Genomic DNA, 144,179 nt, shown 5'->3' on the forward strand with positions numbered 1-144,179 from the left:
TCTCTCTCTCTCTCTCTCTCTCTCTCTCTCTCTCTCTCTCTTTCTTTCTCTCTCCTCCCTCCCTCCCTCCTTGACTCCTTTTCCTTGTGTGTCATGTCATTATTAGATTGTAAGCCTGAGAGCAGGGACTGTCTTTTTTGCTAAGTGTAAGCCGCTCCGAGAGCCTTTTTTGGCTGAGGAGCGGGGTATAAGTATGATAAATAAATAAATAAAAATAAATAAATATATGGTACACTGACGTCTCTGAATATCTGTGGCAACTGGCCACCAGCCAAATGGTCCCATGTTAGCTTTAGGCAGGATTACACTGGAATCTCTAATTAAACACCCCTCCTTCCAATCATTAGAGTGACACATATCAAAATTAGCCATGTTGCAAAACACACCCTGCTATTATGACACATGCCTGGGGGACCAAATTACAAGGCTACATAGATATGGGGCCTTGCTAGACAAGGCCTTAGCGTACTTTGTGGGCCAGTTTCCCTGCTGTGCGTCCAGATGATGCACAGGGGAATCCGGCGCCAGGCCGCACTGAGGCCTCCTCTAACGCGCCATAAGCGAAGTCGCTTATGGCACGCCTTTTTCACAGCCCCAGCCTCAGGCCGGGGCTGCGAAACGTCTAGCGAGGTCCGTGGCTTTTTGCTAGCTGCAAAAAGCCATGGACCTGGCACAGCGCTCATACGAGCGCTGTGCCCATCGTGCCATGGGGGGTGATCCGGGGGGTGGGAGATGGGGGAGGGAAGGCCAGACCGGCAGGAGAGGGGATGACGGGGGGCGACGAACGGGAGATGGCGAGGGAGGACGGGGGCGACGAACGGGAGATGGCCAGGGAGGACGGGGGGCGACGAACGGGAGATGGCGAGGGAGGACGGGGGGCGAAGAATGGGAGACGGCGAGGGAGGACGGGGGGCGACGAACGGGAGACGGCGAGGGAGGACGGATGGGGGGTTAACTAAAAAAAAACCCTTACCTTCTCCGGAGTCTTTGGGCCACATGTGGCCCCTTTAAACTAAAAAAAAAATGGCGGACGCTGCAGGGCTTGCGTCGTCCCTGCGCGTCCGGCGTCTGGAAGCTGGGGTGGTGTGCGCTAACGTTAGCGCGCCGTGGCCCCGCCTCCCTTGCAAGCTTATCCCGGCAGGTCTAGCAAAGACCATGATATCAGAGGAGATAATGCTTATTTGTTTTTGTTGTTTTGTAATTGGAGAATATAAATAGATGTTAACAAAGAACCAGACAAAGAAGTGGCAACATCTCTAAGGAAGGCAAAAGGCCATCAGAGAAAGCAGAGTCAACACACCCAGACATCTTAGCAACAGTCAAAGACAAAGAGAAGGCAGGAGAATGATGGAGATACGGGCACTTCTGATTGCTTTGCTGGTGGCTCTTCTGATTTTGGTCTTCCTGAGACAACTCTGGTCTCGCAGAAACTACCCTCCTGGGCCTCTTCCCCTTCCTTTCATTGGAAGCATGTGGAGACTTGGAATTAGACTTTATGAAGATACTTTCATTAAGGTACTTCTTTCCAAATAATTTATCAATATGTTATTAAGCTGAGAAAGAGTTTCAGGGCCTTGCTAGATGAGGTTTTAGCGCTCTGTGAGGCCCGGTTTCCCTGCTGTGCATCCAGATAACGCTCAGGGGAATCCGGGGTCAGGCCGCGCTAAGACCTCCCTTAACGCGCCATAAGTGAATTCGCTTATGGCGCCTTTTCCACAGCCCCGGCCTGAGGCCGGGGCTGCGGAACGTCTAGCAGGGTCCGTGGCTTTTTGCGGCTACTTGCTTACTCGTGAGTAGCCGGGAAACGCCACGGACTGGGCACAGCGCTCATAGGAGCGCTGTGCCCATCGGCCCGGGGGGGATCCCGGGGGGGAAGAGAGGGGCAGGGGGAAGGCCGAACCTGCCAGGAGAGAGGGGGGAAAGCCAGACATCGGAGATGGCACAGGGTGGGGGAAAAGCCGGAGAGCTGGGGATGGCACAGGGGGGGCGAGGGACGGACATTGGGGATGGGATGGGGGCGAGGGAAGGACAGCCGGGGATGGGATGGGGGTGAGGGAAGGATAATTTTTTTAAAAAAAACCCACTTACCTTGTCTGGAGTCTTCGGGGCGCACGTGGCCCCTTTAAAAAAAATTGGCCGATGCTGCAGGGCTTCTGGAGTCCCTGCGCATCGTGCGTGTAGGAGGCAGGGCGGCGCGCACTAAAGTTAGCGCCCCGTCGCCCCGTCTCCCTGCCGGCTTATTCGGCATGGTCTAGCAAGGCCCTCAGTGAAGAGAATTTTGAATTCTTTACTTTCTGTTGTGACTATGGACAAAAGAGTTGTGTTAATAAAATATTATGGATCAAATGTGATATGAAAAAGTATTTTAACATTATTTTTAATTGTATACATATAATTCAAAGTCAAGAGTTGGTTAGACCTTTTTCACTATCTTCTTGTTGACCAATTCTCATGAAACAAACTTTGTTGGAAAGCTGTTGGCACACAGATTCCACAAATAGCAAAGGTTTTCACTGTAATTCAATATTTATGTCCTTTAACTATGATTTCATTTTTCTTCACGAACTGTATTCAGGGGGAACCAACTGCTTGTTAAGGTTTGTTTGTATACTATTTTTGGGGCAAAAGGTTCAAAAATTGGTAAACAGAAGATTAATGTACAATAAAATGAAGACTATATGTGAAATCTGGAAGACCTCAGGATGATGCTTATCAGAAATAATTTAATAATATCCCTCCTCATCTAAACAACTGATAATTTTACTGGTATTATGCTCCATATGGATCCTATAATAAATTTACTTGTACACACAATTATCAGTCCAATGAGGAATTCCAGGTCTCCTGATTCCACGGAATATACACCAAACCCTCTTCTGTCTGGTTTCATTTCCAACAATGCTCATTTCTTATCTTTTCATTAAATGTCAATTCGATTCCTTGAGTTTATTTTATTTTATTTTATTTTATTTTATTTTATTTTATTTTATTTATTACACTTTTATACTGCCCAATAGCTGAAGCTCTCTGGGAGGTTCACAAAAATTAAAACCATAATAAAACAACCTACAGGTTAAAAGCACAAATACAAAATACAGTATAAAAAGCACAACCAGGATAAAACCACGCAGCAAAATTGATATAAGATTAAAATACAGAGTTAGAACAGTAAAATTTAAATTAAGTGTTAAAAAAACTGAGAAAATAAAAATGTCTTCAGCTGGCGACGAAAGGAGTACAGTGTAGATGCAAGGCAGACCTCTCTGGGGAGCTCATTCCACAACCAGGGTGCCACGGCGGAGAAATCCCTCTCCAAGTAGCCACCTGCTTCACTTCCTTTAGCATGGGCTCATGGAGAAGGGCCCCTGTAGATGATCTTACGGTCCGGGCAGGTACATATGGGAGGAGGCGTTCCTTCAAATAATCTTGCCCCAAACCGTTAAGGACTTTAAATGTCAATACCAGCACTTGGACTGGTAGCCAATGAAGTTGTAAAAGGACTGGCGTAATGTGATCTCTCCGGCCAGTCCCTGTTAGTAAACGGGCTGCCCTGTTTTGTATCAACTGAAGCTTCCGGACCATTTTCAAAGGCAGCCCCACATATAACGCATTGCAGTAATCCAAATGAGAGGTTATCAGAGCATGGATAACTGTAGCTATGCTATTCCTGTCCAGATAAGAGCGCAGTTGGTATTTTATTTATTTTTATTTATTTATTACATTTCTATACCGCCCAATAGCCGGAGCTCTCTGGGCGTTTCACAAAAATTAAAACCTAAACCTTAGGTTGGTATATCAACCTAAGCTGATAAAAGGTGCTCTTTGCCACTGAGTTCAGCTGTGCCTCAAGTGACAGTTCTGGATCCAAGAGCACCCCCAAACTATGGACCCGATCCTATAGGGAGAGTGTAACCCCATCCAGGACAGGGCAAACATCACCTCGCCAGGCAGATGAACCACCCGCTAACAGTACCTCCATCTTGTCTGGATTGAGTCTCAGTTTGTTAGCCCTCATCCAGTCCATTACCATGCCCAGGCTCTGGTTCAGAACAGTCACTGCCTCACCTGGGTTTGATGAAAAGGAAAGGTAGAGCTGGGTATCATCCGCATATTGATGACACCTCAGTCCACATCTCTGGATAACCTCCCCCAGCGGCTTCATGTATATGTTAAACAGCATAGGGGACAAGATAGAGCCCTGTGGAACCCCATGGCTTAGGAGCCACGGCACAGAGCAATAATCCCCCAGCACCACCCTCTGGAATCAGCAATCCAAGTAGGAGCAGAACCACTGCAATGCAGTACCTCCAACTCCCAGCTCAGACAACCTATCCAGAAGGATACCATGGTTGATGATATCGAAGGCTGCTGCGAGGTCCAGGAGAACCAACAGGGTCGCACTCCCCCTGTCTCTCTCCCGGCAGAGGTCATCCCACAGGGCTACCAAGGTAGTTTCCATTCAAAAACCAAGCCTGAAAACCGATTGAAATGGATCTAGATAATCCGTTTCATTCAAGAGTGCCTGGAGGTGTCCTGCAACCACCCGCTCAAGCACCTTGCCCAGGAAATATTAGCCACTGGCCTGTACTTGTTAACATCCTCCGGTTCCAGATTAGGCTTCTTCAGGAGTGGTCTAATTACCGCCTCTTTTAAAGAGGCCGGCACCACTCCCTCTCTCAAGGAGGCATTTACAACCTCCTGGACCCAGCCGGCGATCCCCTCCTTATTTGATGTAATGAGCCATGAGGGGCAAGCACACAGGTGGTCGACAGGACTTGGCCAAGCACCTTGTTCCAGTTCTTTTGTAGCCAAAACAATGTGCATAAGCAGGAGTTATCAGTTGGCATGGGGGGAGCCCCAAAGTTTGTGGGTGTACAAAAATATTTAGGGGGAAGGGGGGAGACCCCAAAACAGCCCAATGAAGACATTGTTGGAACAGGTGCTGGGCGTTCCTTTCATTCCTGTGCTCTCTGGCAACAATGACCAGGACAGCATAGGTGTGTGCAGCTCTTTTTATTAGGGTGTGCACCTTAAACGTCCTTATTGGAGTGGAGGAGGAGAAAGCACACTTTCTCACCCTCCACCAGTGCTCTAATCGGGGCCTTAAGATCCCAATTGGTGCAGTCGCGGGGAGAGAAAGTGTGCTTTCCCCTCCTCCACTCCTGATTAGAACAGTAGGGTGGGCAGGAAAGTTCATTTTCCAGGGCCTCCAGAAAGTGTGTAGTTCCCCCAGGGATTCCAATGGCACTTTCCCATCCTCCTTAAAAGCAGTGGGTGCAGGAAAGTGGAGACAGCCCAGAGAAATTAGGGTGTGCCTGTGCACACCCAGCACTCTTGCGTGCATTCCTATGCAAGACAGCCTTTTTTAAGTTGCAGCTGATGTGCCAGCCGAGCCCTCTTGTAGAGAGTAAGCATCTTTCTGTTTTTCTAATTTTAACCTCAAGGATAAACACTTCTAATGTGCTGTGCTAGGAGCTGGTCCTGGAAATGCTTAAAAACAACAACCTGCAGCTCATATTGTCATGGGTGTTAAGAAGAACTGACTTATGCTCACTCCTCCAGACTCACAATGGGCTTCTGGTGCTAGTTTAGACGTTTTAGAGGCTTTCACTGCCTGGGTCCAATATAGATAGTTTTATCTCTCTTTATGATCAAATATTTCCATAGTATATTAAACCTGTTCTTCCAGTTGTTTCATTCCTGGACGCTCTGGGATATCTTTTGAATATTTCTGCCTATGGACAATTGTGGCATTGTACCACCACTATCAGAATGATTTGTATTAGGTCTGCATGGACTGAGATGCGGATGCTGTACATACGTATTGTGATATTTGAGATACTTTCTTTCTCCACCACCCCATATACTTAAGACAGCTCAGTTTATTCAACTGAATTCAGCAAATCCATCACCAGATGCAATCAACAGTGTGATCCTATGTGTGTCTGCTCAGAATAATCTGCACTGTGTTCAGTGGGGCTTATTCCCACTGAATTGAAGCTTAAGAATATCAACTATTTAACAAAACACAATTGATTGTACAAACATAATAAAATCAATAATAAAGTTAACAATCAGTGCCTTAGGTTATTAAACATAATGTTGTTGTGGCCCAAACATTACGAAGACGCTAGTTGTGGTCGAACACACCTTTATTTAACATGGAAAGTCATATCCTGTCATTAGAAATACCCTTAAACCCTGTCATTAGAAACACCCTTAAACTCTCTTAGCAACTACAGAAATTGTGTTTGTGTATTTATTAGAAGCGCTGTCTGACTTGTAAGTTTTTACATATATATTTAACTTTTTTAAAAACTGCTTTGTTAAATGGAGTTTAATAAATAAAATTATTTTTTAAAAAAACACACACCCTTAAACCCTGTCATTAGAAACACCCTTAAACTCTCTTAGCATGGTAGTAAAAACTAGACAATTTCTATTATTATTATTATTATTATTATTATTTATTTATTTATTTATTTATATAGCACCATCAATGTACATGGTGCTGTACAGAGTACAGTTTCTATTAAAGAAACGATCTATAATATGTGTTAGTGTGGGTCTCACAAAATCCAGATTCAAATGCACCAGAAGCAGGCAATGGCTTCCCCAAAAGCTAAAAAAGTCAGTACTACAGTGATATAGATAGGTAGATATGGATATATAATGTTCAGATGTCCCTCTGTGGGCTTCAGATTTTGCAACCACAGACTTGTGTTTTAAAAAAGGAAGAAAGAAATGTAGCTGCTTGTTTCAACGCTAGACAAATGGAGGATTGTGCTTTCTCCACAGAAGAAATCTGAAAAACATAGTTAACAAATTGAATAGGACCTGCTTGGGAGGAAAAGCACTAATGGACTAAAACACCACCTATTAAATTTTGCATGTAATTGGAGAAAAATTCCCAATCTTAATTGGGATCTATTTTCTTTTAGTAATGTGGTATAATGTACCATTTTAAGGATAATGTCACATCTTTTCTCCAAAGCATCCAGCATAGGTTGACCATATTTTGGAAACCAAAACGGAGGACAACATGGCCACCCTCAAGGAGGCATGCCCACCTCAACATGCCCACCCCAAGGCAGGGCCATCTTGACATGACCATCCCCCAAGGGGGAGTTGCCTTGGTCACATGTCTAATGCTGAAAGCATTGTTACTGAAGTGACAGTGCCTTAAAGACTTGGACATTTTTTATGTGGCGGCTTTTTGTTTTTCTTATTAGTTGATGTTGCGCATCCCTTAAATCTGATTGTGCTGTATTTGACATTGCTTCCATTTCCTGATTGTTTCTGTGTGTTGCAGATTGGTGTCTGTATTTATTTATTAATTCTTGGTTGCTTGCTATTTATAGCTCTATGTTATTGTTCTGTGACAAGACGGAGCCAGTCGTGGCTGGGCCAGCCCTGGTTAAGGCTGCTGCCCGGCCCTTGTCTTATCTCTGTGGAACTTATCATTTTATTTTTTTCTATTCTTCAATCTTTTATTCTTATCTTTTCTATTCTCTATCTTATGGCACCTTCTTTTTTTGCCTCTTCTAATCTAGTCCCAATGCGATGTCTTTCTCCCTCTCAGTTACCCTTTTCCTGTTCTTTATGGAACTGTTGATCTATTGCTCCCAAGGCTGTTGCCATTCACAATCTATTTCTCTCGCGATCCTTGCATTTTCTTGCTCTTACTGAAACCTGGCTCCCTGCCCATGATACTGCTATTACTGCTGCCCTCTCCTTTGGAGGACTCTCCTTTTCTCACACTAGTTGTTCCGAGTGGTGTGGGGGCAGTGTGGTCTTCTATTTTCCAGCTTATACCGGTTTCAGCCTCTTTCTGCTCCTCCTTCTCACTGTTATTCCTCTTTTTAAGCTCAATTGGTGAGACTTTTCACTTCATTATGGTTGCGAGTTGCAGTTATCTATCATCCTCCTGGTCCATCGTCAAAATTTATCTCTGACTTTGACTCTTGGTTAAACTTTTTTCTTTCTGATAATTCTCCTACCCTCATCCTGGGTGATTTTAACATCCATGTCGATGATACTAATGACCCAATAGCTTTACTATTTCTTTCTTTATCTTCTTCTTTTGGTCTTAAGCACTGGTCTGACCTTCCCACACATTCTCTTGGGCACTATCTGGATCTCGTCTTTTCTAAGAATTGTTCTATTTCTGAATTTTCTGCTGTTGAGTTTCCATTGTCGGATCATCATTTAGTTTCTTTTGCTCTCACTCATAATCCTCCTCTCTTAACTTCTGTTCTTCGATCTTGCTGAGATCTGCATTCTATAAATTACAATGCTCTTTCTCAATCCTTGTCTTCTTCTCTTTCTTCTGTTATTTCTGTCCCTTCTGTGGACTTAGCCGTGTCCTCTTTCAATTCTTCTTTATCTGCTTCCCTTGATGAGTTTGCCCCATCTGTGACATGGATGGTTCATCCATCACAACCACAACCGTGGCTTACTTCCTCTCTTCACTATCTCCACTCCTGTTCCCGGGCAGCGGAATGCCTTTGGCGTAAGTCCAGGGATTTTGGCAGATTTCCGAGGTGTATCAGGAGCCATCGGCTCCTGAAATAAGGTGGGTAGCAGGCGTTCCCAACGCATCCCACGTCTGCCCAACCACTGTACTGCGGCGAACTGGCTCAAGCCCAGCTGGGTTCCAAAGGAAGAGGTGGCTGCCCTTCTGCCAACCGAGGAGACCATACTGTGGCCACAGATGATCATGCGAGCCGAAGCCTGGCTTCCCCAACGATCTAAAATAGACAGGATAGTTAGCTGCGTGACCTAGAAGTGTTATTACTGAGGCATTTACCTGATGTAAGACTGGAATGCTGCAGATCGCCATCTACCAATGCCTTGAATCATGTCCTGGGATAAATCCAAAGCTGCAGCCATGGATGCTGCCCATATTCTAAAGGAATGGGTGCCGAAGCATGCCTCTTGTAGACCTAAAGAATTAAGTGCTTTTTTGGTAATGGTCCAAAATTGGAATTTTGTTAGTGGTGAGTGGGTTGTTATGGCAGAAAAGGTTTCCTTCCCCATTGCCTCGGAAGTTAATGTAAGTCTGTAGCGCAGCCACTGGACAAATGTCGGCAACAGGTGCCTGGTTGAGGTATATGTTGACGCCCCCGCCCTCCTGGTCTGTTTTAGATCTCCTCAACTGCAGGATGACCCCTTGATGTGAAAGTGTTATGTCGCAGTATTGCAAAGCTCTCTTTGAAAGGTCTTGTTTTGAAAAGGCTAGTAACTCAGCTATGCGAAAAGCACCAAAGAATGCAATCACAGATACTGCATGGAATAAAGCTGCCTCGTAAGACGATTTGCATAAGATGAGCCACTGCGGTTTTAGCCTGACCAATATATCCAGGGTAATTGAGAATCGACTATCCTGAGGCTGAGGCGAAGTTCTGGACCATCCTTTTAAGGCCTGCCTGATCCGGAAGTCCACCGTGTTATCCGCCACACCTTGCATTTTGGCCAAAAAAGCCAGAGCACCTAACTTACCAGATATTTTTCTTGTGGAAAGGCCTTTTTCATGGGCCAACACACAGAATTCCTGAATGTGCTCAACAGGGATGGGCCATGCTAGGGGCAGCTGCTTGGCTTCCCTGAATGCCTGAAATTCCTTACCTGCATGCAGGTACACTGCCTTAGTGCTAGGGGCTACCAACTGCCATATAGCATTCTCAACGTCTTGCTGCCAATGTCCCATAAGCTGGGTGGCATGTGCTCCAGCCGTTGACGTGCCCATGGTGCCAATTCCCGGAATCTTAGTACCTGCTGACACGATAAAGCATCGGCTATGGAGTTATCTAGGCCAGGGATGTGTCGAGCACGAAATAGAATATAATAGTGCAGGCAATGCAGAGTGAAAGCATGGACAAGGTTCATTACCCGATGGTTCCGGGAGGTTAATGTATTAATGATCTGAACTGTTGCTTGATTGTCACACCAGAAATGGACAATGGAATTCGACACTTCAGCTGACCAAATGTGGGCAGCTACGTAAATTGGGAAGAACTCAAGAAATGTCAAATCTGTGCAGATATTTGATATTTGGCATTCCATTGGCCATTGCTCGGCGCACCATCTGTCCCCCCAAATTATACCTAAACCTAGTGAACCGGATGCATCAGAATGAATCTGCATCTTGGCTTCTATGAGTAAGTCCTGTCTCCAGAATGAAATGCCATTAAACTCAGCTAAAAACGCCTGCCAGATTGTTAGGAACTGTGAGGTATCTGATGAGGAGGAGTCTGGGGACGAAGAGCCACAGGCTGGACCCAGTACCAGCATGGCTGGGCAGCAGCCAGCAGAGGCTCCCTCCAGCTCAGCCTTAGAGGAAGAGCAAACAAACATCTTACCAGTGCCATTGTTCAAACAACAAAGGGTGGAGAAGGAGGCGTTACGCAGATCCAAGCATATTGCTACTAAACGCCAGATAAACAGGGAACAGCTGTGATTCTGGGCTTGGGTATTTAAGTAACAGTGCACAGGCCAGGATCTTGTCAGACTTAATCTGATTTGCCTGAGAAAGCTCTGGACCTTGAAACCTTGGCCTTGTCGTGTTTCTGATATACCGGTTGGACTACGGACTTCTTGGACTCTGTGACTCTCTCCTGCCCTTTGGAACTCGGACTGGCTTTGTGGACTTTCGTGACCCTCTCTCCCAGACCCTTTATGACAACTGGATGGATTTATGGACTGGCTTTGACTTTGGTGTAAGCACAGAAAGGCTGTTCTGTTTCTTTATGTTTTGAACTGTGTGAGAAATACAAATTAAGTGTTATCTCTTCATTTGGTGTGTTTGCTGGTACCTGGCAGTCTTCCCAGTCTGGGCACACAGCCCATGTAGATAAGTTAAAAAGTGGCTGGTTGCAAAGCCACTTCCTCATGACACAGATGTTCAAATCATCTCACATAGCCTCGGTCACCCTGACTCGGTGGAAGGGGAGTTTTAGGCCCATCATGGCATCGCATAAGCTGCATGTGAAGGCTCTGCCTGGGGCTATGATTCTGCATGCAAAGTTAAGGTGACCAACTACTTCTTGTAATTGTCGGAGGGTAACCTTCTTAGCCTGTGCTATTTGGCTCAATTGTTGGTGGAGGGCATCTAGTTTATCCTGAGGTAATCTGCAACATTGCTTAGTGGAATCCAATTCAATCCCTAAAAATGTTATGGTTGCTTTGGGGGCCTCCGTTTTTTTCATGAGCTAAAGTGACATCCAAATGTTCCATGAGGATTAGGAACTCATTCATAGTGTATGCGCACAGGTTGGTATTAGCTGCGCCAACAAATAGAAAGTCATCGAGATAGTGAATTGAATTTTTAAATCCGATTCTGGTCTGCAATGCCCACTCGAGAAACAAGCTAAATTTCTCAAATAATGCGCACAAGACCGTGCAACCCATTGGCAATTTTTTGTCCACATAATAATGCACCTGCAAGAAGAAGGTCTACGAGGGGTAAGTGGCTGGCTTTTATCCGGTCAAAACCCCTCCCAACCCGAGTGGCCCAAAATCCTGCCCAATGCAGGATGTGCATGTCTCTCCCTTGCCATGCCCACAAATCTCTCCCCATGCCCAGGCTTTGCCGGGCATGGCAGAATGGGCATTCTGAAAGGCCACAGGAAATCATTGGAAAATCTCACGGATCACCTACAAATCAAAATACCTAAAATGGATAAACATTTATATTTCATAGAAAACCACACAGAATAAAAATACAAACTAACAAGGTTGTTTGGGGAACAATTCTTATGACCCCCTAAAACGGCAGTTTCCAGGGATCATCTCCGAACACAAAACGAAAACAATACAATAAAGAGAAGGTGACTGTAGTTTCATACAATGCTTTATAGGCACCAGTTTTAAAAGACCCAGATAAGTGGAGGAGGGGTTGCCAAAACCTGCCAAAGATTATTTCCATGTTTACATATGCCCCCCTCCAGCACCCACACTTTACAACAGGCCTGTATTTCAAAGTGGCCATAGGAATACATGGGCCGATGCCAGACTATTTTGCACCCAAGGCAAGGTGAGCTACTTCCACACACCCTCAAATATTGCCAACTTCAATTCCCCTCTTCAAGAAGAGTTTCTGAACTATTATATTTCCCTTTTATTATGTTTTTTCTTAAACAGTTCTCTATTTTGACCCAAATGGCAGATAGCAAAGGAATATGGAAATATTTTCACTATGTGGCAAGGACATCAGCCTGTGATAGTTGTGTGTGGATTCCAAGCTGTGAAAGAAGTGCTGATCAACCATGCAGAAGAATTCTCTGAGCGACCGTCATCTCCTTTCCTAAAAACTATAGGAAGAGAAAGGGGTAAGCTGTGAACAGTTAGAACTTGTACTGCTCCTTTTTTCTAGGCCAAACCGTATGAGCGTTTCAGTAAATTGGAGATATCATTAGCAGGTGAAATCAGGAAAGAGCAATTAAACTGTATTTACTAGGGCTGTGCATGGACCCCCTGCTCTGCTCTGCTCCCAATCTGGCCTGCTCTGCCCCATCTTGATCCTCCTAGTATCCGCTCTGTTCCTCTGCGAAGCTCTGGCTCTGAAGCAGAGCTCCGCAGTGGCAGGTGGGAAGCGCCAGGTAAGACCCCCCTCCCTCCTCCCCCTTACCTGCATCCATTCTGGCCCGCTTGTGGCCTACACTTCCGGGTTGAGCTGCAGCCTCTAGTGAAGCTGGCGACAGACCACAACGGACCAGGTAAGACCCCCTGCCCCCTTATCTGGCTCTGCCGACATTGCTGCATCGCTAACCCTAACCCGATTGAGGTGAAGGATCCGCCTTCACCTCAATCTGCTCTGCGATGCTCCGCTGCTCCCCCGATCCTCTTCACCTCCGCCTTCTGCTTCTCTGGTCTGAGGAAAAGTGGAGCACAGCCCTAGTATTTACCAGCTGTTAAGAGGATTGCGACATAAGTGGTAAAATAGAGCATTACCTTCACTCGGAAGACAACAAAGGAGACCTGAAATAGTTGTGATGAAGGTTCTCAGGGGCATGTCTTGCTGGTTTGAAAGGTAAACCTGGAATAGCAACTGTCAGCAGTTGGAGAGACCATTTGGCAGGAGGGATGGCTTGGGCACCTGCAGCATCATTCTCTTCCTCCTCCTTCCTAGCTAGCATCACTGCCACTGCAATAGCAGAGGAAAATGAAGTGCCCTCCTCCTCCTCCCAGCCTGGCTACCACGGCACCAGGGATGGTGGTGGAAGGAGGAGAGTGCCTTCCCCTGGCAGCTGCCCTGTCCCCTAATGGAGCTGCCAATATACGCATAAGGCTGCTTGGTTACTTCTGTAATAGCCAACTTGCACAAATGATCCCTTTTATGCTTTTATGTGCATTACTGTTAGTTTTACTCTACCCTGTGCCTGTTTGGTGCATTCTCTTCCCCTCCTTATTGTTTTATTGTGATTTTATTGTTTTATTATGCCCTTATCTGGACAGTGATAGCCTAGCTACAGTTATCCATGCTCTGATAACTTCTCGTTTGGATTACTGCAATGCGTTATACGTGGGGCTATCTTTGAAAATGGTCCGGAAACTTCAACTGGCACAAAACAGGGCAGCACGCTTACTAACAGGGACTGGCCGACGAGACCACATTACGCCAGTCCTTTTCCAGCTTCATTGACTGCCAGTCCAGGTCCGGGACCGATTCAAAGTGCTGGTATTAACATTGAAAGCCCTAAACAGCTTTGGGCCAGGTTATCTGAAGGAACACCTCCTCCCATATGTACCTGCCCGGACCCTAAGGTCATCTTCAGGCGTCCTTCTCCGTGAGCCCCTGCCAAAGGAAGTGAGGCAGGTGGCTACCAGGAGGAGGGCCTTCTCTGCTGTGGCACCCCGGCTGTAGAATGAGCTCCCTAAGGAGGTTCACTTGGCACCTACATTATATGCTTTAGATGCCAGGTGAAGACCTTTTTATTCTCCCAACATTTTAACAATCTATAAATACATTTTAAAATGGTGTTTTAAATTTGTAATTTTGCATTGCTGCTGTTTTTATCTGGTTGAGCTTTTTATTGTATTTTATATTATGGTTTTATACTGTTGTTTTATATTATGAATGGTTTTAATTTTTGTGAACCGCCCAGAGAGCTCCGGCTATTGGGCGGTATAGAAATGTAATAAATAAATAAATAAATAAATAATGATTTTATTAGAATGTAAGCCTATGTGGCAGGGTCTTGCTATTTACTGTTTTACTCTGTACAGCACCATGTACATTGATGGTGCTATATAAATAATAATAATAATAATAATAATAATAATAATAATAATAATAATAATTTAAAGCATATGCCTTTATGCTTTTAATGCTGCATACATAAGCAACTTTGGGATTGCAGAAGTAACTATTGCATATTGGCAGTTTGGTTAGGGGATGGACGTGTTTCCTGGGCACTGGAGTTGTTCCTCAGCTCATGTGGGCAGGCAGTAAGGATGGCTCAGTTGGTGCCCACCACAACCAGACAGATGTGGCTCCATCTATCCCTAGTTGGAAGAGAGATCAAGGAAGCAGAGCTCAGAACTGGGAAAAAGACAGAAGCCTTCCAGTTTGAGAGGACCTTGCTGGCAGAAAGTCTTCAGGCCAGAGATGGTGTCTCAGGAAAGCAGGAAGGTCTGAGATTATGGTGGGGCTTCAAGTAGGCAGCATAACCCAACACCAGACAGCTTTATGCAGAGGTCTGACCAGAGGAGATTGCAAGGAAAGGAATCACCTTAGAAGACAGGAAAAGCAGGAAGATTGTTGTACAGCCTTAATTTCTGGCTGTGTGGGTTTGGTTAGGGTGGATCTTTGGGGAGAAACCTGAGCACTCATTATGCTGGGGAAGATTCTCTTACATATTATAAAAAGTAAGCATATTTTAAACAATCTCAGCCTATTATTCATAAAGTGACTTATACCCCTGTGTAAATTATTCCTTTAATTTGTATAATAATTTTCTTAATTTTTAAAATGTCTCTCTAGTCATAAGTATCAATCACATGCCTACACCTTAGAAACTGGGGCCATGGCTAGACCAGGCCTATATCCCGGATCCGTCCCAGGAACATCCCTGTACATCCAAATGACCAACAGGGGATCCCGGTAGCAGGCAGGGACAACCCCTCCATTTTCCATGCTAAGGCCTGGGAAGCTGAATTTCTGTAAGCAAAAGAGTTTTAGTCTTAGTTGAACTTTTTATAAGCACCATTTCCTTACCGTCAGATTTAGTTTGGAGCTTAATTAAAACTGTGGCAGGGAGTTCCATAGATCCAAGTTTCAAAGTTTTGGAATGGATACATAAGTTGTTCTGCTTCAGAAGCAGCCAGTCTTGTCAGTGGTATCAATAACTGTACTAGATGGATCCTGCCTCAGCAATACTGTTCTTAGGTGCTAAAAGATTGGGCCGCCTTTGGACGCACGGGCATGATCTCCAGCAGATGTTGACTTTTCTAGGCTGGCAACCTCACGATCTTAACATGCGTTGTGTGAATAACAATTTCTCATTGGTTTTTGATGGCTTCAGGTCTTATACTTTCAAACGGCCACACCTGGAAGCAGCAGAGAAAGTTTGGTGTAGTGACTCTGCGGAAGCTGGGACTGGGGAAGAAAGGCATGGAGCACCAAATAGAAGATGAGGCCCAGCAGCTGGTGGAGACTTTTGCACGTGCAAAGGGTATGTAATGCTAGGAAATGATGCCGAAATGTGTCCCAATGTGCAGAAATCTTTTTGTGCTCCATACTGGAAAGCAATTTCATTCACGTGATTTATTTATTTATTTATTTATTTTATTACATTTATATACCGCCCCACAGCCGAAGCTCTCTGGGCAGTTTACAACTTGATTTCTAATGCAAAAATACCTTGCCAAAAACCCCTATTTCCTCCTATGTACCACCATGAAATCCCACTCTGGGTATTAATAGGAGATGCTGGATTAATATTAATATGCCTCGATTTTCAGGGCAGCCACTTGACCCTTCCTTGCCCATCACCAATGCAGCCTCCAACGTGATTTGTGCTGTGACCTTTGGACACCGGTTTTCTCTTGAAGATGAAAAATTCCAGAAACTGATTGAAGCCCTTGAAGTTGGCTTTAAATTTGTAGCCGGCATCTTTAATATTGTGAGTAGGCTTTTTCTTTCTTTCTGACTCATACAGGTCTCCATCTTTGATCCCCGTCAAAAATACACACTTTGACAAAATGCACATGGGATGGAGGGGTGTCATGCATTTTTGCAATGGTGAATTTGCACTAACGTAAATTGATGCAAATTCTGGAAACAGGGGTGGGGGTGGGAATGATTCCATCAAGAAACCGATGATGGAATGAAAGGCACTTAAGAATCCATGAAACACAGACGTAATGGATTTTATTAGGGCTGTGATCCACTTCTCTTCGGTTTGGAGAAGCAGAAGCGGATCGGGCACTTCACCTCCATTACAGGCGGAGGAGAAGGTAGTCGGGGGGCTAGCGAAGCATTGCAAAGCGGAGTGGCCACAAGCGAATCACTCCTCTTTTTGCAAAGTGCTCCGCCAACCATTTTGGATATTTTTCTCATAGGATTGCATTGTGGGAAAGATTAACAAATAACTTTTTTGTTTTGAAACCCACATGCGTGAAACTCACTGTGCTTAGAGAGTGGTGCTTTGGGGTCATTTGTGGAGATGTTCAGCCTCATTCATCCTGCGGTTTGCTTACTAATAATTTGTTTAGAATCGCTTAAAGCAGGAGGGGGGGTAAAGGTTTTTTTAAGTGATGACAGGCAGATTCAACTCCTGGGTGGTATAAAAATGTAATAAATCATTTTTTATTATTGTTTACTAATGGCTTTGGGATCACAGTGCAGTCAATTAGGCATGTGCTCCACTCCGATTAGAAGCGGAGAATCAGAAGTGAATTGGCCTACTCCGCCTTGCCCAGAGGCGGAGTAGAAGCGGACCGGGGACCCGTAGAAGCACAGCAAAGAGAAGCACCCATAGGAGAAGCGCTTCTCTTTCCGCGGACTGATCCGATCGCCATTTGGAAAAATTTCGCCCATAGGATTGCATTGCGGAAAAGAATAGGGGACAACTGTGTTGCTTTTTAAGATATCTTTCTGAAACGTCTTGGGCTTAGAGAGTCATGGCTGGGGGTCATTTTGAGCCTACTCTCAGCTCTCTGCGTGCTGTGGTTCGCTTGCTAGATTTTTTTTTTTAAAAAAAAATGGGGTAAAACAGTGGGGAAAAGGTACCTTTTCAATTGCTGAGGGGCAGAGTCAACTCCCGGTCATGATCACATGATCCCAAAGTTGTAGGAGGGGATAGGCAAAACGGGTAACTTTGGATTCTGGGAAACTTCTCTTTCTACTCTGAATGGATTTTTCCCAGTGTTTTTTTAAAACAGTAGCTCCACCAAATGCACAAATACAACTTGAAATCATATACTAACAGATAGGAAACACAGCACTGCTACCTACCCTAACTTTGGGGAACAACTGAATAGATGTGGTGCAAGGGGATGAGGTCCCCTAGGGCATGTGGACATGCCCAGTGCACACTCTCCTATCTTTGGAGGGCCATCAGAGCACTCCAAAGGCTAACCCGTGGACAGAGAGTGAAGCTAATGCCTGTCATGAGTTGAAGTGAGAGTTTGCTTCTTAAAGACTGTTCCCTATACAGGGACAGTCAATTGGCAATGATGCTTTGCTTTCCCCTCCCCCTGGGCACGTCCACTCCCCTCTTACTGGTAAAAGACAGATATAGCCTTTTAAAAAAAGTTCTTCTTGTTGTTTATTCAGCAACACTGCTGCTTTTAATTCCACCCCTCCTTTGTTTATTTATTTATTTATTTATTTATTCCATTTTATATGCATTACTGGCTTATCCTTGGCTCACTTCCTTATGCCCCCAGAAATGTCTGCTGCCTGCCTGCCTTCCCTCCCTCCTCCCCTGCCCGCCTCGCAGGGATGTTGTGTGTGTCTGGCTTTGACTCAAGGGAGAAGTCCTTCTTGTGCTCAAGTTAGACTTTTGGAAGTTCCAAATCAATTTTTCAAGTGTGGAAGAAGATTCATAGGTTTATCTCTACTCCCCAATTCATGACATCTTGGGATTTCCTTTGAAATGGCTCCATTGAGCTGTCTGCGGGTTTAAGCCCCACCAAAAATCAGGGGATGATGGGATTGGCTTGAAACTTGGCATCCATGTGGACACATGGATAAGCTGTCATGGGACTGAACGTTGGGTTTCTGACATGCAAATTGACGTAGTTGTAGAATGGGACTTGATTTGGGGTGAGTTAAAAGATTTAAGCCCTGCCAAAAATCAGGGGATGATGGGATTGGCTTGGAACTTGTTCCTGAATGTGGATCGAGATGGCATCTGTGAGTGTGCCCACTTCCCTTTTTTTAATCTGTCAAAATGTCAGAGAACAGTCCATGTCTGCAAATGGGATTTCCGATTTTCAAAACTTCCCCTAACATCCAGGGATGATGGGATTGGCTTGAATCTTGGCGTCCATGTGGACACATGTATAAGCTGTCAAGGGACTGAACATCAGGTTTCTGACATGCAAATTGACATAGTTGTAGAATGGGACTTGATTTGGGGTGAGTTAAAAGGTTTAAGCCCCGCCAAAAATCAGGGGATGATGGGATTGCTTGTACCTTGGCGTACATGTGTATCCCTGGATAAGCTATCATGTTGGCGAGTTTGAGGTTTCTAACGTGCAAATTGGCGGAGCTATCGAAAGGGGTGTGAATGGGGTGCCCGATTTTCATAAATTCCCCCAAAATCAGGGGATGGTGGGATTGCCTTGAGTCTTGGCATCCATGTGTATACGTCCATGGGGTGTCATGGTGCCAAACTTGAGGTTTCTAACTTTAACAGAAAAAAAGTTGTATACTTTTTTAACTTTCAATGCAAGCCTATGTGGGGGAAAAGGAGCTCCGATCCGGATCCGGAGCTCTGCAGCGGAGCGGAGCGGACATAGGCGGAGCGGGGGCAGAGCGAAGTGGCCCGATCCACAAATCGCAGATCTGGAAGAGAAGCGGAGCGCGGGGTCCGTGCACACCCCTACAGTCAATCAACTCTGAAGCAAGGAAGACAAAGCTTTACTCTTATCCTCCTAGCTCCCTATTAGTTATAGGATGCAAAAGGCATCTCTCTGTGCTTTTCCCACCCCACAGGGCTGGTTTGCATACTGGCTTTGATGGCCTAGAAAGTGGAAACAATCCTTTGCTCACTTCCTTGTGCCCCCAGAAATGTCTGATGTATGCCCACCCTCCCGCCTCTTCCTGGGTGCTGTTGTTGTGGGGTTTGGGGATTGCTGCCTGGGACTTACTTCCCCATAGATCTATGGCTCTCTCTCTCTCTCTCTCTCTCTCTCTCTCTCTCTCTGTGTGTGTGTGTGTGTGTGTATGTGTGTGTGTGTGTAGCACCTCTCTGCCTGCCTCTCTGCCCTCCTGGTGCCTGGGTGATGTAGATGGGCTGTCTGGGTCAACCCCACAATCTGCATGCATGCTTGCTCCCACTGCTGCAGGCTAGGGCATAGCCACCACCTGCTGCTGCCTCTCCTCTTCTGTGCCTGCCTCACAGGGATGGTTTGTGTGTGTTTTGCTTTGACTCAGGACATTAGTCCTTCCTGTGCTCACCCTGTTTAGACTTCTTGAAGTTCCAAGTAAATTTTTGAGTGTGGAAGAAGATTCATAAGGTTTATCTACTCCCCAATTCATGGCATGTTGGGATTTCCTTTGAAATGGCCATCAATAAGGAAAGCCCATTTAGCTGTCTGCAGCTTTATAAATCCCTGAGATACTGGGGTGTCGGATTTTCAACAACCCCCAAAAAGCAGGGAATGCTTGGATTTGCTTTCTGCTTTGTGTCTCTTTGTGGGTTGGCGTTCGTGGAGAGAGGAGTTAGTTATAGGTGCTGCTGCTGTGTTTGGACTTTGGAGATAGATTAGGATTTAGCTTGGCGTGTGTGTGTGTGTGTTTGTTTGCTTCTTTCTGACTTTTAGCTTAGTTTGCTCTGTGTTTTTCCCTTACTTTGATTTAATATAAACATTATTTTTAAATTTTGGAGTGTGTGTTTGTTTGTTTGTTTGGTTGTCCCCCCCTCCCCTCTCTTAAAGCCTGACTGTGTTTCATCTTCCTTCTTCCTTCTATATACAAAAAAATACAAAAAAATACCAAAATATATATATATATATTCTCTATTTCTTCTCTCTGTTACTTGGACTCTGTGTGTGACTGTGTTATTGTGTGAGTGTGCTGTGTGCACTGTTTGTGAAGTGCAACAGCCACAGATTGAGCATTTCAAATCCTGTTTGGGCAAAGCATACACACACTTCTTGTCCCATTTCCCTATATATAGTATATTCTTATACATATTATTATATTCTTATACATATTATTCTTATACATATTATTATTAGTATTAATATTTTATTCTTATACATATTATTAGTAGTATTAGTATATTCTTATAGATATCATTAGTAGTATTAGTATAATATCATCATGAGAAGAGGGAGCAGGCGCATGTCTGTGGCGGGGTGTGCTGAAAGCAGTGGTCAAGGCAAGGCTCAGGCTGGCACCAGTAAGCAGGCTGCCTCTCCTGCTGTGAAAATCAAACGGGCAACTCCTTGGCTGGCTGCTCCGCAACAGAAGCAGGAGAAGCAGCAGGCAGAGCCACTTTCTTCTGCAACTTCTGCCCGGCGTTCTCTTTTTGAGGGTGGGAATGGGAAAAGTGCCCCTTTGCAAGAGGCAGGTGGCAGCAGTGCCATTAGAGGAGGAGGAGGAGTATCCCCAACTCCTTCATTATTGTTTGAGCCCACGAGCCCGCTGATGGACCTGTCTCCAGACCTCCTAGACGAGGTCCTCAGCACAGTGGAGGGGGAGGAGGAGGCAGTAGTTCTCCAGGATGTGTGGGCTGAGGAGGAGCAGCAGCAGACCGAGGCTCTCTCCCCAGTCTCATCCCACACCTCTTCCGCTGCAATCCCTGTTTCTGTGGCAACACCAGAGAGCTCAGGCGGGCAATTGGTGTCACCATGGAAGCGAAAGACAAGTATACTGTGGGACCACTTTGAGGTGGGAGGGGATCCCCGCTTTGCTGTCTGTCGCCACTGCAAACTCACCCTAAGCAGGGGTTCATCTACAGGGCATTATGGAACCAACAGCATGAAGATGCATCTTCAGAGGCAGCACCAGGCGATCTTGATGGGGAAAGAGGCGGGCAAGGCGACTGGTTCCAGGGGAAAGCCGAAGGCTGCTGCTGGCACTGCCACTCTAAGCTCTCCATCTGCCGGGACTGACTCCTCCCCAATACTAGATCTATGACATGTCTCTCTGCCTGCCCCTCTGCTAGCCTGTCCTCCTCGGTGACCGACTCGCTGGGATGGTTTGCGTTTGCAATGCGTGACTAACTGCAGTGCTGGCTTAGAAACCAGCCATCCTTGCCTCACTTCCTTGTGCCCCCAGAAATGCCCGCAGCCTGCCTGCCTGCCTGCCTGCCTGCCTGTCCGCCTCTCCCGGGGTGCTGCTGTGGTGGGGCATCTGCCAGGACTGACTCCTCACCTGCTCTGCCTGCCTCTCTGCCCGCCTGGTGCCTGGGAGATGGGCTTTGCCGTTTGTGCCCAGCACCCTCCGGCATGCTTGCTTCCAGTCATCCTCTTCTGTGCCCCTCAATGCGTAACTGCTGGCTTAGAAAGAAACAACCAGCCATCTTTGCCTCACTTCCTCCTTGCGCCCGCTTACGGGTTGGTTTGCTATGCGTTAGTGCTCAAGCCATCCTTGTGGCACTACAATGCATGCTGCCTGCCTGCCTGTCTGCCGGCCTTCCCTCCCTTCTCCCCTCCCTTCTCCCCTTCCCACCTCGCAGGGATGGTGTCTTGCTTTGACTCAGGGGGGAAGTCCTTCCTGCGCTCACTTAGACTTTATCAAGTTCAATAATCCATTTTTCAAGTGTGGAAGAAGATTTAGGGTTATCTCATGGCATGTTGGGATTTCCTTTCAACTGGCCCCACTGAGCTGTCTGCATTGCAACTTTAAAATCCCTGAGATACTGGAGTGTCGGATTTTCAAAACTTCCCCAACATCAGGGGATGATGGGATTGGCTTGAAACTTGGCGTCCATGGGGACACATGGGTAAGCTGTCATAGGACCAAAGGATAGGTTTCTGACGTGCAAATTGACGTAGTTGTAGAATGGGACTTAATTTGGGGTGAGTTAAAAGGTTTAAGCACCGCCAAAAATCAGGGGATGATGGGATTGCCTTGAGTCTGGGCGTCCCTGTGGACACATGAATAAGCTATCATGGTGCCGAGTTTGAGGTTTATAACATGCAAATTGACGTAGTTGTAGAATGGGACAATTTGGGGTGAGTTAAGCCCCGCCACAAATCAGGGGATGATGGGATTGCCTTCAGTCTGGGCATCCATGTGGACACATGGATTAGCTATCATGGTGGTGAGTTTGAGGTTTCTAACGTACAAATTGACGGAGCTATCGAAAGGGGTGTGAATGGGGTGCCTGATTTTCATAAATTCCCCAAAAATCAGGGGATGATGGGATTGCCTTGAAACTTGGCATCCATGTGGACACATCGATAAGCTATCCTGGTGCCAAGTTTGAGGTTTCTAACATGCAAATTGATGGAGCTATCGAAAGGGGTATGAATTAGGGTTATGGGTGGTGTGTTAGAGGTTAGAGCCCCACCAAAAATCAGGGGATGATGGGATTGCCTTGAGTCTGGGCATCCATGTGGACACATGGATAAGCTGTCATGGTGGTGAGTTTGAGGTTTGTAACGTGCACATTGACGGAGCTATCGAAAGGGGTGTGAATGGGGTGCCCGATTTTCAAAAATTCCCCAAAAATCAAGGGATGATGGGATTCGTTTGAAACTTGGCGTGCGTGTGTATACGTCCATGAGGTGTCATGGTGCCAAACTTGAGGTTTCTAACTTTGACAGAAAGAAAGTTGTATACTTTTTTAGCTTTCAATGCAACTCTATGGGGAAAAAAACGGAACTCCGATCCGGATCCGGAGCTCCGCAGCAGAGCGGAGCGGACATAGGCGGAGCGGGGGTGGAGTGGAGCGGCCCGCTCCACAAATTGCGGATCTGGAAGAGAAGCGGAGCGAGGGGTCCGTGCACACCCCTAGTGTATATATGGATAAGCTGTCATAGTGCTGATTTTTAGGTTTCTAATGTTAACAGAAAAAAAGTTACAGGCATTTGGATTTCAATGCAAGTCTAGGGGGGGAAACGAAGCTCCGATTAGGATCCGGAGCTCCACAGCGAAGGGAAGCGAACCACAGGTGAATCGATGCCAAGAGAAGCGGGCCTTATCTGGATTTTGCAAATCTGGAAGAGAAGTGGATCGGGGGATCCATGCACAGCCCTAGATTTTACAGAATTAGTGCAACCCTTAGTTTCTAATCTGCTTCATAGAATTCACTCTTCATCAAAAAAAGTTAAGGCTGCAGGAGCTATACTAGAATGACCAGATACAAAAGAGAGCAGGGCTCCTGTAGCTTTAACTGTTGTGAGGAAGAAGAATTTCACCAGGTTCTCCATATATACAAATAACACCTGCTGACATTCCCTTTTCAATGCAACAGTTAAACAGACAAGAGCCCTGTCCTCCTTTTCAAATGGGGAGCTTATGTAATATTGGAGGGGTGATCTAAACTGATTCAGCCTTCATTATGGGTACATTGAACCACTCCTTCCTGTTTTGCCTGTGGCATCCTATTCTGCAGAGGGGAGCTGGGATAGGAGGGAGGAAACCAGTTCCAATGTGGGGGAGCAGGTCACCCTTTTAGCAGCATCAATGGTTGGTGTTGTCTGCATTAGAGTTACGTTCTCTGGCAAACTGAGAGAGAAAAAAGATAGTGACCCTGTTCAGATGATACGGTAAGCAATAGTGGTAAAGGATTCTGACCAAAGCATTATGGCTTAACATGTCATGTGAGCCATGACTTAACATGTCATGTGATCCATTCCTAACCATGGTGGCTACATCACTACAGGTCAAATATGCTCACTAACCCTTTGCTGCAAAAGAGTAAGCTGCTAAGGTAAGCAGCCCCCTCCCCTATAAATATCAATGAACCATTTCAATTCTCCATCCAAGAATCTAGTGACAGTTCAAAGTTTATTGTATGAAGGCGATCACAAATATATCAAAGGAAAATAATTATACTTATATACAGTAATATAAATATTTCAAACAGTAGAAAATTATTACCATAACTAAAAATCTGGTCCCCGCTCAGCCCAACGGTTTGGGTGGGAAAACAGCCACTGGGTGTGGGAGGAGCAGGATAGGGCACTTCTCAGGGCTCAAAACGTGAGCCACGTGAGGTAGGGTGGGGCTGCAGCTATAAAAGGCCCACTCTGCCCAAGGCTCAGCCTCTTTCGATTTCGGCTCCCACCCTCCCACCATTCTTCTAGTATGGGATTAGCCAGTCGCTCCCTTTGGAGGGGGGGCTGAGTTGGATTTTTTTCTATTACATGGTTTTTGCCTACTTCATATTGAAGGTCTTATGTGGAAGGGTGAATAATTAGGTTAATTTGTGGCAGGAATTGACCATTTTAGATAGGGACGGTGAGCACTCTGGCACCTTCTGGCAATTGGCATATTCAGAGGACCTGCTCCTCTGGGGCTATGTGGCTCACGTGTCAGAATATGGTATGCCTTTGGAGATGCTCCTGTCTTCACCTACTCACTGTCATGATGGCAGTGGGTGGGGGGTGTCATAGGGCAGTCTCCCCACACTTACAAAGTGTCACATAAGCAAGGAGACGGATTTTCCGACTCCTTGGTTTTGGAGAGTGGCTCGTCTAAAACCAGGCAAGTGGCCTGAGATAAGGACTTAATTCCCTCACTTTCATGTGCAGATCCATGGAGGAATGAATCTATTGATTATAAATAAAGAGGACCTAGTTATCCCAAGCTCTTGTGTCCATGTCTTTATTCCATGCTTCCGCTTCCACTTGCAACTCAGCTTTCACTCAGCAGTCTGAATCTCCATGGCAGTTTATGGCAATTTTGTGTAGTTCTCTCGTCCTTTTTTTTTTTTGTAAATTTTTTATTTTCCAATACTTAAACATACATCAATACAATTAAAAGAAAAACAACATAATAATATACTCTGAGTAACATTTATATCATATATTCTCGCTTAATCTATTTAACATAATCATACTTAACATAAAAGTACACCCCCCCCACCTCGGGATCCATGTTTCTCGCCTGCCCAAGGGTCTCTACTTCTCTTGCTCGGCTTCGTCCATTTTCTTCTGCTGCCCCTTATGCCTGGAACGCTCTTCCAGAACATTTGAGAACTACAAGTTCAACCGCAGCTTTTAAAGCTCAGCTAAAAACTTTTCTTTTTCCTAAAGCTTTTAAAACTTGATTTTGTTCTGACTTTATACTGTTAGTTTTACCCTACCCAGTGCCTGTTTACCCTACCCTGTGCCTGTTTGCATTCTCTTCCCCTCCTTATTGTTTTATTATGATTTTTTTTCTTAGAATGTAAGCCTATGCGGCAGGCTCTTGCTATTTACTGTTTTACTCTGTACAGCACCATGTACATTGATGGTGCTATATAAATAAATAAATTATTATTATTATTATTAATAATAATAATAATAATAAAATCTCATAGTTTCTTCTGCTGGCGGTTTCCCACTTCCCTTAGAAAACACAAATATTAGGAACTTTTTCCAAATTCCCTCAAAATCATTCATTTTTGCTATATCTCTTCTCACTTTAATATTACATGTCAGTTTATCATTAATAGCAATATCCCATACTTCTTTTATACCATTCTTCAATACAATAATCACCTTGAATCTTCCAGTTCCTAGCTAGAATTAACCTTGCTGCTGTCAGCAAATTCGTTATCAATTCCTTAATTTCTTTACTACATTTAAAATCTTCTTGCAGTGAGAGTAATGCAACTCTTGGTGTTTCTCCTATTTCCATTCCAACAATTTCTTCAAACTCTGAGAACACCATCTTCCACAACTTTTGCACATATTTACATTCCCACCACATATGTAAATATGTTCCTTTTTCACCACAACCTCTCCAACAATTTGCTGAATGCTGATTATTAATCTTATTTAATCTAACCGGGGTTAGGTACCACCTCCATATAATTTTATAATAATTCTCCTTTATTCTCACTGACATATTTCTCAACACTCTTTGTCTCCATAGTCCTTCCCAACTCTGCTGTCCTATCTGTATCTTCAGATCTGTCTCCCAAACCGATTTTCCTACACTATCCATCAAGCCTTTCTCAAGTAATATACTATATATTTGACTCATTAAACCTTTTGTCACTGTATTATCTCTCTTATCAATTTCTTTTTTATCAATTAATTTCTCAAACTTCGACATCTCTCTACACTCTCCATTTTCTCTTACCCAATTTTTAGTCCATTGTTCCAATTGCCAATAATTTAACCAAGTTAATTTTCTATCTTTTAGAACCTCTTCCATCTTTTCTCTTGTATTCATCCCTCTTAACTAGGGGTGTGCACGGACCCCCCGCTCCGCTTCACTTGCAGATCCGCCATTTTCCGGATCGGGCCGCTCCGCCCCGCCCCCACTCCGCCCACTTCCGCTCCGCTCCGCTCGGAGCTCCGGATCCGGATCCGGAGCTCCGTTTCCCCCCCCCATAGGCTTGCATTGAAAGCTAAAAAATTATACAACTTTTTTTCTGTTCAAGTTAGAAACCTCATGTTTGGCACCATGACACCTCATGGGGGTATACACACGCACGCCAAGTTTCAAAGCAATCCCATCATCCCCTGATTTTTGGGGAATTTTTGAAAATCGGGCACCCCATTCACACCCCTTTCCATAGCTCCGTCAATTTGCACGTTAGAAACCTCAAACTCGCCACCATGAAAGCTTATCCAGGGATACATACGCACGCCGAGACTCAAGGCAGTCCCATCATCCCCTGATTTTTGGGGAATTTATGAAAATCCAACACCCCTTTCCATAGCTCCGTCAATTTTGCACGTTAAAAAACCCCCTCAAACTCACCACCATGACAGCTTATCCAGGGATACATACGCCGCACGCCAAGACTCAAGGCAGTCCCATCATCCCCTGTTTTTTGGCGGGGCTTAAACCTGCAAAATTTGGAACTTCCAAAACTCCAAGTGAGCGCAGGAAGGACTTCTCCCCTGAGTCAAAGCCACACACACACAACATCCCTGCGAGGTGGGCAGGGGAGGAGGGAGGGAAGGCAGGCAGGCATGCAGCTGGCATTTCTGGGGGCATAAGGAAGTGAGCCAAGGATAAGCCAGTAATGCATATAAAATGGAATAAATCAATAAATAAACAAAGGAGGGGTGGAATTAAAAGCAGCAGTGTTGCTCAATAAACAGCAAGAAGATTTTTTTAAAAAAGGCTATATCTGTCTTTTACCAGCAATAGGGGGACGTGCCCGGGGGAGGGGGAAGCAGCTGCCAGTTCAACTCAAGACAGCCACCAACAGCTCTGAGATTAAGAAGTAAACGCTCACTTCAACTCATAACAGGCATCGCTCCACCACTAAAAAGTGAACATTCACTTCAACTCATGATAGGCATTGCTCCACCGTTTTACTCTCTTTGGAAGGCTCTAATGGCCTTCCAGTGCAGGAGAGAGTGGGGGCACGTCCACAATGAGATGCCCTAGGGGAGCTCATCCCCTTGCACCACATCTTTTCAGTTGTTCCCCAAAGTTAGGGTGGGGAGCAGTGCTGTGTTTCTATCTCTTATTCTTGGCTTAGTATATGATTTCAGGTTGTGTTTGTGCATTTGGTGGGGCTACTGTGTTAAAAAACACTGGGAAAAGCCCGTTCAGATGAAGAAAGAGAAGTTTCCCAGAATCCCAAGTTACCTGTTTTGCCTATGCCCTCCTCTAACTTTGGGATCATCATGACCGGGAGCTGACTCTGCCCCTCAGCCCTTTGAAAAAGGTATTTTTCCCGCCGATTTTTTAAAAACTTCTAGCGCGCGACCCGTACGACACAGAAAGTTGAGAGTAGTCTCAAAATGACCCCCATCCACGACTGTCTGTGCACAAGAATTTTCAGAACGATAGCTTAAACCCCCCCCCAGTTATCCCCGATTCTTTCCCTCAATGCAATCCTATGGGCGAAAAGCCGAAAACGCCGTTTGAGCCGCGCGGTTGACCCGATTTTCAAAAAAAATAGCACGCGACCCACACGACGCAGAGAGGTGAGAGTGGTCTCAAAATGACCCCCATCCACGACTCTCTGAGCACAAGAATTTCCAGAACGATAGCTTCAAAAACAACCTAGTTATGCGTGATTATTTGCCACAATGCAATCCTATGGCGAAATGTTTTCAAGATGGCGACCGGAGCGCTCCGCCTGAACTAGGAGCTCCGAAAAATGGTCGCTTCTCTTCGCCTTGCTTCTAGGGGTCCGCGGTCCGCTCCTACTCCGCCTCTGGGTAAGGCGGAGCAGGCCAATCCGCTACTGCTTCTACGCTCCTAATCGGAGCGGATCACACCCCTAGTCTGTAGCCTCCAACCCTGTGAACACGCTCCACGTCATCTTCTCCAATTTCCAGGGTTGCGACCAGTTCTTTAAACCAGCGTGGCAAAATCTTTCTGAGGTCCTCCCCTTGCTTCTCCACAAAGTTACGAAGACGGACTGATGATCTCCTACTTTGATCCTCCAAGGAAATCAATCTCTTCTCATGGTCATTAAATTTTAACTCATGCTCTCCCTGAAGCTGTTTCATTTGCTTTCCCACCTGATCCACATCTGTTTTAAGAGACTTTATTTGCTTATCATTCTTAGCAATCTCTGCAGCTAATTGATCCACACGCTTATTTATTTTTTTAGCTTCTTCCTCATTTCCCCCAAAATAGCTTCTTTTATGCACTTCAATAAATCTCTCATTTCCGCAATCGTTGCAGGCTGTGAATCTGGCTCCATGCCAGCTTTCGCAGCCATTTCTGTCTCTTCTTGACTTTGTTCACTATCTCCATCAGAATCAGTTATTTTTTGGAGACACTAAGCGATGTTATTTGAAGGGTGCTTCCTTTGCCACTTCGGCTTCCCAATTTGTTTCTTTTTTGGTGGCATAAACTGGGTTTTATCTTTATTTTTTTACGGGCTATTCTCTTACTTTCACTTTCAAAAAAGCCAATTGCCGTTTCGCATCTGAACTAACAGGCGGGGGATTTATTGAAGTAGTTAAACAGTAATTACTGAAGTGGGGCTATCACCATCAATCACTCTCCTGATGCTGGCTTTCTTCCAACAAGCTTTTCATTCCAAAATAATGCGCTCTGTCAGAGAGAGTGCTCAGAGAGATCGGCTTCTCCAAGCCCCTGCTTTTCTATAGCATAATTGTCCAATTTCCCATACTGAAACCGTTCATTCTTCCCCCTCGCCTTTAGCCCAGAGCTTCCCAAACATTTCTTCGCCACTCTTAGCCCATTTACTTTATTTTTTTTTTTTTAATAATTTTTATTCATTTTCAACACTATATAAACATAAATGAACATTTCCAAAATATAATTGAAACAAACACAATAAGAAAAAGAAATACATCAAATATCTGCTTCATACATATTGAATAATTGTTGAGTACAAATATCAAAAACTATTACATATGCCTTATCACACTACAACATTTTCATTCTTAACATAAAAGTGCACCCCCCACCTCGGGATCATTCTTGAGTCCAAAATCTAATCGTTTCTTCTGATGGTGGTTTCCCATTTCCCTTAGTAAACACGAACACTAGGAACTGTTTCCAAATTCCTTCGAACTCATTTATTTTAGTTACGCCTTTTCTCCACTTAATATTACATGTCAGTTTATCATTAATGGCTATATCCCATACTGCTTTATACCACTCCTCAATAGAATATTCCCCTTGGATCTTCCAGTTCCTAGCTATCATCAATCGTGCTGCAACCAACAAACTCGATATCAGCTCTATAGTTCCTTTTCCACACTTTATATCTTCAAATAGTGACAGCAATGCTATTTTTGGTGTTTGTTCTATTTTCATTCCCACTATTTCTTCAATTTCTGAGAACACCATCTTCCATAATCTTTGTACATATTTGCATTGCCACCACATATGTAAATACGTTCCTTTTTCCCCACATCCTCTCCAACAATTTGCTGAATGTTGATCACTTATCTTGTTCAATCTAACCGGGGTTAGGTACCACCTCCATAAAATTTTAAAATAATTCTCCTTTATTCTTACTGATAAACTTCTCAACACTCTTTGTTTCCATAGTCCCTCCCAGCTCTGTCGCCCTATTTGTATCTTCAAATCTGATTCCCAAATCACTTTCTCTGTATTCTCTCTAAACTCCTTCTCTAACAATATTTTGTATATTTCACTCATTAATCCTTTTGAAACTATACTACCTCCTTTTCCTTTCTCCTTACTTACTACTAATTCTTCAAACCTCGTCATCTTTCTGCACATTCTATTATCTTTAATCCACTTTTTATTCCATTGTTCTAATTGACCATATTCTAGCCAAGATAGCTTCTTCTCCTTTAACAAATTTTCCATATCTTCTCTTGTTTTAATATCTCTTACCCAATCCTTTAATTTTATTTTATTTTTCTCTTTTAATATTTTACATAATCTACCCTTTAAATCCTCTGGGAAATTCTTTAACATTATTATCGGTGCTAAGGGAGAGTTGCTCGGAAGCAGCTTCCCTTTAAATTTGCTCCAAATTTCCCATTGAGTCCTCAGGAGTGGATTATCTATACTTCCAACCCATTTTCTTCCTCCATCTTTAAAAAAAACATTCTCCAGATTCATCTCTACCTTACTTATGATTTTTTCTTCCATCCAGTATAAATCTCCTACTCCCATAATTGCTTCTACAACATGTCTTAATCTATTTGCTACGTAGTATAATTTTATGTTTGGGAGACCCATTCCCCCCTTTTTTTGGCTTAGGTACCAATTATTTTTATTCACTCTTGCTCTCTTTTCTCCATTACAATATTTATTAATAATATTTTGCCAACTTTTTATCTCGGTTTCTGATATTTTTATAGGTAGCATCCTAAATACGAAATTAATTTTAGCTAGTATCTTCATTTTTATCAAAGCTATTCTCCCAAACCAAGATAAATTTAATCTCTTATATTTCTCCAATTTCTCTAATACCTCCTTCTTTAACCTCGTTAAATTTTCCCTTTCTAAATTCTCTAGATTTTTTGTAATTTTAATTCCCAAGTATTTAATCTCATTCTTAACTTTCAATTCCATCCCCTTAAATTCCCAATCCTTTTCTTCCTTCTTAGTATAGTTAAACAACATCATCTCTGATTTAGACCAATTTATTTTTAACCCTGTAATTTCCTCAAATTCCCTCAACTGATATTTAATTCTTTCTAATTTTCTTAATGGATTCTTAATGGTCAATAAAGTATCATCCGCAAACATGTTTAGCTTTATCTCCCTTACCTCTCCAATTCCTTCTAATTCTTTATCCTCCCTTAGTGCCTTCGCCAAAACTTCCATAACCATTACAAAAAGGACCGGCGAGAGCGGACATCCTTGTCTTGTTCCTCTGGCTAGTCGTATCTTTTCAGTAAGTCCGTCATTTACCACCACTACCGCCGTATTTTGGGAATATAACTGTTCTATTACATTTTTAAATTTATTTCCAAATCCCAGTTTATCTATAATACTCTTTAGTGCCTGCCAGCTCACACAATCAAAAGCTTTAAAAATATCTAATGCCATAATACCTGCCTTAATATTTGCTTTTTTTATTACATTTATTACATTTAAAACTCTACCCACTAAATTATGCATATGTCTTCCTACCACAAACCCACATTGATCTACTCCTATATATTCTGCCAAAAATTTATTTAATCGTTTGGCCATAATAGATGTAAAAATTTTAGCATCCTGATTTATTAAAGAAATAGGTCTATAAGAATCAGGATTAGTCAAATCTTTATCTGGTTTTGGGATCAGAATTATCACTGAATGTTCCCATGATTCAGGTATCTTCTCTCCTGATAATATCCTATTATAAAGTTCCATTAATTTTGGAACTAAACAATCTTTGAAGACCTTATAATATTCTGGACCCAAACCATCTGCTCCTGGTGATTTACCCACTTTTAACTTATCAATAACTTCTTCAACTTCTCTTTGAGTTATTACTGACTCCATTAACTCCTTATATTCTGATTTTATTTCCTTCTTTATAAACCTTCCAATATACTCCTCCACCTTTTCTTGTTGAATTTCTTTACCCTTGTACAATTCCTGATAAAATTCCTGAAAAATTTTTATTTTAGCTTTCATTGCATGACAATAATTCCCTCGACTATCTTTCAACGTTTCTATCCCATTCCTCCCTTTTTCTTTTTGTGTGAGCTTGGCAAGCAACCTCGAGTTCTTGTCACTGTTTTCAAAATATTCCCTTTTCATATACATTAAATTCTTTTGAATCTCTTCTATATTTAAGTTTTCTAATTGTTTCTTCTTAGCTTGTATTTCCACTAATTTATATTTATCTTTACTTCGCCAATATCTTTCCTCCAAGTTTTTAATTTCTATCTCTAACTTTTCCTGTTCTGCACGTTGTTGTCTTTTTAAACTACATGTTTCTCTAATACAGATTCCTCTTGCTACAGCCTTCATGGTGTCCCAAATGACTGACCCAGCTGTTCCTCCTTTTTCATTAATTTCCCATGCCTCCGACAATTCCTTCCGAATTTTATCTACTATTTTATTGTATTTCAATATCTTTGTGTTCAACTTCCATCTATATGCCTCTTTATAATCTTTCTTAACTGTAAATTCTAAACTTAACAAGGCATGATCGGTTACTTTTATTACCCCCATTTCCATTTTACAAATCCTCGTTGCAAAGTCTTTTGAAACAAATATATAATCTATCCTGGAGTATGTATGATGAACTGGGGAAAAGTATGAAAATCCAGGCCTATTCCCGTAAAGTAAGCGCCACGAATCTAAATAATCATTTTCTTTTACTAATTTATTCAATATAGTCATATTGTTCCTCTTTTCAGCATTAGTGGGATTTGACCTGTCCCTTTTATTATCCATAACCATATTAAAATCCCCAGCTAATAATGCACACCCCTCCTTAAATTCTTCTATTTCTTTGAACAGCTTTATAAAAAATTCTCTATGCCTCTCATTTGGGGCATAAACATTAATCAAAGTATAAACCTTTCCCTCAATTTTACCTTTTAACATAAGATATCTACCCTTATCATCCTTTTTTACCTCTTCTAATATAAACCCACTTTTTTTTGAAATCAAAGTGGCCACTCCATTTTTTTTTGATGTCCCTAATGATTTTTCATAATAGGCTAACCACTTTAATTTTATCATATTCGAATTCTCGGAGCCTTGGTGTGTCTCTTGGATCATTATAATATCTGATCCCTCTTTATTTAGCATTTGTTCTATTCTCTTCCTTTTCACGACTGCCCCTAAACCTTTAACATTGAGTGTTGATACCTTTATCTTTTTATCCATAATCACCCTTTTGAAATCTCTTCCGATCCCTTGTGCTCAGCAATTCAAACTTGCTTACATAAAAACACAAACTCCATACATAAAACCCTCCTACCCTACCTTCCCCCCCTCCCCACCCCCCCACTCTAATCCCCCCCCCATATCCCCGTGAGTCTAATACTCCAGCCATCTACTTTAAAGGGGGAGGGGGGAGGCAGTGCTGTGCCTGGCCGGCAGGTCTCTATATTAGCATTTTTATTTGCAATTATCTCCAACATAATTAACAATTCTCTTACTCTCCAGATGTCCCAGCCTCATTCCCTCCCCCACCCACTCCAGCCCCATCTGCTTCCCCATCCAGACCCAGCCTCTTCAGCAAATCTTTACCTTGATCCAATGAGGTTACTCTGTATTCCCTCCTCCCATATGTAAATCTTAAAAAAAACGGGTAACCCCATGCATAAGGAATTTTATTCTTCATTAATGTTTCCGTTATTGGTTTAAGACTACGTCTCCAATTTAATGTGCGTTGAGAAAGATCATTGTAAATTTGCACTGGTTTGCCTTTACACTGTATCTGAACCTTAGATCTCAATTCTTTCATAATTTGCTCTTTTTTGTAATAGTTGCCAAATTTCACCAATATGTCTCTAGTCCCTTTGTAGTTTTTCCCCCCCACACGGTGGACTCGGTCCAGATCCGATCCATCTATTGGAATGTCAGGCGTCAGCTCCTTGAACCAGTTCACGATAATTTCTCTAAGATCTTCTCCTTGCGTCTCCTTCAGCTGCTTTATTCGAAGCGAAGATCTACGAGATTGATCTTCCAAGGCGATCAAACGCAATTCCCATTCTTTAAATTGTATATTAGTTGATTTTTCGAAAGCCTCTTGTTTCTTCTGGTCCAGATCCACTTTAGCCTCTATCTTTTTGATCTTATCCGAATTTTCCATCGTTTTATCCATAATAGTACGCATTTGTTTTCTGAATTCACTCATTTGCTGATCCATTTTTTTAAAAATAATCATGTTATTTTCTGCTATAATAGCCTTGATTTCCATTAAAGAGGGAGGGTTACTACCACTTTCTTTCCCCCCTTCTGCCATGTTTCCTTCTTTATTTGGTATTGTATCCAAAGAGACTGGGTCTATATCTTCCTCTTCCTGTTCAACTCCAGGGGCTGTACTTCCCAGGAAGGAGAGGTAAGCCAAATTATGATTTGAAGGTTTCTTTTTTTGTTTATTAAGCTTTTCCCAACTTTTGATCTTTTTTTTAACGTTGGGCATGGGTCCCTTCTGGGTAGGGCATAAATCTTAGAGTCCAACTCTCTTCCTTAGCAACTTATGCTGGCTTCTCTATTATATAGCACTCACAGCTCCTTCTTCACGAGGAGGGGGGAAAAATCTAGTTCACAACAGCATTCACTAGAGGGGATCAGATTTAATCACTCAAAGTCTCTCACATCCCACATCTCCCTCACCGAATGCCAAATGCAGCTTTTTTCACCCCTTCACCCCCCTTCTCGCCACGCCAATAAATCCAGTCAACCACTTTAACCTTAGAAAGCCAGCATTCCAATCGTTCCCATGTGAGATAAAGATGAGAGGTTATATCACAGATCAATGTCCAGCAAACATAAATTCCTTCTTTTTAAACTGCGTCAGTCAGCGTTTACTTTCACTTTTCATAGAGTTGCCGTTTAGACAGACATTGCATTAATCATAGTTCATCTCACCTCCCTTCTCCAAATCTCTCCACTTTCCCGGCTCCTGTTGGTTTTATAATCATTTTCTGTCAGTTGCTCAAAGATTCATGCCCATTAAAAGAGAGATAATTGCCTTTTCCGGCAAGCGCCGTTCAGAGCCTCAGAAGAAACCCGCCATCGCTCAGGCTGCCAAGCTCCGCCCCCCCAGCCCATTTACTTTAGATGATAAGATTATTTGGACTCACTGTCCAAGAGCAAAGAAATGCCCTACTGGTCCATCTTGTCGCTGGCTCCGCCCCTAGTTCTCTCTTCCTAATCTTTTTTGCTGCTGTAGCAAACAAAGCCTCTTTATGTGTTACATTGCTGTTGGTATCCCTCAGAAGAAAAAGAACTGTTTCTGCAAGAGCATTTCTGTATCCATGTGTTAACAAGGGTTTCAGGAATCTCTCTCTCAGGTCCCTAAACAGAGGACAAATTAACCTGTAGTGAACAATATCTTTCACTTGATGTTGGCCACAGATGCATACTCTGTATACAAATGGCACCTTGTGATAGCGTCCATCTAGAACTGCAAATGGCTTAACTTGGAATCTCAGTTCAATAAAAGCATTTCTTAGGGAAAGTGGACTCAGGTTGGAAACATAGCTGGCCCTGAAATGTTCTGTTTTCAAAAGAGGGAACCACTGGGAGAATTTAGAAGTTTTAATTAGTTGCAGATCCCTCCTAGAATCTATCCAAAATAGCCAATCCCTTAGTTGCTGCTTATACATATCAAGGACAGGCTTCCGCTCAGGAATGTAATAGCTATGCAGCAGCTTTTGGAGTATTCCCATCCAATAAGTGATTGTGGGTTTCAGAAGAAGATGCTAATTCCAGCTTTTCAATAAATGAGAATACAATTAATGTCAGACTTCAAGAATATTCCAGAGAATGATAGTGAAGTGCTAATCCAAAGGGGTTGGCTTGTGTTACCTAGCCTCCACCTTCATGATGTCAGGATTGTGCTTATTTTCCTTCTAGTTGTATGAAATGTTCCCATGGATCATGAAGCGTCTTCCAGGACCTCACAAAAAAGCCATTGCCGCCTTTGAATTGGTGCTTTCATTTGCAAGGGAGGAGACAGAGAAGCACAAGGAGCAACAGTGCTTTCATGAGCCACGGGATTTCATAGATTTCTATCTACTTCAGATGGAGAAAGTAAGTCTATACTGTACTTAAAAACTATTCATCCAAGTTCTATTTGTATCCATATTCCTCCTTTGAATATGACTCATGTAAAGTATAATTCCATTTCCTGTTATGGCTGGATAACAATATCTCACGAGTCACCAGTAAATTCTTCTGTGCCTCAGATAATCTTTTCATTCAGTTGTCCTCCCAAAAGTCACCCATTTTAAAATCAGGTACTACCTTGGGTTATAATCCATACACAAGTGCATCCACTGAAATATCTATAAGAAAAAGAAAAGCAGATATTTTCCTAACTCCCAAAATAATAGGTTTGCTGTTGCTGGGTGGAGACCTTTGTACCAAGTCTTTGCTTCTTTTCTAAAAAAATAACTCTGGATTAGGGCCCATTCCACACAAAAATACACATTGAGAAAAGTGAAAAGAACAATCCTTTTAACCCTCCTGATTGTGCGAAGTGACTTCTTGATTATATTTTAATCCCACATTACTCCATGAAGTAATGCTTTGATAAAAAGCAGCATTTCATCTTGGTGCTGAAATAAAAGCAGTGTTTGCACCAGTTGAGTCTACAATGGGAGGGCATTCCACAACCCGGATGCCACAACAGAGAAGACCCTCTCCCATAACCCACCATGACGGATGCCTCACACTGCTGGGATGCAGAGGAAGGCTCCTCCGATAGATCTTAAATCTCCAGCAGGCCCTTCATGTGGAGTAGGCTTAAGATCACCCATGCATTCACTGAATTTTATATTTCTGCAGGAATTTGAACCCATCACTCAACTATCTAAATCTAAGAATTTAGCCATTATGTCACAATGGTTTTGCTGTATACATGGGAAAGTATGAAAGAGCAATTAATCCAGATCAGCTGATTATGAAAGTAATCGCTAATATCGCAGCAGAGATTAAGCACTGCCACAGATACTCTGGCATGCTTAAATACCGATGGGAATATTGCTGCCTCCTTTTTGAAAGGAAGCTAGCACAAAAAAGACAAAACAGAACAAATGTATGCAGTTCCACATGCATACAAAGGCTAAACAAAAAAGGAGACCGTTGCTTTCTTTAATCAAGGAAAGAAAACAGTTACTAAGAAGTATTGCTTGCTTGGGGGTTGCGAAACTTGGGGGCTATTCCATACACAGTTCGTTTATTTGAAAACTCTATACTGAGTGTGTCCTGGGCCACAACAGTTGTCACTGCTGTTATAAATCATTTTAAAGCAGTAGTGTAGATTCTGCCACAGTATGAAGGACACAGATACAGAAAAAATATATACATTAAAGAGCTCTCTTATACACACAGGCACAAATATACACATGCTCACACTCAAGAAAGAGATATACAGTAGGACATAGCTAGACGGGGCGAAATCCCAAAGTGATCCTCGGGATTGTCCCTGTGCAGCCACATGATGCACAGGGGATCCCGGAATCAGGGAGAGATCATCCCTCCCTTGCCCCGGGATCTCGCTCTCCAATTTGGCCCCGGTATTTCCGTGGTCCCAGGCTGAGCCCGAGACTGTGGAATGTGTGGCTGGGCACTATGGGTTGATCCAGCTCCACATGATTCCTCGCAAGGAGCCGGGAACCATGCATGGGGCGCAGCGCTCCATCAGGGTAGGGTGGGGGGAGTGGGAAAAGTAATTTATGCACGTCACATGTAAACAGAGGAGGGATCTCACATTAAACAATGTGAGATCTTCCCTCCTCAGTCATGGGCTAACCGATAGCATAATAATAAGCCCAATGTTGAGGAACAGCCTATAATTCATTCTAAATTCAATTTTACCTTTTCCCATTTTCAAAATCAGAGCAGGAATGACCCCAACTCTACCTATGATGAAGAGAACCTGGTTCATTGTATTCACGACTTCTTTATTGCGGGAACAGAGACAACTGCAACTTCTCTGAGATGGACACTTCTCCTCCTGACAAACCATCCAGATATCCAAGGTCAGAGAGATATGATCAAGGGACACTCTTGATCTCTATCATGTCATTCTTTGAAAGTTTTATTCCTATCAAATGATGCACTAAGATGAGGAAGCTTGTAAACAGCAGGGATTGTTCAGCTTGGGGAAAAAGGATGTTAAGGGGAGGCGTAATAGAGGTGTACAAAATTATGCATGGTGTGGAGAATATGTTCAGGGAGACATTTCTCTCCCTTTCTCAAAATACCAGAACCCAATGGAGTCATCCCATGAAGCTGATTGGTGGGAGATTCAGGACAAACGAAAGGAAGTACTTCTTCACACAGGGCATAGTTAAATTACGGAATTCATGACAAGTTGTAGTAATGAGGCACAAAAAGGGTGATAACACTCAACCACAAAAATTCACTTAGAAATGTAAAATAGATGCAATGTATTAGAAATATATATATACAGTTTGTAATCTATCTACAGAACAACTTCTCATAGCTGGTACATATTCTTAAATCCCTTTAAAACAAATCCACCAGTGCAAAACCTCCACAATAACAATTAATAAAGAAAAACAGAAAAAGAAAAAATGACCAATGTTACCAGCACTGAAGTTCACAGTAGCATTTTATGTTTTTACAAAACTGCCTAAGAGCAATTTTTTTAAAATAAATAGTTCAGAAGTATATCACTCATGCACAAAGACAGGCTTATAGATGACATTCAAAAGGTGTCTATCAAACATTCGTAATTAAGCATCTAATAAATAGGGCATCTATTAAACATTCATGATAAGACATCCAATAATTTCATAATAAGGCATCTAATAAATAATTTCATAATAAGGTGTCTAATAAAACAGTTGTCTGGTACATATCCTGTTTCGAAAAATCTTCGTCAGTTGGATGCTGTAAACAATACAAAAATACCTCCCTCAGCATTGGTAACCAGTCACATATACTACATCCAATACAAAAAATCAGAATATATTGGCCTCATCAACTTGTTCATAAAGGGAGCCGTGACTGTACATTTAGGGTGGAACCATCCAATATTGTCTATGGAAGAACATAGTAAAACTTGTAGTTATAATTATAAAATATCCCAAATCTAAATTGCTTATACAAAACTGTACAAAAGACTATCAAGGTTTACCACCATATCATTGAAAACGTGAAAATGATATGGTGGTAAGCCTTGATAGTCTTTTGTACAGTTTTGTACAACCAATTTAGGTTTAGGATATTTTATAATTATAACTACAAGTTTTACTATGTTCTTCCATAGACAACGTTGGAGGGTTCCACCCTAAATGTACAGCCACGGTTCCCTTTATGAACAAGTTGGTGAGGCCAATATATTCTGATTTTTTGTATTGGATGTAGTATATGTGACTGGTTACCAATGCTGAGGGAGGTATTTTTGTATTGTTTACAGCATCCAACTGACGAAGATTTTTCAAAACAGGATATGTACCAGACAACTGTTTTATTAGACGCCTTATTATGAAATTATTGGATGTCTTATCATGAATGTTTAATAGATGCCCTATTTATTAGATGCTTCATTACAAATGTTTGATAGACACCTTTTGAATGTCATCTATAAGCCTGTCTTTGTGCATGAGTGATATACTTCTGAACTATTTATTAATTGTTATTGTGGAGGTTTTGCACTGGTGGATTTGTTTTAAAGGGATTTAAGAATATGTACCAGCTATGAGAAGTTGTTCTGTAGATTGATTACAAACTGTATATATGTTGTATGTATCACTTATATTTCTAGTATATTGCATCTATTTTACATTTCTAAGTGAGTTTTTGTGGTTGAGTATTATCACCCTTATTGTGCCTTGTTATTTTTAACCACAGCCTTCTATCTACTTTAAGTTGTAGTGATGGCCATGAATCTGGATGGCTTTAAAAAGGGGCAAGATAAATTCCTGGAGGACAAGGTTACTAGCCAGTATCCAAGGCAGTAAGCCCGTGTGCACTAATTGCTGTAGATCATGGGTGGGAGGGTGTTGTTGCATCATGACCCACTTTGTTGCTTCCTGGTCAATAGCTTGTTGGCCACTGTGTGAACAGACTTCTGGACTAGATGGACCCTCGGTCCAACCTAGCATCAACATCATCATCATCATCATCATCATCATCATCATCATCATCTATTTCTTACCCGCCTCTCCAATTGGATAGAGGTGGGGAACAACAGCAAGCATAAAATACATAAAATCCTGATTAAAAACATAGTATACGCTTTTTAAAAAACATCCTAACAGCATCCTAAAAGTATCTTAAATTCTACTGGATAGGCCTGCTGGTTATAATAATAATATCGCATGGCACTTCTTATGTTCTTAAAAATCACATTTACCTTTAAATTCGATTTTACCCCCTAAATCAGGGGAGGGGAGGGACCATAGATCATTGGGACAGAGCACATGTTTTGCATGGAGAAGTTCCAAGGTTCAATCCCCGGCTTCTCCAGGTAGAGCGAAGAAAGAACCCTGCCTGAAATCCCAGAGAGTTGCTTCTAGTCAGTGTCAACAATACTGGGCTAGATGGATCCATGGTCTCACTCAGTGTAAGGCAGCTTCCTATGTCCCTAGAATCTTTCTTGATGAAATGGAATTGACCTATAAACATATGAGATTATGAGTGATTTTTAAGAGGCCAGAGCCACTATGGCCTACCAACAACTAGCACAAAATACAAAAACACAGCCTCAATAAAACTTTTTATAAAGAGTAACAAACTAAGAACTGGCAATTGGGCCTGTTTTAAGTGTGATGTTGGCACCCTACTCAGCTCTGCTTGGGGCCACCCTGAGCTCGGCGCCCCGGGTGACCCCCAAGGGTCAGGCTGTGCAGCCCAGTTCAGCAATGTAGTGGTTAGTGTGTCAGAATGAGAAAGCGAGCTTCATAATTGATTACTAATTGAGTGCTTTCATAGTGATTTTTAATATCTTGGCAATTAAACCATTTAGAGATTTTGTTATTTCAAGCAGTATACAGATATTGTTAATAAATAAATAAAGTATCCCAACACAACCATGAAACTCACTGGGATGTTCTTGGGTCAGTTGGTATTTATCAACCTATCCTACCTCACAGGTTAATTATGGGGAGACTAATCTGTATGTTTTTTTTATGTCTTTAGAGGAAAAAGTAGGATAAAATGTATTAAGCTGAGTGCTTCAGTTGTTGGGCAGCATAGAAATAAATAAACAAATAAATAATACACTAATGGTAGTTTGTAATTCATTAAGAGGATTAATTAGAATAACTTCATGTAGAATAAATAAATGAGTTTTGAAGTTTTATGGAATAAAAAGTTATATCCAAACTAATGCTTCCATTTTCATTATTTTTCTCAGATAAAGTCTACAAGGAGATAGAAGATGTTTTTGGTTCATCACCCTCAATCTGCTACCAAGATATAAAGGAACTGCCCTACACTAATGCTGTGATTCATGAGATGCAGCGTTCAAAATATGCTCTATCATATGGACTTCCAAGACAATGCACGAAGGATGTGAACCTGAAAGGTTATCTCATTCCCAAGGTACAGAATACAGTGAATGCCCATAGTCACAATCCTGTATCTCAGAAGCAAGGAGCTTCAGAAACGTTGAATTCCTTTTTTATGGTTTCAAAAATACACATCTGAGGGTTTTCAAGGTTACAGCTGTAAACATCCAGCCCTTAATAGAGAAAGGACGTCCGAGATCTAGGGCCGAACCGAAACTCCCAGCCTCCACTTCCTACCCGTGCCCCGATTGCAACTAGGAAAGGGGCATTCTGATTATTTCCAAGGAGATGGTGGAAGGTTTAGAAGAACAGCAGTGGCTACTCCTGGTGGCTTAAGTCCATCCTTTCCCTTTTAAAAGCTGCTTCTGCCAGCCATTGCAAGCACGCAGGCAGGTTTCCCCTTCTCTTAACCCCCACACCACAAATAAAAGTAAAACCAAAAAGCAAGATGATTCCCCACCTGCTGGCATCATCCCAGGGAAATGTTGGAGTGGGGCATTTGGAGCTGTTGCCCTTAGTTTCTGTGAACTGCCCAGAGAGCTTCAAGTATGGAGTGGCATAGAAATGAAATGACTGAAATGAATGCAGGATCTGAGGCCATTCTCTTAATGGACCTTGTGGTGGTGAAGTTTACTCCCTATTGGCTACATAAGAAGCTTTTTTATATATATTTATTTTAAAACACAAAATAAACATCTTACAAAAAAGAAACAACAACACAACATACTACATACATTTTGAATAAATGTTGAATACATATATAAAGTAATATTAACTATAACCTATCCTATCATTACATATATAATCATTCTAAACATATAAGTGCACCCTCCACCTCGGGATCTATTCCTGCTTCCAAAATCTCATGCTTTCTTCCGCTGGCGGTTTCCCACTTCCCTTAGTAAACACAAATATTAGGAACTGTTTCCAGATTCCTTCAAACTCATTTATTTTAGTTATACCTTTCCTCCACTTAATATTACAAGTCAATTTATCGTTAATAGCCATATCCCAAACTTCTCTATACCACTCTTCAATAGAATATTCCCCCTGAATCTTCCAGTTCCTAGCTATCATCAATTGTGCTGCAGTCTGCAAACTCGATATCAATTCTTTAATTTCTTTTCCACATTTTAAATCTTCAAATAGTGACAGTAATGCAATCTTTGGTGTTTGTTCTATTTTCATTCCCACTATTTCTTCAATTTCCAAAAACACCACCTTCCATAATCTTTGAACATATTTGCATTCCCACCACATATGTAAATACGTTCCTTTTTCCCCACAACCTCTCCAACAATTTGCTGAATGCTGCTCATTTATCTTATTCAATCTAATGGGGGTTAGGTACCACCTCCACAAAATTTTAAAGTAATTCTCTTTTATTCTTACTGACATACTTCTCAACACTCTTTGTTTCCACAGTCCCTCCCAGCTCTGTCACCCTATTTGTACCTTCAAATCTGTCTCGCATACCATTTTCCCAGAGCTATCCCTTAACTCCTTTTCTAGCAATATTTTATATATTTCGCTCATTAACCCTTTTAAGACTATACTTCCTCCTTTACCTTTTTCCTTATTTACTATTAACTCTTCAAACTTCGTCATTTCTCTACAAACTCTATTATCTTTAATCCACTTTTTATTCCATTGTTCTAATTGCCCATACTCTAACCAAGATAATTTTTTCTCCTTTAACAAATCTTCCATATCTTCTCTTGTATTTATTTCTCTTAACCAATCCTTTAATTTCAATATATTTTTCTCCTTTAATATTTTGCTTAATCTACCCTTCAGTTCCTCTGGGAAATTCTTTAACATTATTACCGGTGATAAGGGAGAGTTGCTCGGAAGCAACTTCCCTTTAAATTTACTCCAAATTTCCCATTGAGACCTCAGGAGTGGATTATCTATACTTTCAACCCACTTTCTCCCTCCTTCCATAAAAAAAACATTTTCCAAACTCACCTCTACATTACTTGTAGTTTTATCCTCCATCCAGTCTAAGTCTCCTACTCCTATAATTGCTTCTACAATATGTCTTAACCTATTTGCTACATAGTATAATTTTATATTTGGGAGACCCAGTCCTCCTTTTTTTTGGCTTAAATACCACTTATTCTTATTTACCCTCGCTTTCTTTTCTCCATTACAATATTTATTAATAATATTTTGCCAACTTTTTATCTCAATTTCTGAAATTTTTATTGCTAACATCCTAAACACAAAATTAATTTTAGCTAAAATCTTCATTTTTATTAATGCTATACTTCCAAACCAAGATAGATTTAATCTTTTATATTTTTCCAATTTTTCTAATACCTCTTTCTTTAACCTTGTTAAATTCTCCTTTTCTAAATTATCTAGGTTTTTTGTAATTTTAATTCCCAAATATTTAATCTCCTCCTTAACTCTCATTTCTATTCCCTTATACTCCCATTCCTTTACTTCCTTCTTAGTATTATTAAACAAAATCATCTCTGATTTGGACCAATTTATTCTTAACCTTGTAGCTTCTTCAAATTCTCTCAATTGAGATTTAATTCTATCTATTTTTCTTATTAGGTTTTTAATAGTCAGTAGGGTATCATCCGCAAACATATTCTATTTTATTCCCCTTACCTCTCCAATTCCTTCTATCTCTCCATCATCTCTTAATGCATTCGCCAATACTTCCATAACCATTACAAACAGGACCGGCGAGAGCGGACATCCTTGTCTTGTACCTCTGGCTAGTCGTATCTTTTCAGTGAGTCCATCATTTACCACCACTACAGCTGTGTTTTGGGAATATAACTGTTCTATTATAGTTTTAAATTTATTTCCAAATCCCATTTCATCTACAATAATCTTTAATGCCTGCCAGCTCACACAATCAAAAGCCTTAAAAATATCCAATGCCAAAATTCCTGCCTTAATGTTTGATTTTTTTAATGCATGTATTGCGTTTAAAACTCTTCCCACTAAACTATGCATCTGCCTTCCTGCCACAAATCCACATTGATCTTCTCCTATATATTCTGATATAAATTTATTTAACCGTTTAGCCAAAATAGATGAAAAAATTTTAGCATCCTGATTTATTAGTGAAATAGGTCTATATGAATCAGGGATAGTCAAATCTTTGTCTGGTTTTGGAATTAATATTATCAATGAATGTTCCCATGATTCTGGTATCTTCTCTCCTAATAATATAGCGTTATAAAATTTCACTAATTTCGGAACTAAAAACTCCTTAAAATTTTTATAATATTCTGATCCTAGACCATCTGCTCCTGGTGATTTACCCACTTTCCAATTATCAATTACATCTTCAACTTACCTTCTCCATTTGCTCTTTATGTATTATTTTTATTCCCTTCTTTATGTACCTTCCAATATATTCCTCCAACTTTTCTTTTTCAGTTTCTTTTCCCTCATATAATTCTTGATAAAATTTCTGAATTTTTTTTATTTTATCCTTCATTGTATAACAATAATTCCCTTTATTATCTTTCAATGCTTCTATCCTGTTTCTCGCTTTTTCCTTTTGTGTGAGCCTGGCAAGCAATCTAGAATTCCTATTGCTATTTTCAAAATACTCCCTTTTCATATATATTAAATTTTTTTGAACCTCCTCTAAATTTAAATTTTCTAATTGTTTCTTCTTAGCTTGTATTTCTACTAACTTATATTTATTTTTACCCTGCCAATATTCTTCCTCCAAACTTCTAATTTCTGTCTCTAACTTCTCCTGCTTTGCATATTGTTGACTTTTTAAACTACACATTTCTCTAATACAAATTCCTCTTACTACAGCCTTCATGGTGTCCCAAACGACTGACCCAGCTGTTCCTCCCTTTTCATTAATTTCCCATGACTCTGACAATTCCTTCTGAATTTTTTCAACCACTTTATTATATTTCAATATTTTTGTGTTCAATTTCCATCTATACGCCTCTTTATAATTCTTCTTAATTGCAAATTCTAAACTTAACAATGCGTGATCAGTTACCTTTATTACCCCCATTTCCATTTTACAAATTTTAGTTGCAAAATCTTTTGAGACAAATATATGATCTATCCTAGAGTATGTATGATGAACTGGGGAGTAATATGAAAACCCAGGCTTAACCTCATTAAGTAAACGCCAAGAATCCACATAATCATTTTCTTTTACTAATTTATTCAATATAGTAATATTATTTCTCTTTTCAACATTAGTGGGGTTTGACCTATCCCATCTATTATCCATAACCATATTAAAATCCCCAGCTAAGATAACATACCCCTCCTTAAATTCTTCTATTTCCTTAAATAATTTTATAAAAAACTCTCTATGTCTCTCATTTGGGGCATAAACATTAATCAATGTATATACCTTTCCTTCAATTTTACCTTTTATCATAAGATATCTACCACTATCATCCTTTTTTGTAGCTTCTAATATAAAACCACTTTTTTTGAAATCAAAGTGGCCACTCCATTTTTTTTGAAGTCCCCAATGACTTTTCATAATAAGCTAGCCACTTTAATTTTATCATATTTACGTTCCTGAACCTTTGATGTGTTTCTTGCATCATTAAAATGTCAGATCCTTCTTTATTAAAGATTTGTTCTGTTCTCCTCCTTTTCACGACTGCCCCCAAACCTTTAACATTGAGTGTTGATACTTTTATTTTTTATCCATATTCGCCCTTTTGAAGTCTCTTCCGATCCCTTGTGCTCTGAAACTCAAATTCACATACATAAAAACACAAACACCATAACATAACCCTCAACCCCCTTACTCTAACCCCTACCATCCTCCCTTCCCTCCTCCCCTCCCCCCACCTCTTTCCCCCCCAAATCCCCATAAGTCTAGTACTCCAGCCATCTACTTTAGGAGGAGGGGCGGAGGCAGTTCTGCGCCTAGCCGGCAAGGTCTCTATGCTTAACGTTTCTATCTACAATTATCTCATAGTACAGTTAACAATTCTATTACACCCCAGATGCCCCAGCCTCATCTCCCCCCACCTGTTCCAATCACACTTGCTTCCTCATACAGACCCAAGCTCTTCATCAACTCCTTACCCTGATCCAGAGAGGTTACTCTGTGCTTCCCCCCTCCATATGTAAATCTTAGAAAAACAGGATAACCCCACGAATATGTAATTTTTTTCTTCACTAATATTTCAGTTATTGGCTTAACACTGCGCCTCCAATTTAATGTGTGCTGAGAAAGATCATTATAAATTTGCACTGATTTGCCTTTATACTGTAGCTGGGCCATAGATCTCAGTTTCTTCATGATTTGCTCTTTTTTATAATAATTACCAAATTTCACCAAAATATCTCTAGTAGCCCCTTTGTAATTTTGCCCCCCCCCCACTCTATGGACTCAATCAATTTCAAATTCTTCAATTTGCAGATCAGGCATCAACTCTTTAAACCAATTCAAGATTATTTCTCTCAAGTTTTCTCCTTGTATTTTAATTAAATGTTTTATTCAAAGCGATGATCGGCGATTTTGGTCCTCTAAAGCTATCAGCCTTAATTCGTGGTCTTGAAAGTGCACATTAGTTGATTTTTCAAAAGCCTCTTGTTTCTTCTGGGTCAGGTCTGCTCCCACCTCCAAATCCTTTATAGCCTTATCATTCTGCGAGATTTTATCAGCTAACACACGCATCTGTTGATTTAATTTTTCCGTTTGCTGATCCATTTTTTTAAAAATGATTGTGTTGTTTTCTGCAATAACAGTTTTGATTTCAGCTATGGTGGCTGGCTGACTGCCAGCTGCTTTTCCACCTTCAGCCATGTTTTCTTCTATAGCTGGGTCTGTGCTTTCCTGTTCTTCTTCTGAAACTGATTCTTCTAAATGGGGGAGGTTATGATTACTGGGTCATTTTTTTGACCACTTAACTTTTGCTATTTCTTTTTTAATCCTTCTTTTGATATCCAACATGGGGCATGAATCTCCTCCTTAACTCCCGGCTCCCTTTCTTAGCAGCTTATTTATCTTCCTGTGTGCTTTCTAGTACTTAATCACTCTTTCTTCTCTGGGGGGGGATTACACCACATATCAAAACAGCATTCACTGGGGGAGACCGCAACAAGCCATAAACACAGTCCCGTAGCTCCACACCATCTTCCCACCGAACGCTGCAATCACTCCAAACTGCAGATCACCTCCCCCCCCTTAGCACACCAACCAGCAACAAACTGTGTCTGAGTTGTTTTTCTCTTTATAGAGCCAGCTTTTTACATCTCTTCTCCGCTTTCCAATAAAAAGTGAGATTCGCCATAAATCAAGTCCACGTCTCTAACAAAAACAAACCATTAACTGCTGTAACTGCTGTGACTAGCAGTTAGTTTCGCTTTCCACAGAGACGCCCACAGAAATGTTCCAAAAATCTCACTTATCTCCTTTCAGCTTTATTCCATTTCAGCAACTTAAACACTTAATATTCATAGTCCTTTTCCATCATGTTGCTTAGAGATTTATGCCCTTTTAAAAAGAGATAATTGATTTCCTGGCGAGGCCGGTTAGAGAATTAGAAAATCTTTACCGACTTCATGGCTGCCAGGCTCCGCCCCCCCTACATAAGAAGCTTTAAAAAGGAAAAGGTTTGAATGATTGAAGTTGTGGCCAACAGAAAACTCTCCCCTGAAATGTTTTTATTCCTTTTGCCCAAAAACTATGTAGAATAGCACCATATTTTTACAGAGTATGTCTGTTGCTGGGAATTCTGCTCCTTTTTTTGAGATGCCAGACCACTGCAGCATGGCTGACTCAGCTTGTTTTTTGAGCCATGCCATGCAGATTCCCTGAATTCTGGGTACTTATTATGTGCAGTTTTGGATCTGAGAGATTTGCACAAATGAGGGCCATAAATTGTGCTAATTTGCAGGACTTGTGCAAATTATGTCCAAATTTTGCATCATTTGCACAAAAAATGCAGCTGAAATGTGTGTATTTGTGGAAATTATAGGTGTAACTTGCACAAATTCAGTTGTAATTGATGCAAATTTAGGAACACTGAACATCCACTAGGTGGTCCAATTCACTTCAAGCCAAGTCAGGTCAGCTAGCAGAACCTGGAACGAAATCAGTGTGTGTGTGAACTGAGCAAATCTTGTTGAGCTCTACTATCCAACTGGATTCCTCCATCGTCCCTCAGCACTTCAGATACCCAGTCCAGAGTGAGCCCTTTAGTGATTAGAAGTGGGGAAAAATCCTGAAAGGTACTGTTCTGCCTTCTTTCTCTGTGTAATATTCCTTTCTTGCAGGGGACACATCTTATTCCAGATCTGCGCTCTGTTCTTCTTGATCCTGAGCGGTGGGAGTCTCCTGAAAAGTTCAACCCAAACCATTTTTTGGACAAGGATGGAAATTTTGTAGCTAGAGAAGAATTTCTGCCATTTGGTGCAGGTAAATGCTGAAATCCAGACCTGCTTGTGATTCAAAGACATGTTTTCTGGGTTAGGTGCAAGAGATGCCAACTGGCTTCCTTTCAGGCAAGGCTGAAACAATCCCAGTTCTTTTCATAAGATACAATTCAGTATGGCTGTGCACGGTCCCCTAATTTGCCTCCGAGGCCATTTTGGAGCCCCCAAAATAGCCCCGATTTGACTTGGGGTGCTTCGAGGGTTGCCTGCCTCATGTCGGCATCTTGGTTCAGCAAGATTCAGGCCCCCGAAGTGATTCAGCCCTGCATGTCCCTGGGTTTTAGCTGTGCAGCTAGAACCCAGGAAAGCCATTGGACTCCTGACTTCCTGCTCCCTCCCTCCCCACCCCTTCACCACCCCCAACCCACAGCCACTGCTCACCTGTCGCCACCGTCACACAGATGCTACATCACCGCTGCTGCTTTGCCACTATGACCAGGAAACACAGCCATTTCCCCTTTACAGATGCCATAGTTTGTGGCCATAGATGTACTAACCACAGTCCCCATGGTATCTTGAAATCGGCCCCCAGTTTTCAGGAGGAGGAGATGTTTCAAGGTCATGGAAGTGGTGCAGTGGGCAGCAATGGCGGCAGCAATGCAGTGATGATGGCAGGGGAGCAGGGAGAGTGGGGAAAGGTAGGTGAGTCCAATGAACTCACAACTGGCCTTTCCCTGGCTTTCGTGGGAATGCGGGAGGGACGGCCCAGTGCTGTTTTGGTACTGACCTGCTTCGGCTTCGGGACACCTCGGGCCAACCTGGGACCAACTCAGAACCGAGGCTAGGTGAGCCGAATCAGCCCGCCTTGCCTCAACTTCAGGGATTCGTCCTGAGGCACTGCACAGCCCTACAATTCAATTTGGCCTGAAACCACAACCTGACCTTGTTCCTCAAAAATTTCAGCACTGAAAAAGCCTGATTCCTGCCCCCCCCCCCCATTTTCAAAGTACAAAGCTATATCTACTCCATTTAGGCTGTGATTTTCTACAAGAAGCAGGTCCCTTACTTCTGAGTAGACATGCACAGAAGTGCACTGTTAGAGTTGGACTTTGGAGAATGATGGTTTAGTAAGAGTCACTGAATTGCTGTATCTAACCAGCACTTTAAGTGATGTTTTATTTAGCGCAGGGAAAATGCAGCATTCAATTGGGAAAGGGGAGAGGTTTTAATAGTTAAAAGGACATTGGAAATGTTTATTATTTTGTTTGATGCTACTATAACAAAGACAAATGTGCCCAGCTGCTATATATAGGGATTTTGGTTAGTTTTGGCATTTATGCCAGAGTCCCACCTAAAGGTTATGTAGCATAAAAGCACAAAAGAAAACACTGCTCAGAGGGTGCTCAGATTTCAATTCTACAATGAAACCAAAAGTGGATGTAGCAAATTAACAGTGGATTAACAGCTGCATGTAGAAAACTCTTTCTCAGTTCCATTCCCTGTGATCTACATTGCTTAATTTAAGATGCTTTATGCATTTCTCTGTCCTAAGTATTTCCAGTAATTTTGCCTGCTTTGAAACAGTATACAAGCAAGGCCAGCTACTGGTGGAGCCTGGGCCAAAGCCACGCCTCTCTGAGGGATGCCAACCAATAGAGTAAAAGGAATTTATAGAGGGGGCAGCTGTAGGAGCAGCAATTCCTCATGGGTTACTCCAGGGTGTGAGGTGGGGAAGAGGCTACCAACACGTGTCCTTCCTCAGATGCATGTGTTGTTCCAAGCTGGGGGAAATGCTCTGGAGAAGAGATTGTTACTCAGTCTGTTGTTCCTTTGCTTTCTCCACAGGGGCTCGGGTGTGTCCAGGGGAGCAGCTGGCGAGGATTGAACTCTTCATCTTCTTAACCAGCCTGCTGAGGGCGTTCAGGTTTCAGCTGCCAGAAGGAGTTAAAAAACTAAATTCAGATGCTATACTAGGACTCACAGCCCTTCCCTATCCTTATAAAATCTGTGCTGTTCCTCGCTGTAGCTCGTCATAAACATATATATGTATTTAGTATAGCTTTCCAATTACTGCAAATTTCTCCCTCCTTACTTTTCTGCTAAGAAACCCCCACCCTGACTTTTCTGTTCATGCTCACCTGCTGATTTCTTTCTGTTGAGAGAGATCTTTGCTTCTCGTTGCTATTAATAAGAGTACAAGGGAGGGGGGGTTCACGGACACTTTAATAAATGCTGGGGTGGGGAGTAGCAGGGCAAGTAGCACACACATACACTTGGGATCTTAGATGCTTGGGAGTGCAAAGGTCTAAATAGGCATAATATAGTACATAGGAATAAGGAATGCACATCAGGTGAGATCTAAGCACATAAACGGCAAGAAATACATGCAATAGAGATAATAAGTTGATATCAATGAGAAGAGTTGCTTTGTTATTAAGCCCCATGTACGATTAATCACTCTCTTAACTTGGCATCAATGCCAAGTTCAGTTATACTTTAATTGTTCTTCTGCCCAGGGGTGGGTGTCCAGACTGCTCAAAGGGTTTTCTGTTCAGGAAGCTTTTGCAGGCTAGTCTGCTTTTCTTAGGATATGTGCAATATACTGATAAAATAGTCTCCTTGTAAGCAACCTGTGAGTCTGATGACTTTGTCTTCTTGGCCACCCTGAAACAGCCAGAAGCTGATGGCTGGAGCTAGTCGGACTGGAACAATTGGCTCAGCGAGCAGGGTAGGGTCAAAGCTAAGGTGATTCCAGTATGTTCAGATTCAGAGGGAAGGAGGGAGCAGGGGCAGCTGAGATGTGTAACCGGCACCCAGGATGGCCACACAGTGTGATGTGGAGCCTGGCCACTCAACATCTTGCTATTCTCTGTGGGCCTGTAGTCTGGCCAGAGGTAAAACAGGAGTGCATGCCTGCTAGCCTATTGACTGCAATAGAATCACTGCAGCTTAGCAAACTGTCAGCGAGAGAGAAGCAGGGTGCTGGCCCTTTAGCCTGGCTGTTGCTGACAGCATTGAATGATTGAACTAGTGGGTCGCCTGCAGTACATTTGCAAACCTGCGGGTTGAGCACCCAGGAGGCAGCCATCCACATTGTTCTGAGAAAATGGCTATTTCTAGCTGCCATAGTTTACAACACTAAATCTACAGCAGTTCAGAGAGGAGGCCGTGCGGCTCACCATCGTGCGCAGAGGCCTCAGATAAGTCCTGCAGACGGCCGAGCAGGCAGGGGGCAGCGGCTGGCCATTGGACCAAATCAGCCCAAAGTGGTTCAGCTGCTTCAGTCCAAGGTAGCTCAACCTGGTCCCAAACCAGATTTGGGCCGAGGTAGGCCGAATCGGCCCACTTCAATTCAGATTCAGGCTCAGCCCTAATTCTTATGGACTGTCTCACATATGCATGTTCAACACCAGATAGCTACAGTATTAAGTGATGACTTGCATACATGAATGAGGCCCTCACAGATCATATGCTACAGAAAGAATCATCACACACATATCATCATGCACAAACACACTTTTTACTGGGTTCCATTCACACAATCACCTCCAAGTCAAGGGATGGAGCCATTTCAAGGGAACCCAGTTTGAGAATCACCGATTTATTAGAGTGCATTAAATGTCACCGAGGCAAAGAGTACCTTGAAGCCCTTTAGGCAGCTCCATCGATTTTATGATCTGCTCACTCACATCGGATGCACTTAAGCCTTGCAGCCTCTTCTCCCAGAAAAGCTGAAAGATTGAAGGGCCTGATTAATATATACATATATTTTAAAAAACAGGAACATTTTGAATGCCAAAGCATTTCAGAAAGAAGACCAGAGATTCATTATATTAAGCATAATTTTTGTTAATTTTTGTGAACCGCCCAGAGAGCTCTGGCTATTGGGTGGTATAGAAATGTAATAAATAAATAAATAAAATAGGGTAGAAAGAACTAGAGTGCAAAGAGAGAATGGAGAAGCTACAAGACAAATTAAGCAAAGAACAAGATTTTAGAGTCCTAACCGGGGGGTGGGGGGAGAGAATCTACACTACTGCTTTTAAAGCGCTTTACAGCACTTTGAAAATGTTTTGAAAACTGTATATGCAGTGTGTCCTGGGCCCCAACAGTTGTCAAAACTGTTATAAAGTGCTTTAAAGCAGTAGTGTAGATCCCCTCCAGAGAAACTCTGCAGGACAGCCTCGCTACTAATGAGGCATAGCAGCACAAAGCAGAAGAATTAGCAGTCAAACTGATTCACAGGACCCAGAAGAAGTGCCCTAGGCACTCAAAAGTGTGCAGCCTGATTACATCTCCTGGCTGGGATCCAGCCAGATTGAATCTATGGGACGATCTGACAGAAGAGGAAGATTTTGCCATAAGTGAGAGTGAAGAAGAGGCTGAAGCTGTGGCACAGGCTAGACCCCTTCTAGAGAAAAGAGCTCACCAGAGGACAGTCCCAGGGCAAAATGTGCATGTGATTGACACGTTGCAAACTATGAAAGACTTCACCAGCCAGGAGAGAATTGCCTTGCAGCAGCAGTACCAACAGAAACGAAGTAAAGCGATACTGGTTTGGTCAGTCAGGATTTGGGACACAGGTGGAGATTCTGTGAAGCTAACTGGGGATGAAATGGTAAAGCTCAGTGGAGTCACCACACAGCCAGCACTGAGTCAGATACTTTGCATGGCTCCCACAGTTGCAGGAATACAAAGCCTCACAGACTGGATCATCCTAGTCATGCGACAAACATGGCCATATTCAACTGAAGTAGATGGACTGGTGGCAAATGTTCCATTCATGGGCAAAGTCCTTGAGTGGGTGATTGCAGGCCAGATCCAGAAACTCTTGGATAAGACTGATTATTTGGATCCATTTCAGTCACGTTTCAGGCCTGGTTTTGGAACAGAAGCAGCCTTGGTCGCCCTGTATGATGACCTATGTCGGGAGAAGAACAAGGGAGTGTGACTCTGTTGATTCTCCTTGATCTCTCAGCGGCTTTTGATACCATCAACCATGGTATCCTTCTTGGAATGACTGGCTGCGTTGGGAGTGGGAGGTACTGCATTGCAGTGGTTCCACTCCTACTTTGCTGGTCGGCTCCAGAAGGTGGTGCTTGGGGAGCATTGCTCAGCCCCGTGGATTCTCTAGTATTGGGTTCCTCAGGGGTCAGTCTTGTCTCAAGTTTTTGAGTGCGCTGTCACCAATATGTTGATGACATACAACTCTCTTTCTCCTTATCTTCATCAGGTGAGGCTATGGATGTGCTGAACCAATGCATGACCATGACAATGGACTGGATGAGAGCTAATAAAATGAAACTCAATCCAGACAAGTCTTAGATGTTGTTAATGAGTGGTTCTTTTGACCGGATAGTGGGTGTTCAACATGTTCTGGATGGGGTTGCACTCCCACCGAAGGAGCAGGTCAGTAGCTTGGGGGTTCTCCTAGAATCTTCTCTGTCCCTTGAGGCTCAGGTGGCCTCAGTGGCATGGAGTGCGTTCTACCGACTTTGGTTGGTGACCCAGATATGCCCCTATCTGGACAGGGATAGCCTAGCTTCAGTTGTCCATGCTCTAGTAACCTCCAAATTAGATTACTGCAATGTGCTCAATTGGGGGCAGCCTTTGAAGATGTTTCATAAGCTGCAGCTCGTGCAAAATACAGCAGCCAGATTGATAACCGGAACAAGAAGGTTTGAACATATATGGCTGATTCTGGCCTGCCTATAGTGGCTGCTTATACATTTTTGAGCCCAATTCAAGGTGCTGGTTTTAATCTATAAAGCCTTACATGGCTTGGGACCACAATACCTAACAGAACACCTCTCCCAACATGAATCTCCCACTCACTGCGATCTACATTTAAGGTCCTCCTCCAAATACCTACTCTGAGGGAAGCTCAGAGGATGGCAACAAGGGAGAGGGCCTTTTCAGTGGTGGCCCCCCAATTATGGAATGATCTCCCAGATGAGGCTCGCCTGGCACCAACATTGTTATTGCTTTGGTGCCAGGTTAAGACCTTTCTCTTCTCCCAGGCAGTTGTTTGTTTCTAACTGACCCCAAAATAGCTGTTTTTACAAGGATACTGTTGTTTGTATGCTTTTTAAGTTTTTCAACTTTGTATATTTGTTTATAATGTTTATTGTTTTTAACTTTTGTAAACTGCCCAGAGAGCTTCGACTGTGGGGCGGTATATAAATGAAATAAATAAATAAATAAATGCTGCAACTCAAACCTGGCATGCCCTGGGCAAAGCCCAAGCCCAGCTGAGAGAGTTAGGAATGCTAGCTGCTTGCTATGGAAATGCTTTCATGGGGCCAGATCAGGAGCGTTTCACTGCAGGCATGCAATTGAAACTGCTCCGAAATGCTTTTGGGGATGACAGTCTGGGACGAAGGAGTCATGCTCAGCCAACTGGGACAGCTAGATGACAGCAATCCCACAGATGGTGAGAAATCCTGTCGAGCCATTGGAGAAAACTATGAAAATGTTAAGGCACAGGGGGCTCTAGAAGTCCCCCCGACAGCAGATGTGGAGAGATCTCCTGAGTGCAAGAGTGTCCAGAGAAGAGATGGACAAACAGCCTAATGCTGTTCTTCTGGAAAAGTGGAAGAAACTCCAAAAGATCAAGCGGTTCACCCCACACTCACACAAACCCACTCCTTTTGCCCCTCCCTTATAAGAGGATGAGCCAGATCAAGGCAAAGAGAAAGAGAAAGCCAAGACCCAAGAGAAGGCAGAACCAGTGGCGGCACTCTAAAAAAATTCAAGGGGGGGCACAGCAGAGGCAAAGTATATTTCTAGGTGGGGGGGTTGATGCAACTTCCGGTGGCTGAGTAACATCTGGAGTCCCGAGCTCCCGGTTGTTGAAGCGTTTATAAGAAAATATCTCACTTCTGAGAGCAATTAAGAGTGAGTAAATTTTGACAGAGTGAAGCGAAAGCCTCTGGCACTGAAAGCGAAAGGAGCTGGAGTTTTAAGAGGGAGATAAGGGAAGAATAAATCTGTTTTGTTACAGGTCTGAAACTGCTGTTTGGTGTGTGGCCGAAAGCTGATGTCTGAATCTAAATCTTCCTCTAAAGCTCAGAAAGTATATAAACAACTTGAGCTGCCACGCTGGGGTAGACATCCCTCAAATAGGAATTTGGCATGTTTAGAAAGGATCGGAGATAAGGAGCAAGATAAGAGTGACATGGAAGAGGAAGAGGACGCTCCTATGGCTACTGGGAATCAGAAAAGAGTCAAGGCAGCTCCTGTTGCTAAGAAGCCAGATATGACTCCAGAACAGATGCTGGGGAGTGTCAGAGAGCTGATAAGGGATAAGCTACAAACATTCCGTAAGGAAGAAGAAGCAGCTAGAGGAAAACTGATGCAAAGAGTGGAAGAGAAGATGAGAGAAGCTATTAAAGAGGTTAAGAAAGACACACAAGTTTTGCAGACAAAAGTGGCAGAAATACAAACGAAGTCTTTGATTCAAGATCAGAAGCTGGAAGAACATGGGGTCAGATTTGAACAATGGGAGCAAAGAATAATTTTTTTACAGGATCGGGACTGCCATTGGAACCTTCGCATCAGACGGGTCCCTGAGGTTTCAGGTGAGAACCCTAAAGTTCTGAGAGGCATGGTCCTGGAATGGTTGGGGACTGTGACCAAAGAGCTGGGATGGGAAGAAGCTGATTTGGAACATGTCTACAGAATGGGCCCCAGAAGGAGTATGTACCCAAGAGACATTATCGTAAGATTTGCAAGCTCTTTCAAAAAAGACCAACTGATGACAGCAATAAGGTTGGTTCCTGGGATGCTGATGTTCAAATCAAATTCAATTCAAGTTTTCAACGATTTTTGCCCAGAAACCATTAGTTGGAGGAGGAGTGTGAAACCATGCACTGTGATTTTGAAGAGAGCTAGAATAAGCTACAGCTGGGGTACCCAGTATTGTTGAAGTTTGTATATGGGGGATGCAATCACAGAATAACATCGGCTTCACAAGGATGCGCATTGTTGCGGGAGTTGGGGCTGATCCAAGGTGACAAGAAGATGGAAAACAAGGAGGCAGAATCTGAAACAGAAGAAGGAGCAGTTGGAGGTGTCACTGTAGGGAATGCAGAGAAGTGAGAAGAGAGAAGAAGATTGACCAGGAGAGGGGACTGGAGGTTGCCAGATACCGGGAGTCATCATCCCCCCCTCAAGGGTAGAATTGCCATGCGGGAGGTTGGACACCTCCAGAGAAGAAAAGGGGGAAGGGCTTAAATGTGGGGAGGGGTGGGGGTGGGTGGGAGAAGAGGGAGGAATGTATTATTAGGGGTGTGCACGGACCCCCCGCTCCACTTCTCTTCCAGATCCACATTTTGCAGATCGGGCCGCTTCGCTCTGCCCCCGCTCCGCCTATGTTCGCTCCGCTCCACTGCAGAGCTCCGGATCCGGATCGGAGCTCCGTTTTTCCCCCCATAGGGTTGCATTGAAAGCTAAAAAAGTATAAAACTTTTTTTCTGTTAAAGTTAGAAACCTCAAGTTTGGCACCATGACACCTCATGGACGTATACACATGCACGCCAAGTTTCAAGGGAATCCCATCATCTCCTGATTTTCGGGGAATTTTTGAAAATCGGGCACCCCATTCACACCCCTTTTGATAGCTCCATCAATTTGCATGTTAGAAACCTCAAACTTGGCACCATGAAAGCTTATCCATGTGTCCACATGGACACCAAGACTCAAGGCAATCCCATTATCCTCTGATTTTTGGCAGGGTTTAAATCACCCCAAATTGTCCCATTCTACAACTACGTCAATTTGCATGTTAGAAACCTCAAACTCAGCACCATGATAGCTTATCCATGTGTCCACATGGACGCCAAGTTTCAAGGCAATCCCCTAATTCCCTAATTTTGGGGGAATTTATGAAAATCGGACACCCCATTCACTCCCCTTTCGATAGCTCTGTCAATTTGCATGTTAGAAACCTCAAACTCAGCACCATGAAAGCTAATCCATGTGTCCACATGGACACCGAGACTCAAGGCAATCCCGTCATCCCCTGATTTTTGGCAGGGCTTAAACCTTTTAACTCACCCCAAATCAAGTCCCATTCTACAACTACGTCAATTTGCAAGTCATAAACCTATCCTTTGGTCCCATGACAGCTTACCCATGTGTCCACATGGACGCCAAGTTTCAAGCCAATCCCATCATCCCCTGATGTTAGGGGAAGTTTTGAAAATCCGACACTCCAGTATGTCAGGGATTTAAAGTTGCAATGCAGACAGCTCAATGGGGCCAGTTCCAAGGAAATCCCAACATGCCATGAGATAACCCTAAATCTTCTTCCACACTTGAAAAATGGATTTTTGAACTTGATAAAGTCTAAGTGAGCGCAGGAAGGACTTCTCCCCTGAGTCAAAGCAAGACACATACACCATCCCTGCAAGGCGGGAAGGGGAGAAGGGAGGGAAGGCAGGCAGGCAGGCAGGCAGGCAGGCAGCATGCATTGTAGTGGCGCAAGGATGGCTTGAGCACTAACGCATAGCAAACCAACCCGTAAGTGGGCGCAAGGAGGAAGTGAGGCAAAGATGGCTGGTTGTTTCTTTCTAAGCCAGCAGTTACGCATTGAGGGGCACAGAGGAGGACGACTGGGAGCAAGTGTGCCGGAGGGTGCTGGGCACGAACGGCAAAGCCCATCTCCCAGGCACCAGGCAGGCAGAGCAGGCGAGGAGTCAGTCCTGGCAGATGCACCACCACAGCAGCACCCCGGGGGAGGCGGGCAGACAGGCAGGCAGGCAGGCTGCGGGCATTTCTGGGGGCACAAGGAAGTGAGGCAAGGATGGCTGGTTTCTAAGCCAGCACTGCAGTTAGTCATGCATTGCAAACGCAAACCATCCCAGCGAGTCGGTCACCGAGGAGGAGGACAGGCTAGCAGAGGGGCAGGCAGAGAGACATGTCATAGATCTAGTATTGGGGAGGAGTCAGTCCCGGCAGATGCCCCACCACAGTAGCACCCTGGGTGGGCGTTGGAAAATGCCATCTTGTGGTTCCATACCTCCCCCACCCCATGTCCTGCAGGGTTGCCTGCCTAACTCTCGTGGGGATGGGAGATGGAGAGCTTAGAGTGGCAGTGCCAGCAGCAGCAGCAGCAGCAGCTGCCTTCGGCTTTCCCCTGGAACCAGTCGCCTTGCCCGCCTTTTTCCCCAGCAAGATCGACTGGTGCTGCCTGTGAAGATGCATCTTCATGCTGCTGGTTCCATAATGCCCTGTAGATGAACCCCTGCTTAGGGTGAGTTTGCAGTGGCAACAGACAGCAAAGTGGGGATCCACTCCCACCTCAAAGTGGTCCCACACTATACTTGTCTTTCACTTCCGTGGTGACACCAATTGCCCGCCTGAGCTCTCTGGTGTTGCCACAGAAACAGGAGTTGCAGCGGAAGAGGTGTGGGATGAGACTGGAGAGAGAGCCTCGGCCTGCTGCTGCTCCTCCTCAGCACCCAACCCCGCCGCCTCCTCCTCCTGCCCCTCCACTGTGCTGAGAAGAACCTCGTCTAGGAGGTCTGGAGACAGGTCCAGCAGCGGGCTCGTGGGCTCACACGATAATGAAGGAGTTGGGGATACTCCTCCTCCTCCTCTAATGGCACTGCTGCCACCTGCCTCTTGCAAAGGGGCACTTTTCCCATTCCCACCCTCAAAAGGAGAATGCCGGGCACAAGTTGCCGAAGAAAGTGGCTCTGCCTGCTACTTCTCCAGCTTCTGTTGCGGAGCAGCCAGCCAAGGAGTTGCCCGTTTGATTTTCACAGCAGGAGAGGCAGCCTGCTTACTGGTGCCAGCCTGAGCCTTGCCTTGATGACCACTGCTTTCAGCACGCCTCGCCACAGACATGCGCCTGCTCCCTCTTTTCATGATGATATTATACTAATACTAATAATAATATGTATAAGAATATACTAATACTAATAATAATATGTGTAAGAATATACTAATACTAATAATAATATGTATAAGAATATAATAATACTAATAATAATATATATAAGAATATAATAATATGTATAAGAATATTACTATATGTAGGGAAATGGGACAAGAAGTGTGTGTATGCTTTGCCCAAACAGGATTTGTAATGCTCAATCTGTGGCTGTTGCACTTCACAAACAGTGCACACAGCACACTCACACAATAACACAGTCACACACACAGTCCAAGTAACAGAGAGAAGAAATAGAGAATAATTTTTTGGGGTTTTTTTTTTTTTGTATTTTTTTTGTATATAGAAGGAAGATGAAACACAGTCAGGCTTTAAGAGGGGGGGGGACAAACAAACAAACAAACACTCCAAAATTTAAAAATAAAGTTTATATTAAATCAAAGTAAAGGAAAAACACAGAGCAAACTAAGCAAAAAGTCAGAAAGAAGCAAACAAACACACACACACACGCCAAGCTAAATCCTAATCTATCTCCAAACACAGCAGCAGCAACTAACTAAAGTAGCTCCTCTCTCCACAAATGCCAAAACCCACAAGATGCTACGAGCTCAAAGCTCTGAGGGTGCCTCTGCCTTAGTCCCCCCCTCGAACGCTGGGATTGGAGGATGCTTCATGAGGTGATCAATTCTCATCAGGATTGGGAGTTGAATGTGCCTGTCATCGCTTAAAAACCCCCCAAAAAAACGCCATTTTGCTCGCTGTCCCTATTTGTTTACCCGATTTTAAAAATATATAGCACGCAAACCGCACCACGCAGAGAGCTGAGAGTAGGCTCAAAATGACCCCCATCCACGACTCTCTAAGCACAAGAATTTTCAGAAAGATAGCATCAAAAACAACACAGTTATCCCCCTTTCTTTTCCGCAATGCAATCCTATGGGCAAAATGTTTCAAGATGGCGATCGGAGTGGACCGCAGAAACCGGAGCGCTCTGAAAATGGCCGCTTCTCTTCGCCTTGCTTTTAGGGGTCCGCGGTCCGCTTCTACTCCGCCTCTGGGCAAGGCGGAGCAGGCCAATTCGCTCCTGCTTCTACGCTTCTAATCGGAGCGGAGCACATGCCTAGTATGTATATGTATGTTGTTGTTGTTTCATTAGAGGACCATTTGAAAGAAAAGACAATAATTATATGGAGAATCGAATGAGAATTACTACATTAAACGTCAAAGGGTTAGGAACAGTGTTAAAAAGACAGAGAATAGAAGCTTTACTGAACAGAGATAAAGCGGATATTATATTCTTACAAGAAACGCTTCAAGTTAAAGAAGAAGTTAACGAACTTAAATTGAGGTGGGCAACCACGTATGAAAAAGCATATGGATCGTCAAAGTCTAGGGGTGTAGCGGTTATAATCTTGAAGAAATGTGGTTTTAATGTGTTACAAGTAAAGAAGGATACAAGGGGGAAATTTAAAATAATTCAGGGAGAAGTGGGACGAGAAAAGTACACATTGGTGAATATATACTTGCGCTGTCCCACCTTTGGGGGGCACCAGGTTGGGGAAGGGCTGCTCTAAACAAAAAAAGAAGTAGGTGGCTCTAAGTTGTTCATCATCAGTTTTCCACAACCCCACAGTCACCTCTGCATATCCTATTCTCCATCCTGTCCTCATGGTTTATCTGCTTTGGCAGAATGAGAATTTCACTGGTACTTTCTGCCTCCTTAGGGAGGATGTGGCATTAAGGCTGGGGAGCCTTAACTCCCAATTTCCCCGCTTTTTGGTGCTTGGTGGAAAAGTGTACAGCCTTAACGTTGTTTTATAAACCGTAGGTTTTTTGTTCATTGAATTTCATGGCTTTTTGTAAAGGATAACGAGAGCCCTTCCCTCTTTTAAATGCAGTCACTTTAGTATAGCTCCTGCAGCTTTCACTGTTGTGATGAAGAGGGAACGTCAGCAGGTTGTCCATATATACAAATGACAGCTGCTGAAATTCCCTTTTCTATGCAACTGTTAAAGATACAGGAGCCCTGTGCTCCTTTTCATATGGTCACAGGGGCAGGGGGCTGGTGACTCCGATGTCAGTGGGGCTATGAATCCATGGGTACATAAATCCTACAATCCTATGCAAGGTTAGACATAAAATCCTACAATTCTATTCATATACCCACGGATTCATAGACCCACTGACATCAGAGTCACCAGCCCCCCCTTGTGACCATATGCAAAGGAGTACAGGGCTCCTGTATCTCTAAAGTTGTATAGAAAAGGGAATTTCAGCAAGTGTCATTTGAATGCATGTAGCACCTGGTGAAATTTTGTCTTCATCATAACAGTTAAAGCTGCAGAAGCCCTGCCCTCTTTTGTATCTGGCCACTCTACTATAGGAGGTGTAGCTTTAACTGTTGTGATGAAGAGAGAATTTCACCCACTTCAATTGATACCTGCTGTAATTCCCTTTTCTACATTATTGTTAAAGATACAGGAGCCCTGTTCTCCTTTTCATATGGTCACCCTATAGGTGAGGTCTATTGCCTTCAACCCTAGCGTGGAGGCATCTGGTTGTCCACTATGGTGGACTTGAGGGAACTCTGCTCTAATCCACCACAGCTCTTCTTATGTTCTTACACCCAGGGGAAAAGAATCCCAGTAATTCCTTGATTCCACTGAATATATGAACTGGCCCTGCAGGAGACGCATTGCTGGGGTGCTAAGACTCCATTAGGTCAGGCCTGCAGGACAGAAGAGAAGCATTCAGAAATGACTCCCTAGAGTGAACATATGAAAAGGAGGACAGGGCTCCTGTATCTTTAAAGTTGTATAGAAAAGGGAATTTTCAGCACGTGTCATTTGAATGCATGTAGCACCTGGTGAAATTTTGCTTTCATCATAACAGTTAAAGCTGCAGGAGTCCTGCCCTCTTGACCAGATACAAAACAGAGGAGGGCACCTGCAGCTTTAAGTATTGCGATGAAGAGGGAATTTCACCAGATGCTGTATGCATACAAATGACACCTGCTGAAAATCGCCTTTCTCTACAACTGTTAAAGATTCAGGAACCCTACTCCCTGGTTCTTTGTAGGCTAAAAGCAAGGACAGTGGCCTTCTCTTCGTTGGCAAGTGCAGACAGGTGGGGCCATCTGAATGGGTTGGCAAGTCACCCTGCACCTTGATGAATTGGAGAATCCCATTCTGAGCTGTTTGACTAGCAATAAACCACAGACCACCAGGTGGCACTCAAAAATATGAAATGTAGCTGGGTTGCAATCTCTATCTCTCTACTCCCTCCCTCTCTGTTGAAACTCTTTATAGCATGTTCTCAAGATAACTATTATAATACTTGGCAAGTGTTCAAAAGCGGTGCTCAAACATTCTCTCAGTAATCCATACGATAGAACTGTAAAGTAGGCCAGGTTTTTTTATTCCCCATATTGGCTGGGCCATGCCCTTTCCAAGGCCCGGGGAGAAAGTAGGTACTGCCTTAGCTCCATTCTAGGGCAATGCAAAAGGGAGCCAGGGTCTGTCTTGCTCCAGACTTTTCTCAACTAGTATTTATAGAGGAACTGAGCTCCTGAGTGCTTGAGCAGATGAGCTCTTGCAAAGCTCATCTTAATTGCCAACTGCCCTCGTTTGAGAAACCTGCCTGGAGAAATATTCTGCAGTACTTTTAGTAGACTTCACTGGAGCCATAAATTATCACGAGGGACAGAAAAGCACTAGAAAGGTTGATAGGAATGTGAGTTTGGTTATCAGTATCCCAAAGAGGAAAAAATAGGAAGGTCTTGGACAACCTTTCCTCTCGTTGCAGCTAAACCTAACTGTTTCTCTGCCTATTTTCCACTGCGGAGGGTATTGCTCCGCTCCAGCCAGAATGCTTCAGGTGGAATGTTAGTCTAGCCAGGGTTGGAGAGAAAAATCTTCTCCCATATAAGGGTTGGAGAGAAAAATCTTCTCCCATGTAAGGCATCAAAGGGAACCTTGAAGTGCTTGAAAGCCTAGAGGCGAATGAAAAGTGCCTAGGAAAGAGTTTGCAGTGATTGGCTTAGCTCTCCTGTCACCACCACACCTGAATGCACGTGAACATGCCTAGAGATCAGGTTGTTGCAGAGATGTGCCTCACCTCCACCTTCGAAGCCCCCCAAGGCCTCGCTGTCAAGACACACTGGCTGGAATGCATGCAGGGGCAACTCCTCACCCTCTCTTCATGCTCTACTTGGCCTCCTCCCCTTGCTCTCTCCTTCTCTAGCTATCCTTCTTCCTCCTGCAACTTTAGGTCATTCAATGGTTCTGCACTCCAAGACAGCCCTTTCTGCTTTTCCCCAGTTAGCTGCAAGCATAGTTGAAGCTAAATTCCAGGCCTGCCGACAAATGAGTGCTGACAATTGTGACTGCCCTGACTGAGCTCCTGTTGCAGCCAGGAGAGATGGGGATGCATTGATTAGCCCTGCCAGCTCACTCCAATCATCCACAGTGTAGGGGATTTTTCAGGGAAACTTTATTTTTAAGAGGTACAGAACATAGGCCCCCTGGAAGTGTGGGTTCCTGCAGTACCTTGTATCATACTCCTTAAATTCCCCACTATAGTATATGAAAGGAAGAATTGGACACCCAGAATGATTAATTTCTACTCACACTCATAAATTCAATGAAACTATTACAGCTTTAAAACATTGATTAAAACAATGTAAGAAAGTTAAACAGACACAGGAACCTCCATTCAGCAAAGAAAACTTAAAACTTACTTACAAACTCTAGAAGACAAGGTTTCGCTGGACAAACACCACCCCCCGCTCCCCAGGATACAACACTGCTGCTTGACTTCTCTCCCTTCTCAGGAAAGACCATGGTCTGAAGCCTAATTGTCAGACCCAGACCCATACTGAAATCAGTTGAGGCCTTGGTGGTAAAAGAGAAGAAAGAAAAGTGGCTTCTTCCTGTGTGTTTCTTCCTAAATACTCAATTTTACATCACCAACTCCTCCTACTGACATTCTCTAAATCTTTGAATTCATTGGACCACCTCATCTGTAGAACCAACCGTTCCTGAACCCCCCCTCCCCTTTACAGTGGGTCGTTTATGTGAAAGAAAGTTCAAGTTCCTTGTTCTTGTGCTTAAGTTGTTTACTCCAAAGGAAGTTATGTTCCCTGTTCTTGTGGTCAGTAGCCCTTTCTTACTTCTCCTTTCTCCAACTGCAAGAAATCGCTAAACCACAACGTGTCCCTTCATAACCTTGTTTTTGCTGTCCCCATTTCCTTTTACAGAAGAAGTCAGCTGGCATCTGTCACAAGCCTGGTTGACTAACTTATCTATTGATATCAACTTATTATCTCCAGCTGTAGCCTTGCATGTATTTCTTGCCCTTTATGTGCTTAGATTACACCTTATGTGTATTCCTTATTCCTATGTACTATATTATGCCTATTTAGACCTCTGCACCCCCAAGCATCTAAGATCCCAAGTGTATGTGTGTGCTACTTGCCCCGTTACTTCCCCACCCCAGCATTTACTAATGTGTCCGTGAACCCCCCTCCCTTGTACTCTTATAAATAGCAATGAGAAGCAAAGATCTCTCTCAACAGAAAGAAATCAGCATGTGTGCATGAACAGCAAAGTCAGGGTGGGGGTTTCTTAGCAGAAAAGTAAGGAGGGCAAAATTTGCGGTAATTAGTAAGCTATTCTAAATACATATATATGTTTATGATGAGCTACAGCGAGGAACAGCACAGATTTTATAAGGATGGGGAAATAATGTGATCCCTTTCAGAACACACGGATTGGGTGTCTTCACGCCTCCTTTCAGCTGAAACCTGAACATCCTCAGCAGGCTGGTCAAGAAGATAAAGAGTTCAATCCTCACTAGCTGCTGCCCAGGACACACCCGATCCCCTGTGGAGAAAGGAAAGGAAAGACAGCCACTGAGTAACAATCTCTTCTTCAGAGCATTTCCCCCAGCCTGGAACAACACGTGCATCTGAGAAAGGAAGCCCCTTCCCCACCTCACACCCCAAAATAACCCATGAGGAACTGCCCCTCCTACAGCTGCCCCCTCTATAACTCCCTTGTACTCTATTGGTTGGCATCATTCAGAGAGGTGTGGCTTTGGCCAAGGCTCCACCAGTAGCTCAAACTGCTTCTATACAGTTTCAACGCAGGCAAAATTACTGGAAATACTTACGACAGAGAAATGCATAGAGCATCTTAACTTAAACAATGGGGATCACAGGGAATGGGACTGAGAAAGAGGGTTTTTTTACTTGCGGCTGTTGATCCACTGTTAATTTGCTACATCCACTTTTGGTTTCATTGTATAATTGAAAACTGAGCACCATCTGAGCAGTGCTTTCTTCTCTGCTTTTATGTTACATAACCTTTAGGTGGGACTCTGGCATAAATGCCAAAACTAACCAAAATCCCTATATATAGCAGCTGGGCACATTCATCTTTTATACAGTAGCATCAAACAAAATAATAATAATTTCTGATGTCCCTCTTTTAACTATTAAAACCTGTCCCCTTCCCCAATTGAATGCTGTGTTTTCCCTACATCACTAAAAAGTGCTGGTTATTTATTTATTTATTTATTTAATTACATTTATATACCGCCCCACAGCCGAAGCTCTCTGGGCGGTTTACAACATTTAAAAATAGTAAACATTAAAAGTATACAATTTAAAAAACACACATAAAAAACAGTATAAAAACAACAGTTCTGGTTAGTTGCAGAAATTACACTTGAAGACCAAATCATCATCTAGGGAACTGGAAAACGAACAGGAGTAGGGAAGGACAATTGCACAATAAATGTCTTATGTAGAGAAGTTTTATGAGCTGCTTGCATTCAGAGGTGAAAGTACCAGGGTGGTACTTTGACATAATGCAAGTGCAGTCTATTCTCTCATGGAAAAGGAAGAAAATTCATCATCCCAAATATGACATCAATTTATCTTTCAGCTATTCCACTAATAAAGAACACTGAACGATTCTACGTATTAAATGGGAATGTAATTCATTGACTATGACTAAACAATCATTTCCCAAAGTCCATCAGTAACAGTGCAATTCTATGAATGTTTACTCAGAAGAAAGGGACCTGCTCTTTGTAGAAAATAACAGCCTAAAAGGAGTATATATGGCTTTGTACTTTGAATCTAACTCAGAAAACCTGTCTATGAATCACAAGCAGGTCTGGATTTCTGCATTTACCTGCACCGAATGGTAGGAATTCTTCTCTAGCTGCAAAATTTCCATCCTTGTCCAAAAAATGGTTAGGGTTGAACTTTTCAGGAGACTCCCACCGCTCAGGATCAAGAAGAACAGAGCGCAGATCTGGAATAATATATGCCCCCTGCAAGAAAGGAATGTTAGACAGAGAATGAAGGCAGAACAGTACCTTCCAGGATTGTCCCCCACTTTTACAGTACTAATCACCAGAGGACTCACTCCAGACTCGATATGTTGGAGGACTCCAGTTGGATAGTAGAGCTCAACAAGATTTCCTCAGTTCACACACACACACTGACTTTGTTCCGTGTTCTGCTTGCTGACCTGACTTGGCTTGCAGTGAATTGGGCCAGCTAGTGGATGTTCAGTGTTCCTGAATTTGCATCAATTAAAACTGAATTTGTGCAAGTTATGCCTGTAATTTGCACAAATGCATAAATTTCAGCTGCATTTTGTGCAAATTATGCAAATTTTGGACACAATTTGCACAAATCCTACATATTAGCACAATATGTGGCCCTCATTTGTGGAAATCTCTCAGATCCAAAAATGCATGTAGTAAGTACCCAGAATTCAGGGAATCCGCATGACTAGGCTCACAAAACAGCTGAGTCAGCTGTGCTGCAGCGGTCTGGTGTCTCCAAAAAGAAGCAGAATTCCCAGAAAACAGACATATTCTATAAAAAATATGGTGCTATTCTATATAGTTGTTGCCCCAAAGGAATAAAAACATTTCGGGGGAGTGTTTTCTGTTGGCTACATCTTCAGTCATTCAAACCTTTTTCCTTTTTAAAAGCTTCCTATGTAGCCCGTTAAGAGAATTGCCTCAGAGCATGTGTTAATTTCAGTCATTACGTTTCTATGCCACTCGATACTCAAAGTCCTCTGGGTGATTCACAAAAATTAAGGGCAACAGCTCCAAATCCCCAAATATTTCCCAACCCCAACATTTCCCTGGGATGATGCCAGCAGGTGCTTTTTGGTTTTACTTTGTATCGGGGTGGGGGTGGGGCTCAGAGACAGGGAGGCCTGCCTGCATACTTTCAATTGCCTGGAGAAGCAGGTTTTAAAAGGGAAAGGGTGGACTTAAGCCGCCAGGTGTAGCCACTGATATTCTTCTAATCCTTTCACCTCCTCCTTGAAAATAACCAGAATGCCCCTTTCCTAGTTGCAATCAGCTCACGGGAGGAATGCGGGTGGGTAGGAAGTGGGGGTGGGAGTTTACGTTGGCCCTAGATCTCGAATGTCCTTTCTATAATAAACACTGGATATTTACAGCTGTAAATTTGAAAACCTTCAGATGTGTATTTTTGAACCCATAAAAAAGGAATTTAAAGCTTCTGAAGCTCCATGCTCCTGAGATTCAGGATTGTGACTATGGGCAGTCACTGCATTCTGTACCTTAGGAATGAGATAACCGTTCACTTTCACATCCTTTGTACATTGTCTTGATCCCCCAAATAATATGACATATTTTGAACGCTGCACCTCATGAATCACAGCATTAGTGTAGGGCAGTTTCTTTATATCTTGGTAGCAGATGGAATGAGATGAACCAAAAACATCTTCTATCTCCTTGTAGACTTTGTCTGAGAAAAATAATGAAAATGGAAGCTTTAGTTTAGATATGACTTTATTTCATAAATCTTCAAAACTCCTTGACAAATATTTATTCAACATGAGTTGATATAACAAAATCTCTAAGTGGTTTACATGCCAAGGTATTAAAAATCACTTTTAAAGCACTCAATTAATAAACATTTGTTGGTTATTAGTGTTTCATTTTGACACAGTAACCACTACATTGCTAAACTGGGCTGCACAGCCTGATCCTGGGTAATAGCGCGGGGTGCCAAGTTCAGGGTGGACCAAACCAGAGCTCAGGGTGGCCTTAAGCAGAGCTGAGTAGGGTGCCAACATGTGGGTGGGGGAGGAGCACCAGAGGCACCTCTTGCCAGGAGTGCTGTGTTTCCTAAGGCTTGACCTTGCCTCACCTAAGTTAGGTTGAACCTCCAGTGCTCACACTATTGAAATATAGTCAGAACCAGGTCCCAAAATGTATGTTGGAGCAAAAGTTGAGTTCCATTTTATGAAGTCTACTGCACTACTTTTGAATGTTGTTATATCTCTCAGACTTGTTACGACTGCCAGTTCTTTGTTTCTCACTCTTGAGCATCATCAGATGTGAGGAAATTGTGTTTCCCTACAATCACTTTACCTCCTGCTTCTGTCCCAAAATAGGGACTAACAGCTTCCTCTTTCTTCATGCAAGGAAAAAAGAGGCAGCAAGCAACCACCACGTGCCCCATTCAGTGGGTTTTTTCATCACACTGCTTCTCCTGCACACAGCAGGAAATGGCAGCAAGTTTCATTACAGACAAAAATCAGATTTTCTCGGTCTTTTTTGTAGGGCTGTTCATGGACCCGCCGAACCACTTCGTGGCCTGATATGGAAATTCCAGATCAGGCCTCAACTGGTTCGGGCCGATCCACCCATCTCCCGCTCCACTCTGTGGAGCGAGATCCAGCTCCACCGCAGTTGCTGCATGGATGGCGGTGGCAGCAGGTAATCCAACCCCCCACCCTTACCTGTGTCCGTCATGGTCCACCGTGGGTTTCAATTGAGGCCCCGGTTGAAGCCGGAAGAGAAGGCTGCAGCCTCTTCCGGCTTGAAGCCAGGGCCTCGGTTGAAGTCTGTGATGGACCACGACGGAGGCAGGTAAACCCCCCTACCCCCTACCCCCTTACCTGGCTCCGCCGCCGCTGCCACTGCCGCACAGTGGTGGTGGCAGCAGAGCCATGTAAGCGAAATGCCCCCACCCCCTTACCTGCCTCAATCGCGGGCTTCAACTGAGGGCCAGCTTCTGTTTTGAGGCCTGCTTCTGCTTTGAGGCCTGGCCCTCAGTTGAAGTCTGTGATGGAGGCAGGTAAGCCCCCCTCCCCCCATCCCTTTACATGGCTCCATCGCCGTCGCTGCACGGACTGTGCCGCCGCCGCCACGTGAGTCCCCCTCCCCCACACTTACCTGCATCTGGAGCTCCGGATTAAGGTGAACCACTTTGCCTCAATGCGCAGCCTCCCGACCCGATTCATCTCCAACTTTGTTGGAAGCGAATCAGGCCATTCCACTATCGCTTCTCTGAACTGAAGCAAAGCGGAGCACAGCCCTACTTTTTTGTAATGGAAAAATGAGCAGAATGAGCAAGACATGGATGGCGTCATGAAAAGGACCTGCGAAAACCCATTAGTGGCTAGGAATAAACATACTATAACTGGTTGTCTGATGACGCTCTTTTTAAACAGTTTTATTGAGACTGTGATGATGTATTTTGTGCTAATGGGTGGTAGGCCATTCTGGTCCTGGCCTCTTAAAGGATGTTCATAAACTCATTTATTTGAGAAATTCCAGATCAGGCTTCAACTGGTTCGGGCTGATCCACCCATTCCATTGAGAAAGATTCAAGGGACATAGGAACCTGCCTTATTCTGAGTCAGACCATGGGTCCATCTAGCCCAGTATTGCAGACACTGATTGGAAGTAGCTCTCAAGGATTTCAGGCAGGATTTATTCTTCACTCTACCTGGAGAAGCTGAAGATTGAACCTGGAAATGTCTTCTTGCAAAACACGTGCTCTTTCGCATTGAGCTATCGCCCCTACCCTACCCTACCCTTTTCTAAGAGGCACAGTCAGAGTAATTTATTTATTTTGTCCTTTGACCAAGTCCATTGGAAGTTTATGCTTGCTACATTGAGTAATTGTGTTTTTCCAATGGAATTTTTGAAGTGGGTTAGAATTTTATATTCGACCCCAAGAGCAAAAGTTGTGACCAATGGTTGGTTGTCAGTTTTCTTTGTGCTTGGGCGAGGTTCTAGGCAAGGATGTCCATGTTTTCCATTGATATATGATCTATATGTGGAACCACTGGCATGCACAATTAAACAGAATAGTAGTTGATCAATGTCTGAATTGATGCTGATTGGAGACAGCATATTTTATAGTGTGATGGCTAATTTTCATAAAATCAGGTGCCCTGATTTTATTACCTATCTGTGAATACTCATACCCAGAGATATATCTCAATTGATTAAAATAAATTTAAATAAGCTGATCAGTGAGATTGCTTGAGATATGGATAGATGGGCACCATTAAAGTTGAGTTTATGGGGGGAAATCAACACACTTAAGGTAACATCTCCAGTGCTATCTCCAGTATTTGAGGCAGTAAGCCTGTGTGCACCAGATGCTGGGGAACATGTTGGGAGGGAGCTGTTGCACCATGTCCTGCTTGTTCATCCCTGGCCAATGGCTGTTTGGCCACTGTGTGAACAGAGTGATGGACTAGATGGACCCTTGGTCTGATCCATCATGACAATTCTTATGTTCTTATGTTCTTTACATCGTACCTTGAATTCTCTATGTTATATGTGGGATTCCTTTTTTTATACTTGGCAAATATTTTCAACAACTTAACCTTTTGTTTCATATATTTTTCTGGAGCTTGTCTTCACCCTGAGTATCCTTGAAAAGGATGCAACTTCCAATTAAAGAAGGTGGGTTTGGTTTTCCAGACCTTGCTTTGTACCATCAGGCCTATCTATTGGCTTGTACTATGTTTCTGGCTTTTCCAGTTTGTTTAGATTTGCCACCCTGGTCCGTTTTCAAATCCTTATAGTTAGAGCCTCTTCCAAATGGATGGAACTCAGTTCTCGACACATTAGAATAAACAACCCTCTCCTACAGTCTTGGCTGATAGAGAGGTATGGCATATGGCATCATGTCAATTACATTTTGATCCATTCTCTCATGCAAAATTGACAGGATTGGAATAGAGAATTGGTGTGTCCTATTTTGCCTAATCAACGGATTGTTGTCTTAGAATCTGTATCTTATTTATTTATTTATTTATTTATTACATTTTTATACCGCCCAATAGCTGAAGCTCTCTGGGCGGTTCACAAAAATTAAAACCACAATAAAACACCCAAGGTTAAAACACTTATTAGATTGTAAGCCTATGCGGCAGGGTCTTGCTATTTACTGTGTAATCTGTACAGCACCATGTACATTGATGGTGCTATATAAATAAATAAATAATAATAATAATAATAATAATAATAATAATAATAATAACACAGTTACGAAATACAGTATAAAGCGCAACCAGGATAAAACCACACAGCAAAGTTGATATAAGATTAAAATACAGAGTTAAAACAGTAATATTTAAATTTAAGTTAAAATTAAGTGTTAAAATACTGAGTGAATCCAGTCCTATTTGTAATGGTAATGGAATTATTGGCGAATGCAATACGAGAAGATGAAGAGATTGAAGGAATAGGTAGTATGAAGGAAATTAAATTGAATATGTTTGCAGACGACACGTTGTTGATGATAAAGAATCCAATAGAGAAGATGGGGAGAATTAAACAACAATTGAGAGAATTTGAGGATATTACGGGGTTAAAAATAAATTGGTCTAAATCAGAATTGATGTTGTTTAATTATACTAAAAAGGAAGAGAAGGATTGGGAAGAAAAGGGAAGAGAAATTAGAGTTAAGAATCAGATTAGATATTTGGGAATAAAAATTACGCAGAAATTAGAGAGTTTAGAGAAAGAGAATTTAAATGTGTTTAAAAAAGAGATTTTAGCAAAATTGGAAAAATATAAAAGGTTAAATTTATCTTGGTTTGGAAGAATAGCATTAATAAAAATGAAGATTTTAGCAAAGATTAATTTTGTGTTCAGGATGCTACCAATAAAAATTTCAGAATTAGAGCTAAAAAGTTGGCAAAGGATTATAAATAATTATTGCAATGGTGATAAGAAAGCGAGGGTAAATAAAAGTAAATGGTATTTGAGCCAAAAAAAGGGAGGATTGGGTCTCCCGAATATTAAATTATATTATGTAGCTAATAGATTAAGATATATAGTGGAGGCAATTACAGGATTAGGGGAATTAGATTGGATGGAAGAAAAAATTACGAGTAATATAGAGACTAAATTGGAAAATGTATTTTTTATGGAAGGGAAAAAAAAATGGGTGGAAAGTATAAATAACCCGCTCTTGAGGTTTCACTGGGAAATTTGGAGTAAATATAAAGGGGAGCTGCTTCCAAGAGGCTCTCCTTTGTCACCAGTAATAATGTTGAAGAATTTCCTGGAGGAATTAAAGAGTAGATTAAGTAAAGTTTTAATAGAAAAAAATAAAATGAAATTAAAGGATTGGTTAAGAGGAATGAGTACAAGAGAGGATATGGAAGAGGTTTTGAAGGATAAAAAATTAACTTGGTTAAATTATAGGCAATTAGAACAGTGGACTAAAAAGTGGGTAAGAGATAATGGAGAGTGTAGAGAATTAACAAAGTTCGAGGAACTAATAGTTAAGAAAGATAATGAAAGGGAGAAAAGAACAGTGTTAAAAGGGTTGATGAGTGAATTATATAGAATATTGGTAGAGAAAGGGACGGTGGATAATTCGGGTAAAATGGTTTGGGAGACAGATTTGAAGGTACAAATAGGACAACAGGGTTGGGAGGGATTATGGAAACAAAGAGCGTTGAGAAATATGTCAGTAAGAATAAAAGAGAATTATTATAAAATTGTATGGAGGTGGTACCTAACTCCGGTTAGATTGAATAAGATAAACAATCAGCAATCAGAAAATTGTTGGAGAGGTTGTGGGGTTAAAGGAACGTATTTGCATATGTGGTGGGAATGTAACTATGTTCAGAAATTGTGGAAGATGGTGTTTTTGGAGATTGAAGAAATTGTGGAAATGAAGATAGAACGAACACCAAAAGTTGCATTGCTGTCACTATTTGAAGAAGATTTTAAATGTAAAAAGGAAACTAAGGAACTGATAACAAATTTGTTGATTGCAGCAAGATTGATTGTAGCTAGGAACTGGAAGAGTCAAGGGGAATATTCTATTGAAGAATGGTATAAAGAAGTATGGGATATAGCTATTAATGATAAATTAACAAGTAATATTAAATGGAGAAGAGGTATAGCTAAATCAAATGATTTTGAAGGAATTTGGAAACAGTTCCTAATATTTGTGTTTTCTAAAGGAAGTGGGAAACCACCAGCAGAAGAAAGTATGAGATTCTGGAATCAGGAATGAGATCCCGAGGTGGGGGGTGCACTTGTAGGTTATTTTGACTATGTTATTAAGATAAGATTTTGTATTCAAATTGAACATTATGTAGTATGTTGTTGTTGTTTTTATGTGAATGTAAATGTGTATGTTTAAGTATTGTAGAAAATAAAAAAAATTATTAAAAAAAAATACTGAGTGAATAAAAAGGTCTTCAGCTGGCGACGAAAGCAGTACAGTGTAGGCGCCAGGCGGACCTCTCTGGGGAGCTCGTTCCACAACCAGGGTGCCACAGCGGAGAAGCTTGTATCTGAAGCTTTTAAGGGTCTTTAGGCTATGTCTTATTCAGCAAAGACATCCTGTTTTGGGTTTACTGGACTCCACAATGCCTTTTCAATAAGGGTCTGTCTAACTTTCCTAACTGTTGGAGATGTAATACACCTAATGCTTCTTTAATTCATATGTTTTGGTGTTGCTCAATAGTGGCCCCCTTTTGGGAGGAGGTTATAAAAAGGATAAAACTTTGTACTGAAACAACCTATAATGCGGTAGTATATCCATGTCCTCCTAACTTACCTACCAACTTCTTGGCCGGCACATGGCTAGCACAAATGAATTTTCAAAGCCCTTATGACAACTAAAAGACTTTTATTATCCTGTTGGAAGGACAAATGCTCAACTCCCATAATGCAATGGACTGAGGACTTAACCACATTATCGAAATTTGAACAGATGTTATATAGGCGCAACTTACGAGTGGATAAATACATGGCTATATGGTCTGCTTATCTTGAAACCTATGCATAACTCTCCCCCTGTCTTTCCCCACTTTTTTTTAAATGGCTGGGGGAAAATGAAGATATTCCTATATGTGCAATGTTATTTTCATAATTTTTGTTCTGTTATTTTAATTATTCACAATAAAAAGGAATAAAAAATAATTGTTGCATTTCTATACCACCCAATGCCCACAGATATAAAATAGTTAAAGCTTCCTCTTCTTAGCACATCATTTGATAGGTAAGAAATCTTCAAAGAGTGACACGATAGGGATCAAGAGTGGCCCTTGTTCCCATGGGGCAGACCTCTCTCACCTTGGATATCTGGATGGTTTGCCAGGAGAAATAAAGCCCATCTCAGAGAAGTGATGGTTGTCTCTGTTCCCCCAATAAAGAAGTCGTGAATGGAGTGAGCCAGGTTCTCTTCATCATAGGTAGAGTTGGGATCATTTCTGCTCTAATGTTGAAAGTGGGGAAAGGTAAAATTTAATTTAGAATGAATTATAGGCTGTCCCTCTGCACTTCCTTACTTTCCTAACCACCCATATCATCCTAGCAGCAAATCATGTCTCATAGTTGAGTGTTTTGAGTTCCTTGTACTCTGTCCTGTGCAAACCGTATATTCTACTGCATGTGAAGATCTCTGGATTGCATTTGTGCTTGGTGAAGAAATTTTGTGTGGTGTGATATGTTTTATCTCAGATATACACTGAACTCCACATTAGTTAATGTGGAATAACTAATGCCATGTGTTACATACTCCTGAAGCTCAATAACACCCTTTTCTCACTCCTTAGTAACCCTGATTATGAATTCAATAGGGTGGTTAAAGGATATCAGGGATAACTGATCTACGTTAAGTATTGACTATGCATCCACTGACCCTGTTCAGATGACACACTAAGCCTTAGTAGGGCAAGCATTTTCAGCTAAATGTTGTGGGTTAGCAGGTTGTGTGAACCATTCCTAACCATGGTGACTACACTCATTAACCATTTGCTGCAAAAGTAGTGAGATCATATTTTGGAAACAAAAAAAAAATTTTTTATATATTATTTATTTATTTCATTACTATACCGCCCAATAGCCAAAGCTCTCTGGGCGGTTCACAAAAATTAAAACTATGAAGGAGGACACCCCAACATGGCTGGCCATCAAGGGGGCTTGCCCACACAAACATGGCCTTGGTCACATGTCTGATTGCAGGAATGTAGAGTGTGGGAAATAATGAGGCTGACAAAAGATTGGGATTTAAACAGGGCCTGTGATCCAGAGACACCCAGTCAACCAAGCCTGTGATCCAGAGACACCCCATCTACCAAGCCTGTCAAAAGAGGTTAGCTTCCTCTTCCCCTCACCTGGCATTGGGACAGGGGTGAGGGAAAGAGGCCATTAGGAGGAAAGGCTGTACATTGCCACTAAACATGCTGAAATGGAGTGAGAAAGAATGAGGGTGTGTGTGCCGCGTGGGCCCTTATCCAGTCCAGCGGATCACCTCCCTTGAGTTACAGGAAAGAACCAGCCTGTCCTCCTCAAACTTAAGGCCTATCCCTTTTCTGCCCGGCTCTTGTACCCTTCTGATGGCCTGGCCTTGCTCAGGAATGGGCTGTAGCTTTCCCTGCCTTGGCAGCAAACTCTGTGGGTTGTAATGAAGGCAAGGTGGACGGCAATGCTGGGGCCCACATGAGTAGGGCCTCTACCCACCTCTATGCACCCTGAGAAGACCCCAGAAAAGAACAGGGCCATGCAACATCTCTACCCAATCATAGTTGAGTGAGGTGGCACCTGGGAGGGAGGCCCAATGTGAGGCCATTTATTCGGACTCTCAACTTTCTGTTTGTTAACCAGTTACTGATCTGTAAGGCCCTCTCCTCTTATTCCAATACTGCGAAGTTTGTTCAGGAGATTTGGTGAGGGACTTTATCCAGGGTGACCATATGACCGGATTTGCCCGGATTTGTCTGGGGTTTTGATGGCAAATCCGGGTGGGGGAGGGGAAATCTGACTTTTTTCCAAAGAGCAGCTCTAATGGGAATTAACAAAAATGCTTATAACTCTGTCATTTTTTAAGATAAAGTCATGAAACTTGGCACAATGGTATCTCTTAGGTAGAGCTTTAGCCATACCAAATTTGAAACAGATCCGTTTATCCATTGATTTTTTAAGGAATTTTTTAAAAATAGAGGTTTTAAAATTATTATTTTTAAAGTCGTAATTTTTAAGATAAAGAGATGAAACATTGTACCCTGATAGGATTTAGGTAGAGCTTTAGCTATACCAAATTTGAAACAGATCTGTTCATCCATTGATTTCTTAGGATTTTTTAAATAAGGTTTTAAAATTATTATTTTTTTAAGCTGTCATTTTTAAAGATAAAGAGCTGAAAGTTGGCACCATGATAGCTTTTAGGTAGAGCTTCAGCCATAACAAATTTGAAACAGATCTGGGGCCAGTAGCAAACCCTGTTAACAACAACAGCAGCTTGCAATGAGTGAAGATACAGTTGTTGAATTATGGCTTTATAAGCTGTTTAGTTATTGCACAGACTGGGCTTCTGGCACATAACCTTTTGTGTTAAGTTTCTGTCTGGGCCCTTACAGAAACTAGCAGAGATTACAGCGGTTCTCAGCCAAGTCAGCAAAGACATGAATTAAGACAGAGATTTGAATAGGTTAAAATAAACCTTTTTACTGGCAAATACATATATAATTTAGTTATGGCAATACAGACACAAATACTTACAAACGGTCAGTCAATTCAGCTCACATGAGGGACATGGAAGTTATACCTTCCTTCATTCATTCTTGCACATGAAAATATATTTACTTTTATAGGCAACTTGTACAATGATGCAACTCCTTGCTACCCTTAATTGAAGACAATCAGTTAAACAATTATTCAATTATGACACTCAATGTCCAGGTGCAGAGTTGACCTTTAAGTTTCTGCTGAGTCTTCTGTTGCTCCAGATCCTCAGCAATTAACAAATCAATGGAAAACATAACCAGGATCCATTCCAGGATCCAACAACAGTCAGAAAAGATATTTGAGGGAAGGGGAGAATGTAACACACAGAGTATAGCAAAAGCTTCAAAGTATAGCAAAACCTACAAAAGTAGGAGTGAGTGAAGTTAATTTCAGATACATTGAATCTCTCACTTGTTCTTTATTTCAGTGATTTTAACATTAAGATGTTATGTAGAACAGATTTGTCTTAAATGTGTGCTGTAAAATCAGACATGTGACCAAGGCTATGTTTGGGTGGGCATGCCCCCTTGGTACTGGACACGCCCCCTGGGGGCGACCATGTTGTCCTCCTTTTTGGTTTCCAAAATATGGTCACCCCACTTTATAAAAAGCCTTTTGGAAGTCCAAGTAAACAATGTCCAGTGCATCAGCCCTGTCTACATGTTTGTTGACGCTCTCAGAGAATTCTAGGAGATTAGTGAGTCAGGACTTGCCTTTGCGGAAGCCATGTTGATTCTTCTTCAGCAGGACCTTACTAATTTTGTCTTTAATAATGCTTTCAAACAATTTACCTGGAACAGATGTCAAGCTAACTGGCGTGTAATTTCCTGGATCCCCCCTGGATCCCTTTTTAAAAATTGTTGTTACATTGGCCATCTTCCAGTCTTCTGGTACAGGCCTTAGCTAGACCTACCTGTTAGTCCGCGCTGGAGGGGTGAAGATCTCACAATGGTTTTATCACAAGATCCCCTCTCTGTTTACATGTGGTGCGTGACGACCTCAGAAGGAGAGGCATTGTGTACACCATTTTAAATTTTTTTAAAGGAAAAGCAGTGCACAAATGCTCATGCGCAAAAGGTAGGTTTTTTTTTTTTTTAAAAATACAATCACTTTCCCTGCTCCCCCACCCCCAATGGGAGTAGTGCTCCTGAGGAACTCTGCACCACGTGCACGGGTCCTGGCTCCTCGTGAGGAACCGCAAGGGGCCGGGACAAACTCTGGCGCCCACCCACACGTTCTGTGGTCTTTGGCTCATCTTGAGACCGTGGAAAAACCGGGCCTAAAGGGGAGGGAGAGATCCTGGGGCAAGGGAGGGGTCATCCCTCCTTGATCCTGGGATCCCCTTTTTGTCATGTGAATGCACAGGGATGATCCCAGGGATCGCCCTGGGATTTCGCCCCATCTAGCTATGGCCACAGAGGCTGAGCTTAGGGACATGTTGCAATTTTATATTGAGTTTTTTGAGAATTCTAGGATGGATACCATCCAGCCATGGTGATGTACTTGCTTTCAATTTGTTGATAAGTCTGAGAACTTCATCTTTTGTCACCACTATTACACTGAGAGTCTCCCTTCCTGGCTCTGCCAGCACTGGTTGAAAAGTAACTGTTTTCTAATGAAAGTGTTCTGTCTGTCTAATCTGTATGCCAAGGAAATGCTTGTGTAGTGACTCTATCTTGTTTGAAAGCCTTTTTCCTTAATGTAAATTGAATTTGGCTAATACATGCTATATTAAAAACAACAACCTAAATTAATCAGTATATATTATTTATTTCAGAACATATGGTTAGGATTGCAGTTTTAATGTGAGATATACCACCATTTTTCTTTCATAGATCTTAACATATGGGTCACAGATCACCCACCTAGAAATGCACTTTGCCCTGCTGTGTCCCCTGCTGAATTTTTTTCTAGTGCTGCCAGTGCCTCCAACATTTAGTCCTGTACAGTGGTTCCTTTCCATATAGAGCTATGAATTGCTTCCCCCTCCTTTATAGTATAGGATGAGTTAAAATATGTAGCAGGGATTCTTTTCAACTACTCTATAATCTTATAGCAAGAGCTGTAAATTCTTGCTGGATTCCCCCCTGATTTAGCTCTCTACTAAGTGATTACTTCTCTGGGATTTTGATATGGCCTTGTTTTGGCTTCAGCAGCTGTCTATGAATTTTGAATTATAAATGTGTACTTTACGTAACTAAATAGTTAGGTAATTTCACTTACCTTGTCTTGCCCAGTTGCTTAACCAACGTATGTCCTGACACTTTGGCGCTGGAACTGAGATGCTTCATGCTTAATCTGTGCTGTGATATTACTGTTTACTTTCAAGATCAGCTAACCCAGATTAATGGCTCTTTCACAGTTTACCCATTTATATAGCAAAACCATTGTGACATAATGGCTAAAGTGTTAGACATAGATGGGTAAGAGATGGGTTCAAATTCCTGCTCAGCCATGAAGTTCAATGGATGCCTGGGTGATCTTCAGCGAGTAACACAACCTACTCCACAGACGTTGTGTGGATAACATGAAGTGGAAATTATGAACACCTACATCAGCATCACAGAGTAATGTGGAATTAAAATATAATCAAGAAATTACTTTGTACAGTCAGGAGGATTAAAGATTACTCTTCTTAGTTTTCTCAATATGTATTTTTGTGCAGAATGGGCCCTAATCCAAGGTTATTTATTTAGTATAGAAGCAAAGTTGCATAGGCATGAAGCCTTGAGGCATAGGTTTCCATTCAGCAACAGCAACCATATTATCCTCGGAGTTGTGAAAATACCTACTTTTCTTTTTTATAGATATTCAAGTGGATGCACTTGAGTATGGATTATAACTCACATTAGCATCTTAATTTAATATGGGTGAAGTTCGGGAGGGCATCTGCATGAAAATATTACATGAGGTCTAGAAGAAATTACTTGTGAGTCATATGGCTATCCAGTCACAGAAGGAAATGGAATGATACTTTACAGAAGAAGTAGTCAAAGGAGGAAATACAATAACTTGGATGAGTAGTTTTCAGGTACAGTATAGACTTACTTTCTCCATCTGAAGTAGATAGAAATCTATGTAATCCTGTGGCTCATGAAAGGACTGTTGCTCCTTATGCTTCTCTATCTCCTCCCTTGCATGTGAAAGCAGTATCTCAAGGGCGGAGAGGGCCTTTTTGTGAGGTCCTGGAAGATGGTTCATGATCCATGGGAACGTTTCATACAACTATAGGGAAGACAAAAGCCAAATCCTGACATCATCAAGGAGGAGGCTGGGTAACACTAGCCAACCCCTTTGGATTAGCACTTCAGTATCATTCTCTGGAATATTCTTGAAGCCTGACATATTAATTGTAATCTCATTTATTGCAAAGCTGGATTTAGCATCTTCTTCTGAAACCCACAATAAAAGGACTCTGGGGTGGAGAAGTGAAAGGGTTCACTGATTTGTATCGGGGTAGGGGCTGTCTAGAAGAACAAAATGAAGCGGGACATAGGCTGATAGAATTCTGCCAGGACAACTCACTGTGCATAACAAACACTCTCTTCCAACAACCGAAAAGACGGTTTTATACATGGACTTCACCAGATGGCCGACACCGAAATCAGATTGACTACATCCTTTGCAGCCAAAGGTGGTGGACATCTATACAGACAGTAAAAACAAGACCTGGAGCTGACTGTAGTTCAGATCACAAACTTCTTATTGCACAATTTAGAATCAAACTAAAGAGAATAGGGAAGACACACAGATCAGTTAGATATGAGCTCACTAATATTCCTAATGAATATGCAGTGGAAGTGAAGAATAGATTTAAGGGACTAGATTTAGTAGATAGGGTCCCGGAAGAACTATGGACAGAAGTTTGCAACATTGTCCAAGAGGTGGCATCAAAAAACATCCCAAAGAAAAAGAAAACCAAGAAGGCAAGATGGCTGTCTGCTGAGACACTGGAAGTAGCCCAAGAAAGAAGGAAAGCAAAAGGCAACAGTGATAGGGGGAGATATGCCCAATTAAATGCAAAATTCCAGAGGTTAGCCAGAAGAGATAAGGAATTATTTTTTAAACAAGCAATGTGTGGAAGTGGAAGAAGACAATAGAATAGGAAGGACAAGAGACCTCTTCCAGAAAATTAGAAACATCGGAGGTAAATTCCAGGCAAAAATGGGTATGATCAAAAACAAAGATGGCAAGGACCTAACAGAAACAGAAGAGATCAAGAAAAGGTGGCAAGAATATACGGAAGATCTGTATAGGAAGGATAATAATATCGGGGATAGCTCAGACGGTGTGGTCAGTGAGTTAGAGCCAGACATCCTGAAGAGTGAGATTGAATGGGCCTTAAGAAGCATTGCTAATAACAAGGCAGCAGGAGACGACCGTATCCCAGCTGAACTGTTTAAAATATTGCAAGATGATGCTGTCAAGGTGATGCATGCCATATGCCAGCAAATTTGGAAAACACAAGAATGGCCATCAGACTGGAAAAAATCAACTTATATCTCCATACCCAAAAAGGGAAACACTAATGAATGTTCAAACTATCGGACAGTGGCACTTATTTCACATGCCAGCAAGGTAATGCTCAAGATCCTTCAAGGTAGACTCCAGCAATTCATGGAGCGAGAATTGCCAGATGTACAAGCTGGGTTTAGAAAAGGCAGAGGAACTAGAGACCAAATTGCCAATATCCGCTGGATAATGGAGAAAGCCAGGGAGTTCCAGAAAAACATCCATTTCTGTTTATTGACTATTCTAAAGCCTTTGACTGTGTGGATCATAACAAACTGTGGCAAGTTCTTGGTGGTATGGGGATACCAAGTCATCTTGTCTGCCTCCTGAGGAATCTGTATAACGAACAAGTAGCAACAGTAAGAACAGACCACGGAGCAACGGACTGGTTTAAGATTGGGAAAGGAGTATGGCAGGGCTGTATATTCTCACCTTACCTATTCAAATTGTATGCAGAACACATCATGCGACGTGCTGGGCTTGATGAATCCAAGGCTGGAGTTAAAATTGCAGGAAGAAACATTAACAATCTCAGATATGCAGATGACACCACTTTGATGGCTGAAAGCGAGGAGGAGCTGAGGAGCCTTATGACAAAGGTGAAAGAAGAAAGTGCAAAAGCTGGGTGGCAGTTAAACCTCAAAAAAACCAAGATTATGGCAACCAGCTTGATTGATAACTGGCAAATAGAGGGAGAAAACATGGAGGCAGTGACAGACTTTGTATTTCTGGGCGCAAAGATTACTGCAGACGCTGACTGCAGCCAGGAAATCAGAAGACGTTTACTTCTTGGGAGGAGAGCAATGACAAATCTTAATAAAATAGTTAAGAGCAGAGACACCACATTGACAACAAAGGTCCGCATAGTTAAAGCAATGGTATTCCCCGTAGTAACCTATGGCTGCGAGAGCTGGACCATAAGGAAAGCTGAGCGAAGGAAGATAGATGCTTTTGAACTGTGGTGTTGGAGGAAAATCCTGAGAGTGCCTTGGACTGCAAGAAGATCCAACCAGTCCATACTCCAGGAAATAAAGCCAGACTGCTCACTTGAGGGAATGGTATTAAAGGCAAAACTGAAGTACTTTGGCCACATAATGAGAAGACAGGACACCCTGGAGAAGAGGCTGATGCTAGGGAAAGTGGAAGGCAAAAGGAAGAGGGGCCGACCAAGGGCAAGATGGATGGATGATATTCTGGAGGTGAAAGACATGACCTTGGGGGAGCTAGGGGAGGCGACAGCCGACAGAAAGCTCTGGCGTGGGCTGGTCCATGAAGTCACGAAGAGTCGGAAACGGCTGAACAAATAAACAACAACAACAAAGGGGCTGCTTACCTTAGCAGCAGTGATGGAGCCTGAGGAGACACTGGGCCTGTTCAGACTACACACTAAACCATGGTGGGGTCAATAACACTTTTGCAGAAAATAGTGAGCATATTTGAACCATGGTTATGTAGCCACGATGCTAAGTCATGGCTCACATGACACACTAAGCCATAATGTTTAGCTCCAAATGCTTAACCACAGTGCCTTAGCATGTCATCTGAACAGGGTCACCCTTTTTTTTCTCTTTTAGTTGCCAGAGAACGTAACTCCAACTCCAACGTAACCACTGATGCTGCTTCAAAGGTGAGCTTCTCTCCCCCATGTAAACTGGTTTACCTCTATTATATCCCAGCTCACCCTCTGCAGAATAGGGTGCCACAGGCAAACCAGGGAGGAGTGGTTCAATGTACCCATAAAGAAGGCTGAATCGATTTAGATCACTTCTACAACATTAAAGCTATTGAAGTCTCCTAACCCACATAGCTTCTACTGAACCCCTTCCCACCCTCCAACAACAGTCAGTTGCTGCTTCTGTTTTCTGTCACTCTCCTGCTACATACATCTGTCACTGTGTACATGAAAAAGGGAATTCTATGAAGGAGATTAGAAACTATAGGGGTGCACAGATTCTATAAAATCCATTATTTCTGTGTTTCACAGATTGTTAAGTGCCTTTCGTTCAATCATTGATTTATTGATAGAATCAGATTTTCCCCCATTTCCTGAATTTGCACAGTTTACATTACTGCAAATTCACCCTAGCAAAAATGCACAACACCCACCCACCTCATGTGCATTTCGGGGAAATGTGCTTTTTTGACTGGGATCAAAGACAGAGTCCTGTCTGAGTCAGTAAGAAAGAAAAAAGCCTACTCACAATATGAAAGATGCTGCCTGGAAATGCTAAGGCAACATGAAGGACTTCAATCAGTTTCTGGAATTTTTCATCTTCAAGAGAAAACCGGTGTCCAAATGTCACAGCACAAATCACATTGGAGACTGCATTGGTGATGGCCAAGGAAGGGTCAAGTGGCTGCCCTGAAAATGGAGGCATATTTATATTAATCCAGCATCTCCTATTAATACCCAGAGTGGGATTTCATAAGGAGACAATTGGGATCTTGGCCCAATTGTCTCCTTTGTATGTATTTTTGTGTTAGAACTCAAGTACTGGGAATGAAATTGTATTCCAGTGTACAGAGCACAAAACGTTTTCTGCAGACTTCAACATGTGCCTGCATCACCTTCTGATATTACATACCCTTTGCGCGTGCAAAAATCTCCACAAGCTGCTGGGCCTCCTCTTGTACTTGGTGCTCCATGCTTTTCTTTCCCAGCTTCCGCAGAGTCACTACACTAAACTTTCGCTGCTGCTTCCAGGTGTGCCCACTTGAAAATGCAATACCTTATGTCATCAAGAAACAATGGGAAATGATTATGTTTAAAATTCAAGAAAAAATGGTTAGGTTCCTGAACTAGAAGAGGCATTCATATATCCTAATTCATTCATAGAATACAAAGACTTCAAAAAACGAACAGATTAAAAGTACAGTGCTTCTTTTATGTTTCTCAGACTAGCTGTATCTGACTTGCAGGTAGAAATATTTACCATTATTATGGTTTCCATCAAAGGAGTAGCATATGCTATAAGTTCCACAAATAGAACTTGGGCCAGATCTACACCAAGCAGGATATAACCCTTAGAAAACATTTTGAAAACTGTATATGGAGTGTGTTGTAAACCATTTTACAACAGTAGTGTAGATCCTGCCCTGGTGTCTTGGGGAATCTGAATAACTCACTTTCAATCCTCATACATTTGCTACAGGAGTACATAATATTACTTCGATGCCCTTGTGCCATAAACATGCACCTGTTTACCTGCCTAGGTATCTTTCATTTCCCTCAAAACTCACCTGCTCTTGCCCTCCTTCATTTCTTTCCCAAATCCACCTGCATGCCTTCTGCCTGACTGCTCTTTACACATGGCTTTTCTATGTACACCTTTCCAACCAGCAAGACTTACCTTTAAAAACCTTTATCAGAAAAGGTCTGTGTCTCCTTTAATGTCTTCTGAGTGAAGGTGATGCTCTGTTTTACAGTATATGTCACAATCCTGTTAGTAGCTATAAATACAGTGCAATTGCTCTTTCCTGAATTCCCTTGCTAATGATATCTCCAGTTGACGGAAACTTTCATACAGAAATCCTTTGTCATCTTATGTTTTCTCTAGAGAATGGAGCAGTACAAGTTCTTACTGTTCACAACTTACCCCTTTCTCTTCCTACAACTTTTAGGAAAGGAGTCAACGTTCGCTCAGAGAATGCATCTTCATGGTTGATCAGCACTTCTTTCACTGCTTGGAATCCAGAAAAAACTATCGCAGGTTGATGTCCTAGCCACACAGTGTAAATATTTCCATATTGCTTTGCTATCTGCCATTTAGGTTAAAATAGAGAACAGAAATGTGGCAATCAAACAAATCAGATTATTGCAGTGAGGTAGATGTGTTTTTCTTTTTTGTTTATGATGTTAGGTCTGGTAATTTTCAAAGTATTGTCTTGTCCCAGAATTGTTCTGTCCCAGCATAGTGTAGCTTGGCTTGACTTGTTTGAGTGTGCCTGGATCTCCTAGGCTCTGAAACCATCTTTCTTCAGAGCACCTGCTGGATGCATGATCCAGGAGACCAGGGGCGTTGCTAGACCTACCGGGTGTTCCGTCGTTGAGGAGCGGTGAAAGCGGCTTTTCCCGTTCAGCCGTGACGCCTCATGCTCCACACCTGCCTTCGATTTGTGGCGGAAGTTTGCGCCGGTTGTGCTGCTGCCGCCGCGAGCACGGTTGCGCAGCCACACCGGCCTGATTGCCGCGGCTTTTTTTTTCGCTCGCTGCACGGTTTGCGCACGTCCGAAAGACCGCAAACTTGCGCAGCCGTCAGCGATGCCGCCGCCGGCCCTGGCGGCGGCAGCGGCGGCAGTGCCAGTGCCAGCTGAAGTGCTGCTGGTGCTGTTGAGGGTCAACATTGATGCGCTCACTTCCTGATGGGGGTCGTGGCGGGTGTCATATGACCCGAGGTCAATCGTCTGCATGGCCACTCTGTGCCTACATCTCCCATCATGCCTCTGAGGTGTCGGCGGCGATGACCGCCTCTGTGCCCTGTGCCCCATCCCAAGGAGCCAACCCACATCTGGCCGTAGCCATGGCAGCAGCCCACAAACAGCTCTGCCTTCTGCCAGCCTGGTACCCACACTAACAGGCAGCGTACAGCACCGTCATTATGCGGCCACGGTAGCTGCCCACCGCAAGGAGTCACCAGCCACTTTTCCGGTCCTCCGGTCCTGCGCAAACTGTCACTGGGGAAATAAAAAAAACCCACTAGAACAGGCGCACATCCCCCACCCATCCCCCACACACCCCAGCAGCACACTAGCCACTTTTCCGTTCCTCCGTTCCTGCGCAAACTATCAGTGGGTGAGTAAAAAAAAAAAGACGCTCCGCCGCACTGCCCCAGCTGGCAGACTGCGCGCAAATGGCGGAGGCGGCTTGACCGAAGCCGCTGACCACTCCCCCTTAGCACGCCTTTTCCTGCCCAGTGCGGACCGCAGTGACCTCACATCCTCCCACACGTACTCCAAATTACCGCGGGACGGCAGGAAAAGGCGCCCTAAAACTCACTTTTTTAAAGTCGGGAGAAAGAGGCTTCGCCGCAGGATAACGGCGGATCCTCGTGAACGTCATCTGGAAGCCTCGACGTGACTGCGGAAGGTAACGCGCGCTAGAGCCTCGTCTAGTAACGCCCCAGGTTCTGTGAGTGCATAGCTGTCCTTGACAGGAGGGGCTTGCACTTGCTAGAGTAAGGTGAACAGATGTGAAGAGGCTGCAATCCTATATTCCTTTATCTGGGAGTAAGCTTTATTGAAATCAATGGGTTTTCTTTGGGTCCTTCATTGGGATTTTTGTTCTCTGCACATTGAGACAGTGAAAATTCAGGATATATTTGGATAAAGGGAGGGAAAGATCTTTGTCTAGCATTGTGATAATGGGCATCCATTGTGATAAAGGGCACCCAGGGGACCTTTTCTTCTGCTGCCCCCAGACTGTGGAATAGCCTTCTGGAGGAGATTCATCAGCTTAATACTCTATCTGAGTTTAAGAGAGCTATAAAGACTAATATCTTCTGGCAGGCTTATCCAGATGAATTTTAAACCTAAGAGATTTAAGATGTTGTGATTGTTAAATGTTAAGAATGGTAAGACTATGGTCTTTGCAGTCAGAAAAGGTATTTGAGGGAAGGGGAGACCATATCACACAGAGTATAGCAAAAGCATCAAAGTACAGCAAAAGATACAAAAGTAGGACTGAGTGAAGTTCATTTTGGATACTTTGAATGTCTCACTTGCGCTTTATTTCAGTGTTTTTAACATTAAGATGTTATGTGGAACAGATTTGTCTTAATTGTGTACTGTAAAATCAGACATGTGACCAAGGCCATGTTTGGGTGGGCACGCCCCTTTGGGGGCTGAACATGTTGGTGGGCATGCCCCCTTGGGTGCAGCCATTTTGTCCTCCTTTTTGGTTTCCAAAATATGGTCACCCTATCATAGAATATTAGAGTTGGAAGTGGCCTACAAGGCCATCGAGTTCAACCCCCTGCTCATCGCAGGAATCTACCTTAAAGCATCCCTGACAGATGGTTGCCCAGCTGCATCTTGAAGGCCTCCAGTGTGGGAGAGCCCACTGCCTGCCTAGGTCATTGGTTCCATTGTTGTACTTCTCTAACAGTCAAGAAGTTTTTCCTGATGTCCAGCCAGAATCTGGCTTCCTGTAACTTGATCCCATTATTCCGTGTCCTGCACTCTGGGAGGATCGAGAAGAGAACCTGGCCCTCCTCTGTGTGACAACCTTTTAAGTATTTAATAATAATGTGCACTCCATCCCCGAACCGCTACAGATCCTGATCCAGTTTGGGTTGATTGGACCCTCCCACAATCCACTCCAGAACCGGATCTGGAGCGAGATCTGAACGTCCGGATTGTTATTTGGCCCCCATTTTGCCACCCGTCCCCACTTACTTGCCTCTACAGCACTTTGACTTAGCTGCTCAACATACATTTAAATAGAGTGACCATATTTTGGAAATCAAAAAGGAGGACAACATAGCCACCCCCAAGGAGGTGTGTCCACCAACTTGTCCAGCCCCCAAGGGGGCGTGCCCACCCAAACATGCCCTTGGTCACAGGTCTGATTTCACAGCACACAATTAAGACAAACCCCTTCTATATAACATTTTACATAATACCCAGAGGGCTTCAGCTATTGGGCAGTATAAAAATGTAATTAATTAATTAATTAATGCTAAAATTACTGGAATAAAGAACAAGTGAGACATTCTATGTATCTGTTAATAACTTCACTCATTCCTACTATTGTAGTTTTTACTGTACTTTGAAGCTTTTGGTATACTCTGTGTGATACAGTCTCCCCTTCCCTCAAATATCTTTTTTGATTTCAAATCCTTCACTAGATGATAATAATCTAACCTTTCCTAACATTTAACACTCTTTCCCCATCACCTTTCTCATATCCATACTCACAGATTCAACATAATGCTACCACTGAACAAAGGAAGCAGTTGAGAAGTACAGAAAAATCTAGTACAACAAACAAGCATCCAGCATTCAGAAAAGTTTAAACTACTATTACCATGCAAACATTAGCCATGGAACAAAATGGACTAAAGGCTAGCACCTCCTTGCTTGTTTCAACTTCAACCAGAAGTTCAACTGTAACAGTCAAAAACAACCAAGAAAAACAAACCTACCTCATTGACATAGCAATAACTAATGACAAAAATGTTACAGAAAAGGAAGAGGAAAAGAGAAAAATATACACCACTGGCTGTGGAAGTTAAAGAACTATGGCAACAGGGAAAAAATTACAATTAATCCATTACTCACCTCAGTCACCAGCATTACATCATTATTATTTTTAGAGAAAACCTACATGCATGCCAACATCCAGAAAGCAGTCATACTTCAAACATTTTCAATAGTCAGGAAATTTCTGAATCAGTAAAACACAGCATGACTTTGCAGAGCCCATGATCTAGATCAGGGGACCATGCTTACTTTTGAGTATAAATAAAAATGAGATATAGCACACAGACACACAGTTAAGGAAAATTCAGTTCTGGCCATTAGAGCAAACATCCACAACCACAGGCCACCCAGATGTTTTCGACTACAACTCCCAGGATTCATCAACATTGGCCATGCAGGCTGGGACTGATGGAAACTGAAATCCCAAACATCTGGAGAGCACCAGGTGCATTGGTCTTCAATTGGTTGGTCAGGACCCGCTACTGGGTTGCAGCCTGACCAAAGGCGGATTGCAAAAACAGCACTACCACCGTACAAAATACATGGTTAAAAGAAAAGAAGTGGGTCCCAAATGCATGTTCAGGCTGAAGGTGGCTCCCTGATCTGAAAAAGGTGGGAAACTACTGTCTTGCAGAGAGTTAATGGGCAGTGAGGAGTGCTTCAGCGCTAAGCAGACTTGGTGCTGGCCTTGTACCTAACCTGACACAGACAGAAGAGGGTTTGGTGTATATTCAGTGGAATTGAGACCTGGAATTCCTCATTGGACTGAATTGTGTGTATGGTTAAATTTATTATAGCGTCCATAGATAGCATAATATCAGTAAAATTATCAGTGGTTTAGATGACGAGGGATATTATTAAATAGTTTCTGATAAGCATCATCCTGAGATCTTCTACATTTCACATACATTCCTCATTTAATTGTACTGTAATATGCTGTTTACCACTTTGAGAACCTTTGGCCCTAAAATAGTATACAAATAAACCTTAACAAGCAGTTTTCCCCCCTGAACACAGTTTGTGGAGAAAAATCAAATCACACTTAAATGACATAAATATTGAATTACAGTGAAAACCTTTCTTATTTGTGGAATCTATGTGCCAACAGCTTTCCAACAAAGTTTTTTTCATGAGAATTAGTCAACAGGAAGGTAGTGAAAAAAGGCTAACCAACTCCTGACTTTGAATTATATATATAAAATTAAAAATAATATTAAAATGCTTTTTCATATCACATTTGTTCCACAATATTTTATTAACACAACTCTATTGTCCATGGTCACCTCAGAAAGGAAAGAATTCAAAATTCTCTTCACTCAATCTCTTATTCAGCTTAATGAGGTATTGATAAATTATTTGGAAAGAAGTACCTTAATGAGAGTATCTTCATGAAGTCTCATTCCAACTCGCCACAGGCCTCCAATGACTGGAAGGGAAAGAGGCCCGGGAGGGTAGTGTCTGCGTGACCAGAGTTGTCTCAGGAAGACCAAAATCAGAAGAGCCACCAGCACAGCAATCAGAAGTGCCCGTATCCCCATCATTCTCCAGCCTTCTCTTTGACTGTTGCTACGATGTCTAGGTATGTTGACTCTTCTTTCCCTTTTGGCCTTTCACCTGCCTTAGAGATGTTGCCACTTCTTTCTCTTTGTCCCTGTTAATCTCTATTTATATTCTCCCATTACAAAACAACATAAACAAATAAGCAATATCTCATCTGATATCATTTCCATGTAGCCTTAGAATTTGGTCCTCAGAGGTTGTGTCACAATAGCACGGTGTACTTTGTATCATGGCTAATGGTGCTATGTGTCATTCTAATAACTGGAAGGAGGTTTAATAAGAGATGCCAGTCTAATTCTGCTCAAAGCTAGCACAGGACCATTTTGGTGGGTGGTGATTGACATAAATATCCAGAAAAATCAGTATATCAAATGTTGATGAAATATATATATGAAACTAAGAAGAGTCCTGCTGGATTAGACAAAAGGCCTATGTAGTTCAACAACGTCTTTCCCACTGTGGCCAACAAGATGCCGCTGAGTGGCCCACAAGCAGGACCTGAGGGCAATGGCCCTCTCCCAGTGTAGCTCTCTAAAAACAGGTATTCAGAAGCAAACCATTGATAGTCTTATCATCTATGATTTCATGAAAGCCTCATGGATGTGTGAGTCCTGTCTCTTTTATTTCCAGAAGCTTTTCTCTTTTGCCTCCCTGCTATCCAAGGAGAGTTGTAAGCACATGTACATAGATCTGGTGCAGTTGATAATGTCCTTAATAGTTCATTTAAGTTCAGTCGAAGTTTACAAATCAACTATAATTATAACTTCACCCTGGGGTGGAGTTTTTCTTGTCCATTTCAAGGAAGCTATAATTATGTCATAATAAAAAAAAGTATTTCTTGCCCGCTTCTCCATTCTGATCGAGGCACCAGTTTGAAAGACCCAGGTAAGTGGAGGAGGGGTTGCAAAAAAACGTAGCAGATTATTTCCATGTTTACATATGCCCCACCTCCAGCACCGACTCTTTACAACAGGCCTGTATTTCAACGTGGCTATAGGAATACATGAATCAGAGGGAGCTGAAAATGCTTGAGGAGGTTCAAATTAGCACCTCAAGTATCCTAAGACTCTGTGCTTGATACATGTTGCATTGTGCACAGCCATGATATGGGGTGTCCTTCAGAATGGCCATAAGAAAGCATTAGGCTGTCACAAGCAGGCACACAGAAAAGAGGGAGAGCCCCAAAATGTTTATGGAGATTTGAACTAAGATCCTAAGCATCCTAAGAGTTTCTGCTGGAGGCGTGCTCCACTGGAATGCCCCCTGCATTGCGCACGGGCATAGTAGGTTCCTTCAGAATGGCCATAGGAAATCATGGTGCTATCTGGCAGCCCCAGAAAGACAGGGAGAGCTCCAAAATTCTCATGGAGGTTTGTAATAAGACCCAAAGCATCCTAAGAGTTTTTGCTGGAGGCGTGCTCGATTGGAATGGCCCCCACACTGTGCACGGACACATTAGGTTTCCTCTGAATGGCCATAGCATGGTGCTATCTGGCAGCCCCAGAAATACAGGCTCCGTGGTGGTTTGTAAAAAGTCCATTAGCATCCTAAGAGTTTTTGCTGAAAGCGTGTTCCATTGGAATGGCCCCACATTGCGCCCGGGCACATTAGGTTTCTTCAAAATGGCCATAGCAATGCATGGTGCTATCTGCAGTCCCAGAAAAACAGGGTGAGCCCCAAAATTCTCATGGAGGTTTGTAAGAAGACCCTAAGTATCCTAAGAGTTTTTGCAGGAGGCGTGCTCAATTGGAATGGACCCTGTTGCTCCAAAACTGGGGTCGTTCTCCTAGGAGGATGGACCAATTGTCCCACTAAGAGGCACAGGAACTTCAGACCAGTCCAATGCTGTTTTTTTCAAATATGGTACATTCAGCTGAATGGGTGAGCTCTCTCTTAGCTCGTGTCGAGAGGAGTCACACCTAGAGCATGCAAACTCCTCCATTATATAGCATAAGTAGACAAAGACATTCCTAACTGACATCTCTAACTAAGTGATGGCCCATCTGACTGAAGCCAGAAGCCTTGGCTGGAGTCGGTTTGAGCCAGGTGCACTTACTAATTGGATTGATTAACTGCTATGACATTGTCTCTGATAAGGCAATACTGGAATGTCAGCTCATTAGCAACTCCAGATACTGTCCCAGGCTTCACAGCATTCCTTTGGTAAAGATAAGTGCATCTTAGGATGAACTTTTACTGAACCTAGGCAGAAAAACTACACTGACTCGGTCAATATACCCAATTCAGTTTAAGCAAAGATGGCCCCGCTTTGGCTATCAGCTCCCCCCTTAAAGACTTACAGCGTCTTAAAATCCTTCCATTTATACTTTGTGATACAGCATAAGCATTTGGCAGTGCAGTACAGCTTCTTGCATATGTTTGACGAAGGCCATCAAGCAAGGTAAGCAGCATGGTATGGCGAGCAGTACAATCAAGATTACAATGAATACAAGAAATGCAGTTTTGAGCCATCTGAAGTTAGGCAACCAACTGGTTAACCAGTCTAAATTCCATCCTTTCCATGTCTGTACTGGAATGTGGGCCATCCTCCTGATATCCTTGGCAAGCTCTTTAATAATTTCACCATTGTCATCTATTTTTAGACAACGATTCATCCAATTAAATTTCTGACAGACTCTGCCCTCCTCGGCCAATAGGTAATCAAGCGCCATGTGATTCTGCATCACAGCATTCCGCAACTGGGCCAGCTGATTGGCTGTTAACTCCAGGGCGTCAGCCGTGTTGTTGGCTATTATCTCCACTACAGGTTGTAGCCTTATAATTCGATTTGTGAAATATCCTAAGGATCTCATTCCTGCTACTCTTTCCCAAGGATCCCAGGTGGCAGGTCCATAATGCTCTATTGTTTGGACTTCATACTTTTAGTTTTACCCTACCCTGTGCCTGTTTACCCTACCCAGCGCCTGTATGCATTCTCTTCCCCTCCTTATTGCTTTACTATGATTTTATTAGAATGTAAGCCTATGCGGCAGGGTCTTGCTATTTACTGTTTTACACTGTACAGCACCATGTACATTGATGGTGCTATATAAATAAATAAATAAATAAATAAATAAATAAATAAATAAAAAATAATAATAATAATCTTCACCCCATTTTTTACTTCCCCCAGCAGCTACCTCAACTATTTCCTTACTGCTCCTTTTCCTTTGGTTGGAGACTTGCTCTAGCACTCTCCAGAAGTTTGGGTCCTCTCCCTTGAGAAGAAGGAAGGGTGGCCTAATGGCTCCCAAGTAACAGGTGCCACACCAATCTTTGGGCAGCTTGTGAGAGGCCTTATTTCCACAAACAAAGAAATGCCCAGCTTTAGCCTCTATCCCTTTTTCATGGGGCCCTTTGCTTGGCTCATAATAATAATGTCCTCCTTGAACTGGGGCAGGCCACAAACAGATCGTTGAGCATGAACAATTGTCATAAGTGAGTGTCCGGTTGTTTAGTATGGGTTGATTTTGGCAATGCTGTTCATTCCAAGAGTCCTTTGCAACTACGGCTGTAGGAAAACCCAAAATGAAGGTACCATTTTTATGCTACCACCCATCATACACAATTGTTTCCTCACCTAAGGTTCAGAGCCATGCAGTATAAGGTGTCAGAGGGTACATTGCTTTCAACTTTCTTGCACCATCTCTCTAATTCAGTGGCTGTAGTGGCATTACACTTGACTCCATTCAAGTGAGTACTATTCCAATTGCCATATTTAGTACAGTACAAGGGATTACAAGGGATAGAGGCTTATACTTATTGCTTCTCCCTCTGGGTCTCCTGGTCCACAGGCAGTGGGAGCTCCCCATATCACGAGCAGCATTTGTGCTTCAATTTCTTTGGATGCACCAGATTCCCTCCTCTTGTTTTACATCCCACCATTCATTAGTGTTTTTATATCCTAATTGGGTCTATGTCTGGTTCTGTGCCTGGGGATCCTCAGAAAGGATTATGGGGCTGGCTATTTCTAGGGCACTCAAGGGTGCTACTCGGAAAGGAAAGGCTTCTTTCCCCTCAACCGAATGATCTAAGGAGGCCCAACAATTAGTCAGATTAAAAGTGCTGGCTATAGCTTCTATTAGGGCTAAATAAGAATTAGGCTTTTTCTCACAGGGGTTTAAGTCTGTTCGGATTGGGGTGTCAGAGTACGTGCTTCTCTTCTTCCAGTTTGAAGAAAGACACAGAGTCTGCTGGTCCAATTAATCACAAATATAATTTCTAACAACCATCCACCACTACCGACTTCATCAACTACCCAACAACAATATGAACATTATCTACAGAATATATACACAGGGTTTCCAGCCTGACCTGCAACATCCCAGGTGCTGCTAATCAGCACACCCTGGCTGATGCAATTTGCTCCCTTCATTTCAGGAGCTTGTTTAATCCTTACCATTCAGGTCTGTTAAATCCTTTTTTATTTAGAGTGAATACACTGACATGGGGCCCCCATGGCTCCTTGGCGCCCAAGGGAGAAAAGCATGGTGTAACATGCCAACACCAGATCGACCTTCCAAGTTATCGCGATTGATTCAATAGCCTTAGCGATCAGGGTGTGAGTATGGCCCCAGTTTATGGGTTACACATACCTTGGGAAGTGGCCCTCCTTCTCCTCCTCTGCTGGCTTCTTTTACTGTTAGGATCGGGCCTCTGGGGAGGAGGTACGGGTAGCATCCTAGTGGCAGGGGGAGAGGGCTTCCGAGCTATCGACCACCACACTCTAGGCGGGTTGTGAGGCAGGTGGTATTTACTCTCTACCTCTAACTCTATTCCCTTCCTTTTTCCTGTGTTCAGATAGCAAAGTATGGTCTGCCAGTTGAGGAATTGTCTTTCTAGGCAGACAACACTGTTTATTACCTCTACAAACTGCTCTCCGGGGATTTTTCCCATTGAGCTAGTGTTCAAAAGGTCCACTGCCCATCAGGCCAGACAAGTTTGTCGAGGGGGATAGGCACGGGTGGTAATAAGGGCATTGTGGTGACTGCTTTACTTTTTCGGGCCCCTTTTGAGTTGGATAGAAGAACTGTTAAGGGTACTTCGGGCCTAGGTAAAAGAGGGTGGATGGGAGTTACTAGTAAGAAACTGGGTGTTAAAAAAAACCCCTCATTTATTTGATCCATTTAAATAGTCCTTTTAGGTCGTTGTCATGGAAATTTATCTAGTTCTTTTACTATGCCCCTAGGTATAGGAAAATGGCCTATCATCCTTTGCTATAGTTCATAAAGTTCATGGTTTCCTGTTCTTTTAAAACTTATTTTTAATGCTGCAATTGCTTTTAGAATTAAGTTGATGCTGAAACTGTGTGACAAAACAGGCGTTGTCCACGCCGGCAGTCAGAGTGTGGAGGATGTCTGCAAAGCAAGATAACTGAGAAAATAACAGTTAGAGATGTTTTTCTGTTTTTCTGTAACTGTGGTATCTTCTAGTCAGAGAAGCACTCATACTCTGTACATGCCTAAATGCTTGGCTTCTCATTGGTTGTTTCATTTTCAGAGCTGTATTATGATTGGTGGGAAAGTTCTGCCATGGTATCTAAAGGGAACTGACCCTATAAATATGTTGACATTTCCTGAAATTATTGGGCAGTTCCTCAGACTGCCACCTTGCAGCGCTGCTCGTAATAAACCTTCTAAGGAGAGAGAAATTGTGTCTTGAGAGTCTTTGACCACCACTCAGTGAACCACAGGAACCCGTGGTTCCACCACATCGTCCAAACCCTGGAACTCCCACGTTGCTTCTTCCTCTTCTACTGTGCCCCCCTCAGCGTCCGGGGTGAGGGGGCACAGAGGATTGTTGCCCATGGCCTCTTGGGTTGCCAGTACCAAGGGTGCAGGGGATGATGTTGGTTCGTGGTATGCCTTAACTTGTGTATGATGTGTCCACCCGTCCCACCTCAAAAGTTTTATAGCTATTTGTCTTACAAGCATTGGCGTGCAGACAACAGGTTCAACAGGTTCAACTGAACCACCTAATCTGCTGCTAAGCCCCGCCCACTCTTCAAACGTGTTTGAGCAAGCCTCTCTTCCAGGGCCATTAACTGAGGAGGAACGAGGTAACCGCTGACTCCCAAGCCCGGGGAAACTCTCTGTTGCAGTGTGTGTGTGTGCAAAATGCGGGCCAAAGGTGGCTGCGCAGAGCTCGACTGTGGGGAAACTAAGCTGTGGCTGCCTCTGCCTTCTTTCTCCTGCTCCTCCTCCTGCTCACTCCTCCTCATGTGTGCAAGTGTAGTTGCACACTGGTGCCTATGAAACATTGTATGAAACTGCAGTCACATTCTCTTTATTGTATTCTGTTTTCTTTTTGTGTTTGGAGATGATCCCTGGAAACCGCTGTGTTGGGGGTCATAAGAATTGTTCCCCAAAACCACTTTGTTAGTTTGTATTTTGATTCTGTGTGGTTTTCTATGAAAACTAAATGTTTATCTCCTTTAGGTATTTTGATTTGTAGATTGTCCCTGAACTCCTCCAATGATTTCCTATGACCATTCAGAATGAACCAATGTATCTCAATGGCCCTGGTGCCAGACTTGCAGTGTCTCCAGTATCAGTTTGTTCCTCCCTTCCCCCTCCCCGTACCCTGTGCTATTCCTTCTTTCCTTCCTTCACTCCTGCCTTTGACTCCCCATTGTGATTGGGTTGGGCCAAGCAGCCGAGTCAGAGGGCACAGGAAAAGGGGGTGAGTCCATCTGAGGGGTTGCCAAGGCAGGGGCTGGCTGGCACCCAAAGGGAACACCCCCTCTGCTTTCTTTCTTTTCCACTCGTCACCTGTTGAGGACAACCCATCATGGTCTATGATGATGCTAATAAGAAGTGGAAACCAGCTGGTGGATCTACTGGATTTAGCAGAGTTCATATATATCATCATACAGGCAACAATACATTTAGAGTAGTTGGGAGGAAGATTCAGGATCATCAGGTGGTAATTAATTGTGCCATTCCAAAATGATTGAAGTGCAATCAAACAAAACAGACTTTTCACCAGTGGCGGGATCCTAGACAAGTATACGGACTCTACTTTGGCTGCAAAGAAGATGCCAATGACTTTGCAAGTGTCTGTTGGATGTAAAAGATTTTCTCCCAAGGTAGAGAGAACACAGCCAGGCCGCTCCAGAGAAGCAAGAACACCACAAAGATAATACACAGCAGACAGCAGTTCTTCAGTAACATTTTACTGAGGTATAAGGCTTAGAAGATTCAGATTTATACAGCATAGCATTTCATACTCACATACACGGACATCTTATCACACAGGAGAGGGAATCCATGCTTTTTACAGAAGACTTTAATACAATACATTGTCTCCCTCAAACAATTAGACTTGCACTGTCAATTAAACCACACCCATTAATTAACCTTGACATTTAAAGTGGCTGATGAAACCATTTGCAATCCTTGCATCAGGAAGGTGAACTTAAAACTGTGGACAGTAAAAATCCATTCCCGGATACCCCTTCATTTTTATTAGGGCAACAGTTTTAAGATTTATACAAACACTGCAAACAACATTGCACCATTCAGATATTTTCCCTGAAACCTAGGGGTGTGCACGGACCCCCCGCTCCGCTTCACTTCCAGATCCATGATTTTCAGATCGGCCCGCTTTGCTCCGCCCCCGCTCCGCCCATGTCCGCTCCGCTCCGCTCAGAGCTCCGGATCCGGATCGGAGCTCCGTTTCCCCCCCCCCATAGCCTTGCATTACACTAAAAAAGTAAACAACTTTTTTTCTGTGAAAGTTAGAAACCTCAAGTTTGGCACCATGACACCTCATGGAGGTATACACACGCATGCCAAGACTCAAGGCAATCCCATCATCCCCTGATTTTTGGGGAATTTATGAAAATCGGGCACCCCATTCACACCCCTTTCGATAGCTCCGTCAATTTGCATGTTAGAAACCTCAAATTCGCCACCATGATAGCTTATCCAGGGATACACACGCACGCCAAGACTCAAGGCAATCCCATCATCCCCTGTTTTTTTGGCAGGGCTTAAACCGGCAGACAGCTCAATGGGGCCATTTCAAAGGAAATCCCAACATGCCATGAATTGGGGAGTAGAGATCAACCTAAATGAATCTTCTTCCACACTTGAAAAATGGATTTGGAACTTCCGAAACTCTAAGTGAGCACAGGAAGGACTTCTCCTCTGAGTCAAAGCCAGACACACACAACATCCCTGCGAGGCGGGCAGGGGAGGAGAGAGGGAAGGCAGGCAGGCAGCTGACATTTCTGGGGGCATAAGGAAGTGAGCCAAGGATAAGCCAGTAATGCATATAAAATGGAATAAATAACTAAATAAACAAACAAAGGAGGGGTGGAATTAAAAGCAGCAGTGTTGCTGAATAAACAACAAGAAGAACTTTAAAAAAAAGGCTATATCTGTCTTTTACCAGCAATAGGGGGACATGCCCAGGGGAGGAGGAAGCAGCTGCCAATTTGACTGGTCCTACTAACCAGTCTTTTAAGAAGCAACGCTTTCAGTTCAACTCATGAAAGCCGTTGCTCTACCACGAGAGCTCTAAGGAGTAAAGCTCTCACTTCAACTCCTGATAGGCATTGCTCCACCGGGTTACTCTCTTTGGAGGGCTCTGATGGCCTTCCAAGTACAGGAGAGAGTGGGGGCACGTCCACATGGCATGCCCTAGGGGAGCTCATCCCCTTGCACCACATCTTTTCAGTTGTTCCCCAAAGTTAGGGTGGGTAGCAGTGCTCTCTTATTATTGGCTTAGTATATGATTTCAGGTTGTGTTTGTGCATTTGGTGGGGCTATTGTTTTAAAAAACACTGGGAAAAGTCCGTTCAGACTAAGAAAGAGAAGTTCCCAGAATCCCAAGTTAACTGTTTTGCCTATCCCCTCCTCCAACTTTGGGATCATGTGATCATGACCGGGAGTTGACTCTGCCCCTCAGCAATCGAAACAGGTAACCTTTTTCCCGCCTTTAGCCTACTTTTTAAAAATTCTAGCATGCGAACCACACCACGCAGAGAGCTGAGAGTAGGCTCAAAATGACCCCCATCCACGACTCTCTAAGCACAAGAATTTTCAGAAAGATAGCTTCAAAAACAACACAGTTATCCCCCTTTCTTTTCCGCAATGCAATCCTATGGGCGAAATGTTTCAAGATGGCGATCGGACGAGACCGTGGAAAAAGGAGCGCTCCGAAAATGGGCGCTTCTCTTCACCTTGCTTCTAGGGGTCCGCGGTCCGCTTCTACTCCGCCTCTGGGCAAGGCAGAGCAGGCCAATTCGCTCATGCTTCTTCGCTTCTAATCGGAGTGGAGCACATGCCTACTTTATGGCAACATGTTTAGTTCTTGTTTTAAACATATCCATTTTTGCCAAAGCGATACATGATTGAGAATCACAACATACAGGAACTGGTAGATCAAAAACAACTTCAAAATCCTTTAGTAATTGTAGGAACCAGGTTAACTCACTACAGAGCTCTGATAAAGCAGCATATTCAGCTTCACAAGAAGAAGTAGAAACAAATGTTTGCTTTCTGGCTCTCCAAATGATTAACGTCTTTCCATACATAATTACCAAACCGGTTGTTGATTAACGATCGTTCACACATCCTGCCCAATCACTATCTGTGAAACACTTTATTTCTTCACTTTGTTCTGCTGACAAAGTAAGACAATAGTCTTGAGTTCCTTTTAAATATCTCAGCACTCTTTTGACCCCCTGCCAAGGTGGCACGGTTGGCGCTGCAACTGAGTTTCTTCATAAACATTGTTGTGCTTAAAACTGTTAAGTTCAGCTTGCATAACATGTAGCCAACACTGTTTTTCTTGAGTTTCTAAAGACAAAACATCAGTGTAGGACTGAGGAATAATTCCCGTAAAGAAGATCTGGTCTGCAAAATGTTCTGGAGGAACTCCCTTTGTCGACCTCTCCGATCTCGTAGGCAACAGCCTATCTGCCCATCCTGCCCCCACAGATTCTTGCTGCTTGTTATCTGGCAACCCTGTCTGCTTAGAACACGCAGTTAACTCTTTAGGAACTGGAACTTCTCCCGCACTTTTTAGCTCAAAAAACACATTAGGGTTACAGTGAATTTTACCCCAATCTACCTCATCAAATTGAGCTGACTTGGATATCAAGATTTTGCCATTGTTTTGTAAAAACCTCCAGCTAGTCCCTTGATAACCCACAAATCTTAGTTTCACAGTGCCACGATACAGGCTCTGAACACCAGACCTCACGTCTGCCACCACTTCTTATGGGGCGACACAGGCTCTGAACAACAGACCCGGCTGAGGCTACTCCCTGCTCAAGCCAAGCACCACCGCTTGATACGCCTGAGGCAAGGGATAAAGCCCACCTTCCTCCAAACTATGTGGAGAAAGGGGTTTAAAATGGAGAATGGATTTTAATATATATAATAATGCGCTGTGAGTTATATCTGCTTAGGTGAATGATTGTCAGAGTGGGTGCTGAATGTGTAAACTTAAGATGATAAACGCCAAACAGACACGTGGGATTTTTGTGGTAGTTTTAAAACAAACAATCAAAATTTATTTTTAAAAGTTCATAAGCTTTGTTTCAAATAACAACATTTAAAAACCTTTTTGAAACCTTCCATACAATTCTGTCACTCTCACATTCGCGCTTTCCTTTTTCTCACACAATCACTCTTGAACTTTCTTTATTATCAGTATTGATTAATATACTTCCACTACGTGCACACCACACTCTAAAGACACCACTCACTACACTGACTCTCAAATTTCCCAGAACTTAAGTACCATAAATACAGAGAGCACTACAGACTCTAAGAGTCCCTAACAAGTCTCCCTGGAAAGCTTTCCTGAAAAGAACAAGAACAGAACTCACAATCCCCTCAGTTATTCCCTTATATATCACTCCTCCCCCCTCCCAAGACATTCTAACTCCGCCCACTCAGGCCAACATTCTAAAAACCACAGACTTACAAACTGCAGACATACATTTGGAATTGACTTGTGGGGTGTAATGCCACACACAGCTCTGGCACCACCTTTTCGTCTTAAACATAAAGGAATATTTACAGCCGCAAAACTGCCCAAGGTTCTGATATGAGCTAAACTAGGCTTTCTGTCATGCATCAGACAATAAGGCGTATTGTTAATCACACTAGACCAAGTTAGATTACACAATACATTGGCAGCTCTAAAAGCCTCTGTTGAGTCCTGGAATGGACTCTGTTTTTATCTTTTCCTTTATTTCTGTAATGTCCTGCAAATCCTGGAAGAAGTGATGAGTCAGCAGAAGACAATCACTTAAAGGTCAACTTTGCAGGTGGACAGTTATTGAATTATTGGACTATTGCATAGTGTCATTTTTCTGATTGCCAATTAGTGGTTGCATCATTTGTATAGGACTGCCTATATAAGAAACTGTGTTTAAACTATTGTTAACCACTCATCATCCTCTGTTGCCCAGACTGATGTATGCTGTATTACTTTGACCATGTGTGAGTATAACTTGTAACTTGTATTGCCATAGCTAAATTATATCTGTCAGTAAAAGATTTATTTTTGTAACTACAAAGAATCTTTGCCTTATATTTATTGGTCTTTGCTGCATCCTAACTAAGAGCCGTTGCAAACTCTGCTATTCACTGGTACAGTCTGTAACTTGCAGCATGTTAAAGTACAGTGATTACCCGACAAACCTTTTTCTGCACCACTGTCTTGCAATAGACAGTCCTTTTTACATTGCATAGCCAATTCTGTGCTCGACCACTCCATTTTTCCACGGGGTTTTTTGGTCAATAAGCTTGTGTTTGATGCCAAGCCTATCACAAAATTTGTGAAAACCATTTGACACAAACTCTCCACCACGGTCACTTTGAACGACCCTAATTTGCTTTTTGAAAAACCTTTCTACATATCTTAACCAAGATTTGAAAGATATTAAACAATCACTTTTCTTAAGAAAATAGACCCATGAGTATCTTGAATAATCATCAACTAATGCAAATGCATATTTAGTAGGGGTGTGCACGGACCCCCCGATCCGCTTCTCTTCCAAATCCACAATTTGCAGATCGGGCCGCTTTGCACTGCCCCGCTCTGCCTATAGTCTGCTCCGCTTCGCTGCGGAGCTCCGGATCTGGATCGGAGCTCCGCTTCCCCCCCTCATGGGCTTGCATTGAAATCCAAAAAAGTATACAACTTTTTTTCTGTTAAAGTTAGAAACCTCAAGTTTGGCACCATGACACCTCATGCATGTATACACACGCATGCCAAGTCTCAATCCAATCCAAGTGTCCCCTGAATTTTGGGGAATTTTTGAAAATCAGAACCATTTTTTTAAATAATTTTTATTAGTTTCACATCTTAAAATACAACAACATAATACTAATTAAAACACATAAATCAAAACATAAATTGCTTACAATTCCACATTTATAATTATTATTTTTACATAATCACATAACATAACGTAAGTGCTCCCCTCCACCCTTCAGGATCTATTCCTGCTTCCAAAATCTCATTGTTTCTTCTGGTGGTGGTTTTCCACCCTCCTTACTGAATCCATATTCTAGGAACTGTTTCCAAATTCCCTCAAATTCATTTACATTTGTTATACCTTTTCTTAACTTTATATTGCATGTCAGTTTATCATTAATAGCTATATCCCAAATTTCCTTATACCACTCTTCAATATGATAGTCTCCTTGAACCTTCCAGTTCCTATATATGATTAACCTTGCTGCTGTGAACAAATTTGTTATCAGTTTTTTAGTCTCTTTGTTACACTTTAAATTTCCATACAATGATAGTAATGCCACTGTAGGTGTCTCTTCAATCTCTGTTTCAACTATTTTTTTTATCTCAATAAACACCGTTTCCCACAATTTTTGCACAAATTTGCATTCCCACCACATATGCAAATGTGTTCCTTTCCCCCCACATCCTCTCCAACAATTTGCTGAATTCGTTTTATTTATTCTACTTAATCTCACCGGGGTCAGATACCACCTCCATACAATTTTATAATAATTTTCTTTTATTCTCACAGACATATTCCTCAACACTCTTTGTCTCCATATTCCCTCCCAACTCTGCTGTCCTATCTGCACCCTCAAATCAGTTTCCCAAACCATCTTCCCCATTTTTCTATCTCCCTCTTTTCAACCAAAATTCTATATATTTCACTTGTTAAGCCTTTTATCCTTTTATTTTCTCCTTTCTCAATTTCTTTCTTTAAAATCAACTCTTCAAATTTCATCATTTTACTGCACTCTCCATTATCTCTTACCCATTTTTTTCGACCATTGCTCCAATTGGCAATAATTTAACCAAGTTAAGTTCTCCCCCTTAAACATCTCTTCTAATTTCCCACCTGTTTTCATCTCTCTCAACCAATCTTTTAACCTCATTATTTTTTTCTCTATTAAAATTTTACTAAGTCTCTCTTTTAAATTCCCAGGGAAATTCCTTAACACTATCACAGGTGTTAATGGAGATATACTCGAAAATAACTCCTTTTTATGTAATCACCAAATTTCCCAATGGTTTTTCAAAAGAGGGTTGTCTATTTCTTCCCCCCTCTTTTTACTAGGGATGTGCTCCGCTTCTAATCGGACCGGAGAAGCAGTAGCAGAGCGGGGGGCTTCGCCTGCCCTTAAGGCGGAGGCGAAGAGGATTGGGGGGCCGGCGGAGCGTGGCGAAGAGGATCGAGGTGAAGGCGGATCCTTCGCCTCGATCCGGAGCTCCACCAGAAAGGTAAGTGGGGTTTACCGGGCCCTGCCGCTGTCGCTGTCGCCCATGCAGCGATGGCAGCAGGGCCCGGTAACGCCCCCCGCCCTCCTCTCCCTTACCTGCCTCCGTCCGCGGTCCGTCAGCGTCTCCAATTGAGCCCGTGGTTCCAGCAGGAAGTCTGGGCCGCACTTGCGGCCCAGACTTCCTGGTGGAACCATGGGCTCAATTGAAGACGGCGACGGACCGCGGACGGAGGCAGGTAAGGCCCCCTCCCCCTTGGTCCCTTACCGGGCTCTGCCACCGTCGCCGCATGGGCGGCGATGGCGGCAGGGCCCGGTAACCCCCCCGCCCTCCTCTCCCTTACCTGCCTCCGTCCGCGCTTGCGGCCCAGACTTCTTGGTGGAACCGCGGGCTCAATTGAAGATGGCGACGGACCGCGGACGGAGGCAGGTAAGGCCCCTCTCCTCCTTACCGGGCTCTGCCGCCGTCGCCACATGGGCGGCGATGGCGGCAGGGCCCGGTAACCCCCCCTATGGGGGGGGACCGGAGCTCCGATCCGGATCCGGAGCTCCGAGCGGAGCGGAGTGGGCACAGGCGGAGTGGGGGCGGGGCGGAGCGGGCCGATCCGAAAATGGTGGATCTTAAAGTGAAGCGGAGTGGGGGGTCCGTGCACACTCCTACTTTTTACTAAACTCTCTAAAAAATAAATTTTCCTATTGCCATTCTTTATCCATTTTTGTTCCATCTTCCAACCAACCTAATTCCCCTACTCCTATAATACCTTCTACTATATGTCTTAATCTATTGGCTGTATAGTATGCCTTTATATTGGGAAATCTCAATCCTCCTTTCTTCTGTGCTAAGTACCACCACTTTTTATTTATTCTTGCTTTTCTACCTCCATTACAATAATTATTTATAATATTCTGCCAACTTTTAATCTCTTTTTCCGATATTCTTATTGGTAACATTCTAAATATAAAATTAAGCAATGATACTATTTTCATTTTTACTAATGCTATTCTCCCAAACCACGATAAATTTAACCTTTTATATTTTTCTATTTTATCTATAACATCTTTTTTCAACTTATATAAATTCTCCTTTTCTAACTCCTCTAAATTTTTTGTAATTTTAATTCCCAAATATTTAATCTGTTCTTTAACTCTCAATCTCTCTTCCTTACCTTCCCAAACTTTCAGTTCTTTTTTAGTATAATTAAATGTCACCATTTCTGATTTTAACCAGTTTATTCTTAATCCAGTAACTTCTTCAAACTCTTTCAAATGTTGTTTGATTCTTTCCATTATCTCAAGTGAATCCTTAACAGTTAACAATGTATCATCTGCAAACATATTTAATTTTACTTCCTTTTTCAAACCTACTCCTTCTATAATCCCATCTTCTCTTATCGCATTTGCCAACAATTCCATAACCAGTATAAATAGGACCAGCAAGAGTGGGCATCCTTGCCTAGTTCCTCTGGCCAGTTGTATCTTTTCTGTATTCCCATCATTTATTACAACTGAAGCTGTGTTTTGAGAGTATAATTGTTCTATTATACCTTTAAATCTGTCTCCAAATCCCAATCTTGTTATTACGATCTTTAGTGCTTGCCAGCTCACACAATCAAATGCCTTAAATATATCCAACGCTATTATTCCCACTTTTATCTCTGGTTTCTTTACCTCCTGCGTCATATTTATTACTCTTCCCACTAAATTATGCATTTGTCTACCTGCAACAAAACCACACTGATCCTCTCCAATATAATTCCCTATGAAAGTATTCATCCTCCTTGCCAAGATAGCTGAGAAAATTTTTGCGTCCTGATTTATTAAAGAGATAGGCCTATAAGAATCAGGGATTGTCAAATCCTTATCTGGTTTTGGAATTAATATAATTAGTGATTGTTCCCATGATGGCGGTATCTTCTCACCTCCAATTATTCCATTATATAATTTCAATAATTTTGGTACCAGCATTTTTAAAAAAGTTTTATAGTACTCAGATCCCAACCCATCTAACCTGGGAGATTTACCCCCTTTCAATTTCTCAATAGCTTCCTCAATTTCACTTTGAAATATAGCCCTTTCCATTAATTCTCTATCCTCCCTTATCAATCCCCTCTTTATATACCTATCTATATAATTCTCCATCCTCATCCTATTTGTATCCCTTCCTTTATACAATTCTTGATAAAATTCCTGAAATACCTTTATTTTCCCTTTCATAGTACAACACAATTTCCCCCAACTTATCTTTTACTATTCCAATTAAATTCTTTGATTTTTCTTTTTGTGTGAGCCTCGCCAGCACTTTAGAATTTTTATTACTATTCTCAAAAAACTCTTTTCAAATAGATTAGATTTTTCTGTACTTCTTCTAAATTTATATTTTCTAATTCCTTTTTCTTTGCTTGCAGTTGTATTAATATTTGTTTATTCCTGCTTTGTAAAAAATCTTTCTCCAACTTCTTACTTTCCTCCTCTAAGTTTTCCTGTATTACATTTTGTTGCCTCTTTAAAGTACACATTTCTCTAATGCAAATCCCTCTAGTCACAGCTTTCATTGAATCCCAGACAATTGACATTGAAGTTCCTCCCTTTTCATTAATTTCCCACATTTCTGACAATTCTTTCTGCATTTTCTTCACAACCATCTCATATTTTAAAATCCTGGTATTCAACTTCCACCTTTTCGCTTCTCTATAGTCTCTTTTAATTGTAAAATCTAAACTTACTAATGCATGATCTGTTACTTTAATAACCCCTAGTTTCATATTACAAACCTTAGTTGCCAATTCTTTCGAGACAAAAATATAATCTATTCTGGAGTAAGATTTGTGGACTGGGGAATAATAGGAATAGCCAGGATCCCCACCTCTGACTAACCGCCACCCATCAATATAACCTTTTTCTTTTATCATTTTATTTAAAATTGTAATATTATTTCTCTTTTCAAATCTAGTTGGGTTAGACCTGTCCATCCTATTATCCAGCATCATGTTAAAATCTCCAGCTAAGATAAAACTCCATTATTTAAAATCCTCTATTTCCCTAAATAATTCTTTAAAAAATTCTTTTTGTCTCTCATTTGGGGCATAGACGTTTATTAATGTATAGTAATTACCTTCCAATTGTCCTTTTATCATTATATATCTACCTTTCTCATCCTTTTGTATCTCCTCTATATCAAATCCGCTTCTCTTTGATATTATTATGCCACACCATTTTTTTGAAGTCCCCAAAGACTTTTCATATAATACTGACCATTTCAGTCATATTTCATTCATACCATGCTTCACCTGATGAGTTTCCTGCAGAAAGATAAAGTCAAAATTTTCTTTGTTTAATAATTACTCAATCCTTTTCCTTTTAACTACTGCCCCCAATCCTTTGACATTGAGAGTTGAAATCTGAATTTTGTTATCCATATTCATTTCTTTCTTTCTTTTAGATCCCTTATACACCTCCATATGAACAACAATAACAAAATTTCAAACATATAACATATAACCCCCTTTCCCCCACACAACCCCCCTCCCCCCTCTTCACCCTTCCCTTCCCCCTCTCCCACATTTCTATTCCCCCCTCTCATTCTCTGTAAGGCTAACACCCCGGTCATGGCTATAACCTTGAGGGGGGGAAGATGGAGCCCACGGTCCCCCTCCGGCAAGCCTCTATTTTAACTATTCATACTTTACTATTATTATCTTTTGACAAGAAAAAAAATAGTTTCCACTTGTGCCAGGACTTTCTTCTCCGTCTCCTTCCTCTTGGGATAATGAATCAGGATCCATCCCCAGGCTTCTCAGCAGCTCCAATCCTTAATCCAACAAGGTTACTCTGTGTTGTTTTCCATCTCGCGTAAACCTCAAAAACACTAGGTACCCCCAAGAATAAGCAACACCCTCCCTCCTAAGCTTTTCTGTAATCAACTTAACACTCCACCTCCAGCTCATGGTTTGCTGACACAGATCATTGTAAATTTCCACAGTTGACTCTTGAAACTTCAACGTTGCAATTGATCTTCATTTCTTCATAAGCTGCTCCTTCTTGTAATAATTATCAAATTTAACCAAAATGTCTCTTGGCATTGCTCTGGATTTATTTCCTGCTACCCTGTGGATTCTATCTATCTCCATCTCTGTTATCTGGAAGTCTGGGATCAGCTCTTTGAACCACTTCAAGATGACAATCCTCAAATTTTCTCCTTGTATTTCTGGAAGATTCTTAATTCTCAAACTCCCCCATCTATTTTGGCCTTCGAGTTGTATTAATCTCATCTCATATTGATCAAAAATCAGATTATGATCAGTTAGTTGTTTTTCGTGCTTATCTACTTGTTTGGAGAGCTGATTCATTTCTGTTTTAACTTCTTTGACATCTTTCTCCATTTTAGCTACTGAAATAGTTAACTCCTGCATTTTTTTAAAGACTTCCTCTTTCATCTGCTTCATTTCATTGAGCGTTGCTTTGCTGGTGGCTTTAAATAGCTCTTTAAGCTCTTCCACAGCTGAATCTGGCTTCTTTCCAGCTTTTGCTGCCATTTTTTCAGCTTATCCAAGCTCTCCCGATTGTTTACAAAAATCCTGATCACTCTTCTCATAACTCTCACTAGAAGTAACCTTTGTTAGACATGCGTGTGATTTATCAGAAGGATGAACTTTGTCCCTGGACCAGGTGGGTTTCTTTTGTTATTCGCTTTATTTTTTCATTTTGGCATTTAACTCTGACTTGCTAGTTACTGAGCGGAAGTCAGTCCTTTATAAATTGCCACTTCGACTCTCCCTTTAGCTCAGTAACATAAACGTCTGTTATATATCTTCCAAATGCTGATAAAGAAGTTTAATTGCTGTCTCTGCTCTCCAGTAGCCATAAATTACTGTTTGCAGTCCGAACTGCATTGCAAAAATGAAACTAAGTTATTTATAGCTCTTTCCAGCCCTCTGTGACACAGTTCATAGCTTTTCACAGGCAGAGAAATCTCATCAAGCATTTAGAATAAACATTTCTCGAATATCTTGCCAATTTTAAAAGTTATTAATGCTTTTTTAGGCCACCAATCAGGAGCTCCAAAGATTGCTTACTGAATCATGGCTGTCAGGCTCCGCACCCAGACACCCCATTTTCAGGCATGGACTGTTCTCCGACAATTTGACAGATAAAAAAATTGGAAGTGGGCACCCTCACAGATGCCATCTAGATTCACAATCATGCCAAGTTTCAAGCAAATCCCATCATCCCCTGATTTTTGGCGGGGCTTAAACCTCTAACGCTCCACCCATAATCCTAATTCACATGCCTTTCGATATGTTAGAAACCTCAAACTCAGCACCATGATAGAAAATCCATGGATACACATGCATGCTAAGACTCAAGCCAATCCCATCATCTCCTGATTTTGGGGGAATTTATGAAAATTGGACACCCCATTTCCAGGCATGGACTGTTCTCTGACAATTTCACAGATAAAAAATTGGAAGTGGGCACCCTCACACATACCATCTAGATCCACAATCATGCCAAGTTTCATGCAAATCCCATCACCCCCTGATTTAAACCTTTTAACTCACCCCAAATCAAGTCCCATGCTACAACTATGTCAATTTTCAAGTTAGAAACCTCAAACTTGGCACCATGATAGATTATCCATGGATACACATGCAGGCCAAGACTTAAGCCAATCCCATCATCCCCTGATTTTAGGGGAATTTATGAAAATCGGACACCCCAGTATCTCAGGGATTTAAAGCTGCAGGCAGCACAATGGGGCCATTTCAAAGGAAATCCCAACATGCTATGAATTGGGGAGTAGATAAACCTATATGAATCTTCTTCCACACTTGAAAAATTGATTTGGAACTTCCAAAAGTCTAAGTGAGCACAGGAAGGACTTATCCCCTGAGTCAAAGGAACACACACACAAACCATCCCTGCGAGGAGGGCAGGGGAGGATGGAGGGAAGGCAGGCAGGCAGCAGACATTTCTGGGGGCGTATGGAAGTGAGCCAAGGATAGTTTCATACCAGTAATGCAAACCATCCCTGTGAGGTGGGAGCAGCACAGAGAGATGCCTTTTCTTTTGCATCCCATAACTAGGAGGCTAGGAGGATAAGAGTAAAGCTTTGTAATCCTTGCTTCAGAGTTGATTGACTGCACTGTGATCACAGCCATTACTAAACAACAAAATAATAATGTTAATAGCAGTACTAATTAATATTAATAGCAACAATAGCAATAACAACAACAACAACAACAACAATAACAACAACAACAACAACAACAACAAGGAGTTGAACCACAATGAAAGCCTGCCTGACTTCACTGAAGAGGAAAAGCCAGGAGAGCTTGGGCTATGGGGTGTAAATATAAAATGGAATAAATAAATAAATAAATAAATAAACAAAGGAGGGGTGGAATTAAAAGCAGCAGTGTTGCTGAATAAACAACAAGAAGATTTTTTTAAAAAATGCTATATCTGTCTTACCAGTAAGAGGGAAGTGGACGTGCCCGGGGGGGGGGGGGGAATTATTATGCCAATTTGACTGTCCCTGTCTAGGGACCATTCTTTAAGAAGCGACCTGCCACTTAAACTCATGATAGGCATTAGTCTCCAGTAGTTAACCTTTGGAGGATTCTGATAATCCTCCAAGGGCAGGAGTGTGCACTGGGCACATCCACATGCCCTAGGGGACCTCATCCCCTTGCACCACATCTATTCAGTTGTTCCCCAAGGTTAGGGTGGGTAGCAGTGCTGTGTTTCCTATCTGTTATTTATTTGCTTAGTATATGATTTCAGGTTGTGTTTGTGCATTTGGTGGGGCTACTGTATTAAAAAAACACTGGGAAAAGTCTGTTTAGAGTAGAAACAGAAGTTTTCCAGTATCCCAAGTATCCCGTTTTGCCTATCCCCTCCTCCAACTTTGGGATCATGTGATCATGACTCTGCCTCTCAGCATTTCAAAAAGGTACCTCTTCCGCTTTTTTTACCAGATTTTAAAAAAAATCTAGCTAGCAAACTGCATCACACAGAGAGCTGAGAGTAGGCTCAAAATGACCCCCAGCCACGACTCTCTAAGCACAAGAAGTTTCAGAAAGATAGCTTAAAAAACAACAGTTATCCCCTATTCTTTTCCGCAATGCAATCCTATGGGTGAAATTTTCCAAAATGGCGATCAGATTGCACCACAAAAAGAGAAGCACTCTGCCTATGGGCGTTACTCTTCGCCGTGCTTCTAAGGGTCCACGGCCCGCTTCTACTCCCCCTCTGGGCAAGGCGGAGCAGGCCAATTCGCTTCTGATTCTCTGATTCTAATCGGAGCGGAGCACATGCCTAATACTTAGCACCACCAAGGCTTGTTTGGAAAGGGCCACATATATCCATGTGAACTACGTCCAATTTCTGTTTTGCTTTCCAATCCCTGGACATGGGAATGTCAGCAATTTTTGACTTAGACATTTTACATACAGCACAGTCTAAAAACTTGATGCAGCTTTTCAACTTAAGCCCTTCAGAACACTCAACAGTTTTATTAAGTCCCTTGAAATTAGCATGTCCCATTCTTCTGTGCAACAAATGCACACAGGCATCACGTGGAGGAATGTTGCTGGTCAAACGATCCCTCTGAGCCAAGCATGGCTTTTCCCCTTCATCTCCTGCTTCCATGTAGAAAAGACCGTTCTTCTTTACTGCCGTCCCGTGTACCACTCCGTCATGCTCCACAAAACATCTGTCTCCCACGAACTTCACCATGAAACCCACCTCCGTCAGCGTCGACACACCAAGCAGGCAATATTTCAACTCTGGCACAAACAGAACAACTGTTAGGCTCATCCTTAAAGAAGATACAGCACAGATTCCTCTGCCAACGACTTTGGCCACTCGCCCGTCTGCCAGACTGACTTCCTTCAATGAGGTTTTTTCCACATCATCAAACAAATCTTTCCGATTGCTAATCATTCTGCTACAAACAGAATCTATGAGCCAAACTCCACCACGCTTATTGGAACCGCCACCTGAAAGAAAACAAACTTTCCTTTCTTGTACTTCCACACAAGTGGTATTAGGTTTCAGATAGGGGTGTGCACGGACCCCCCGCTCCGCTTCTCTTCCAGATCCGCAATTTGCAGAGCGGGCTGCTTCACTCTGCCCCCCGCTCCGCCTATTTCCGCTCCGCTCCGCTGCGGAGCTCCAGATCCAGATCGGAGCTCCGTTTTCCCCCTCCATAGGGTTGCATTGAAAGCTAAAAAAGTATACAACTTTTTTTTGGTGAAAGTTAGAAACCTCAAGTTTGGCACCATGACACCTCATGGATGTATACACATGCATGCCAAGTTTCAAGGGAATCCCATCATCACCTGATTTTGGGGGAATTTTTGAAAATCGGGAACCCCATTCACACCCCTTTCAATAGCTCCATCAATTTGCACATTAAAAACCTCAAACTCGCCACCATGACAGCTTATCCATGTGTCCACATGGACGCCCAGACTCAAGGCAATCCCATCATCCCCTGATTTTTGGCGGGGCTCTAACCTCTAATGCACCACCCATAACCCTAATTCACACCCCTTTCAATAGCTCCATCAATTTGCATGTTAGAAACCTCAAACTCACCACCATGATAGCTTATCCATGTGTCCACATGGACACCAAGTTTCAAGGCAATCCCATCATCCCCTGATTTTTGGGGAATTTATGAAAATCGGGCACCCCATTCACACCCTTTTCGATAGCTCCGTCAATTTGCATGTTAGAAACCTCAAACTTGGCATCATGAAAGCTTATCCATGTGTCCACATGGATGCCCAGACTCAAGGCAATCCCATAATCCTCTGATTTTTGGCGGGTCAACTCACCCCAAATTGTCCCATTCTACAACTACGTCAATTTGCATGTTAGAAACCTCAAACTCGGCAACATGATAGCTTATCCACATGTCCACATGGATGCCGAGTTTCAAGAGAATCCCATCATCCCCTGATTTTTTGGGAATTTATGAAATCAGGCACCCCATTCACACCCCTTTCGATAGCTCTGTCAATTTGCACATTAGAAACCTCAAACTCACCACCATGATAGCTAATCCATGTGTCCACATGGATGCCCAGACTCAAGGCAATCCCATCATCCCCTGATTTTTGGCGGGGCTTAAACCTTTTAACTCACCCCAAATCAAGTCCCATTCTACAACTATGTCAATTTGCATGTCAGAAACCTATCCTTTGGTCCCATGACAGCTTACTCATTTGTCCACATGGATGCCAAGTTTCAAGCCAATACCATCATCCCCTGATGTTAGGGGAAGTTTTGAAAATCCAACACTCCAGTATGTCAGGGATTTAAAGTTGCAATGCAGACAACTCAATGGGGCCAGTTCCAAGGAAATCCCAACATGCCATGAGATAACCCTAAATCTTCTTCCACACTTGAAAAATGGATTTTTGAACTTGATAAAGTCTAAGTGAGTGCAGGAAGGACTTCTCCCCTGAGTCAAAGCAAGACACCATCCCTGCGAGGCAGGAAGGGGAGAAGGGAGGGAAGGCAGGCAGGCAGGCAGGCAGCATGCATTGTAGTGCCGCAAGGATGGCTTGAGCACTAACGCATAGCAAACCAACCCGTAAGCGGGCGCAAGGAGGAAGTGAGGCAAAGATGGCTGGTTGTTTCTTTCTAAGCCAGTAGTTACGCATTGAGGGGCACAGAGGAGGACGACTGGGAGCAAGCGTGCCAGAGGGTGCTGGGCACAAACGGCAAAGCCCATCTCCCAGGCACCAGGCGGGCAGAGAGGCAGGCAGAGTAGGCGAGGAGTCAGTCCTGGCAGATGCCCCACCACTGCAGCACCCCGGGGGAGGCGGGCAGACAGACAGACAGGCAGGCAGGCATGGGTTGGCGGGCCCAGAAAAGCTGGTACCTTGCACAAGTGAGCCATAGATCTGCTGGGGAGTCAGTCCCAGCAGATCCAGCTACCTCACAAGGACGGCTCCCAGGCATGCAGGCAAGCGCATCCACCATAGTGGCTGCGCTCAACTCGGCGCACTACAAGACGAGTTGAAGTGAGAGCTCACTTCTCAGAAAACTTAAACTGTCCGTACGCACGAAGTGGCTGTGCTACGGGAGATCGGTGCATTACTGGAGCTTAGCTTTTTCTCAGAGGGGAAGTCCATGCATTGAAGTGACAGCTTGCTTCTCCAAGAGGGGATTACAGCGGAAGAGGGGTGGGACAACACTGGGCAGAGAAGCTGGACCAGCTGCTGCTACTAAACCTCACCCACATCCTGGAGGAACATAGCATCCACAGTAATGGCTGTGGTGAAGTCAATGGCTGTCATGAGTTGAAGTGAGAGCTCACGTCTCAGAAAACTTTAACTGTCCGTACACACTAAGTGGATGTGATACGGGAGATCGGTGGATTGCTGGAGTTTACCTCCCACACATAGGGGAAGTCCATGAGTTGAAGTGACAGCTTGCTTCTCAAAGATCGGTGGACTCCTGAAGTACAGCAGGCAGGCAGGCAGGCAGGCAGGCAGGGGGGCATGGGCAGGCAGGTGGGCAGGCATGGGCCGGTAGGCACAAAGGAGCTGGTACCTTGCACAGGTATGCCATAGATCTCTGGGGGAGTGAGTCCCAGCAGATCCAGCTACCTCACAAGGACGGCTCCCAGGCAGGCGGGCATGGGCAGGCAGGTAGACAGGCAGGCGGGCAAAAAGGAGTTAGTAGTTATTGAAGCAGTTACTTTGAGTGTGGAAGATTTGTGTGCAGGCTTGGAGCATTAACGTTGCTGCTGGATGCAAAGTGGAAGTGTTGGATGACATGGAAAAACCAAACCTCAGCCAGAACTTTCCAAAGGGCAACCTGTGGACTGCTGGAGTTTTCCTCCTGTTCCCGGTGGCTGGGATGGGTCTCGTCTTCTCAAAGCCATGGCACTGGTGTTTATGCACTTAGTTGAAGTGACAGCTTGCTTCTCAAAGAGGGGTGACAGCGGAAGAGGAAGAGGGGTGGGATGAGACTGAGGAGAGAGAACAGAGCATCCACCATAGTGGCTGTTCAATGACTGAGCTTCAAGATGAAGTAAAGTGAGAGCTCGCTTCTCAGAAAACTTAAACTGTCCGTACGCACTAATTGGCTGTCCCACGGACGACCGGTGCATTATTTGAGCTTAGCTTTTTCTCAGAGGGGAAGTCCATGAGTTTAAGTGACAGCTTGCTTCTCAAAGAGGGGTGACAGCGGTAGAGGAAGAGGGGTGGGATGAGACTCAGGAGAGAGAACAGAGCATCCACCATAGTGGCTGTTCAATGACTGAGCTTCAAGATGAAGTAAAGTGAGAGCTCGCTTCTCAGAAAACTTAAAGTGTCCTTACGCACTAAGTGGATGTGCTACGGGAGATCGGTGGACTGCTGGAGTTTACCTCCCGCACATAGCGGAAGTCCATGAGTTGAAGTGACAGCTTGCTTCTCAAAATCACCAGACTGGATCACGAATAGTGCATCTGATCCCAGAACTCTCCAAAGGGTGACCCGTGGACCCTCCCTCAATTGGGGAAATGAATGACTTTAAGTGTCAGGTTGCTTCAAAGCCATGAACGTTACCGAGGAAGAGGGGGTTGGATGAGACTGCAGAGAGAGCCTTGGCCAGCTGCTGCTCCTCATCACCCACATCCTGGAGGACCACCGCCTCCACAGTAGTGGCTGTGCTGAAGTCAATGACTTCCATGAGTTGCAGTGTGAGTGAGCTTCTCAAAGGCGAGCCTGGCTAGTGGTGGTGGTGCCAGGCATTGCCTTGCCCCCTGCTTGCACCTCACCCAAACACATGCAGTCAATCATGGAGTCTTTTGGAACTGGGTGGAAAACTATCTGGATGAGTTTACTAAGCTGTACCAGACGCCACAGAAATGAAATGAAATCGAGTGTGGTGCTTTGCCCTCACACAGTCACACACACACACACGGACGGTGACAAACTCTGCCTACAGCTTTTGTAGAGGCTCATGATGCCCACCAGGCAGGAAGTATTCTCCTTTAGGGGAAGATTCAGCCTGGCAGTGCCTGCTATGTTGTCTACTGTGGTAGTAAGGAAGAGATAGCCTGAATTTGACGGAGTGAACTGAATTGTAGAAGGACTACAGCCTGCCTGCCTGTATGTAAGGCAAAGAAGGCATGACCTTACTGAGAGAGACGAATCGAATGATTCAGAGTTGATGTTGTGAACTGAAACACAGCCACATAATAATAATAATAATAATAATAATAATAATAATAAGAAGAAGAAGAAGAAGAAGAAGAAGAAGAAGAAGAAGAAGAAGAAGAAGAAAAAGCCTGCCTGCCTGAACTGTAGTCTACCTGCCAAACGAAGAAGGGGTGGAATTAAAGGGAGGGGAGCCTGCCTGTCACTCCCACGAGGGCTTGAGGGTGGGGTATCCCAGCAGGGGGAGATTGCCCTTCAGAAAGACCAGCTGCTCCACCAAGTCCGGCTCCAAGCGAGAGCGGTGAGGGGTCACTATGTCGCCCGCCATAGAGAACACCCTCTCGCTTGGAACACTGGTGGGTGGGCAGCTGAGTCGATCGCTGGCCACCTGTGCCAGGTCTGGCCAAATCTGGCAGCGGGATGACCAGTAGGCCAGGGTCTCCATGGAGCAGTCCTCCATGGGCTCTGCCAGGTAATGCTGCATGGCGGTTGCAGCGTCATCCTGGCCGGTGGCTGGGGAGGGTCTCTGCCCAAACACGGCGTGCAGAGCCTCTGCCGAAAACCCCTGACCTGTGCTCCTGCTGGGAAGGGTGCAGGTGAGGCTGCTGCTGGTGCTTCTGCTGCTGACGCTGCGGGGAGTGGTGGCCTGCTCCTCTGCCTCACTCTGCCCGACCCTCTTGGCCCGTGCCGCCCGCACCTCACCCAACAGCATTTCCACCCAGTGCTGCCTGGTATTTGGCCCACAAAGCCCATCCTTCACATGAGGGTCGCACATGGCTGCCAACATGTGGACCCTGTCTGTTTGGATGGGCTCCAGCCTCCACGTCAAGCTGTCCCTCAGCCTAGTCACCGCTTCGCGGACCTCGGGCTCGAAGCACCTGCCGGTGACGGGATCCTTGTACTCCAGAAACTCGCCCATCTGTTTCTGGAGATGCCTGCATACAGGGATCACCTGGCTGAGGAGGGCAGAGCTAGTGCTCAGGGTCTCGGTGGCCTTAAGGAACGGCTTGAGGACCGCCACCAGCTGGGACATGGCGTCCCACTGCTGCTTGCCCAGGGCTGGGTGGACGCCCATGTCCCTGACCCTGAACAAGTCGTGGATGGCACGCTGTTGCTCCACCATACGCTCCAGCATCAGGTAGGTGGAGTTCCAGTGTGTCACTACGTCTTGCACTAGCCTGTGCTGTGGGAGATTCAGCTCCTCCTGCTTCTCCCGCAGCAAGCGACTACCCTTGACGCTGTGGTGGAAATGGCCTGCCACCTTTCTACAGCTCTCCAGGAGGTTACGGATACCGGACAGGGGACCGAGGTTGGCCTTGCTGCCCATCCCAAGGCCATCCTTCACCACCAGGTTCAAGACGTGTGCGATGCAGCGGACGCCCTCGAATCCGCCATCGCGCACCGCCTTCACCATGTTGGCTCCCCCGTCCATGACCATGTAACTGCGGGTGAGCTTCTGCCCAGCTAGCCACCCATCCACCATGCGGTTCATGGCCTCCGTAATCTCCCCTGCCGTGTGGGACTGGTCCATCACTTGCGTATGGAGGAGGGCCCAGCAGTAGCCCTCCTTGCCAGTCCCTCTAGTGCTGGATGATGCTTCCTGCCCCACAGCTGCCCACCAGTGAGCCGTCAGGGACAGGGAAGCGTGCAATCCACCCTCGCTGGACCAAATGTCCGAGGTGAAGTGCACCATCCGTGCCTCTGCCTGGCACAGACGACCCAGCACTAACTCCCTGCAGGAACGATACAGGGAAGGCACCACCCGCCTGCTAAGGGTGGTGTGACATGGCAGCTTATAGTATGGCACCACAAGCGCCATCAGCCTCTTGAAGCCTGCGTTGTCGACGAGGCTGAATGGCTGGTCGTCCAACGCCACCATCTCACCGATGCAGGTGGTGATCTGGGTGGGCGTTGGAAAATGCCATCTTGTGGGTCCATACTTCCCCCACCCCATGTCCTGCAGGGTTGCCTGCCTAACCCTTGTGGGATGGGAGATGGAGAGCTTAGAGTGGCAGTGCCAGCAGCAGCAGCAGCAGCAGCAGCAGCAGCAGCCTTCGGCTTTTCCCTGGAACCAGTCACCTTGCCCACCTCTTTCCCCAGCAAGATCGACTGGTGCTGCCTCTGAAGATGCATCTTCATGCTGCTGGTTCCATAATGCCCTGTAGATGAACCCCTGCTTAGGGTGAGTTTGCAGTGGCGACAGACAGCAAAACGGGGATCCGCTCCCACCTCAAAGTGGTCCCACACGATGCTTGTCTTTTGCTTCCGTGGTGACACCACCAATTGCCCGCCTGAGCTCTCTGGTGTTTCCACAGAAACAGGGGTTGCAGCGGAAGAGGTGTGGGATGAGACTGGGGAGAGAGCCTCGGCCTGCTGCTGCTCCTCCTCAGCCCCCACATCCTGGGGGACCACCGCCTCCTCCTCCCCCTCCACTGTGCTGAGGACTTCGTCTAGGAGGTCTGGAGACAGGTCCATCAGCGGGCTCGTGGGCTCAAAGGATAATGAAGGAGTTGGGGATCCTCCTCCTCCTCCTCTAATGGCACTGCTGCCACGTGCCTCTTGCAAAGGGCCACTTTTCCCATTTCCACCCTCAAAAAGAGAACGCCGGGCACAATATGCAGAAGAGAGTGGATCTGCCTGCTGCTTCTCCTGTTTCTGTTGCGTAGCAGCCAGCCAAGGAGTTGCCCGTTTGATTTTCACAGCAGGAGAGGCAGCCTGCTTACTGGTGCCAGCCTGACCCTTGCCTTGACCACTGCTTTCAGCACGCCCTACCACAAACATGCGCCTTATCCCTCTTCTCATGATGATATTATACTAATACTACTAATGATATCTATAAGAATATACTAATACTACTAATAATATGTATAAGAATAAAATATTAATACTAATAATAATATGTATAAGAATAATATGTATAAGAATATAATAATATGTATAAGAAATATTACTATATGTAGGGAAATGGGACAAGAAGTGTGTGTGCTTTGCTCAAATAGGATTTGAAATGCTCAATCTGTGGCTGTTGCACTTCACAAATAGTGCACACAGCACACTCACACACTCACAGTCACACACAGAGTCCAAGTAACAGAGAGAAGAAATAGAGAATATATTTTTTTTGGTATTTTTTTGTATATTTTTTTGTATATGGAAGGAAGAAGGAAGATGAAATACAGTCAGGCTTTAAGAGAGGGGAGGGGGGGACAACCAACCAACCAAACAAACAAACCCAAAATTTAAAAATAAAGTTTATATTAAATCAAAGTAAGGGAAAAACACAGAGCAAACTAAGCTAAAAGTCAGAAAGAAGCAAACAAACACACACACACGTGCCAAGCTAAATCCTAATCCATCTCCAAACACAGCAGCAGCACCTATAACTAACTCATCTCTCCACGAACGCCAACCCACAAATAGACACAAAGCAGAAAGGTCTCAGGGTGGCTCTGACTTAGTCCCCCCACCAACGCTGGGATTGGAGGATGCTTCATGAGGTGATCAATTCTCATCAGGATTGGGAGTTGAATGTGCCTGTCATCACTTCAAAAAAAAAAAAAAAAAAAAAAACCGCCGGTTTACCCTTGCTGTCCCTGTTTGTTGACCCAATTTTAAAAAAATATATAGCACGTGAACTGCACCATGCAGAGAGCTCAGAGTAGGCTCAGAATGACCCCCATCCACGACTCTCTAAGCACAAGAATTTTCAGAAAGATAGAATCAAAAACAACACAGTTATCCCCCTTTCTTTTCTACAATGCAATCCTATGGGAGAAATGTTTCAAGATGGCGATAGAAGCGGACCGCGGAAACCGTAGCGCTCCGAAAATGACCACTTCTCTTCGCCTTGTCTATGGGTCCACGATCCACTTCTACTCCGCCTCTGGGCAAGGCGGAACAGGCCAATTCGCTCCTGCTTCTGTGTTTCTAATCGGAGCGGAGAACATGCCTAGTTTCAGAAAGGGGTGTGCACGGACCCCCTGATCCGCTTCTCTTCCAGTTCCACGATTTGCGGTTCGGGCCACATCACTCTGCCCCTGCTCCACCTGTAGTCCGCTCCGCTCCATGGTGGAGCTCCGGATCCGGATTGGAGCTCCGTTTCCCCCCCATAGGCTTGCATTGAAAGATAAAAATGTATACAACTTTTTTTCTGTTAAAGTTAGAAACCTCAAGTTTGGCACCATGACACCTCATGGACGTATACACATGCTTGCCAAGACTCAAGCAAATCCAAGCCTCCCCTGATTTTTGGGGAATTTATGAAAATCAGACACCCCATTTTCAGGCATGGACTGTTCTCCGATGTTTTGACAGATAAAAAAAGGGAAGTGGGCACCCTCACAGATGCCATCTAGACCCACATTCATGGCAATACTCAAGCCAGTCCCATCATCCCCTGATTTTTGGCAGGGCTCTAACCTCTAACGCACCATCCATAACCCCAATTCACACCCCTTTCGATAGCTCCGCCAATTTTCATGTTAGAAACCTCAAACTTGGCACCATGATAGCTTATCCAGGGATACACATGCATGCCAAGACTCAAGCCAATCCCGTCATCTCCTGATTTTGGGGGAATTTATGAAAATCGGACACCCCATTTGCAGACATGGACTGTTCTCTGACATTTTGACAGATACAAAAGGGAAGTGGGCACCCTCACAGATGCCATCTAGACCCACATTCATGGCAAGACTCAAGCCAATCCCATCATCCCCTGATTTTTGGAAGGGCTCTAACCTTTTAACTCACCCCAAATCAAGTCCCATTCTACAACAACATCAATTTGCACATCAGAAACCTCACCTTTGGTCCCATGACAGCTTATCCATGTGTCCACATGGACGCCAAGTTTCAAGGCAATTCCATCATCCCCTGATTTTGGGGGAATTTATGAATATCGGGCAGCCCATTTGCAGACATGGACGGTTCTCTGACATTTTGACAGATAAAAAAACTTGGAAGTGGACACATCTGCATTCATGGCAAGTTTCAAGCAGATTCCATCATCTCCTGATTTGGGGGGGTTAACCTCCAACGCAGCACCCCTACCAGCAATTTAAACAAACACTCCATCAATTTTCACATTAGAAAGTAAAACCTCAAATTTGGCACCATGATTATCCGTGCTTGCCAAGCCTCAAGGCAATCCCATCATCCCCTGATTTTTGGGGAATTTATAAAAATCGGAAACCCCATTTACAGACATGGACTGTTCTCTGACATTTTGACAGATAAAAAAATTGGAAGTGGGCATGCCATCTAGATCCACATTCATGGCAAGACTCAAACAAATCCCATCATCCCCTGATTTTTGGTGGGGCTCTAACCTCTAACGCACCACCCATAACCCCAATTCACACCCCTTTCTATCGCTCCGTCAATGTTCATATTAGAAACCTCAAACTCGGCACCATGATAGCTTATCCAGGGATACACATGCACGCCAAGACTCAAGGCAATCCCATTATCCCCTGATTTTGGGGGAATTTATGAAAATCGGACAACCCAGTATCTCAGGGATTTAGAGCTGCAGACAGCTCAATGGGGCCATTTCAAAGGAAATCCCAACATGCCATGAATAGGGAAGTAGAGATAAACCTAAATATGAATCTTCTTCCAAACTTGAAAAATTGATTTGGAACTTCCAAAAGTCTAAGTGAGCACAGGAAGGACTTCTCCCCTGAGTCAAAGCAAGACACACACAAACCATCCCTGTGAGGTGGGCAGGGGAGGAGGGAGGGAAGGCAGGCAGGCAGCAGACATTTCTGGGGGCACAAGGAAGTGAGCCAAGGATAGTTTCAATGCCAGTAATGCATTGCAAACCATCCCTGTGAGGTGGGAGCAGCACAGAGAGATGCCTTTTCTTTTGCATCCCATAACTACTAGGAGGCTAGGAGGATAAGAGTAAAGCTTTGTGATCCTTGGTTCAGAGTTGATTGACTGCACTGTGATCACAGCCATTACTAAACAACAAAATAATAATGTTAAAAGCAGTACTACTAATTAATATTAACAACAACAACAACAACAACAACAACAACAACGAGTTGAACCAGCCTGCCTGACTTCACTGAAGAGAAAAAGCCAGGAGAGCTTGGGCTATGGTGTGTAAATAATATTAAGTGGAATAAATAAATAAACAAAGCAGGGGTGGAATTAAAAGCAGTAGTGTTGCTGAATAAACAACAAGAAGATTTTTTTAAAAAAAGGCTATATCTGTCTTTTACCAGTAAGAGGGGAGTGGACATGCCCAGGGGGAGGGGAAAACATGAGAAGCAAACTTTCACTTCAACTCATGACAGGCATTGTCTCCACAGGTTAACCTTTGGAGCGCTCTGATGTCTCTCCAAGGTCAGGAGATTGCACTGGGCATGTCCACATGCCCTAGGGGAGCTCATCCACTTGCACCACATCTATTCAGTTGTTCCCCAAGGTTATGGTCAGTTAGCAGTGCTGTGTTTCCTATCTGTTATTTATTTGCTTAGCATATGATTTCAGGTTGTGTTTGTGCATTTGGTGGGGCTACTGTTTTAAAAAAAACACTGGGAAAAGTCTGTTCAGAGTAGAAACAAAAGTTTCCCAGGATCCCAAGTTACCCATTTTGCCTATCCCCTCCTCCAACTTTGGGATCATGTGATCATGACAGGGAGTTGACTCTGCCCCTCAGCACTTCGAAAAAGGTACATTTCTCCAGGTTTTTAACCCGATTTTAAAAAAAAATCTAGCAAGCAAACCGCAGAACGCAGAGAGCTGAGAGTAGGCTCAAAATGACCCCCAGCCACGACTCTCTAAGCACAAGAAGTTTCAGAAAGATAGCTTAAAAAACAACACAGTTATCCCCTATTCTTTTCCGCAATGCAATCTTATGGGCGAAATTTTTCAAAATGGTGATTGGATCGGTCCGCAGAAAGAGAATCGCTCTGCCAATGGGCGCTAATCTTCGTCTTGCTTCTAGGGGTCCGCGGTTCACTTCTACTCCACCTCTGGGCAAGGTGGAGCTGGCCAATTCGCTTCTGATTCTCTGCTTCTAATCAGAGCGGAGCACATGCCTAGTTTCAGACTCACACAGCATTCATTCTTTACGTGACCAATTTTGCCGCACAGATAGCATTTGAGCTTTGATTTCTGCTCCTTCTTTTTGCCATCAACAGAAACATTCTCAGCTGCTTCTCCTCTCAGCAAACTGTTAACTCCTTCACCTCCAGCAGATTTGCGTTCCTGGATCAAAGCAGCTCTCCTTTCAAGCCTCTTTTGCTCTTCTCCAAACAAACGACCATAGATGTAATTCAACGTCAAATTTTGCACTGAAATATTCTCAAGAGTTGTCACTAACAAATCATAAGAAGTTGCATACCAGAGGCGCTCAGCTGGTTAAAGCAATCTCTCAACATTTGCAAGTGTTTTGTCATGCTCCCATTCTCAGCCAGTCGTCTCTCTCACGTATACGGCTCTTAACTTGGTCCAAATCTCATTAGGAGGATCCGAGCGATCTATGTAAGATAATTGGTCATTATGTATACACAAAACAAGCATTGCTTTCGCACATTCCGCTTGTCAGTCCCACTCGCTCTGCTCATCTCTCTCCAACGCTCCTGGACGTGGATTAGCTACCACAAACCACAGACCGTCCTTTTTAAGTGCCATCTCCATCTTAAAAGACCAAAATGGATAATTAGCATCTGTCAACAGCTCCATAGGAACATTGGTACCCATGTTTTGAGCCATGTTTCCAATCTCCTCTCCGCTCAACTCTTCCTCGTCCGACCGGCTCTCACTTTCAGAAACCTTGGCATTAGAGTCAGTGACCTTAGCCTCATCGTTCAGCATCCAAACCACTGCACCAACTCCTTAAGGCAAACAGCCTTACCAGCAAGTCGGCTCCACAGCTCGTCCTAGCTGACGCTACTGAAATCACTCACTGTTTTCCTCCGCTGGTCAATCTCGCTCTGGGCATCCGCTTTCTGGAAATCTGCTGCCTGGGCTTTCGCTGCCTGGGTCTCCACGGCCTGGGCTTCCATGGCCTGGGCCCATAACCCCGTTGGATGTAAAAGATTGTCTCCCGGGTTGGAGAGAATGCAGCCAGGCCGCTCCAGAGAAGCAAGAACACCACAAAGATCATACACAGCAGACAGCAGTTCTTCAGTAACGCATTTCATACTCACATACACGGACATCTTATCACACAGGAGAGGGAATACATGCTTTTTACAGAAGACTTATATACAATACATTATCTCCCTCAAACAATTAGACTTGCACTGTCAATCAAACCACACCCATCAAATTAACCTTGACATTTAAAGTGGCTGATGAAACCATTTGCAATCCTTGCATCAGGAAGGTGCTTAAAACTGTGGACAGTAAAAATGCATTCCGGGACAGTGCCACGATGCATGCCTTCTGGCAGGCCTACCCAGTGAAATTTTAGAATGTTTTTAGGATGTTTTAATCATGTATGCTATGTTTTTAATCAGTTTTTTAATGTGTTTTATATTCACTGTTGTTCCCTGCCTCGATCCAAGTGGACAGGTGGATAAGAAATATTATTATTATTATTATTATTATTATTATTATTATTATTAGTAGTAGTAGTAGTAGTAGTAGCAGTATCTCTCCTTTTCACCAGATCCATCTGCAGCAGAGGATTGCATGAATGAGTACTTCAGATCAATGAGCAATTAGATGAGGTAGAACAAAATGAGGAAGAAAGGAAAGAAAACTCTTGTGCAAGCACTTGAGTCATTGCTGACTCCTAGAGGGATGCCTGCTTTCACTGACGTTTTCTTGGCAGACTTTGTAGCGGGGTGGTTTGCCTTTGCCTTCCCCAGTCACAGTTACCTTTCCCCCAGCTAGCTGGGTACTCATTTGACCGACCTCAGAAGGAAGGAAGGAAGGCTGAGTTGACCTGAGCTGGCTTCCTGAGAACCAGCTTCTGCTGGGATCGAACTCAGGCCGTGGGGAGAGTTTTGGCTGCAGTAACTGCCACTCAACCTAAAGAAGACAGGTTGACCCATCCATCAGGTTGGATGGTTGATCTTATCAGGAGAAGAGTGGGTCCAAGGTGCCTTATATAAGCACTGGCTGATCACATGTTCTGCTAAGGAATAGGAACATGCATCATGTTTCAACATCCTAACTTATGGTTCTTCAGGATTTGATCACTGATATTCTTCTAGAAACAGATCAAGGCCATTTTCTTTGATACTGTGATTTTACCATTTACTGTATTTGGTCAAAGAGATGATGATAATGAAAATGTTCTTCTGATCTACACAACTGTGAGATGATTCAGAAAAAGGTGACTTACTGGCAACCTGGGATTTCACCAGTGAGAGGTGGGGAGGACAAGGAAGTGCTAGAAGCATCCCCCAGTACAGGACCCTCAAGGGCTCTTGAAGCTGAAGGAGACATGGCAGAGGCAGCAGCATGTGAAATAGCAGCAACAGCAGCAATTGCAGAGGAGTCAGCCCCAGAGGCTGAAGGTAAAAGGAGGAGGAACCAGCCACCCTCAGACCTGAGCCATTAGAAGCCAGACACTAAAGGGGAAATTAAGCTTTGCGTGTTGGAGGAGGAACCAGAAAATAAAACACAGACACAAAAGATGGGTTCAACTTGGGCCTCTTTATTTATAACTTGGTAGCAGCATCCCTCCCAGGATCTCCATGTGACTGTGCGGGAATTAATTCCTGACTCAGGCCCCTAGGCTTGTCATGGGCAAGCCACACTCCAAGGCAGAAGCTGGTTCCCCGGCTCCTGTCTTGTCCATCACTTTGTAAGTGTGGGGAGACCGCCACATTTCACCCCAGCTCACTGCCATAATGACAGCAAGTAGATGAAACATGAGGGTCTCCAAAGGCACACCATATCCTGACACGTGAGCCGCGAAGCCCCACGGAGCAAGCCGTCTGGATATGCCAGTCACCCAAAGGGATGCCAGTGTGCTTACTGTCCCTGTCCAAACTATAGAATCCCTGCACATCCCTTCCACAAAAGCTGACGAAGCCTCGGCTTAGGTCCACTTACCCCACCCAGGGAGGCAGTCCCGCAGACCCACATGGAGATCTTGTAGGAAAATATCGTTGCCTACATTGGAGAGATGCACTCCATCGACCCTGTAAAGTTCCAATCTGGTCACCAAAATGTCAGGGTGCGGGATAACCCATCCCGGCTTTTCCTGCAAAAACAATCGCAGCTCCCTACTAACTTTTTTCACAGCCCTATTTAAACCTCTGGAGTCACGCCCCTCGTGCCATATGCGCCTAGGTAGCATGTTGGACCATACTATTCTTATATCTGGCCAACATTCCCAAATGTACTCCAAATCTGCTTGAACTTGCAAAATAAGGGCTTTCCCTTTAATAAGACCTAAATCATTGCCCCCCCTCAGGTGTATCACCAACACCTGTGGTGGGCAAACCACCACACCGGCATGGAACAACAAATGGAAGAGACCGCCCCATTTCAAACCACGCCGCCCGACCCATTGAATGGCGTCGTCCGGAGAAAGTCCCAACTGCGAACCAACAGCTGATCTGGATGCCTTGCTACATGCCCAGAATACCATGCTGTGGCCACATATCAAAATCCTTATAGGCTCCGGTCTCCTCCAAAGATCTGCCGAAGAAACAGCAACTATTAAAATGAACAGGCAAAGGCTAATTACTTCCTAACATAGGTCTTAAAAGCCCAAGAGTGCCACCTGCCAATTGCCCTTATCCTGTCATCATTTAAACCAGAGCCGGCTGCCGTTGATGCAGCGCCAATCCTGAAGGAGTGGGTCCCAAACTGCTCTTCACCCAAACCAATCAAAGACAGAGCTTTTTTGGCTACTGTCCAGAATTGGTATTTGGTGAGCAGCTTGCCATCATGATGACAAAATAAAAAATCTGGTGAGTCACCCCTAACGAGAATGAAGGCAGCCATCGCTGCGACTGGACACAATTCCTCCCTGGCTGCGGGTGCTAACTCCACCCACACACCTTGTCCTCTCTGATCTGTTTTGGAATGGCGTAAATGTATATGTACCCTATTCTCCTCTAAACGTAAATCTTTCCGTTTGAAAGCTCTACCAGAAACGTCAGATTTGGAACCTGCCAGAAGTTCACTGATCCAGAAGGCTCCAAAAAATGCCGTTAAGGCAGCCGCATGAAATAAACATTGCTCAAAATTGGAAAAACATAATTTAGGTCATTGAGCATTAAGACCTAGCAGAATGTCAGGTGTGATAGGCCTGCACATGAATAACTCTAGCCTAGCCCTCTAACATCTTGCATACTCTGAAGTCTGATGTAACATCCTCAATGCCTTTAACTTTTGCTTCAAATGATAAACCGGCTAGCTTTCCCCGTAATGTCCTAGTGGATAATCCAGTGTGATGGAGAACTACACAAAACTGCAAAATATCGTCCAACGGTATAGGCCAGGTCTGCGGTAAGCCAAATTCCGCTCTGAAAGCGCTGAACTCCCTACCTGACCTTTCATACAAGGCACACGTTCTGGGAGCAACTGACATCCTCATGGCTTCCGCCGCTTCGGATCTCCAAGTACCCAAAGCTCTTTGAGCATGTGGTCTGGGTTTTGCCTGGCTGATGGTGCCAACTCCCGGAATCTGGACATCTGGTTACGCGATAAAGCGTCAGCGACTCCATTATCCAGTCCCGGGATGTGACGGGCATAGAAAACCACATTATAGTGCAAACAACAAGATGTCATTGCTCTAACTAGTCTCATGATCCTGCGGTTTGTAGACATTAGAGAATTTACCACATGTACGGTGGCCATGCTGTCACACCAAAAATGCACTGTTGAACAAGAGAGAAGCCCAGCCCAGAGCCAAACTGCCACTACGATTGGAAAAACTTCTAGGAACATCAGGTCACGGCAGATGTCTGCTCCTTTCCAGTGGGGCGGCCACTGCTGGGCACACCATCGGTCTTTGAATATGACACCAAAGCCAAATGCTCCTGAAGCGTCAGACCTAACTTGAAGCTGTGACTCTAACAAAATTTCTTGCCTCCAGAAAGATACACTGTTGTAATTCTGGAGAAAAGTCAGCCACACCTCCAAGTCGGCCCGCATCTCTGCCGTGACCCTGATTCGATGCCGGGGCCGTGAAGCCCCTTTCATTGCCTCACAAAGGCACCTTAGAAAGGCGCGCCCCAGAGCCACCACCCTGCATGCAAAGTTAAGATGGCCTACGAGCTGCTGGAGCTGCAGTAGTGTCACCTGCTTGGAAATGCAAACCGTGTTTATGAGTTCTCGCATAGCAACTAACTTCTCCATGGGCAAACTGCAAGATTGCTGGATGGAATTAATGTGGATTCCTAGAAAAGATAGGGCTCTGGCTGGCCTCTCAGTCTTCTCTTGAGCTAAAGGCACTCCGAGCTCGGATGCCAATGCCTCGAACTCTGCCATGAATTCAAGGCATTGATTCGAATGCGCCGAGCCAGAGAACAGGAAGTCATCCAAATAATGAATTGCATTATTTGAACCTGTTCTCCGCCACCATTGCCATTCTAGAAACGTGCTAAACCTTTCAAATGTGGCGCAAGATACAGCACATCCGAAAGGCAGGCACCTGTTAACATAGAACATGCCATTAAATTGAAACCCTAACAACTCAGTCTTCCGGATGAATAGGCAGTAGGCGGAAGGCAGATTTAATATCGCACTTCCCCATTAAAGCCCCTTTTCCACAGCGCCGCACCATGCGTATGGCACTGTCAAAAGAAGCATAATGAACTGTACACAACTCATCCGGAATGGCATCATTGACAGAATCCCCGATTGGATAAGACAGATTGTGAATCAAACGATATTCACCAGGTGCCTTCTTGGGTACAATACCAAGAGGGGAGGCCCTTAATAAAGGTAAAGGAGGATGTGGAAATGGTCCAAGCACCCTGCCAGCTCGCACTTCTTTGCTTATCTTTTCAAGAACCATGTCTTCCATCCCAAGAGTTCAGGTGTAAAGACCGCTTTAAGACGAAAGGCCTCGTCATAGGCCAACCAGGCTGGACCTAGGTATTCTGTATAACAGCGGGAAATGATATCTAAATATTTGACCAACACCGTGGCCTTATCCGGGTGGCCACGCCCATAAAGACGATGTAACCGGCCAACCAATTAGTCCAGGTTCTCTCCACTTTCTTTTTCTTGTTAGCTTCTTGATCCCTATCCTTGTCCTTGTCCTTACCAGATTTCTCCTCTTCCTGGAAAAGTAATGACAATATATTGACATACTCCCCCTTCCAGATCTTTTCCCTGGTAGCAGGGAGTAAATGGTACCCAACAGGGGTAGAAATTGTGTCGTAGGGCACTGGGGAACCCTTGGCAGAAGACTATGGGTCCAAGGCTACAGCAGAGGTGTCAAGAGCCTCCGTTTGAGTGGTTTGGGCAGCTACCGTTGTGGTGTTGTGTGACCTAAGTGTCGTTCCAGACTCAGCTTGTGTGCTCTGAGTGGTTGCCAATGCCTCAACTCCTGGGGATTTACCGGCTTCCGTCCATACTTGTGTACATGCATCTGCTACTGACTTGAGTGGTGCACTAGGTTCCCCCACCTCTTCTTGCTCGATAGGGCATGAGTATGGCCACGTTTGCCCAAGGGCCCAAGGAGGGACACCCCAAGGTCCAAAAGCTGGCCATGCCTGTGGATTAGGTGTGTTGGGCATGGAACACTCACTGTACGGTATGTTGGGAGCCAGAATAGCAGATGATGTTGTAGGCGAAGGACCCAGCGTAGGTGCTTCGACATGATGTTCCACTCCCTGCGTAGGTGTTGTACTTTCATCCACTATCTCAGGAGATGCTGCTGGAATCTGGGTAGGTGGAGGAAATAGAGGTCTAACCAAGGTATTGCCATGCCTAACCTTGCTTACTTTGGCTTTGCGGGATTGAAGCTGGAGCCTTAAGTTAGCATTATCCTGCTCTAATGCCTCTATGTGCCGCAACACTTGCATCATGTCAGGTTCATCCTCGTCAGAAGATGAAATAGGTTGCGGGGGTGGCCGCTTGGCTGGGGTGCTCATGGCTTTTCCCTTCCCTTTCTTACCCCCAGTCCCCTTTTTAGGTGCCATCTCAATGGAGCAAGGTGGGAAAAAAAACCCTAATATCAACAAGAGTTAACTTATGCAGGAAAACCAGCCAACCAGCAGCAAATTGTCAAATACATTTTAATTACTTTTTAATATGTGCCTGGGGAGCTCTGGGGGATACGGGGATGCCCACATAACTGTGGTCACGGGTAGGGGGAGGTATGGTGCTAGGGGAGGAACAGGCCAGATGAGGAGAAGAGGGGATAGATTCCTTACAGCTATTCCCTCTTCTGGTTCCTACCCCAACCGGATAGTTCCTGGTGGCCATATCAGCTTGCTCTCGGGTCTGGTGGTGCTGCTGCTGAACGCCAGGTCAGTCCAGAATAAAATCTCCCTCATCCATGATTTGATTGTGGATGAGGGGGCTGACCTGGTATGCATCACTGAGACCTGGGTGGGTGAACTGGGTGGGGTTGCTCTCACCCAGCTCTGCCCTCCTGGGTACTCGGTGCAGCACCAGCACAGACTCGAGGGCCGGGGAGGGGGGGTTGCCGTGGTCTATAGGAATACAATCTCCCTCTCTAGGCTTCCTGTTCAGTCGAGTGCTGGTCTGGAGTGTTTGTACTGTGTGTTGGGTACTCGAGACAGATTAGGGATTCTGCTGGTGTACCGTCCACCCCGCTGCCCAACAGTCTCCCTGCCTGAGCTGACGGAGGTTGTCTCGGACCTGGTGTTGAGGACCCCCAGGATGGTGGTTCTGGGGGATCTCAACTTCCATGCCGAGGCTGCTGTATCCGGAGCGGCTCAGGACTTCATGGCTGCCATGACAACCATGGGGCTGTCTCAACATGTCATCGGTCCAACACATGCAAAGGGACACACACTTGATCTGGTTTTCTCGACTGGACAGGAGGATGGTGATCTGGAAGTGGGGGAACTAACATCTACCCCCTTGTCATGGTTGGATCACTTCCTACTGAGGTTTAGACTCTCGGCGGCCTTTCCCCTCTGCAAGGGTGGGGGGCCTATTAAAATGGTCCGCCCCCGGAGGCTAATGGACTCCGATGGATTCCAGAGGGCTCTGGGGGATTTTCCTGCTGATATGGCCGGTGCTCCTGTCGAAGCCCAGGTCGCTCTGTGGAATGCAGAGATGACTCGGGCGGTTGACACGATCGCGCCCAAGCGTCCTCTCCCTCTGAGCAGAGCCCGGTCAGCTCCTTGGTATACATCTGAGCTGAGGGCGATGAAGCAAGAGGGGAGACGGCTAGAACGCAGGTGGAGGAAAACTCGTGCTGGGTCTGATCGAACACGGGCTAGAGCTCACTATCGAGCCTACTCTGTGGCGGTGAGGGTGGCAAAGAGGCAGTTCTTTTCCACCAGCATTGCGTCTTCTCGGTGTCGTCCGGCGGAGCTTTTCCGAGTGGTTCGTGGCCTGTTACACTCTGGGCCAGGGCGTGAGATAGTTGAACCCTCGGTAGCACGCTGTGACGAGTTTGCACGGCACTTTGAAGATAAAGTCGCTCAGATTCGTCATGAATTGGACACCACACTTAATGCAGCACCACTAGTAGAGGCGTTCAGAGCGCCGTCCGGCTCAGTTTTATTGGATGAGTTTCAGTTATTGAGGCCTGAGGATGTGGACAAGGTGCTTGGCCAAGTCCGGTCGACCACCTGTGTGCTTGACCCTTGCCCCTCGTGGCTCATTACATCAAATAAGGAGGGGATCGCCGGCTGGGTCCAGGAGGTTGTAAATGCCTCCTTGAGAGAGGGAGTGGTGCCGGCCTCTTTAAAAGAGGCGGTAATTAGACCACTCCTGAAGAAGCCTAATCTGGACCCGGAAGATGTTAACAACTACAGGCCGGTGGCTAATATCCCTTTCCTGGGCAAGGTGCTTGAGCGGGTGGTTGCAGGACAACTCCAGGCACTCTTGAATGAAACAGATTATCTAGATCCATTTCAATCGGGTTTCAGGCCTGGTTTTGGAACAGAAACTGCCTTGGTCGCCCTGTGGGATGACCTCTGTCGGGAGAGAGACAGGGGGAGTGCGACCCTGTTGGTTCTCCTGGACCTCTCAGCGGCCTTCGATACCATCGACCATGGTATCCTTCTGGATAGGTTGTCTGAACTGGGAGTTGGAGGTACTGCGTTGCAGTGGTTCCGCTCCTACTTGGATGGCCGATTCCAGAAGGTGGTGCTGGGGGATTATTGCTCTGTGCCGTGGCTCCTAAGCCATGGGGTTCCGCAGGGCTCTATTTTATCCCCTATGCTGTTTAACATATACATGAAGCCGCTGGGGGAGGTTATCCGGAGATGTGGACTGAGGTGTCATCAATATGCGGATGACACCCAGCTCTACCTTTCCTTTTCATCAAACCCAGGTGAGGCAGTGACTGTTCTGAACCAGTGCCTGGGCACGGTAATGGACTGGATGAGGGCTAACAAACTGAGACTCAATCCAGACAAGACGGAGGTACTGTTAGCGGGTGGTTCATTTGTCCGGCGAGGTGATGTTTGCCCTGTCCTGGACGGGGTTGCACTCTCCCTAAAGGATCGGGTCCGTAGTTTGGGGGTGCTCTTGGATCCAGAACTGTCACTTGAGGCACAGGTGAACTCAGTGGCAAAGAGCACCTTTTATCAGCTTAGGCTGATATACCAACTGCGCCCTTATCTGGACAGTGATAGCCTAGCTACAGTTATCCATGCTCTGATAACCTCTCGTTTGGATTACTGCAATGCGTTATACGTGGGGCTGCCTTTGAAAACGGTCCGGAAGCTTCAGCTGGTACAAAACAGGGCAGCCCGTCTACTAACAGGGACTGGCTGGCGAGATCACATTACGCCAGTCCTTTTACAACTTCATTGGCTGCCAGTCCAGGTCCGGGCCCGATTCAAAGTGCTGGTATTGACATTTAAAGCCCTAAACGGTTTGGGGCCAGGTTATTTGAAGGAACGCCTCCTCCCATATGTACCTGCCCGGACCTTAAGATCATCTACAGGGGCCCTTCTCCGTGAGCCCCTGCCAAAGGAAGTGAGGCAGGTGGCTACTAGGAGGAGGGCTTTCTCCGCTGTGGCACCCCGGTTGTGGAATGAGCTCCCCAGAGAGGTCCGCCTGGCGCCTACACTGTACTCCTTTCGTCGCCAGCTGAAGACCTTTTTATTCACTCAGTATTTTAACACTTAATTTTAACTTAAATTTAAATTATACTGTTTTAACTCTGTATTTTAACCTTATATCAATTTTGCTGCGTGGTTTTATCCTGGTTGTGCTTTTTATATTGTATTTTGTATTTGTATTTTTAACTTGTTGGCTGTTTTATGATGATTTTAATTTTTGTGAACCGCCCAGAGAGCTTCGGCTATTGGGCGGTATAAAAATGTAATAAATAAAATAAAATAAAAATAAATAAATAAAACTTTAAACTGTTCAATTTGGACCCCCGTCCAGACTCAGACCAGACCCGCCATGCTTAGCTTCAGCAAGGTGGCCAGCTCCTTTGAAACCAGACAATTCCCTGGGACTCAAATGAATAATTTGAAAATGAGAACCAAAACGGGGACCAACTCCCAGGCCCACAAAATTAAAAGGTATGGAGGCCACCACCAGAGATGGAGCCCTCTTCCAGATGCCTTTATGGCCTAGACCCTCCGGAGGCCACTAACCCCCCCCCCACGTGGGCTAGAGACTCCCCCGAATCCGTGGTTTGTTCCCCGCGCAGGGCCGCGGCCCTGACAAACCCGGCCCTGAATGGGCAATGCAGATGGTGCTCCTCCAAAAGGCTGCGTCAAAGCCAGAAACAAGGCCACCACCGCGGCGTCCACTGTCAGCCGAGGCTGCCGCCTTGTGCTATTGAGTCTGCGTCCTCGTGGGCACCGCAGCCGAGTTCGCCGTTGAAAAGCGCCGCCGAGAGCGCTGCCGCACTAAAGCCGCCGCCGCCGTCCATGTTGCTGCCGCCGACTCGCCGCTGAAATCCGCCGCCGCACCTTCTTTTCCATCGCCGCTGACTGCTGCAACCGACAGTCAGCAACCCGAAAAAGAGGCCGAGGTCTGGTCGGGCTGCTTATAGAGAGCAGCCCCACCCAAGAGCCACATGTGACCGGGTATCCTATGCAAGGGGAGCATTTTATTGCTCCTCCCCAAACGCAACAGCCGGCCTTCCCGCCCAAACTTAGGCTGGGCATTGGCTGGTTATATACTCATTTACTATGGCTACAGTCTGATATACACTTACTTGGGTGTAAGCCCCACTGAACTGAGTAGTACTTATTGCTGGTTAAATATGCATAGGATTGATTTTCCTACTTACTCTTTGCTGGTGCTCACTGTTGCTCCCCCTTTTCAATAAAAGTCACTTCCATAATATGATAATTCAGGAACAATTGCTAAGTCTTCATAGTGATGGTTCATATCCCCAGTTTCCTTCCCTGTTCTGTTTCTCCTCTAGCATCACATGCAATCTCAGCTTTCTGCTTTTTTCTGACTTCTTTCAGCTTTCCTTCCTCTTTTAGTCTTCTGTCTCCTCACATTTTTCAGCCTCTATGCCACCCTATCTCTTTCTTCATTTCCTCCTTCTGTTAGAACTTTTATACAGGAGGCTGTTAATTGGTTGTTAATCCATTGTATCTGTTTTCCAGTTCGCTGCAGAATTGACATCCAAGTACTACATGAGGAGTGTTTCCTTTCTTGTTTTTCAACCACATAACCTCTAGGTGGCTCTATAGAATAGTGGAATAGTGCAAATACACAATGGGGAAAGCATGATCTTTCATTTTCCCAAATAATACTGCATTTCCCCTGCTCTAAAACATCTTGCCAGAAGTACTGTTTAAAAAGACAAACAAAACTGGAGGGTCATGACATTGGCCCACACCTTGTGTCAAACCATTATGATTCCACCATAGTAACACTATATCCCTCTTGCACATTTATACTCGTAGGATACACAACGGCATTTGTTGTGTTATTTTGGATAATGTGGAGTAAAATACAGAAAATAAAACTACGAAAGTTGTATATGGAATGTGTACTCAGCCTCAACTTTTATCAGTGTACTTCCATACTGCTATGAAGCAATAGTATAGATCTAGTCCTAGTTTAAAGAACTAATAAATAACCATGAGTAGGGAATAATGAGTGAACAATAAATTCCTCATGTAGAAGAGTGTTTACTCTCCTATGCCGTCCTGACCCCACCCCACCTCACCCCCCACATCACTGGGCCATTTCAGGATGTCATGCCTTCTCACTCCCACCTGGGCACAAACACAGTTCTCTTCTGCCATTGGGCAGCCTGGGGAAGGGATTTTTCTTGGGCCTTGCAACTATATTAAAGATGTGTAAGGCCATATCTAGACCAGGAGTATATCTCAGGATCATCCCTGTGCATCCAAATGACACACAGGGGATCCTGGGAGCAGGCAGGGACAACCCCTCCATTGGCCTGGGATAATCCTTAGGTCTAGCTAAGGCCTAAGAGGGGTTATAAGGGCTTGTTAGCATAGCATAGGGAAAGAAGCTTTGGGAGGCACGGAAAGGGTTTAAAGGGATATATTGTCATGAGTGGACTTTAGGTTTGTGAATGACCCCAAATTGGGGGGAAAATGTGTGTTTGGCTATGTGCTTCTTAGGCTCTGAAAATGCTCCTTTTCTTGAAAATCCTTCTTTACTATCAATAAAGGTGACTTTCTCTTTCTCCCTATATGCCTCTCAACTTGCCATTCCACCTCCATTTCTCTTTCCCCTTCCTATCAATAAAGTTGCCAGATTTATGGCCTTGCGAGGGGAACTTCTGTCCACACTCTTATGCTGGTACTGAACATCATGTACTATAAACAAACAGCATCTCGGACACTCAACTTTCATAAGACCATAAACCCTAATAAGAGGCAGAGGGTATATAAAAAAATCTGGGCTCCCTTTGTTCGGGAAGGTTGTTGCATATTGAATTATCTTCAGTGCACTCAAGGACAGAACCTCCATCCAACCATCAGCCCTGGCTTGCTCCCGGGCCAGCTCAAGTTATCTGTCCATGAGTATGTATGGGTAAATTTTGTGGGTGGAATTAAGGGAAGTGCTTCATTGGTGTGATAACCACCTGCCCATTTGGCAGGTGGGATCCAAATAACACCATATCCCAAGAGTCAGCCAGCAGAGATTGTATAATCTAACAGAGACAACGAGAAAAAACTGTTGCGGATGTAAGCAGGAGGTTAGCATAATCCTAAGGGGCCATACTACCAACTAAGGGGTAAGGAGTAGGCATGTGCTCCGCTCCGATTAGAAGCGGAGAATCAGAAGTGAATTGGCCTGCTCCGCCCTGCCCAGAGGCAGAGTAGAAGCGAACCACAGACACCTAGAAGCATGACGAAGAGAAGCGGCCATTGGCGGAGCGATTCTCTTTCTGCGGACCGATCCAATCACCATTTTGAAAAATTTCACCTATAGGATTGCATTGCGGAAAAGAATAGGGGATAACTGTGTTGTTTTTAAAGCTATCTTTCTGAAACTTCTTGTGCTTAGAGAGTCGTGGCTGGGGGTCATTTTGAGCCTACTCTCAGCTCTCTGCGTGCTGCGGTTCGCTTGCTATATTTTTTTTAAAAGTCGGGTAAAAGCGGGAAAAGGTACCTTTTTCGAAGTGCTGCTGAGGGGCAGAGTCAACTCCTGGTCATGATCACATGATCCCAAAGTTGGAGGAGGGGATAGGCAAAACAGGTAACTTGGGATCCTGGGAAACTTCTGTTTCTACTCTGAACGGACTTTTCCCAGTGTTTTTTAAAACAGTAGCCCCACCAAATGCACAAACACAACCTGAAATCATATGCTAAGCAAATAAATAACAGATAGGAAACACAGCACTGCTAACCGACCATAACCTTGGGGAACAACTGAATAGATGTGGTGCAAGTGGATGAGCTCCCCTAGGGCATGTGGACGTGCCCAGTGCACTCTCCTGACCTTGGACAGCCATCAGAGTCCTCCAAAGGTTAACCCGTGGAGACAATGCCTGTTATGAGTTGAAGTGAAAGTTTGCTTCTTAAAGACTGATCCCTAGACAGGGACAGTCAAATTGGCACATAATAATTCCCCCTCCCCTTGGGCACGTCCACTCCCCTCTTACTGGTAAAAGACAGATATAGCCTTTTTTTAAAAAAATCTTCTTGTTTATTCAGCAGCACTACTGGTTTTAATTCCACCCCTCCTTTGTTTATTTATTTATTCCATTTTATATTATTTACACCCCATAGCCCAAGCTCTCCTGGCTTTTTCTCTTCAGTGAAGTCAGGCAGGCTGGTTCAACTCGTTGTTGTTGTTGTTGTTGTTGTTGCTGCTGTTAATATTAATTAGTAGTACTGCTATTAACATTATTATTTTGTTGTTTAGTAATGGCTGTGATCACAGTGCAGTCAATCAACTCTGAAGCAAGGATCACAAAGCTTTACTCTTATCCTCCTAGCCTTTTAGTAGTTATGGGATGCAAAAGAAAAGGCATCTCTCTGTGCTGCTCCCACCTCACAGGGATGGTTCGCAATGCATTACTGGCTTTGAAACTATCCTTGGCTCACTTCCTTGTGCCCCCAGAAATGTCTGCTGCCTGCCTGCCTTCCCTCCCTTCTCCCCTGCTCACCTCACAGGGATGGTTTGTGTGTGACTTGCTTTGACTCAGGGGAGAAGTCCTTCCTGTGCTCACTTAGACTTTTGGAAGTTCCAAATCAATTTTGTGAAAGAAGTGTGAAAGAAGATTCATATTTACTCTACTCCCCAATTCATGGCATGTTGGGATTTCCTTTGAAATGGCCCCATTGAGCTGTCTGCAGCTCTAAATCCCTGAGATACTGGGGTGTCTGATTTTCATAAATTCCCCAAAAATCAGGGGATGATGGGATTGCCTTGAGTCTTGGCATGCATGTGTATCCCTGGATAATCTATCATGGTGCCAAGTTTGAGGTTTCTAACGTGAACATTGATGGAGCTATCGAAAGGGGTGTGAATTGGGGTTATGGGTGGTGCGTTAGAGGTTAGAGCCCTGCCAAAAATCAGGGGATGATGGGATTGGCTTGAGTCTTGCCACAAATGTGGATCTAGATGGCATGCCCACTTCCAATTTATTTATCTGTCAAAATGACAGAGAACAGTCCGTGTCTGCAAATGGGGTGTCCGATTTTCATAAATTCCCCAAAAATCAGGGGATGATGGGATTGCCTTGAGGCTTGGCAAGCATGGATAATCATGGTGCCGAGTTTGAGGTTTTACTAATGTGAAAATTGACGGAGATATAGAAAAGGGGTGTTTGTTTGAATTGCGGGTAGGGGTGCTGCGTTGGAGGTTAACCCTCCCCCCAAATCAGGGGATGATAGAATCTGCTTGAAACTTGCCATGAATGCGGATGTGCCCGCTTCCAAGTTTTTTTATCTGTCAAAATGTCAGAGAACAGTCCATGTCTGCAAATAGGGTGCCTGATTTCATAAATTCCCCAAAAATCAGGGGATGATGGGATTGGCTTGAAACTTGGCATCCTTATGGACACATGGATAACTTTCTAACTTTAACAGAAAAAAAGTTGTATACTTTTTTAGCTTTCAATGCAAGCCTATGGGGGGGAAACGGAGCTCCGATCCAGATCCTGAGCTCCGCAGCGGAGCAGACTATAGGCGGAGTGAGGGCACAGCGAAGCAGCCTGATCCACAAATCGCGGATCTGGAAGAGAAGCGGATCGGGGGTCCGTGCACACCCCTAGTAAGGAGGGAGCATCCCTAGGGTGACCATCTGCCCAGTTTTGCCCGGTCACGTCTAGAAAACATGGTACAAACCTCGGGTCTGGCAGAAAAACTAGGGCTGTGCTCTGCTACATTTTGGGTCATAGAAGCAGGAGTGGAGCGAACCACTCTGCCTCTGCCAGAAGGAAGTCACCACCCAGAACTAACACCCTCCTTCTGAAAGGTACCTTGCTACCCATCAGCTCCTGTAGGAGAAGGTCAATGCACCGTAGTGCATGGCACATTAGCATTGCTGCCTCATCAATTATGATGAGAGATGCTTCCTTTAGAGTTTTTGCCTCCACCAATTGCAGTTTCATGTGGGATGTGGAAGTTTCTGTGACGGAAATTGGTAATTTGAACCCACTATGCACAGTTCTTCCTCCTTTCAATAAATCTGCTGCTATACTGGTTGTGGCATAAGGCAAAGCAATCTTTTTCTTCCAGCGCACATAGTTTATTAGTGCAGGTAGGTTTTGCCACTTCCTCCGGGTCCTTCCAGAAAGAAGCATCTCAGTTGTCATTCACTCCAGGTGTTTTCTACTGCAGCTACATTTTCATCAAATGCCTCTTTCTTAACTTCATTTAGACTACTTATCCTTTCCTTAGCCTCAATGGCCTCTTGGTCCATGTCAAACTCCACCTCAACTGGGAGAGGGCCAGGGTCAGGCAAATCAAAGTCCTTTCATTTTAACCCATGACCGAGTAATGTTTTTTGGATGTCTTGGAGCGCAAGTAATTCTGCCATATCATCCGTGTGCTCTTGCCTGTAATCTTCTGTCATATTTTCTTTGAACTTCTCCCATTAGCGAGTTCAACGCACAAATAAAGGTGAAGATTTGGCATATAGCTGCTGGAACGTGAACAGCTGCAACTTCTGTCAGACATCTCTCCCACTTGCAGTCATCGTCCAGCAAATGACATTGACTTGCTGCCTCCTTGAAACTCGAAGAAACCTGCCCATCGACTGTTCAAATGTCTTCAAAGCTTTTTTTTCTCCTTTCACATTGAGGAGTAAGAGGCACAAATAAAAGTGCTCAGTATCTTTGGGACTAATGGCATACATTCTTGGGATGACCTTCTGTTTGCCTACTATCCTCAGTTTCCACTGTCCTTTTGAAAAGATGTAATGGTACGGAACCTCAGTATACAGAAGCTCCCTGGCACTGGGATTTTCCTTGTTCAGCTCAAACCAAGCCTCAAGCGTTGTTTTTGTTGAAGAAGTTTGCTGTAGAGCTTCTTGCTCCTATCTAGGGACAAAGTACACAGGTTGTTATTTGGGCAGATGGACGGCCAGCCGGATAATAGCATATGAGCGGTCATGCATTTTGTTCTCTAACAATTGCCACATGGCCTTGGGATCACGTACATATCTAGTTTCCAAATAGTTCACTACCTCATCATAAATGAATGTTTCATCAGCTGATGTTATGGCAACATTGGCACAGTCGTACCCTTTGTACACATATTTAAAAATATACTTAACAGATTTAAGTGATGTACATACTTCCACATTGTTATGAGCGTTGTATTTAAGTGTGAGGAAGGGGTTATATGGCACGATCCATCTGTTATCAACTTTATGCTTCCCAACTTCCATCTCGGCTCCTGGCCTTCTCTGATACAAAGGGTACCCAGAAACATTCAGTAAGGTCTCTGTGGCATTACACCCCACAAGTCAGTTCCCAAATGTATGTCTGAAGTTTGTAAGTTTGTGGTTTTTAGAATGTTGACCTGAATAGGTGGAGTTAGAATGTCTTGGGAGGGGGAGGAGTGATATATAAGGGAATGACTGAGGGGATTGAGGAAGACTTTTTGGGCTTTTGGTTAGTTAGCGCTCTCGGTGTGTTAGCTCTTGGTGTTTAGAGTACTTGGGTCTGGAGAATTTGAGGTTCAGGGTAGAGAGTGGTGTCTTTGGAGTGTGGTGTGCACATTGTTGATGTATATTAAACAATACTGATAATAAAGAAAGCTCAAGAGTGATTGTGTGAGAGAAAGGAAAGCGTGTATGTGAATGGGTGAAAGGATTGGATGAAAGGTTTCAAAAAGGTTTTTAAATGTTTTAGTTGAAACAAAGCTTGTGAACTTTCAAAATAAATTTTAATTATTTTGTTTTAACTACCACAAAAATCCCACATGTCTGTTTGGCATTTATCATCTGAAGTTTATACATTTAGCACCCAGTCTGACAATAATTCACCTCAGCACATATAATTCACAGCACATTATTTTATTATTGAAATCCTTCTCCATTTAACCCCTTTCTCCACATAGATTGGAGGAAGGTGGTTTTATCCCTTGCCTCAGGCATATCAAGCGATGGTGCTTGGCTTGAGCAAGGAGTGTCCACAGCCAGGCCTGGTGTTCAGAGCCTGTGTCGTGGCAGTCTCCTCCTGAAAATTCTTTGGGAATTCCTTGGTACATTTGGCACCTTCCATGCAAGGTGAATAAGGATTCTTGCAACCACAAGGCCCATGCACCATACACCGTCTGACGATTTCATACAACCGAGGCTCTGTAACTTTGTCAGGAATTTCAGCTGTCACTAAGTTAATAATGTCTTCAGGTGTTCGAACCTTATCTTTCTCCCTTAAACTGAGCAAAATACGGGCATGAGGAAGGCCCCTCTTCTGGAACTCAATTGTGTACATAAAGGCAACAGATCTCCCCAAAAAATGGTGGTCCAGAATGTCCGTCAACAGCGCCTTCAGCTTGAGTTTAAATACTCATGCCACCAGGTCCAGCCTGTCCGAAGGTTTCTGTCCAGGAAAGAGATTGTCTTTCACCTCAGACCAGGTCAGATTACACATGAAGGTGACAAAGAGATCAGGTTTTCCAAAAGCTGAGACTATGGCTATTGCATCATGGTAACGTTCTTTCATGTTACGTAGCGACCCTTGGAAATGCGAAGGCAGAATAACAGTTCTGCCGATTGGAACATTTTTTTGCTGCAGAGTCCGACAAATGGTCCATAAGACCCTTGTAGCATTCCACCTTGAGCTTGGCCTGTTATGTGCGGATGTAGTTGAGGTTGTTTGCTTCAACCTGTAAATAGGAGTCAATTGCCCACTGCTGAAACAGTTTCCCTCCATGAAGGATGGGATTGAACTCGTTAGCCCTTACAACGGTTTGGTGAATTTTGAACTGTAACATGGAAACATTTTTTTGTGTAATTTCGTGTTAAATGTGTCGCCATGTCTGTTTCCATGTTAGGCTGCCAACCTGGCTCACCATAGGGGTAGAAGATGGGATAGGTCATGGGATCCAGATTAGGGCTGAGGATATTTATGTTGATGAAGGGTTGTGCATTTCTCAGGTAGACACGAATATCTCTCTGAAAGGGTGGCTCACCATCATCATTTACGAAAATCATAGCCACCTCATCCACAGTGGGCAGATTGAACTGCTGCCTGTCCACATTCCTGTCTCTCTTTAGAGCCATGCTGACTGTTGGAACGGACAGGTTGCTGGTCTTAGCTTTTTCCACCTCCTCCTTTTCTACCTCTCCCAGGATCTTATATGCCTTAGCAAAGACATTAATGCTGCGGATTGTTTCATCCAATAATTTCATCAGCTCTGGGTCACACCCCTTGTTGGCACTATTGCCTGTCCTCAAAGGATTGGCTTCAGCGGAGTCAACTACATACAAGTGGGCGTATTTCCTGGTCTCATCACCAGGTGGGTGCATGTGAGGGGTTCTGTGATAAATCTGTCCATGTACCCTGAAGCAATATGGACCATTTATCCAGGCAGGTGTACTATTTTGGCCCCCATGGAAGCAAAAGATAAAGCACCATTGAAACTCTGAATATTTTCTTTAAAATTTCTGCCTAACGATCTTTCAGAGTCTTCCATTAAATCTCTCAGGAGCTGAGGGGAGATTCTCCTTGGAGGCAGATCCACTTTTCCCTTGTGGCAGCAGATGGTGAAATTGCCATCTGGAGGCTTCTCTGCCTCGAAGTTCAAGGAGTGACAAAACTCGCACTCCACAGTCATGTCCCCACAGATGTGTAAATCCTCATGCCATTGCCTCTTTTTTCCATACTTTCTCTCCCTGTCAGCCTGTTTCGCCTGTTCTGTCACATGTCTATCTCTATCATCTGACAACCTTTTCCTTTTTGTTCCCTGATCTTCGTTCCTCCTAGTTTCTCTTTTGCATTTTGCATCTGCCTGTTTCGCCTTTTCTGTTGCATGCCTATCTCTATCACCTGACAGTGTCTTACTTTTTGTTTCCTGATCTTCATTTCTCCTAGTTTCTCTTTTCCGTTTCACA

The 144,179-nt window shown here is 43.7% G+C and overlaps 2 protein-coding genes and 1 long non-coding RNA gene across 3 annotated transcripts; 1 reads left to right on the forward strand and 2 right to left on the reverse strand.

Moving 5' to 3' along the window:
• Nucleotides 1–1,254: 1,254 nt before the first annotated feature.
• LOC134402403 (cytochrome P450 2C8-like) lies at nucleotides 1,255–51,260 on the forward strand. The gene is made up of 9 exons (XM_063131832.1): nucleotides 1,255–1,515; nucleotides 12,167–12,329; nucleotides 15,525–15,674; nucleotides 15,964–16,124; nucleotides 36,248–36,424; nucleotides 38,235–38,376; nucleotides 41,724–41,911; nucleotides 49,126–49,267; nucleotides 51,070–51,260. The coding sequence occupies exons 1-9, from the start codon at nucleotides 1,345–1,347 to the stop codon at nucleotides 51,258–51,260; spliced, it is 1,485 nt and encodes a 494-aa protein (XP_062987902.1). The 5' UTR covers nucleotides 1,255–1,344.
• Nucleotides 50,426–64,902, reverse strand: LOC134402418 (uncharacterized). Its single transcript, XR_010025709.1, has 3 exons — nucleotides 64,864–64,902; nucleotides 52,865–52,955; nucleotides 50,426–51,155 (listed from the first exon to the last, which is right to left on the reverse strand). It is a non-coding gene; the product is annotated as an uncharacterized LOC134402418 (long non-coding RNA).
• An 880-nt stretch (nucleotides 64,903–65,782) lies between these two features.
• Nucleotides 65,783–91,218, reverse strand: LOC134402409 (cytochrome P450 2J5-like). The gene is made up of 10 exons (XM_063131839.1): nucleotides 91,048–91,218; nucleotides 86,074–86,236; nucleotides 85,063–85,206; nucleotides 84,679–84,839; nucleotides 81,014–81,190; nucleotides 75,818–75,823; nucleotides 75,533–75,674; nucleotides 68,740–68,927; nucleotides 67,321–67,462; nucleotides 65,783–66,003 (listed from the first exon to the last, which is right to left on the reverse strand). Exons 1-10 carry the CDS (start codon nucleotides 91,216–91,218, stop codon nucleotides 65,813–65,815), a joined length of 1,485 nt encoding a protein of 494 aa, XP_062987909.1. The 3' UTR covers nucleotides 65,783–65,812.
• Nucleotides 91,219–144,179: the final 52,961 nt, after the last annotated feature.

This window comes from Elgaria multicarinata, chromosome 8 (genome assembly GCF_023053635.1).
Source record: "Elgaria multicarinata webbii isolate HBS135686 ecotype San Diego chromosome 8, rElgMul1.1.pri, whole genome shotgun sequence".
NCBI lineage: Eukaryota > Metazoa > Chordata > Lepidosauria > Squamata > Anguidae > Elgaria > Elgaria multicarinata.

Excerpts from the sequence above, each read along its gene's own strand:
- LOC134402403 (XM_063131832.1), top strand. The coding sequence starts at position 1,345 with ATGATGGAGATACGGGCACTTCTGATTGCTTTGCTGGTGGCTCTTCTG. Across the intron at positions 1,516-12,166 it reads ATGAAGATACTTTCATTAAG|ATAGCAAAGGAATATGGAAA; the intron begins GTACTTCTTTCC and ends CCCAAATGGCAG. Across the intron at positions 38,377-41,723 it reads AAACCATCCAGATATCCAAG|ATAAAGTCTACAAGGAGATA; the intron begins GTCAGAGAGATA and ends TATTTTTCTCAG.
- LOC134402409 (XM_063131839.1), bottom strand. The coding sequence starts at position 91,218 with ATGATGGGGATACGGGCACTTCTGATTGCTGTGCTGGTGGCTCTTCTG. Across the intron at positions 84,840-85,062 it reads GATTTTTGCACGCGCAAAGG|GGCAGCCACTTGACCCTTCC; the intron begins GTATGTAATATC and ends CTCCATTTTCAG. Across the intron at positions 81,191-84,678 it reads CAGGCAGCATCTTTCATATT|TTGTATGAAACGTTCCCATG; the intron begins GTGAGTAGGCTT and ends TCTTCCCTATAG.